The 126,064-nt window shown below is 42.7% G+C and overlaps 1 protein-coding gene across 1 annotated transcript; it reads left to right on the plus strand.

Annotated features, from left to right (window-relative positions):
* Positions 1-13,489: 13,489 nt before the first annotated feature.
* On the plus strand, positions 13,490-115,632 carry Kif5c (kinesin family member 5C; the record flags this gene model as incomplete). The annotated part of the gene is given in 26 exon segments (XM_048811957.1): positions 13,490-13,589; positions 21,026-21,099; positions 28,288-28,392; positions 32,915-32,963; positions 33,237-33,292; positions 34,620-34,707; positions 38,792-38,916; positions 41,427-41,531; positions 41,886-42,034; positions 53,474-53,622; positions 63,209-63,384; positions 69,557-69,625; positions 71,297-71,503; positions 73,636-73,782; positions 79,933-80,121; positions 83,561-83,678; positions 86,026-86,102; positions 87,429-87,538; positions 89,558-89,659; positions 89,881-89,941; positions 95,593-95,668; positions 97,499-97,553; positions 97,555-97,602; positions 99,363-99,586; positions 100,763-100,874; positions 111,893-115,632. Coding segments are annotated over 25 exon segments (2,766 nt in total), but the record flags the coding sequence as incomplete, so codon positions are not given.
* Between the last annotated feature and the right edge of the window lie 10,432 nt (positions 115,633-126,064).

Raw genomic sequence — 126,064 nt, forward strand, 5'->3', positions numbered from 1 at the left:
CTGTATTGTTTAGGGAATACAAGGAAAAAGTATGCATGTTCAATATAGAGGAAATTTTTTTTTTCAAATATTTTTTGATCTGTGGTTGGTTGACTCTGTGGATACGGAACCTGCAGAAATGGAGGGAAGGATATATTGTTTAGGGCAGGTGGGGACTCTTAGCTGGCTGTTTTCTTCAGACAGTTAGTAATGTGCATTTGGGCCTCAAAGTTGGAGATAGATTTTAGTGAATCTTCTGCACACGGCTTATGGCTGAATATACGGGAGCATCAGAGCTCTAACGTGGGAAAGAATACAGAAGAGGGGTGCACAGAAGCGGGGGGGGGGGGGGTAGAGCTCACTAGTGACGTTCTGACATTTGGAATTGGCAGGAAGAAAACTAGTGGCAGAGGGAGAAGTCAAACAAGAAAGAAGCCGGGCCAGTGCGTGTAGCATCAGGTGGCTCAGGGTTTTAGCAAGGCCAGGCTGGGGCGCAGTCTGTAAATTTTGAGGGTGTAGCAGGTTTTCAAAGGGTCTCAGAATCAAAGACTAGGAGGCCATGCAGTGCTTTAAGAAAACAGCTGAATGAAGGCAAAAATTAGACATGATGTGGAGGAGTAAGGAAGTGGAGGTGGAAGTCCAGTTTTCCAGTAGTTAGATAGAGAAAGAGGGTGGAGATGAGGAAGGACTAATAAAAAAATTGATAGATGAGGAAAACATTAAGCATGGTTTATATCAGAAGGAAGGTGTTAGTGAAGAGATTGGGAGGGAACAGGTAAACACTGCTCCAGGCCCTTCTCCTGGGGAGGGGGCCAACCAGCAGACCTTCAGCACCTGCGTCTCAGTGTGTATTAAGCAATGATGACCTAGAGGGTTGAGTAAAAGCCACGTGGGATACTAGGCTTATGCAGTGATCTGGGGGTCATCCCAGGCTGGCAGTAAAGGAGGTGGCATTGGTATATTCTATCTCATCACACTGATCCCTGCTTAGCTTGGGGAATCTCCCTCTTCTCGAAGCTCAGAAATGAGCAACTGGGCTGGGTGTGGTACCACAAGCCTATAATCCCAGCAGCTTGGGAGGCTAAGGCAGGAGGATTGTAAATTCAAGGCCAGCCTCAGAACTTAGCAACTTAATGAGACCCCCTATCTCAAAATTAAAAAATAAATAAATAAATAAATAAAATTAAAAAGGCTGGGGATATGTCTCAGTGGTTAAGCACTTTTGGGTTCAATTCTTAGTACCAAAAGAAAAAAAGAACAATTGCTTTATCTCAATTCTATTAACTGATGAATTTGACAGGGTAATTGTTGCTCCTGGCAGAGGACTGGAGGACTGGAGAGCTTTCTTGGTAACAGCTAGTCCTCTAGAACCGAAGGCTTTTGTTATCTAACCCATTGGTGGTTAAAATGATGGAACTTCAAGTTAGGAAGGAGGCAGGGGCAGGGGCAGCAGAGAAAGTGCTGGAAGCTTCTCCTCTTCAAATTCCATGTGAGTGTGTGGCTACCCAGCACTGAAAAAGAAGGTGTCCCAATTACTAAGATGAGTTAAAAATCTTTAAAAGTATAAAAAACTGAGGTGTCAGCTAAACTTACAACCTCTTCTTTTAAGATTTTCTGAGTAGAAACTTGTGATTGAATTCAGCAACAACCAAACTTTATAAAGCTTTTTGTTTTCTTTGCCTTCATCTGCCAATTGGGCATTCCACCTCTGCCTGCATGGGCCAAAGATCCCGTCTTTGCAGTGTCTCACTGCACTGAGGTGCATGAGCTTTGTGTGGCCCAAGTTCCAGCTCATCCATCCTAGACTCAGTTGGCTAGTTAGAAGACCTAGTTAGAATTTGTATACAGTAGCTTTCTCTTTATAGTGCACATGCACCATAACTGAGTGGGAGTGACTCCTTAGATACCAATAGGGACATAGCAATCCTGAACTTAATGACTACTGCTGGTTTTGTTTAATGTAATCGTTCCCTTTTGTGAGACTTCTTATTCCTGTAATCTTCTGTAATTGGTAGAACAAAACTATTACACTCTGAGTTATACTGTATTATGTCCCAAACATGACAAGTTTTATTATTATAGTATGTTAGAGCCAGAGAGATTCCATCTTTTTTTTCCCCAGAGAGGAAGAGGCTCAGAAAATATTTGTGACCAGTTGTTTAAGGTCACAAATTTGACAAAAATTTGCAGAATTCTTAGAAAATCTGTAGTTGAGGAATAAATATGTTCTTGGAGGAACAGTTGCAAGATATGATATAGTGTTATGGGTAGAGGCTTGACTTGGAACCAGAAATTCTGGATCTCGTCTGAGCTCCAGTTATTGCCCTCCACATAGCCATGGGATGGGATTCTCCAATCCCAGAAGGGAAGCCAATATTCTGATATAGGACGGATGAGGCTGGACACCCGAGGAATTGGTAGGAAGCAGGTTTATTGGCTACAGTGGTCCAGAGTGAGGCTCACACCTAAAATTTTTTTCTCTGGACCATGAGTCTGGAAATTCTTGGAACTTTATACACAGTGTGTGTGGGGGTGTGCGGGGGGGTGGGGTGAGGGAGGTTTGGAGGTTTACATTTTTCAGGAGTCTACATAGAGGTAATTTGTTTTTAAGTTCATAGAAAGTACTTATCGTCCCATTTTTTGGATTAGTCAGAGGTTTTACAACAAAAGCTGAAGTGACATCGTTAAGTCTGCAGCCAAACTCAGCTTTTGCAAGACAGAGCAACAGGAAATAGGAAATCCTAACCACAATGAGTTCTTCTGCAGAAATTTTTGCTGATATTCTGGTAATAGGAGCAATTATGGTGAGGGTCTATGGAGAAGTGTAATTAAGATTCTTTGGTGGAGGAGGGGACGCCACTATGATTCCTTCCCCACCCTTAAATCTTGAGGATGGAACGGAGATGAGGACCTGAATGTACTATGAAAATGTAGTGTGTACCAGTCACAAGACAATTATAATATGTAAGCTGTTTCCCAGAGAGTGAAGAAAAATTAATAGAATATTAATTCTATAGAATATCAATTCTGCTTGCGGTAGTAATTTGCATTATATGTTTACCAGCAGCCTCTGTGTTCAGCGTAGTTAGCCAAGCAAAGGTCTGAAAGCTCTTATATTTTGGTTGTAGTCAAAAGACTAGAGAGAAGAGAACTTTACATGTGTCCCCAGTGGCTCCCATGTTTCTGCAAGCCTCAGTCTAACTGGGAGAGGTTTGTCGAATGGCAGTTTGACTGGATTACATAGTGCTGTGCCAGGAAGCTGCCCCCAGGGCATTGTGTCCCAGAAAGATAATGCCCGGCATCATCCTTGCTCTCGTTTATTTACTTGACAAAATGAATCCTCCACCCTACTTTTAGTGAAATGGCATTTTTGCCTCTTTCCGGTGAAGAAGCTTTGATTTCTTTTTTTTTTTTTTTTTCAGACTTGACTTGGCACCGAATCTGTTGAAATAATCAGTAGCAATTTTTCTTCCTTTCTCTGAGTCTGTAGGACATGGAGTTCTCTACAGTTTTAAGTTGACCTCTTGGGCTGTGTGTGCCCAAGGCAGAAGCCACTCTGATGCAAAAGTCACAGAACTCCGATGCTGCTCATTATTGGTATAGAATGTTAGAACCAGAGAGATCACATCTTTATTGAAAATACAGGTAAGCCGTTTAAAGTCACAAAGTACATGAGGGCAAGATCCTGGACAAGACCCAGTTGTCCTGACCTCTACTGTCTTGTGTGAGGCATTTTAGGGTACAGAACAGCTAAAAGGAGAAGAACTTGGGGACGTGAGAGAAGGGAGTTCATTTCAATTTGATCTGAAGTAAAAGTCACATACAAATAAGAGCTTATTTTGAAATGCAGGTAAAATTATTCTCTTTTACGGAGGTACTGCTTCTGTCTTCATTTTGCCTGTTCACCAGGCAAGAATTCTGAACTCATTCATTATCACTCTGGGCAGTTTGCCTTCCCACAATGGCTTTCATAGCTGTCTGCGATCTTGACAGTGCCTGTGTGTCCACACACTGGGAATTTTGGCAGAAAGGGAGAGAATTGTAGCCTGTTTCCTGCAGGAAGGAGGCTTACAAGATGCCTTCGTGTGTGTCGCCTTTGTGCCTTCTCTGTCTGTGGAGCGGATGGCATTGCCTTGGCAACTCCATCAGGAGCGGTTGTGGCTTGCACACGTCTGTTTCACTGCAGACTCTCCTGGGAGCAGCATGGCTCTGGCCGGAACTGGCACCAGCCATCTTCCTTGGGGCATAAAGCCAGAATGGGGAGGGGCAGGGCAATGTCTGGGCTGCTCTGGCTGGCATTTACATTCCCAGTCACAGCACCATCCCAGTGCGGGTGGGGATGGGAAGTGGAGAGGAGACCGCAATGTGGAGTTGGAGTGGAGAAGTCAGTTTGGCCTCAAGGTCCCTGTCTGTGGCTGCACTTGAGATTGGTGGGCCTGGGAGAGGGTTGAACAGTGATGGGAAGAGCTGGTGGTTACTGCCAGGCGGGGGATGTTTTGCCTAGGATTTTGCAGGCCAGATCTAGACAAAAGAGAGGTAGGTGGTGGTGGTGGGGGGGGGGACAAATAGGGGTCAAGGGATGCAGGAACGCAGCGCAACTCCATTGGAGCATGGTCAGCACCAAGTGAAGTTTCCGCCCCATGGGAGGGAGACAGGGTGAAACACCTGCACCCTCACACCATCTGATGGTGTCCTGGGACCCCGCCTCTAGCCTCCCTGGTGCCCATTCTGCAAGTTTCAGTTGTCATCGCCAGCCAGCATATGCTGAGCACCTGCCCTGGACCATCATGTACAAAGCATTCTGCTAGGGCAGGGCCTTCAGAAGGTGGTGTTAACTTTGCATACGTTAGAAACTGGTAATAAATGCTCTGTGGGCCCACAGTTTGGTGATTCACTGGCACCCTTTTATGTAGGAAAAGGCACTCCCTTTTTTAGGGAAGCGCCCCAGGACTACAGCTTGTTGAATTTTTTTTCTTTTCTATATGAGACAGAGTCTTGTAATGTGGCTCAGGCTGGTCACAAACTCCTGGGCTCAAGTGAGTTTCCTGCTTCAGCCTCCCGAATAGCTGGGACTACAGATGCACACTATTGTACCTGGCTTAGCTTGTTGAATTTTAACAAGAATATCAATCTCTACTCCCCCTGTTAGTTGGGTATCTCCTAAAGCAATGGCCCCATGTTTGATAGTGATTCCATGAGTCCAGATTCTCTAAGCCCATTGAATGGAAGACCCCTTAGGACACAAAAATGTCTGGGAGCATAATGTCTGCGGTCAGCCAGGGCCTTCAGAGATGGTTGAGCTCCTTTGTGTAAATTTGAAATGGGTCATCCTTGGGGTAGATGTGGCTCTGTGGGCCCTTCCAAGAGCATGTACAAGACAAAGATTGGAGTGCAAGTTGTTTCAGGAGGTGATCTTAGGAAATACTGGTGAAGAGAGAAGTGAGGCAGGGAAGTGAAGGAATCCAGGAGTGTCATCTTGGCAGTCACCACCTTGGGCTGTGGGAGCTTCATTGCACTGGGGGGTCCTGGGGGTCCGTCTGGAATACATGCTTCAGAGTCACTCCTTTCCACTCACACCCCCAGGTGAGTGACTCCATTTCCTGTCAGCCAGTGGCTTAGAATCCTGGAATTGTGGCCTGGAAGGTCCCCCTGGCCTTCTGCAGGTGACAGGAAGGGCTCCAGCAACCAGCATACCCTCAGGCAAAGAGAGGCAGGAACTGCCTGTGGGAGAGAGGGCTAGCTTTTGAGAATTGAGAGGACGTGGCCAGGCCCCTGACAGCGTCTGATTGAGTTTTGCAGTGGGTACTTTCACTCAGGTTTCCAGAAGGCTCCAAAGTGGTAGTAGCAAAGCTGGTGAGTCTGTACGTGCTTGCTCCCGTCTCAGCTCCTCACCTCCTGAATGGGCTTCCTGTGGAACATGGAATTTCTAATTATTTTGGAAGAGTGCAGAGGATGGTCCTGAAACAGTGAATTTTTCTGAGACCCTTGGAAATGATATGGCCCCACATTCTGTGGAGCTGAACTTGGGAGTTGCAGACTTGGGGACCTGGAGGAGTCTGGGAAGTGATTCAACCCTTAGGTTTTATAAGGACAACAGAATGCCAAGTTCTGAGTGTAAACTGTGAGTGATTCACTTTTCCATGTCCCTTTCTTTAAGTAAATCAGTGCTCAGGAAGTTTGGTGTAATATGAGGGCCAGGTATGAGTCATTGTATTGGTCACCAAACTCTGTATTATAGAATGACACGGACTCCACCTCGAGCATCTTCTAGAACACAGGCACTGCAATAGCTCCTTTATCTGCATGATTACAACAGATCCTCACTGGAAGCCTGAATTGTAGGTATTATTGACTCCATTTAACAGATAAGGAAACTAGGCTCAGAGAGATGGACTCTACAGCTTCCACATGATGCTTCTATCACTATCAAAATAGTAATGTTACAAGGCCTGGAATATCTGTATATACATAATGTATGCTAAAATGAGTTTTAGGACATATTGTCAATTTATAAAACTTCTGATATACCACTGGGCATAGTGGTACACACCTGTTATCCCAGAAGCTTGGGAGGCTGAGACAGGAGGATTGTGAGTTCAAAGCTAGCCTCAGCAACTTAGTGAGGCCCTAAGCACCTTAGTAACACCCTGTCTCAAAATAAAAAAGAGGATGTGACTCAGTGGTTAAGCCCCTCTGGATTCAATAACTGGTGCCCAAAAATAAACAAAACAAACAAATAAGAACTTCTGATATGCTACTTCATAGTCAAGAACAAGTGTTGACAAGGATGTGTAAAACTTGGAACCCATTCTGGTGGGTATGTAGAATAGTGTAGCCTCTCTGAAAACCATCTGGCAGTTCTTTAGAAAGTTAAACATGAAGTTACTGACCCAGCCATTCCATTGCTAAATACATACCCAGGGAGATTGAAAACACATGTTTACATAAACTCTTGCTTGTACATGAATGTTCAGAGCCACAGTCATAATTGCCCTAAAGTAGAAACAACTGAAATGTCTCCCCATAGTTGATGAGTGAATACATATAATTCAATATATGCATTCAATGGAGTATTATTCAGCCACAAAAATGAAGTACTAATATATGCTACAACATGGGTGAACCTTGCAAACATGAGGCTAAATGTAGGAAAGTTATCACAAAGGCTACACACTGTGTAATTCCATTTATATGAAGGGTCTGGAGCAGGCAGATCTATAAAGACAGAAAGGATATTAGTGGTTGTCCTATAGCAGGAGAGATTGAGGGAACCAGGAGCAACTGCTGATAGATACAGGGTTTCTTTTTGGGGGCATGGAAATGTCTGGCAGCAGACAGTGATGCTGATTACAGAACCTTATAGATATACTGCAAACCACTGAATTGCAATTTTCTTAAAAGAGGAAGAGTTTATGGGATGTGAATTGTATCTCGATAAACAAGAACCAAAACTTAGTGTTGATAAAAAGTAAGCACCAATACTTTTGAGCTAACATTTTGGAAACATTCTTTCAGGTTGTTATCAAAGTCTTTCCTAGTGTATGGGTTTATCTTATTTAATTTCTTCTTGTGCCGACGAATATGATTCCTTGCTGGTGTCCTGACCTTGGCATCTTTGGAGCCCTTCACGTCAAAACAAATCTGTACAACTTTTAGGAAGCAAATACATCTGTGTTTTTCCATTTCAGATAAGGAGAAAGAAACTGAAACAAAGTCATGGTGCCAACCTGTGCCCCGCCTTGTTGGTCTTGTCCTGGAGGACAGCGTCAGGCCTTCCGCTTCAGGGAGGCAGGCTTAAATCAACTTAAGGGCTTGGCTTTCTCACAGTCACCGCTAGTCCACTTGTGAGTGGGTCCCTGATTCCCTCTCAGGGCTCACAGGGGTGGACGGTGAGCAAGGTCCAGTGGCTGATGATGTTCATGTCGACTCTAAGAGGCTGGGTTCTAATTCTCTCGCTCTTCTACCTCAGCTCTCATAACAACTACTCTTAGTTCATTGGAACTAATTAGTTTGTATTTGGAAATCATTTAGAATAGATTGGGAAGTAAAGGGGGCAGGGCTCAGGGGCGGTGGAGAGCCAGAGGCTCATGCTTGTTCCCTTGATGTTTGGAGAGAGCAAGTGATCTTAAAGCAGAACTTGCAGTGCATTAGATAGGAACCTGAACGTCTGGATTCCAGGGGCCCGTCCACTGTTTACCTAGCCGGCCACAAGTCACCTACCCTCTCCCATTCTTTGTAAAACAGATGTTGGGTTGGATTGACCTTAAAGGAGCTTTGGGTCTGAAAAATTCTAGGATTTTCCTAATAACATCAGCAAATCTAATATTGATCTATCTTTTCCTAGCCTCGATCAGCCTTTGCTTACTATCCATTCCTTCAGTGGAAAGAATGCTTACCATGTGAATGAACACCACTTTTCTCACCAGTTCTTCCCTTTCCCCCAGTCTTAATGGCTTCTTATCAGTCTCACATTCATGGCTAACTGCTCTAGGCAGCAGTAGGGGATTACTGTCTTTTGTTACCCATTAGCCACTTTGCTTCAGTCTTTAGTCTTCCTATATGCTATTTTGTGTGTGTTCTGCTTTTCAAAAAAAAATTTATTTTGAGTTTCCTAGAAAGATACCACTGTACAAAGAAAGAACACTTTTAAGTCAGAGCCTTAAAGTTATTGCCCCAGAGTCATAGAGCTGATATCATGGCTTGTCCTCAGTTTTCTAGTTTGTGAAATGGGGATGGTAATATCTACCTCATAGTTACTGAGAGAATTCAGGGAGTGAAAATAAAAAGGGTTTGGACCAGAGGATTGGATGGTGTTGGTGGACAGTGGTGAGAAAATGGTCAGTTTGTACTGAAGGAACTCACAGCCTCCTGCACTTCCCCAAAAGAAGTCACCTAAACATCTGGATCAGAGAGTTAGTGAATGTCTCAGTCATCAGTTCCTCTGCTGAATACTCCTCAGAGTCTGGAGATAATTCCATAGAGTGAGTTTAATCTCTCTGTGTACATTTTAGTCTTTTTCCTGTTTCTTGATAAAGATAGACAAACATCATTCAAATCTTAGGCAACCTTTGGTCACAACTCTTGGTCGTTCTTGAGGATTGTTATTGGATTACTTCTCCATGAGCTCTTCTTAATAATTAATTTAACTTTTCTTAACATCCCTCCTGGTGATCATCTTCTAAACATCCACATGAGTCTGCTTTTCTGTCTCCCACGGTAGTGTTCCTTCCAGGCTGGGGAGCAGTTGCTGGGTAACAGGTCAAGTATATTAATAGGCAGGCCATATGGTTCACAGACATTTTGCTCTCAACAACTTGATAAAATTTCTGGTGGTATGATTTTTGTTTTTAATTTTAACTATGAAAGTGTAAGAACCATCTGCTGTTATTCTTTGTATGTGATCCTGGTAGGTTATTAATTTTAGTTACACTGCTCGTATGCAATTAGCACTGGTCTATGTGGACACTTCATAGCAATGCTGGCATACTTTATTTTCATTAGTAGAGGATGCTGGGTATGGGTGTCTCATCCAGAGTCCCTTTATAAGGTCTTGGGAGTTATATGGCTTCTCTTTTAGCTGGTTAAATGCTTTAATTGTAGTGGTCCATTTGGTTGGCTGAGAATATATAACATATAATTGTTACAGAGCAAATCAAATAGTCATGTAATAGTGATGCCAGGGTGGGGGTGGGTCTTCTTTAGTTAAGATCATGGAAACCCTTGAAGGAGGAGAAATTTGAGATCTGAAGGATGGTATGGAGATAAGCCAAATGAAGAGCTGTGGTGAGCCAAATGGAGATGAGAAGTCATAGAATCCCAAAAGGAAGGAAGGGTTAAGAGCAAAGGTCCTGAGCAGGAAACAAACATGGTATGGGAGGAAGTCTAGTGTGCCACACTGTCTTGAGAGGAGGTGAATGCAGAGAGCTAAGGGCAAAGAGTGTCCAGACTAAGTATAATAGGAGCCATTGGAGGGTTTTAGGTGAGGAAATGATATCATCTGATTAATTGTTTTAGAATGCTCACTCTGGCTGCTAAGTGAAATGGATTGAATGGTGGCAGGGAGACATGTTGGGAGGCTCTTGCTATTGTACAGAATAGATTGATGGAGAAATGCTGACTGAAGTTGTGTGATATAGCTAGCAAGAAGGGATAGGTATTGGGATACCTTGTGAATATGGAATCTATGGTGCATACTGAGTGATTCCTTTTGTGTGTATGTGTATATGGGGGGGGGATACTGGGGTTGAACTCAGGAATGCTCTACCATGGAGCTACATCCCTAGTCCTTTTTTCAAATTTTCATATAGAGTCTTACTAAGTTGCCCAGGCTGGCCTAGAATCTATGATAGTCCTGCTTCTGCCTCCCAAATAGCTGGGATACAGGTAGGCACCATCAATCTGATTGTGCTGCATGATGCTGAGTATCTAGGTGATTGGTGTTACAGTTCTCATTCAGATGTGGAGGGCTTGATGGTTCTCTTTGGGGATGGCTAATGAATATCCAAGTGGAAATATCTAGTAGGCATATTAACCTAAATGTTAGATGAGAGCTGAAGGCTGACTATCTTTTATTTTTGGTTCCCTATACTGGAGTTTGAACCCAGGGGTGTTTTATCACTGAGGTACATCCCCAGACCTTTTTTTAAATGTTTGAATTTTGCGATAAAGTCTAATAATGTTGCCCAGGCTGGCCTTCAACTTATAATCCTCCTGCCTTGGCCTCCCCAGTTGCTGAGTTTACAGGTATGTGTCAATGTCCTGGTTGAAATATTTGCTTCAGTTACATGAAGGTCAAGGGTGTCAGCAGAGACAAGGCTTGGGACTGAATATATCATCATTTAGAAACCTGAAAGATACCAGCAAAGAACCCTGATGAAGGTAGCCAGAGAGGTTGGAGAGGACCATGTGCTGAGCAGACACCTGAAAAGGAAGATGTCTCCTGAGCATGGCAAATGGTAGCCTCATCATCCATTGCTGCTCTCCAGTTCCTATACAGCAGTGTAATTTGAAAAGTTTCTTGTGTAGCTGTGAATTCACGAGGACAAGGGCAAGCTGGGTCCAGTGTCTCCCTACAGAATGTTCAGCTACTCTGGTACTAGAAATGGAGACTCTTGTCTCCTTGGGGAAACAAAGAGGAACTAGTATGTGTGTGGCTTTTTATTTTTTTTAAATGGCAATTGTATATACAGCTGGTACAAGTTAGTTCTCTGAAAATATTCAGTAACTAAATTCTAATCAATCTCTTCTAAGACTTGCAGTGCATGAAAAGACACATAAAAATGTTTACATTGTCCCTACTTGTGATGTTAATCCTGACAAGAGAGGTCTCATAACAAATCATTTTCTAAATCTTATCTTTTCTTAGCATCAATTCAGTCATCATGACTTGAAGTCAGTCTCTGTTGAGAGTTAACTTTAGGTCATGGAAAAGCATTGTATTATCTGTTGGTCACTTGATAAATGATATTGCTTAAAGGAGAAACAACAAATTCTGTTCTGTCTTTGTTAAAGTCAAAGTATAATGTATTCCAATAAGCACCTTAAGTTAAAGGGCAAAATTGGGGTCCTTTTTGTACCATATATGTTTTAATAGGTAATTTTTCCTGCTGTATTAAGTACATTTTTTCCCTAAAACTCCAAGTAGGATTGTGCTGTAAACAAGATGGTTTATTTTGATGATTCTCATTAAGTTCAGAGAAATAGTGGATTGGTTTAAAATTAAGCAAAGCTACCTTTTTCCTCCCAGAAGATTCAATGATTGACGAATACTTAGGCAAACTGTAATTTTTTATTCTTACCCTTTGCCCTACTGACATTTAGTTGAATTTTACAAATATAAAACTAGTAAGGATGTAGCGGACTGAGAGTTAGCAATAGATTGTGGTGAGGAATATTTTTGGGTTATTCAATCAAAACTTGGTTCAGTGACCAGAGGGAACAGAGCTGGGAATAAAACATCAGAAAATGATCCCTTTCCATAATTTTAGCAGAAAGACTCTGGTTCTGCCACTGAGCATGAAAACAAAATTTTACGGTACTGGAAGATTCTGCATTTTCCTAAGACCAAATAAAAGAAGCTTGTTTCCTGGGTTGGCTCAGTCCTGTTTTCCAAGACTAGAGCTGAAGCACAGGGATTTTGCCTGCAGTCAGCTCTTCCCATAGTGATAAGTGAGGAAACCCGTAAGATAGTCTGACAGCTCTGTCCTTTGTGAGAAGGTTATGGGATGTAACAAGCCTTGCACTTGGATCCCTCGAGAGCAGTTATCTTCTCAGGAGTCAGACTGTCCTTGGGTGGTTCTCAGTGTCCGGGGCACTCGTAGTAGGTATTGCTGGGAATGAAGGAGGCTCTTGGTTTCCCTGTCTTCTATCTCCCCAATGTTACTGTTTGTGGTGAAAGGTGAAGGCCCTCCTGGGTGAATTGGGCTTGGGGAAGGGCAGGGAAGGGTTACCGCTTGCCTGGGCAGTATTGGTGGAAAAGAGGTGCTGTTTGGACCTGTCTCACCTGGCACCTTTCCCTAGTGCCTTTTCCCAGTACTTAGCACTGTGCCTGGCACAGAAGTGCTCAATGACTCCTTATTGAACCTTGAGTTACTGGGCGCCAGTGCTTGTGTAGTGCTATGCTATGGCTTCTTTCTTTCCCCTCTCCTGGTTATCTCCTTGAGTTGCACATGGTGCAGTATCAAACCAGATGTCAAACCCCATATGGGGGAAATCTCTTGTTTTACTGGAGAGAAGGGCTGGGCCCCATTTGTCTGAGAAGCCTCAACCTGGCAAAGGCATCACTTTTGCATATAAAACACTTGTATTCTTTGGGATAAAAAAACTACTGAGAGCAACTCTGAAATCTGATCATGTTGTCTTCCCATTAAAAAAAACCCCCAAGCATATGACCTTGGCTTGCAGTACCCTGAGTGAACTGGTGGCTCCTGATTTCCTTGCCAACCTCCTCTGTACCATACCTCAGTTTCTTGGACTCACCAATCCTTTTGCTGTCTACTAGGTTCTTCCACAGATCTTCCCAAGTATCTTTGTGATCCTTTCAAGATCCCCTTAACTGAGACCACCTCAGCAAGGCCTTCCTTGACACGCCCTCATCTGGCTCCATCATTTTGTACCTAGGCATTTATGTTCTCCTGTTTGCCTTCTCGCTTATTAGTTATCTGCCATACTTAGCTAAACAATTCACAAGGGCAAGACTGTTTCCTAGTTGTTCAGTATTTAGTTCAGTGTAAGCTCTTGATAAATCTATATTCAAATAAGTGTCAGCCTACCTTTCATCAAAAAAATGTTTCACTTTTAAGAACGTATTCTTTTATGCTCAGATTTGCAACAGACAATAGACATACACACAATGTATTTATGCTGTAAACACTTCCCAGCAAGGTATGCAACTGTTTTTTAAAAATAAGGTTGGTTGATTTGGCGCCCAAGGTCTAACTACTAATATTAGTGCTTTTCATTCCTAAACTACTAATGCGTTTTCCCTGCCCTTTTTCTTTCTTTTGTCTGTCTTTTTCAGCAAGGGAAGCCATATGTCTTTGACAGAGTATTGCCGCCCAACACAACCCAAGAGCAGGTTTACAATGCGTGCGCGAAGCAAATTGTCAAAGGTAAGTGCTATTTCTTTATTTCCTCCTGGGCCTTTCAGAGTAATGGAAAACATTAAGTGATATTTGCAGCCTAGGAATCAATGTTCCTTGACTGTCAGCAGAGGCCTGCTAATTAGAAACACTGAATGACAGCCTTGGCTTGGCCCCGATTTGCTGTGATGTCAGGCGAGTTATTCAATCTCTCTATACCTCCTTTCTTTATTTCTTTTGTCACCGTTTTGTAGAGCTATTCTGATTACCTAAAAGCTTAAAAGCCAGGTAGGCTATAGTGATACTTTTTCCATAATGGTTTTTAACTACTGCAAATGTAGAAGAACATCTTTATTCCTTTGCAGGAGAAAATACGTATTCCAAACACTCCCAGTTGTATATCTTCATCTGATTTATTTTGTGCATCTGTCTCCTTTATACTAATATCTCTCTGGAAGAAGTCTTAAAAGTGGAAAGTTCTTGCCATCATAGAATTTTTTCCTGTGTCATAAAATCATATTATACTTCTGCTTATCGAGCTGTTCCTGCTCCTCAGCGTTCTTTAATTATAATTTCATCTAACCCACTTTCAGCCATCCTACCCAGATCCTGACATTTGTTCCTCCAAACAGGTAGCCTCAAGCCTACACTTATGTCTCAGGGATCAGTCCTTTTCTGTGGGGCTGGCCTTGGCTCTGGAGGATTCATGTCAAAATAACAGCAGGGAGATGAAGCAATTTACACATTGCTCTACCTTGCCCTTTCAAATCAGGGGCAGGTTGGAGCTTGCCTAGGAGGAGCGGGCCATCTGGACAAAGCTGGGGGACATCTTCTGCTACTTTGTTTTTCATCTTTGAATCCATGCCTTCAAATTTGAATGCAATGGCAATGGCATTTCCAAATGTCTTGATGCTGCCACCTCTACGGGTAGCTTTGGATTTAAAAAGCAAAAGGTAGAAGCAAAACTTAAAAAAAAAAAAAATACCGTGCCGTTTTAGATCTGCTTGTTTTTAGAAGCTGTGCTGACTAACTGAACTATTTGAAATTCATGAAAATCAGCCCTGGGTACATCTGTTAGATTAATTTTGACCCTGGACACCTGCGTGGGAGACTCACGTCAGTATGTAATGTTCCTTGCTGAGATGTATGGTTATTCACATTCTTGTTGCAGACATCAATTAATTTTGAAGGTCTCCTCAGTGAGATTATGATAGAAAAGGGAAGAGAAAAAAAAAACGTCTGTATTTGAGCACTTTTGGAATTAATAGTTTGGGCTTGTATCTGGTGGTAATTTTTGCTTCTCTCTTCTTTACTCTCCTGCTTCTGTCTTTATTGTAATTATTAGTGAATAGTAATTGTATAAAGCAATAGGTTTCATCATGACAGCTTCACACTTGCATATAACATACTCTGATATTGCCTTCTCTTGACCCCTTTATCCCCACCTCTCCTCCTATCTAACCTGTTTTCGCAGCATATCTTTCTTGGTTTGCTTCTATTCAGCCCTGTTTTCCATTTATTATCAAGCTTATACCTATTTTAAAAAATATTTTTTAGTTCTAGTTGGATACAATACCTTTATTTTATTTATGTATTTTTTTGTGGTGCTGAGGATTGAACCCAGGGCCTCACACATGCTAGGCGAGCACTCTACTGCTGAGCCACAACCCCAGCCCAAGCTTATACCTATTTTTATTAAAGTAAGATTAATCACATATATGGCAGAATTTCCTTTTTTTCCCCCTCTCCCATTTCATTACCAGAAGCAAATAGCATTTGCTACACGCTGTGCTAAGCATGAAGGCCATTTAAATACATCCCACCCCCTCTAAGCCAATGTAATTAGAAATGGATGGATTCCATTTTTAAAAATGCCTATGATTCACAAACAATAGTAATAATTTTTGAGTCTTTATTCACTAGATGTTTGGGCCTCTTTCAATGTTTGGATTTTTCTATAGTTTGAAGTGTCAGAAATAGGCAGTTTTCCATTAACATGTACAATTTCTACATTTTTATATATCAGTTAAAAATAAATTAAGAAGAAGAAAAGAAATAGGCAGTCCCTGGGAAGGTCTTGTGAAGATACAATCAAACTGTGGATAACTTGAGGCCCTGTATAAATGGTGAGCCACAAAGAAAACCATTTAGAATAAAATCAGGCTCTCACATGATATTATAAAAAGACATTTCTAAGGCAACATAAACATGATATGAGCATGCTCATTTGGTATTAACTACGAACACCTTATTGCCCTTTCAAAAGAGATTGTAAGGGAGGAGGTAATGAAGCCAGATTGAACTTTTAAAAATATTCACTGAGACGAGTATGAAGGGAAGGAAGTCGCTGTGTATTTCTGCATTGCCAAGGTAAAAACAAGGTATGTAAGCAAGGGTCACTTGGAATACAGTGTAGCTAAGGTATCACTTGCCATAAAGAGCCCTACTTAAGTCAAGTTTGGGAGATGGTGTTTTTTCTAGAGTTCAGGACTTGAATTGAGTGATTTGGAAGGTTCCCTGACTCATGATAATGAGGTGGACTGGTGAGCTTTGCTTCCGGGGCTATCTAAACCCATGATGATTTTGAGGTGCTGGAAGACTCCATTTAACTGGATGACTTTATTCTTTCTGAGTTTTTAAATTCCTTACAACTTTGCTGGGTTTTAAAATATTTCTGATTGTAGAGTTCTGACATCTCCCATGCTCCCATCTTTGTTTGATGCTTTTCAAACTGTTGTCTGGAAACATATGTAGAATGCTTCTTTGAGAAGAGGTTGTAGGGTTTGTGATGATTGGGATAGCTATAGGAAAGGTGCCTGTGGGTGCCTAGGAATTAAATACCATGGTTACTAGATACTTTGTTGAAGTCCTGGTAACAATGTCCCGGCCTACAAAAACCACCTGGGCATTTGTTTTCCAAATTAGCTCGATGTGGAATATCCAGATGCTAGAGAAGGTGGTTTCTTGTTTTTCAGTTCTGATTTCTTTTAAGTTTCATTGTGTCATTCATTTACTTATGCAAATAGTATTAGCCACTTATTACCATGTTAGTGTAAGTCCTGCAGGGGATAGAGTCACCAAGATCCATAATACTGTCTGCAAGTATAAGGCAAGAGGCAGACATGTAGGCATTATGTGCTTTAAGATGGGTGTGTGCAAAATGCTAGGGGAGCACAGAAGAAGGCCACTTTGTATTGATTTTTATGGATGGGACAAGGGAATGGAGAATTAAGGAAGACTTTGTGGAAAGACTGAGTCTTGAGGATGGTAGAATGTATAAGCAGAGGGAGTTGCAAAAACATAAAGACAAATTATGTGGCATCTTGGACAGCTTGGAGTGACACAGGGTACAGAGGGGATGACAAGAAACGAGGCTGAAAAAGTTAGATAGGATCCAAGTTTGGTGGAAATTCAGATGAATGGACTTTATCCTGGAGGCAGTATGGAGCCATAAGTTGTAAGTTTAGGATGATATACTCAGACCTATTTTACTATTATATTTTATATGGTTCTTAAGAATAAATATATTTATTTATCTGTCATTTATCATGTACCCCTATGCACTTAACATGTTATTGTGTCTTAAATCTTAACTTAATGTGGTGTGAACATTATTAATTCTTTAACACCAAAGAGAAATTTGAGGCTCAGAGAGGTAACGTAACTTGGCCAAGTCAGTTAGGAAGGCATGGGGCTGGAACTTGAGCCTGTTTTGTTCGACTGACTTATATTCTTTTGAATTACCTTGCCCTTACTTTTCTGGTGGGTGCACAATGAGCACTTAAAAACAATCATAAAATAATTATTTTATGAGTTCCTTTTCTCTCAGGCCATATGGACTATTAACTAAGCATTGCAAAAAGACAGGGATAGGAGTGGATATGGGAGGAGAGTAAAGGAAATAGAATAGCAATTGTGGTTCCTGAGCCTTGGGATGGCCCTGGCAGTCTGCCAATTGTGAGGTATATTTTCATTCTGAAACCCAGCATGCCATTACTTGGGCACAGTGACTGTCCTTCAGGCTGGCTGGGCATTCTCCTTGGCCACTGGTGTTCGGCCAGATAGCCTCTACAATCTATACTCATGGGTTATTTGAACAGTTTGACTAGCTGGTGGAAGATTAGGATTGTAAGCTGAGGATGACCTGTCAGCCACTATCCCTGACAGGTCTCCATTTCACCTGAAGAAGTGGTAGGAAGCCACAATAGCCTCCTTGGGAACCCTGATGTGTAGGTCTGATTAGGTCCCCAAATTCTTACCTAACAATGGAACTCATTCTGTCCAAGCAAAGCCTAGCTCAGAACTGAGTAAAATGAAGTATGCACATCTGGGCTTCTGAAGTCTGCAAAAGGAGACTCTTTTCCCTCTTCTCTGGGGATACGAGAAGGTGCTTGGCACCTGCAGTAGAAGCTCTCTGGGGTTTGCCTGGTTGCTGGAAGGATGTATGCTGGGCTTGAGGGGTGCAACAGGCTGTGTGGTGTGAGCTTAGATCATATCACACCAGAGCCCATCACAAAGAAAGGTTCTGTCCAGCAGAGCATGGCTGTTGTGTAGAAATAGTCACTCTGTTTTGGCAGAGGCTAAAACAAACGCATTCCTCAGGCCCAGGAATTGTCTGCCATTCAGTGTGATGAAAGTGTCTTTTTGTGGGCTGTTTCTGTGGAGCGGAGCGGTGTGTGTTCTGTGCAGTGCTGAGCATAGGCCTTCTCTCACTGTCTTCCCGAGTGGATCCTGTGCTCCCTCCTCTTCCTGTTGTCTCAGTGGTCCAGCCCCTCCACACACTGTTTGTCCTTGACCTCCTCCTGCCTTTCTTCTCCACTAAAAATAAAACAGACTGAATAAACAGGCCCCCCAAACCTGGAGTTTAGAAGAAAATAGAGAACACTAGATTCAAAGACCTTTGTCTTTTCTTTTCAGAATTGAGAGCAACGTCAACTCTGATCAACCTTGAACGCTGGGGAGCTTCTCCAACAATGTATTAATTGTAACATGATTGTAAATACTTTAAAGGCCAATCAGAGTTTAAGTTTTCTTTCTTTCTTTTCTTTTTTTTTTTTTTTTTACTTTTTTCCTTAAAAAAAGAAAGAAAGAAAGAAAGAAAGAAAGAAAGAAAGAAAGAAAGAAAGAAAGAAAGAAAGAAATTGTGCTCATTGTTGAAATACTAGAGAGAAAGGGATTCTTCCAGTACAGTCTCATGTGCTTGGTCCAAAACAATTGATATACCATCAGTGAGCTTTCCTTTTCATAGATGTAATCCAGGAGCTTTGGGGTAGCAGCTGCTAGCTACCAGTTAGCAGGATTGTGCCCTGTGCTTGGCTAGAGTGGCCTCAGGGGTGAATGCAGAGGAGGAACCTTGGACTGGACTCTCTTAGTGTGGGCAGGGCCAGGGCTCTGAACTGTTTCCTTCAAGGTGTGGCAGGTTTCTCAGAGTCATTCCCTGGGGCCCCCTGTGTGCCTGAACACTTGTAGGGTGCCAGTGGAGGCTGCCACCCTGTGGAGAAGGAGAGGGAGCATAACTTCTGTTTGGTCTCTTCAGTACGGTGCTAATACCTCAGCTCAGGGCTAATGATTGGGAAGCCCTTTTCAGTCTGGGGAGAAATGCTTAATTTCTAATAAACAGAAGGTTTAGTATTGTAATTGTGGCCAGGGTTCCAATTGTCTAGAGTTGTTTGTGTTATGAATGTAGGATTTTGAAAGCATACCTGAAGGGTGAGGACTCTTTCCTTTGGGTCCCTTATAGCACATCATATTCATGATATTCTGCTCTGGCCACCATCTTCAGGGCTGAGGAATCTTTGTTGGGTGGTACTGTGGATTGAACCTAGTGGTGCTCTACCACTGAGCTACATCTCCAACCCTTTTTATTTTATTTTAAGACAGAGTCTTGCTAAGTTGCTCCGGCCAGCCTTGCACTTGGGATCCTCCTGCCTCAGTCACCGAGTAGCTGGGATTACAAACATGCACCACTATGCCCAGCCTGAGAACTCTTTTCTCTGAGCAAGTTGGCATTTTCATGAAAACTGAAACTTGAACCTTTAACCCTAACACTGACTTTTTCAAATTTTTGCTTTCTGCTGTTACCAAGGAAACCATTTCCAGCAGTCTGATAAGTGTGAACATTTCCTCTCTTCTTTCTTTCTCTCTCTCTCTCTCTCTCTCTCTCTCTCTCTCTCTCTTTCTCTGTCTTTCTCAGTACAGCTTGACACAAACTCTTCAGGGCTGCTAGGATTAAAAATAAAAAAAAAAAAATTATTACCGCTTAATTTTTCTCTATTTTTTAGCTTCCTAAAGGAAAATCCTCTTTCTTTTCTGATCTCAGTTCACACTCCAACAACCTCAGATCAGTCTATATTAAAAGAAATTCAGAAAATCTGGCAAAGCAAAATAAAAGCAAATCAGCCTCATAAAATTCAGAGAGCACTCTCTTCTCTCTCATTCTGAAGTGGATGGATGGAGCGGATCGCCTGATTTGCTTTTCTCACGTGGCCCTGAAGAAGACACCTCTGTATGGGTCTCCTCTCCCTGCCCTCACCGACTGCATGCATGAAGAATTCCTCCCCTTGTGCAGAATGGCGGGCCAGGGATATTAATTATGCATTGTTTCCATTTCGGTGATGTTTGTGTGGATGAAGGGGGGAAGCAGGAGGGAATATATTTTAATCACTTCTGCTGCTTTGAAAGAATTCCCACAGATAATCTTCAGCTCTGCAGCAGAAAGCAGCTCCGTTCAGCACGCCTCCCCTCCTCCCTGCGTGAAATGGAAGTGGCCTGCCCTGTGTGTGGGCTTGCATAGTGTGCTGGTTGTGTAATTAAAAGAAATTCCTGATGCTGATGGGCCTGGGCCTCCTTGCTAGCCCCGACACTGAAAAAACAGAGGCATTAAATTTAAGTCAGGGCCTGCTGGTTTCTAGGCGGACTGGATGTCAATTTATAGCGTGAGGCCTCCTCCCTCCCCCAGCTGGTCTGTTGTGACAGAGCTCTGGTGGGGCGGACATGAGAAACCTCCCTGAGGAGCTGGCCTGGGCCAGGGTTTAGTCTGACCCAAATCAAAATCTTTAGGCAAGTCCTTTGAGTCTAACCTCACTCCAGAGACTTACAGCACAGATAACATTTCCCTCAACTATTCTGAAGAGATCAATGGAAGGAAAACTCAAGTCTATTAAAAAAATAGTTTTCTGCTTGGCATCTGTGTCTTAAGTTTGATGTTACTGGGAGAAAGGGTGTCTGCCTCCTCTTCATTAATGAGCTCTGTATAAATGTGAGCCCATTTCTTTCTGTTTGTGGAGCAGTGGAGGCCCTCATTTCTGTTCTGATCTCACATTTTTCCTTAAAATGCACATGGAATTGACACATCTGGGTGAAAAAACGAGATGGGCCAATGGGAAACTGCAGTTTTAAAATATGCATCAATACCAGCATAGGACCAAAGTAATGAGTTAATTTTAATTTGTTTTCCTTGCTCACAGATGTCCTTGAAGGTTACAACGGGACCATTTTTGCATATGGACAGACTTCATCAGGGAAAACCCACACCATGGAGGTAAGGTTGCAGCGAGCTGTGCTGCCCGTCTCTGCAGTGACCGAGTAGAACTGATGCTGCAGCAAAACTTGAGGGATATGTGGCTTTCTTTACTGCACAATGGAGACAGTTATGTTTGGCCAATTAATTTTGTCTTTGAGAAGTTTTGAAATAGCAGTAATAAAAACAATTCTTTGTTGATAGCTCTGTCGAACTGTAGAAATAAATCATGTTAAAACATAATCATCAGGGCTGGGAAGTACTTGGTGATACAGTATATGCCTGGCATGTGGGAGGCCCTGGGTTCGATCACTAGCACTGCAATAATCTGCAACCCACAAATCAATAAAGTGACGTGAGTATCCTTATGAACTGGGGCCCAGCCTAACCCATAGAGCCTGTTGTGACAATCATTTGCATGGGAGAGAGCTTTACTTATTCTTTAGAGTAAGTACAGACTATAGGTCAGGGAGGTGAAGAAGTTATCCTGTAGACCACAAGCAGCCCACAAACATACTATTTTGTTTGGCTTGTGTGGTGGTTTAAAAGAAAATTGTAGACAGTGTTTAAAATGGGATGACTTCACACAGTTCTGATTTTTCTACCATAGGTTGAACATTCTGAAGATCTCACCACAATGGGTGAATTTCCCCACAAATGAAAAGCAGACTTCCCTAGATCAGGGACCTTTACTGTCTCATTGGCTTTTCCATTAACATTTCTTGTGCATGGAACAACAGATGTTATGGAGAAAAGGTTCCATAAAACATTTATTAAAATAGTACCCACACTGTAGTCCTGGTCACCCCCTGTTCATAGGGCTGGGTTCTCCAGCAGACCCTACCATACTTCACATACACTGAAGGTGACATGAATTTATGCTGACCATACTTCCTTGCTAACTTACATATATGGCCCCTGTAGACACCCAAGGGAGTGACCCCAGGTCACATTGCTTGCTGTAGAGCTCTGTGACTTCTAAGTTGTCTTCCAAAGAAGGCACATTTTGGACCAAACTGGCCCCTTGCACCGCCCTCTTCCTCCTTTTTACCAGGACTCCTGTATGGCCTTCAGGGCTGGATAATTCTCCTGAAGGCTAGGCCCAACTGACAGGTGAGGAGAGGAGGAGAGAGTGGTTATTATAAGAAACTGCACAGAGCAGGTTTGGGGAATTAAGCTTACAAGCAGCAGGGAAAGCTGAATCCTTAATCCTTCAAGCTAAGGTGTTTTCATTTACCTACCCTCCTGGGAACAGCATGGAGACGGCTGCTGCAGAACAGGGTTAGCTTATGAATCATTCCTATTGAAGAGGAGATTTCAAAGGCACAGGGCTAAAATCCTCAGGGCTCTGATGTTCTGCATGCACTGATTTCAGGTGTTGGATAGGATGCGAGTGAGGGTGGGAGATCTCGTTGCTGTGGTGTTGACTCTCTTTCACCGATTTTGCTAGAGACCAAGTAGTTCAGAGACTGTGCAGATTAAAGAAATAGGAGGTTTTTTGCCACCTTTTCTTGAGCAGGACTGTCTCTTGACACACAAGCTGTATCTGCCCAGGGGACAAGTCTCCACCTCTCACACCCTACAGTAGTGACCCTGGGTAACACCAGCCTTCCTGTCTCCATGCTCTGCCTCAGCCCTCACCCTCTCTCTCTTTCTGGGCCCCAAACCCTTCACCTTTTAGGTTCCAAAAAAAGCTGCAGTTTTACATTTCCTGAGGCCCACTCACTGCAGTGGGAAGAATATGCTTCATAGGTCTCAGGGCACACGAGAGGGAGACAGAGCCTCTTGTGAGGCAATCTATTAGTTTTTTTGAAAATTACCAAACTGTACAATACAAAAAACAAATTCTCAATATTTATTTATTTATTTAATTTTTTTTGTAGTTGTAGATGGACAGAATGCTTTTATTTTATTTGTTTATTTTATACGGTGCCAAGGATCAAACCCAGTTCCTCATCTGTGCTAATCAAGCTCTCTGCCACTGAGCTATGGCCCCAGCCTTCGATATTTAAAATCCCCCAACTCATAGGGAATGCTTACAAGAATCACTTTTAAGCTTTGTGATTCATTAATCTTTGGGAAATACAGAGTATTTACTAAATGTCAGAAGTTTATAAGACAGTAAGAGAGAGACTGCTCCCCAGGGTAACATCTTACTGGAGGCGGGGGGAGTAGATGAGTGTGGGTGATGGGGAAGAGCTGTACCAGCCCTTTCATAACAGTATGGGAGGCATTTTGCTAAATCAGAGGCTCTCGAGTCCTCGGTGCTTCTGTCTCCCCATGTCAACTCTGCTCTCCTGCCCAGAGAGCACTCATTGCCAACTGAAGGAAACTAGATTCTCTATAGATTTCACCTCCAGTTGCCTAAATTCTTTTGCCCCTGAATCATTGGTTTCAAAAAGATGATGGCAACGAGTTGCTTTTCTTTATTGTGACTTCTGAAGATCACACACTAATGCCTGCAGTTGAAAGGAGTTGGTGTGGATGAGTCCTTTTCCTCTGCCACCCAGCCCCCCTTGCTGAATCCTCTTCTTTTGTAGGGGAATTATAGGTTGGAGAAAGGTAGGGGATATTTCAAGAGGAAAGCAGAGGAAAGGAGGAGTCCCAAGTTGGAGTTACAGAGCCTATAAGAGATGAAGAAATCCAGGACCCTGGAATGCAATTAAGTCAAAAAAGCTCTGCAGGTTCTGCATCCTCTAAAAGGAAGATTTTATGTATTCAGAATTATTATTTGCGTTATGATCTTTCAGAGGCATTCAAAAGGGGGATGCTAACTTCCTGAGTGAACAGAGATGTCACATTTTAAAGCTGTTTTTCATTTTAATCCCTCCAATTTTGGGTCTGATATCCAGTGGTGATTCCATTATCTTCTGTTGAGGGGAACAAACACAAACCTGCATAAAATCGGAAATATTAGCTTCTCATGATGGAAAATCTAAGGGGAGGGGTTCAGTAAGAATATGAATCACTGGACAGTGTTGCTGCTTAGCTTGGGAGGTGCCATCGTGTGAGGGCTATGGACTTGTCAGCAGGGTACCCAGGATGCTAGGGGTGCTGGCTGCAGCCAGGGCCTCTTCTTTGTTCCATGTGTGATGCGGAAGGGAGTCTCGGCTCTGTGTCTCCCTTGTGGTCCTCTGAAGCACACTGATAGAGATTGTTGGAGACACCTTGTGTTTTTCCTCCTGCTCAGAGGGAGCCTAAAGGTCATCCAAATGGTATAGCCTTCACTGCTGTGGAGCTGGGCTGTTGGAGTGATGTAGAACAAAACCACGCAGAGTGCCTAATGCTCGCATACTGCTGGCTGCCTGCTTTCCCATCCTAAGTGATTCAGGAAACTCTGTCGTGCTTGGGAGGTCGAGGGGGCCTCTGGCACTGGAACAAAGAGAGTCTTGTTCAGTTGCCAACGGCCTAGGTCTTGTTTCTTCTTTCATACCAGCTCCTAGAAGGTCACATTTAGTGGGGGAAATTTTTGAATGGAATTGTACAGGATGCAGTTATAAAAATGTTTCTCCTCTTTGCTATCTGGCAGGAACAAGAGGATGAAGCAGTTCATTTCTTTGCTCCTCGAGGTCATGCCTAATCCTCCAGCTAGGCTGTTCTATAGATGGGCACCATTCTTCCTCGGTTCCCATGCTTCATTATACCTGGTCTTACCTCTGCCTGCATTATTTCTGCCCGTCCTTAATCTGACCCATCCCTCAAGATTTGGTGCCAGAGAAGCCTACTTTTATCACCCCAGCTGGAAAGGCTTTTCTGTTTCCCGAATTTCTGTAGCTTTCTGCTTTTTCGCCACTGTTTATGGCCTGAGGTGATTGTGCACTGTGTGTGTGTGTGTGTGTGTGTGCATGTGTGTGTATTTCATCTGCAAGGCAGCACAGGATTAGTGAAGATCTCTGTCTCTCATACACACCCAGACACATATGCACACTCCACATACATTACACACACACACACACCACAAATCCCATATACATCATACACAGAGACATATGTCACACAGAGATACCCCCGGCATACACTTAGATTACGCACAAATACATGTGCATGCCTCATGTATATTATACTCACACACATTTGACACACACTACACAGAGACACTCCATATAACTCACATATATATATACACCATACACACCCATCATGTACATTACACACATCACCACCAGACACTCCCTGGCATACATATAATATTACATGCATACAGTTGTATGTACTCAACATACATCACATTCACACACAAAGAAACACACATACAGACACATAACACACATACATATAGCACGCAAGCCTCATGTAATACCACACACCAACACACAAGCGTCTCTCTCTCACACACACACACTGCTTTGGCAGGCTCAGTTTAAGCCAGGAATCAATTAGAAGATAAATCTGATGAAAGAGAAAATATCCCAAGGAACAAATTTTAGTCAGGTAGAAAAATTTTAGATTACTACTCATTCTTTGGTCACGGACCATGGGAAAAGCTCAAAGACTGTCTTGAATTATCAGAGAGCTCTGGATGTTTGTGGAGAGAGGTCTTTTGATTGGCTGTATGGAGTCCTGACATGTGACCAGAAAGAAGTCTGTTTTCACCATAGGTACTGTTTCTGCCAAGTCTCCACAGTCCACAGCGTGTGGGCCGTGATGAGTTGCATGTTTATGATGGCCTCTGCAATTTTAAAGTCCCTAACTCTCAGTGTCCATATGTTGTGTTTTCCTAAGATATTGTGTTAGCTTTTGGTTGCCATGACCAAAATACCTGACAAGAACAACTTAGAGGAGGGAAAATTTATTTGGAACTCGTGGTTTTGGAGGTCGCAGTCCACAGACTCCTGAGTTCATTGCTCTGGGCCCAGGTGAGGCAGCACATCACAGCTGAAGGGCCCAGTAGAGGAAAGCAGCTCAACTCATGATGGGATCAGGAAGCAGAGAGAAGCGGAAGGGAGTCACAGGGAAGAGGAACCCTTCTAGGGCATGCCCCCACCTCTTCCAGCTACAACCCACCTGCCTATAGTTACCACTCAGTCCATTCTAATTAGAACAGACTGATTAAGTTACAGCTCTCACAATCTGATCATTTCACCTCTGAATATTCCTGCATTCATACAGGAGCTTTTGGGGAGCACCTCACATCCAAACCATAACGGATACATAGTAATTACATAGTAACAGTCTGGGAAGGAGTGTGCTTCAGACTCTTCAGTTTGATTGAGTTCCAACCACTGCTCACTGAGAACCTACTGTGAACTGAATGTTACAATGCTAACATTTATTGAGCCCTTCCTGTGTCACTAAGCACTTTATATATCCTATTTAACTTAAACTCTGCACTAATTCTATGCAATAAGTACTGTACTAAGTCCCCTGAGTGGTAGGTGGAATTATTAATGTCTTGGCCATCCCCATCTTCAGGAAGAATATAGCCAAATTAAAAAGCAATATAAATCCATAAAATGACTTATTATTTATAATAGCTGAGGGCATTCCAGAGGAGTACTCATTTTCCCAGGTAAGAGTATTGCCAAAGGCCAAACAAATCTGCATTCAACTTTTCTGTTGCTTTTAATAAAAGGGAGTGTCAGAATCAGGTGTGCAAAGGAGGACCCACAATGTCAGGTGCTTCCTTGCTACCTTCAAAGTTCTTGCTTTTGGTAACACAAATGTTGACTTGCAAGTCATTTTCAGAGAGATATTTTGTGGTGAAAACCTGCAGAGAAAAAAGGATTAAATGAGGAAAACAGAGCTGATCTTCCAGGTACTGGGCCTATTTGGAACAAGGAGATGGGTCAAAATTGTAAAGGTTGTTGGGCATCCCTGAAAGACTGCATGGAAAACTGAGTTTTGTGCTTTGCTTTCATTTCCATTTATTCCTAGGGGTTATAACTTCCTAAAGGTCTAGAAAATTCTCCGGGTTTTCATTTTCCATGATCATTGTGACCTGTAGACTGTGTGTTTGTGCACTAATGGGTAGTTTATCACCTATGACTGTAGCCTGAGAAGGCTCACTGGAGGCTGCATACCTAGAGCCACACTAACCTGTTGCTTTCAATGCTTCTGGAACCCTTCTTTAGGAGTTGCTGTCAGATCCTATGGCCTCCTGCCCCACACCCCACTCCTCCAGTCCTTGGGTGGAACCCAGGGCCTTGTGCATGCTTGGGGCACTCACTCTACCACTGAGCTGCATCTCCAGCCCCCATGCCATCTCCTGAACATTTTCAGAGGTGCAAAGTTCTGGGTCTCAAAATTGGATTTAGGGCCAAGGTGTGGTGGTACACACCTGAAATTTCAGCCACTTGGGAGGTAAGGCAGGAGGATTCAAGGCCAACCAAGATAGCTAATTAGAACTTGTCTCAAAATCAAAAAGGTTGAGATGTAGCTCAGTAGTAGAATTCTTGTCTAGCACATACAAGGCCCTGTACTTGTCTAGATGTAGCTCAGTAGTAGAATTCTTGTCTAGCACATACAAGGCCCTGTATTTCCAGTACTAGGCAGAAAAATAGGATTTAGTAATAGTTCAAATAGCAGAAGATTTCATCGATTCCTTACCTCCCTAGGTATGATGAATAAAAGTGGAAAAAAGAATATGATAATATTCCTAATTAATGTGAATTAAGTATTAGAAACAACCAAAAATATCTGGAATAATTCAGGCTGGGAATTACAAAGTTGAAAATTGATGAAGTGGATTTTCTTGATTGGTCTGTAAAATGACACTGAAGATATTTTGAGAATAAGGTTATTAGAAATTATTGAGCAAGGATGACTTTAATGAAATGAGGTCTTTTAGTTCTTAAGGAGATTTTATTCCAGGAGGTTAACTTACTTGAACTTGTAGGTTCTGGTCAATTTGTAAATATTCACAAATAAAACCCATATCCTCTCATTGCTTGTTCTGCTCCCCCCGCCCCACCTGCAACTACCCACATGCACACATTTGCTGTCCTGAGTTCCAGCAAGAGGGAATATTGTGGGGCCTCACGACTTGAGAGGACAACCCTTTCCTGGATAAAAAACTAAACATATTGAATTATTTTGCCAGCTTTTGGTGTGTTGGCATTTCAGGTAGATTCCAAAGGGTTCCGACAGCCTAGATGTGGGTACTCCCTTCTCCATGGAGTTCTGTTGAAGAAACTCAGGATTAACCCTTCTTTCTTGCACATATTTCCCAGCACTCTTTAACTGCCCGTGTTTGTATATTCCACCCACCAGGGGAAGCTGCATGACCCTCAACTCATGGGGATCATCCCGAGGATTGCACATGATATCTTTGACCATATTTATTCCATGGATGAGAACCTGGAGTTTCACATCAAGGTAAGTGCTACAGATGTAGTATCCAAAGAAGAAACTGGGCCCAAAATCGTGTTTCTCAGTCTCCCTATTATTTAGATGTAAAAGATGAATTTATCTATTTCAAATGACAATCTGGTGGAAAGCACAGCCCTATTTATTATTTAAAGACATAGGCCTGTACTTAGCCATCTGGATGGTTTGCTTGAAATATCGAGGTAATGAAAGTAAAAGTTCTCTTTGGGATAGAATCATCTTGATGGTTGTCTGAATTCTGCCCTTTACCTGAGGATTCCTGGGGATAGAACTGAAATATGTCTGTTTGGTATTGAAGAGCATTCCCCACAGTGTGTTCCTTGGAATATAACCACTTGTTTATTAATACCACAGTAAAGGGTTATATGGCAACATAAGCTGGAAAAATGATTTGTTGAATATTGTCAAATTTATCATGAGTTTAAATGTGCTGTTGGGAAATGCCTCTCTGCAAAGGAGAAATGTGCTATGCTACATATTCCTGTGGACACATTTACCCCCTTAGAGTGTGACAGGCTAGTGTTTTAGGAGCATACTCTGGGATATATTGGGGAAAGGGATTCTCCTCCTCCTTTTTCTCTTCCTCTTTATTTTTGTTTTAAGCTAGAACCTCTGCTTGGCTTAACTTTGATTTCAAAGAGAGATTTGTATTCTCTTATTACAGGTGTTAATACATGAAATTTGGTATTGGGGTATTAGACCTGTTTTGTTTGCAGATTACTAAAGGCTACTTATTTAAGCAAATTGAGAAAATCATTACAAGATTAAGGATCTGATGGCAGGCATGGAGTAGGGGCTGTGGAGGGCAGAAAAATCCAAGTTCTGCTTTTCTTTCTTTCTTTTTTTTTCACTTTAAAAAATTGAGATATAATTCATATATGTGTGTGTGTGTGTGTGTGTGTGTGTGTGTATATATATATATATATATATATATATATATATATATATATATATATTTCATCCTTTCAAAATGCACAATCTAAAATTGTACAGTCATGATCCTTATCTAGTTCCAGAACATTTCATCACTCTCAGAAGTGACTTCATAACCTATGACAGTCCCTGATATTTTTCTTTCTGTTATTCCCAGACTGTCTTTCTGTCTTTGTTGGGGAGAGAGTTGGGCAATGTGGTAGCTCCTTTTCTGCATGCTCTTATTACAGTTCCACATTCCACTGGGAAGGGGCTCATTGGCCAAGGCTAGAGTAGGTGGTCTCTTGCTATGATTAACTGTGTCCAGGATGCACATGGTATCTGGGTTTCCATCCCTATTACTAGAGACCGGGTTAAGAGGAAGGGGAGGAGAAGGAGCAGCATTTTTAAATTTGGTATCAGAGGATTGAACCCAGAGACGCTTAACCACTGAGCTACATCCTTTATTTTATACATCTCTTTATTTTATTTTTTATTTTGGGACATGGTCTCTCTAAGTTGCTTAGAGCCTTAAAATTGCTAAGGTTAGCTTTGAACTTGTGATCCTCCTACCTCAACCTCGTGAGCCACTAGGATTACAGGTATGCACCACCGTGCCCAACAAGAAGAAGCAGTTTTAAGAAGCCATTGAGCCCATCAGGTCAGCTGAAAGATTTTCCTGAAGGCTGGGACTTAGTGTACTGGACCTAAGAGCTTATTAGAGATAAGGAAACTTAAGCTCAAATATGCAAAAGTTAGATGGTCCAAGGCAAGAATAACCCTAGAATGGACCAACTCCGCCTGCAGTGCCTTATCTGTTATATTAAACTTGGTCCCTTACGTCTGCTCTATACTTTTCCAAAATTACATGAAAATAAGGCAACAACTGTTTGCCCAATTATAAATGACATCCAACAAATCACTTTTCCTTATAGTTCCATTTGTTGACTAAAGCCTGCTTCTCCTTCTTGCCCAAGCTTTGGTATATCTAAGGATACAGAAACTTGTTGCTTTGATGGGATCAAGATTTAGAAGCTTAGTGCTTTTCTAAGACTGTTTGCATTTAAATACCTTAAACTACTGCAGGGTTCTTATGTGATAATCCTGGAATAAGATGTTAAACCAATTACTACCCTGGAAATAGTGCCTTGTGTTAGAATCTTATTAAGATAAAAACAGCCCTGGCATGAAGGAGTGGGTAGGGGGAGAGGAACAACACTAAGTCTCTATAGCTGAATTTTATAGTTCAGGTTCCTTTTTTTGCATTAACAGTTATGTTTCTTATTTCATAAATAATAATTATTAGTAGATAAGTTAGCAGCTGACTGCTCTGTATTTTGAACTTAGTATTGACAGACACTAAATCCAAAGAAAGAAGGCTGATCAGATCAAGGCAAAATTGAAAATCTATTCCTTGAAATGAATCCCACAGATGTTTTAAACATGATTTCTGAACATGTTCTTGCTCAATGCCAAACAATGCCTATTTTCCTGCTGCCTGGTCTCACAAAATTTTAGAAATGACAAGATAACAACATTAGACCCCCCACCCCACCTAAAGCAGAAATTAATAAACCAGAATTCTGCTTCTTCTTTCATTAAATGTAAGTAGGATTCTAATTGTCAGATTTGACAATATCTAATTTGTGACTGCTTTTTAGATGTAATTAATATTCTCTATAATCTATGGATATGATGCCGCATGTTTAAGATCTCAGAGGTAACAGAAAATCTTAATGGAAATCGAACAATTCTGAAATAAGTAGCATGGGTTGGCACCAGCATGGAGCTGGCCGCCAGAAGGGTCCGGATTAGAGACATTTTAGCATCGGAGGCCAAACAGGCCTAAGAATTAGGGCTGCAGGAGTGTATCAGGAGTGAGGGGCAGGGGTGGAGGTCAGTGGTACAGGCCCTGGATTCAGTCCCCAGTACTGCCAAAAAGTAAGCAAAACCATTTATGTGTCCATGACAGATGGAGTGACAGGGTGGGGGTGGGGGGTTGCAAAGATGTTCAGGTAGTTGGATATTGTTAGGGGTACAGACAACCAGGAGAGCAGGCCCAGCTACAAGTTTCAAGGTTAAAAGCCAGGACCCCAAGTCTCCCAGTCACTGGGAAGTTAGATGGTTTCAGACTGAGGCACATGAAAGATGATAAGCTAGGGCTGAGTTGGAGTAGGGACTTGGACCAGGTAGGGAGTCTTCATGTTCCCTGAGGTAGAGGCAGGACTGGTCCCGAGCTGGGACATGGGGGTGAAGGCTCACCTGCTCATCATAGCCTCGCTTTACAACTCTATAGCTATAGTCATGAAAGCTTAATGGCAGAATATATTTTGAGAGATGCATCGTTAGGCAATGTTGTTATTCCGTGAGCATTATAGAGTAAATTTACACAAACTCAGGAAGCTACCATGTCAGGAGGTAATATAATCTGATGGGACCACTGTTGTAAACACAGTTCATTCTAGGGTGTATGACTGTATTTTCTTTTTGGTTATTTCCCTGTTTAGATTTCAAAAACACTTATGAACATGGAGGAGAAAAAATTCATCTGAGAGGCAAAAGTCAGATGTAAACAGAGTATAGACTCCTAGGGGGAATTTTTGATATCATAAGGTCTAATGGCTTTGTGACAGATGGGAAAAGGAAGGCCTAGGGTCTTGGCTGCCTGTGAATTAAATGCCCAAGACCACATATTTCGTTTATAGAGTTCTTAAACATCAGCTAGCAAAGTATCTCCTGGGGAATTTAGAAGCTGACTCCTAGGCCCTTGTGTAGTCTCTGTGAGATTCTAATTCAGTAGGACTTCAGGGCTCTGCAATTTAAACAAATTCTGTAAGTGATGCTGATGTAAGTGGCTCTTGGGCTGAGATTTGAGATTGATTATCTGGAAGGATTCCCTCTCTTCCTTTCACTTGTGTGTGTGTCTGTGTGTGTGTGTGTGTGTGTATTTTGCTGGAGATTAAACTCAGGGCCTTACACTTTTTTTATTTTGAAATAGGGCCTTGCTAAATTACCCAGGCTGGTTTTGAACTTGTGATCCTCCTGCCTTAGTCCTCTGAGTAGCTGAGATTACAGGCATGTGCTACCACGCCCAGCTTCTAATCATCTTTTATTCAACCACATTTGTCCAAATCTTTCCTAGACTGGCCATCACTAGCTCTCTCCCAGTTACCCTTTGAACTCTTGTATTTCCAAGTTCCTTGCCCATGTCCTTCCCAGTGCTCTCACAGAGTCTGCTGAGGTTGTCAGTATCATGCAATAAGCTGAGGACTACTAATTTTTAAAAATCACTTGCAGAGAATGTTTTCCATCCTGGCTGTTGTTATACATAAAAGTTTGCTTGGTGCTCATCTAAGGTACAGCCTGGAGTTCTCTCGTAAGTGGCCTCTGGCACATTGGTTTGACCGACACCAGAGGAGACCAAGGGAATCTGCCTTGTGTGGGGAGGGAGACCATCTACACTTAGCAGAGATGCCTTTGGCATCTCCTGTTACTCTTCTTAGCCATGCACAACAGAAGCTTTTATGACTTCTAAATAATGATGTTTTTGAAATATAGTGTGGCATTTCTATTCCAAATTCAATTTATTTTTAACCAGGTTTCCTATTTCGAGATCTACTTGGACAAGATAAGGGACTTACTTGATGGTGAGTAACTGAATGCTTGTCTTTATTTGCTGTTTAACTTAAGTCCAGGAGGTTGAAACGATTTACAGCACTTCCGCTTGAGGAACTGATGAAAATTTATAGAGATCTTGTCTTGCCTTTAGGCTATATGCTTTTTCATAGATACAGCTTCAACTTGCAAATTGCAAAAAGATTAGATTTACGTATCTTCTGCATCAATTTCTATTTTTTTTCCAATAGGGGGTCTTTAACTTTTATTTTCTTCTTTGCATGTCATCATTATCATCTCTATAGTGTCCAAGACCAACTTGGCTGTTCATGAAGATAAAAACAGAGTTCCGTATGTAAAGGTATGAGGAAGACTTGATGGGTGGTGTGATTGATTTCTGTCCAGGCACTGTTGAAATAATTATTACACAAGATGCCCAGAATATTATCTATAAAAGCTATATAGTTATTTAATCACATTTCTTTATATTCTTTGGTTTTGAAGAAATCAGTATTTGATTTTTTTAATTGTATCTTTCGTTTATATAAATCATTATCGTCTTCTTTTGTTCTGGGAATCAAACTCAAGACCTCACATGACTATTCTAAGCATACATGCTTTACTACTGAGCTACACCCCAGCTCTTTTTATGTAAATTAGTATTATTTAGAAATTATTTAATTTTGTTCACATTAAAAAATATCTATTTATTTATATGTGTATTTATTTTGTGGTCCTGAAGATTGAACCAAAAGTGCTCTACCACTGAGCTGCATCCCCAGCATTTTTAATTTTTTATTCTGTGACAGGGTCCTAGTTTCTGAGGGTGGTTTTGAACTTGCAATCCTCCTGCCTCAGCTTCCTGATCTCTGGGTTTATAGGCATGCAGTACTGCACCCAGCATCGTTTTCATTTGAAGAGGTTGAGGGAGGAGGATCACAAGTTCAAAACCAGCCTGGGTAATTTAGCAAGGCCCTATTTCAAATGACAATCTGGTGGAAAGCACAGCCCTATTTATTATTTAAAGACATAGGCCTGTACTTAGCCATCTGGATGGTTTGCTTGAAATATCGAGGTAATGAAAGTAAAAGTTCTCTTTGGGATAGAATCATCTTGATNAAAAAAAAAAAAAAAAAAAATTAGAGAAAAAGAAAAAAAAAAAAAGGATCTGGGGATATAGCTCAGTAGAAGAGCGCCCCTGGGTTCCATCCCTAGTACTGCAGGAGGAAAAAAAAGGTTTCAGCTTTGAGCACAGTAGTTGATACTTGGTAGTCAGAAATCCATCATAGCATTATATGTATAACTTCAAAGTGTCTCTTGATGGCTAAAATGGTAAATAAATAAAGATGGAAGGCAACACTGTACTTCATGCATTTCTTCTCATCGATTTTTTTCTTTTGTTTTGTCTCCTGAAAATACTGCTATTGAATATGAGTATGTACTCAAAAACCTGGGAGAATCCATCATTTCTTTTATGGTTTCTCCTAGGTTTCCCAGGGTTTGCTCACACTTCTCTTTAATGTAGAATTCAAGCCCTAGGCAAGGGGAAGTTGTTGGATCAACATTGCAGCTTTTCTATTTATCTGTACCTCTAAAAAGAAATGGGAAAGTGTGTTTAGCTGCTTCAAAATATTGTTGCTTTTCAACTCTTCCAATGACCAACCGACTTGCTTCCGACTCCCTTGCAGGGGTGCACTGAGCGGTTTGTGTCGAGCCCTGAGGAGGTTATGGATGTGATAGACGAAGGCAAAGCCAACCGGCATGTGGCAGTGACAAGTAAGCACCACGTGGTTTCCTTCCTGTGATGAGGGACATGGTGGGTGGTGATGAGGTGTAGATGCAGGAAAGCAGGGTAAGGCCACAGGAGAGCAGTGGCCCCAGATGCCAGACCACATGCAGCATGAGCCTGCCCAGGCCTGTCAGGAGAAATGTCCTCACTGTACTCGAAACTCTGAGGTGTTTAGAACTCTGGGTGAGACTTATGGACCCTGATAACAGGCTCAGCCTGAATGTTGGAGGAAAACAGAGAAGTCAGCTTCTAAGTTATTCATTTTAACCATAGTATTTATTGCTCAGTTAAAAAAAAAATCAACAGCAGATGATCAGCTCACTTGCCTGGCTGTCCTGCCTCGGCATGTATGTCATGTCTCAGGGAAGCCATGTGGGTTGCTAGAGCATCAGAGGTTCCATGAGTTATCTGTGGGACAAATGAGGGAGATTTCACATGAAGCTGAAGGAATGAAAGATCTCTAACTTATAGGAGAAAAAACATCTAGAGAGGAATTGTGGGCATTGCAGAGTATCCTAACATGATCAAGGTGCTGACATTGACAGAGAGGGTCAGCTTGCTATTTCTGATCTCAATCTCAGCATGTGTACCACCTGGATGACTGAGGCTCTGGGAGGCAGGATTTAACCTACCACAGGAGAACACTCTAAGCCTGCTACTTGGTGAGGTTTGCTACCTGGAAAGGTAGTGAGGTCACAGTCATGTTGTAGAAGAGATTCACACATAGGTTGGTTGACTGGTTTAGGCTCTGGAAGTCTCTTATACCCAAGTTTCTTTGATTGTGTGATCCAGAACTGTAATTCTCACCTTTTCTCTGTACCAACACGGTATCAGATGATATTTGAATAGGTGGCAAATTTAATAGGTGAGCCTGGACTTGTAAACAGTGTAGGTCAAACTCCACTTCCTGCTTCAAACATACATGTACCTGAAAGAAGTTATTCCCTATTTCATAAGCTGTTCATGGCATACCTGACAACACATTTTGGTCCCTGGTTCAGAACTGCTGGTTCAGAACATCACTTTTATCATTCTGCCAAGTTTTTTTTTTTTTTTAATCATTTTAAGTGTACAATTCTGTGATATTAAGGGCATTCAGGTTGTGTCCATCATCCATCTCCAGAAGTCTTTCATCTGTATCCATTAAATACTATCTTCCGTTCCCCTTTTCCCCAGCCACTGTTCTACTTTGTCTCATGACAAAATATTTCATATAAGGTATCTCATGCAAGCATATTCCTGCAGTATTTCACTTTTGTGACTGGCTGATTTCACTTAGCATAATGTCTGCAAGGGCTCTCCATACTATAGCATGGGTCCCTTTTAAGAGTGACTAATCTCCCATTGCACGCCACATTTTATTTGTTCATTTATTCATCAATGAACTCTAGGTTGCTTCCACCTTTTGGCTGCCGTGAATAATGCTACAATAAACATGGATATACAAATACTTGTCAGACTTCCTGATTTCCTTTGGCTGTTTACCCAGAAGTGGAATTAATTGCTGGATCCTCTGGCAATTCTACTTGTTGTTCTTCAGTCACCACAGTACGGTTTTTCCCTAGCAGGGGCACCTTTTACAGTCTCACCAGCAGTGCACAAGGGTTTCAGTTTCTGCACATCCTCATCAACACTGGTTATTTTCTCTCTCTGGGGGTATTAGCTATGCAGATGGGTGTCAGCTGGTATCCTTTGTGGTTTTGATTTGCATATCCCTAATGATTTGTGATGTTGAGCACCATTTCATATGCTTATTGTCTAGTTTGTGTATCTTCTTTGAGAAATGCTTATTCAAGTTCTTTACCATTAAAAAATTATATTGTTGTTGTTATTGACTTTTTGGAGTTCTCTGTATGTTCTGGATATCCAGCTCTTGTCAGATACATGATTTGCAAATATTCTCTCAAATTTTATGGATTACCTTTCACTCTGTTGATAGTGTCCCTTGATGTGCAAAGCATTTTAATTTGGAGAAGTGAAATGAATGTACTTTTCCTTTCATTGCTTGTGATTTTGGTGTCAGAGCTAAGAAATCATTTTCAAGTCCGATGCTATGAAGCTTTTCACTTTTGTTTTCTTTTAAGAGTTTCTTAGTTTTAACTTTTACATTTAGATCTTTGGTCCTTTTTGTGTTAATTTTTATATAAAATCAAGGGTGTGATTTTTTTTTTTTTTTGGTGTGTATATCCAGTTTTTCCAACCTCATTTGTTGAAAAGATTGTCCTTCCGCCATTGAATGGTCTTGACATCTTGTCAAAAATTATTTTGATTATATCAACAAGGATATCTCCCTGAGCTCTCCATTCTCTTTCATTGGTCTATGTGTCTGTTTTTATGCTAGCACCTCATTGTTGTTTTCTTTTTCTTAGGCACCAAGGGGTGCCTAACCACTGAGCAACATCCCAAGCCCTTTTTTGTACTTTTTTAAATTTAGAGACAGGGACTCACTGAGTTGCTTAGGGCCTTGCTAAATTGCTGAGGCTGGCATTGAATTCAGAATCCTCCTGCCTCAGCCTCCTGAGCTGCTGGGATTACAGGCATGTACCACTGTGCCGGCTGTTGTTGTTTTCTTTTTTTTGTGGGAATGTCTCACTGTATTTCTGGGGCTGTCCTCCTGCCTCAGCCTCCTGAATGTTAGGGATGCCAGGCCTGTGCCACCACACCAGGCCTTACATTATTTTAGTTATTATAGCTTTGTAATGACTTTTGAAAATCAGTAAGTGTGAAACTTCCAACTTTGTTCTTAGTTTTCAAAATTATTTTGGTATTTTAGGATCTCTTGAGATTCCATATGAATTTGAGGGCACATTTTTCTATTTCTATAAAAATAATAATTATTGAGTTGGGTGTGGCAGTACACACCTGTGGTCAGGAGGCTGAGGCAGGAAGATTACAAGTTCAAAGCCAGCCTCAGCAAAAGTGAGGAACTAAGCAACTCAGTGAGATCCTGTCTCTAAATAATATACAAAATAGAACTGGAGATGTGGCTTAGTGGTCGAGGCCCCCCTGAGTTCAAACTCCAGTACCTTCCCACCCCCATATATATATATATAAATTTGTATTGAATCTGTAGATTGCTTTGGGAGGTATGACATCTTAAAAATATTAAATCTTTTAACAATGAATATGGGATGTGTTTTCATTTATTTGTGTCTTTAATATCGTTTTAGCAATAGTTTTTAGTTTGCAGGTTAAATCTTTTATTTTCTTGGTTAAGTTTGTTCTTAAGCACTTTACCCGTTTTTTTTTTTTTTAATTTTGTCTATTTTTTTCTTAATTTCCTTTGTGATTTTTCGCTTTTAAGTATATGGAAATACACCTGGTTTTTGCTTGTTGATTTTGTTTCATGCAATGTTGCTGAATTTATTATTTATGGCATTTTTGAAAATGGGATATTCAGGGTTTTTCCACATATAATCTGGTTAGATGCTTTTGAGAAATGATTGCTGGTGAGGTTTGAATGAATCAGCTGCTGGGGTCTCTGTGATGCTTGATGGACAAAGACCAGGGGCGGAACAGCTTTTTATTTCCAGTACCCCATCCTAATGAGGCATATATAATCTTGGAGACCTTCTGTGCACTTAGCATGGGTTATAGAAGTGTGTGTCTTAATCCTTCCTTAAGAAAGTCCTAATCCCTCCTTAAGACAGCTTATGATATTCCCGATAAGACCAGGCTTACACATATGACCAAGGCAGAATACATCAGGTACTAAGTCTGAGGGATTTCAAGTGAGCTGGGGAGGAGGTTGTGAGCTTCTTGGAGAGTCAGGTGAGGAGGATGTTGGAGGACAGGGGCTTCCAGCAGAGCTGGAAGATCTGTTCTCTCAAACTGCTGACCCAAATTTTTAGATTAATTTCTTTGCTAGTTGAAGACATTTTAAAATCTTCCATTTCTAAAATGAGCCTTGTTTGTAGGAGAAACTGTGGTCTGACATGATTTTTAAAATTGTCTGGACTCACTTCAAAGACGTGGAGTGGGTTAGGCATGATTTGCTGTGCTTTTAAGAGCAGGGTTTGCTACCTATGTTCATGAGTTCTTTGGAGAGCAGTAAACTATTTTCCTTTTCAGACATGAATGAACACAGCTCTAGAAGTCACAGTATCTTCCTGATTAATATTAAACAAGAGAATGTAGAGACTGAAAAAAAACTCAGTGGGAAGCTTTATTTGGTTGATTTGGCTGGGAGCGAAAAGGTAATTGCTTCTTTATTTGTATTATCTGTAATTCTCCGTCATTTGCTTTAGTGTGCAATGGTATAATTTCTGTGCCTCTGTATCCCCTGGTTTTAAAGAGCTTTTAAAGTTTCCAGTGTTGCGCCAAGGTGTTATTAAATTCAACCTTTGTTTTCCTGCTCTTTCCTTTCCGTTCCTGAAGTCTCCTGTTTGTATCACAGACAGGTACATCGAATGCTCTCTGATTTGTGCCTGTTAGGCCCTGATGACGACACTGGCAAGTGTTGGTCTGAACCTAGCCTGGCAAAAAGGTGGCTGCACAGATGTGGGAGGGACTGGAATGCCTGAGGACAGGAAAGATCCCCAGGAGGAGCCAGACTCAAACAGGCCGGGAAAGGGCTTTGCGGTCCGAGGGTGGAGCCCTGCCTCTGCATGTTTCCTTTGCTGATAGGAGATCTAGACCCTAGACCTGTCCCTGTGTCCCCTGGTTCTCCTGGCAGTGGTCTGGACTGAGTACTGACATGGGTGGCTTTGGCTCCTTCAGGTTATGAGGCTGTTGTCAGTCTTAGCCACGAGCTCTGACTATACTCTGCTTTTGTACGGATCCTGTCTTGCCCTCTGTTCCCTGATCTTAAGCCTCCCGAGGCTACTCTCCAGCTTCTGAAACCTGAATCTAGCCAGAATCTCTAGCCTGTGAGCTTCCCAGACCCCCGTGGGCAGCGTCACAGAGCCAGTCCAAGTGCACAATGCCTTTCCCCCATCATCAGTGACATCAGCTGGTGGTCCACATCAGGACAAGTCTGGAGGCGTGGTCACTCTCCCTAATTGGACAGTTGACCCCCACTTGCTGCATACACCACAGAGTTCCTGTATTCTCAGTAATGGTAACTAACAGCCATGCAAGTCATGGGTGCTTCGGTTACCCTTTCATTTGCATTTATAAAACAGTGTGCATAAAACCATCTAGAAGTTCCTGGTTGGAATCTGAAAATTTACTGGTGTGGGCTGGTAATTTGGTCACCATGGAGTAATGGTGCAGTTCTAGACTGACCATGACATTACTGCCATGCCAACTATGAGTCCAGACAAAGAGCTGAGTGGTCCCTTCACTCTCACTGAGTGCAAAGATGAGTGTTTAGGGTCTAAATAAGCCTGAAAACTGCCTACTAGTAGCTGGCAGATCTGAGTGGAGGCCGGTCTCTGCACAGTGTTGGTGCTTATTGCTAATGATATTCATGAGATGTTTTAAAGTGTCCTTCGTATATTTTCTTTTGTTCACATCCATTTCCCTTTGCCCTAAATGTGTCCACATGACTGGTGGTGTGAACTTGTAGAACAGAACTCTGCATTTTAGCTCTCATCTCCTCTAAATGGCTTTCTTCCTGAGGCTGGCAGTTCAGCATCTCTGGAGCTCAGTTTCCTTGTCTGTAAAGGAAAGTGATAAATAGTACCTGTTTTGTGTATTTCATGGAGTTAAGATACTCAAATACAAAAGCACCTTAAAATCCATAATGTGAGTAGGCTGTTATCATTTGTGACCCATCAGGTACACAGTTGATCTGTCTGTAAGCAGAGGTGTCCATACCCACAATTCCAAGACAGATGAGAATCTCTCCTATTTGAATGAATATGCATTCACCTGTATCTTAGGGGCTTCTCCTTTATTGTAATTGACATCCATCTTTGTGCAGTTTAAAATTATTTCTCTTCTTTCCTTTAGAGAGCAGCTGCTCACCCTGCACCGTTTGTGCAGGCAACAGAGACATGAATCATGTCGAGTCCTCTTTTTTTGCAGCCTCTATAAACGGCTCTCTACCCAGAGCAAATGCTGTAAATATGAAATTACCAGCAATAACACAGCAGAGGAGGCACTGTGCATGGGGCTTCTGGCTGCAGAGGGGGAAAAAAAAAAGACAAATTTACAATGTAATGCACCCCTTCTTGACTTTTTATGCCTCTCTGATGGGCATTGCTCTTTGAATATTGTTTATTTTCCTTTCCTTCTTCTTTTTCTTTGCTATGGAAGTAATCTGGGAAGGAACAGAGTTGGGACAACCTTCTCCACTACCTGTTGGTCCTTTACCTGAATTGATGGCTTATAATTTACATTTCCCCCACTGTCCCTTTTGCTGTGGCTTTAGATGGCATTTTCTCTCAGTGCTTCCCTATGGACATCCTCTGGTATGGAGGCTATGGCTTGGTCTCCCAGGGCCTGAGCTTACCCTGGTGACAACACTTCTGGAGCCTGATTTCCCTGGATGGATATACCCGGGGGAAGCATCTGCAGCTCTCCCACTTGAGGCATTTCAGCCATTCCACTAAAACCTAATCGAGAGGAAAATGACAGCAGGAGAGACCAAATCCCCAGCCTCATGCCTCAGGGATGGTTTTATCAATGTGGTTCTTACTTACTTCTGTTTTTCCTTTCTTTCCAGGAGGGCCTTCCCCTTTGCCCTTGTGTGTGGATTTAAGATCTCCACTTTGTGTTTTGGCGTCCTGTGCAGCTCACTGCTTTTCCTTCTCTCTGGTAGGTCAGCAAAACTGGTGCAGAGGGAGCTGTACTCGACGAAGCTAAAAACATCAATAAGTCTTTGTCCGCCCTTGGAAATGTGATCTCTGCCTTGGCAGAAGGGACAGTAAGTGATCCTGCTCCATCTATTAAATACTATTACCAGAAGTCGCCTTTGGGTTTCCTTGTTCTCTTTGCCACACACCCCAGAGAGTCATTTGTTTTCCTGTTTGGAAAAGAGAGAGGGAATCCTGGCTGTGGACGCCTGTGGCTGGGAGATCCAGTCCATTAAAAAGTGTGAATGGTGATGCTGATTTCCTATGGGCATTCTAAACTTTTGCAAGATCCAGGGACCTGGCCACAAATTCTTAGAAACACATGTTTCTAAGTTCAGCGTCTACATACCCAGCTTGCTTGCTTGCTTCTGTGTTTTTTCCTTTCAAAGAGCTGTCAAAACCAATACTAATTATTTCCCAAACAGAAAACACACGTGCCATACCGGGACAGCAAGATGACTCGGATCCTCCAGGACTCTCTGGGTGGGAACTGTAGAACTACCATCGTCATTTGCTGTTCTCCCTCTGTCTTCAATGAGGCTGAGACCAAGTCCACGCTGATGTTTGGACAGAGGTGCGTGTGGTCTCTGGGGACCCGTGCTCTGAGCTGGCTCTGAAGTCTTAGCCTTGAGTGGTGCGGGACTCACGTTGGAGAGTAACAACGTGAGGGCAAGGGGTTACTGAACTGCATCTAGCAGGTGATCTGTAAACTTGAGACACAATTTATTGAGGCCAAAGGGATGATTATGTTTTTAAGGAATGGGTAGAAATATACCAGTCAGAAGTATGATGTCTAAAAAAATAAAACACCCAAATTAATTGTAGATGCAAATTGGTAATAGAGCCAAGTATCATTTTTGTTCTTGGTGGAATTGAAGTCTAACTGAGGTTCATATGATTTCAAGTGTATAAACCTCAGGATTGATAACCTCTTTAACTCTCATATTTAGGCTCCATTGCAAAGGTCCTAATAACAATAAATCAATCAGAAACATAAATGAATATAGAGCGGTGGCATAAATAGACAAGGGAAGGAAAGGAATCCACACTTACCTGACAGTAGGTGGGACAGAGTTTATGCTAAGGAAGAGGCTAGCAGCAACCATCTTCTCACCTTCAAAATGTCCTCAGTCTCTGCAGAGTGTTGGTGAGTCTAGCATTCACTTTCATGTGTGTGGCTGGATTCTTTTCTTCCTATCCTTACTAGCCATTTTCTTTTCCCCCACCTCCTCCTCTGGACCAAGGCTGACCTCCTTCAGTCCTGTTTCCCCAGTTTTGGTGTCCAGCCCTCATCCTCTCAGTTGGGTTCCTTGGGATTAGCCCCCTGAGTGCTAGGGGCGCTGCTGATTTGGATGATCTGAGCATCTTTCGTGCCCAGTGGGCTGAGCCTGAGGGTGGAAGGTGTGGATTCTATTATCCTGTGATCTTTAGACAACTTAATGTTTCTCTGTGGGACTTGGCTGCCTCCTTCATAAACGGTTGTCCCTGGTGCCCCTGCCTTCCTGCTGGGGGAATGTGTTATGTGGTTACGCCTGAGACATGGTTTCGGATGCTAGAAAAAAGACGGAGGGGGTGGGCATTCTGTAGGGGAGATTGTTATGACTGTTTAAACTGCATTAAGCCCCAGTCATTTCCTGAGCCCTCAACAGAACATAGAATTACACAGTTGTGGCACCTGTGGGATGTCTAAATAAATAATAATTAATGTTGAAATGTTGTAGAACTAATATATCTTTTAAACTGGATTTGGGTTCTTTACTTCCTCCCAAAGGACTTCCTTGATTAGACAAATGCTCAGGTCAGTGGGATTGTGGTAGGATAACACCTACTTTGCTAAAAGGTCTCTGGATACCTATAAATCAGCTTCTGCTTATGAGAAGCACAGAGTGCATCCTGCTCCTACCCCCCCCCCTTTCCCACCCAGTGTCTTGGACTTGAGTTTAACAGTTTCCTCTAAAGATATGTTTGAGCAAACCAGCTCCAAATGCATTTATGAAGGGATTATTTCTTTTAAAAATGTTTCACATGTAAAGCAAAACTATTCTGGATCTTTGTAAGCCAGGTCCCCCTGGGGTCTTGGGCTCTGTAACTGAAAGCTGTTGCTGTTAGTGGGTATTTGCTTCTGTATATAGGAAGCATATTAAGTATCATTTCAAGTGATTATTGTCTTTCTTCTGATATTAGGCTATCAGTAGTATCATAATATTAACACATTTTTTTTAGTGCCAATATATATGTTAGACATGTCAAAATCCTACTAGCACTTCTTGCAGGTAGATATTATCTCACCTTTGTACAGAGGATGAAATTGAGGCTTTCAAAGCCATTAGCTACCTTACCTGAGACCACCCACTCAGTAAATGACTAAACATGTAGCATGTCCTAGGATGCAGACTACAGTATTTGATCCACAGCTTCTCACATGTGGGTGGCTTGATCAGGAAACTTTGTATGAGTAAATTTTCCATTGTTTATAACAAATTATTTGAGGCTGGGTACTTTATAAAGAAAAGAAGTTTATTTAAGCTACTAGTTTTAGAGGTTCAAGGACCTGGTGCTGACATCAGCTTGACTCTTGTGAGGCTGTCATGACTGATGGCACTACACTGGCAATAGTCTGTGTGATAAGACAGAGAGCCAGAGAGGCTGGAGAGGGGTCAGGCTTGCTTTTTAATAATGACCCTCTCATGAGAACTAACAAGGGTTTCATGGGAACTACCTCATTTCCTTTTGAGGGTAGCAATGCCAATAACCCATGACCTTGTACCAGGTTTCATTTCTTAAGGGTTTCACCATCTCTCATCCTGCTCTGAGAACCAAACTTCAACACATGAATCCTTAGGGGGCATGCTGAAACCATATCTGCACCATGGCATCCTGGATGAGCACACCATAGTGGCTGAGCACAGCCCTCTGGTTTAGTGAACCCAGTTTTGAAGCTAAGTGCTGTCCTTGACCGTTCTCTCATTTCCTTCTCTCTGAGCCTCAGGTCTTCTCACCTGTAGAAGGGGGTATAATAATGCCTCCTTCAGAGCATGTTTGAGAGGATCATATGAGTTTCTCCAATTTCCACCCTGCTCAGTACTGGCAAGTTGTAAGCAGTTTGACATTATTGAGGCTTGGGAAGGTCATGGCAATGGGTGAGACTAGTGTAAGGGACAGCATGGTGATAGAAGAGACAGGAGAACTAAAATTACATTTCTGGAATAAATGAGGAAAAATAAAAATTGTCGTTATAATTTAGCATTCCAGGAAATAAAAAGTCATGCCAGCTATTTTGCAGATGAAATAGGCTGGTCTAATTCTTTATCAATCCTCTAGTTTCTGAGCTGTGTGGCAGGCAGCAGGAATGACTTTGTCAGTGGCATCCATTTTCCAAACACCTTTAACATGACAAGAGGATGTCCTGTAAATAATGCTCATCAAATGAACGAACAGCGGAACCCAAAGCGTATCACAGTGCCCTGTACCCAGGAGTTGGGTTGGTTTGGATCTGGTTTACCTTCCATTCTTTAATTAGGAACGTTGGAGATGTTTTTTTTTTCCCTTCCCTCTATTCCCAAGTTAGTTAATTGATTCTTTAAGGACACTGAACTCCTCCATGGGCCTATATCTGCTTTATGGTTAAAGACACTCATTGAACCCAATTATACAGCAGACAGGAGTCTGAACATCGGATTAGACATGGTATCTGATAGCTAATGAGATTAAGCACTTTGAACTCAGAAAGGCTGCCAGGCACATCCCAAATTCAGTGTAACAAGGGTTCATTATTTCTGTGGCAAGAGTGGCCAAACCTTAGGACAGTGTAAGTTTCTTCAGTTATTCCTAGGTGGTTCTTTCAAGGATGTGAGGAAAATGTGCTCCCCCACCCCCATTCCCCGCAAAGCTGTACTAGTTGATGCTCTGAATAAAACCATAGTGTGTGCTTTGAAGCAGTAAAACGAGTTGGAGCTGCAGGGCACCCTATCCTACCCTGCTAGCCTATCCTTGGGAAGTCCTCTAGATTAGGTGCTGGGACTTAAAGGGAAAGATTCACCATCTCTGTGTGTGGTGTCACTGATGACTTCTGGCTCTTATGTTTGGCCCTTTGGTCCCCCTGAGTGCCCAGCACTGTGCTGGTGAAGAGGCAGAAGCTGCCTTCTGTAGCTCAGAGAACTTTAAGCCAGTTGAGGAGGCAGCAATTTTAATTCCCAGGCAGCTGAGAGTCAAAAAGACAAGCTCAAATTAGAGCAATTTCATTGATTTTTCTTTTCTATCTGGCCCCCAGCCTTTTATTCTTCAGTCTTTAATTACGCTTCTAAAGGAATTTTACAGCACTATTTGAAAAAGATATTTATAAGTTTTTGAAATGGGAACTCAAATCACCCAATTCTCTGGGAAGGCTATTTAATGTTCCCTGGTTTGGGGTGGTGTTGAAGGGAGGGGAGCCCTGAGGGGCAGGCCAAGAAAGGTCTGAGTCAGCAGGTCTTGGACACTTAGAGTTCGGATTGATCCAGAATGAATAATTCAAAGGCTTTATTTGTATGTTGATTGTGGAAGAATCGATAACTTAGAAAAATTAATAGTCTTCTTTTCCTATTGTGCACAGTTTAAAAAAATATCATGCCATTATTTTAATTGTGCCACCTGCCATTTCAGTGGCAGCTGGATTAGGCAGAGCTTGAATAGAGTGCGTGCAGAATTCATGTTGTAAGAGCATGGGAACAAGTTACCTGCAGAGGTGGAGTGAGCACTTTGGCCAAGGCACACACTTGGCTACACTTTCGACATAAAACTAAAAAAGGCTTAAATCCTCCCTGCTGGAGGATCTGCTGCTGACATGCCAACAGGGTTAATTTTTGCTCTGGGGCATGGGGTGTGGGGCATGGATGTGGGGCATGGGGTGGGGGGAGCCGGGGTGGGGAACTGGATGCCAATGAGATGCAATTCCTCATCCATGTCATTGAAATTTTCATTTCTCCTTCCTGACCCTCTTCCCTCACAAGCAGGGAAATGGCTCCCCATGATCTGGGAAGGTGCTTTGGAGCAGTGGTTTTCCTGAAGGTTTAGGGTTTTCATCGGGGAATGGGACTCAGCATAGATTAGAAGTTTTGATGTTATTTTTATGTGACAGCTTGGCTAAGCTATATAGTGCCCAGTTTAATCAAACAATAGTCTGGCTGTTGCTGCAAAAGCTATTTTGTATTTGGTGGTTAATGTGTAAAATTAGTGAATGTCTACAATGCGTAAAGTACATTGCCCTGGATAATGAGGGTGGCCCTCATCCAATCAGTTGAAGACCTTAAAAGCAAGAATCCAGGTTTCCCCGAGAAGATATTCTTCCTCAGGTCTGTAACACAACTCCTGTCTGGGTGTCCAGCTTGCTGGCTGCCTGATGGCTTTCAGACTTGCTGTACTCTACAATCATGTAGACCAAATAATTGGGTGATTTGCGTTCCCAGTTTTTCTTTGCCTTGTCTTGTTCATTTTTTCCTCCCTTCCTCCCTCCCTCCCTCCCTCCCTTCNTACATATATATATATATATATATATATATATATATTAGAATATATAATCTTTCTCTCTCTCTCTGTCCCTCCTGTTGGCTCTGTTTCTCAGGAGAACCCTGACTGATAGACAAGGATGCTGGAGGCCCCCTCCTACCTCACAGAGGTCTCTCTGAGTCTCCGTCTCACACACAGCATTCATGGGGCATAATCACACATTATCGATTATTCCCTGTGTCGAAGGTGTGAGGTTGTCTAGAGTACAAATGCTCGTACTCTCTTGGACACCCGGAGAGCAAGGGAAAATGCTGAAACAGGAAGTATGAAGGTATCAAGAACAAATATCTCCCTGGTTCTTCCAAGGAGGCCAAAGTAACTAGAATAAACTCCAGCAACAGACAGTGCACACAGCTTTTAGAACTGACAGTGACCAGGAAATACACCTAGAGGAAGACATTGGGGAAATAGGTGTGGATGGCACATACAGCATTCTGAGCTATTGGTTGTAGGTCTTCTCTATTCGATGAAAACTCTGTTTAAGTGCCAAATTATGAGGATGCCTTCAGCGTATCAGGTCTGGGTCCTTAGCTTGGGATGGTAAGGAAAGTGAAATTAATTATCCCCTATAAGGGATCATCAAGAAGCAATCCAAGAACAATCTCTAAGACCAATCAAGAATTATGACCAAATAACATAGACATTATCAAACCTCTTAGAAGCCTGAACACATGCTTCTGGATGTGTGAACCGACATGGAATGGTTGAGGGATTCAATGTTGCTTGGAAGAAAAGTGGGAGGCAGCTGTCCTCTTTGCATTCACAGTGAAATATGTCCAAGAGAATCTTTTCTGCATCCTGCACTGAGGTGGAAGGGGTACTGTGGCCTCTATTCTTTTTCCACTGTGGTTGGTCTGCCTTCTCCAAGGGGGGTTAACATTCATTAGCTTTGAGGTCTTTTATAAACTTGGCCTTTGTTACCTCCTGAGGGGAGAAGGATTTTATATCTGGGCCATTCCAGATCATAAATTACTGAAGTGTTGTGTGAATCTAAAGTCAGCCAAAACACAGAGAAGCTGCAAAACAGGTGCCTTGATAATAGCACCCTCACAGTTAGGCTTATTCCGCTAAGTGGATTGTACTGCTAGGATAAACTCCAGATTGAATTAAGGCTCTTCCCCAGGTAGCCTTTTTTAGGACTTTAATCAGGGTCTGCTATGGGTCAAACCTATGGAGTAGCATTTATCTCTATATGTGCATTGGGAGCTTCTGTAAAAACCCTGAGAGGTTTTGGAAATGAAGACCAAGGCATTTTTTATGCTTTTGGTGAATGATTAGGTCACTTTGGGTTAATCAGATGGTATCATAGTTTGAGCCTTAAAGATGGTAAATGAGTAGGAAGTGGTTTGAATAAGGCTCCAACAGATCATTGCCTTGTTTTCCTATATCAAATAGGTAAGGTCTCAGTACTACATGACTGGATGGCATCTCTATTGCTTTACAGTCTGCAGAAGGGTATTTTGGACAACAGTGGACCCTAGCTAAGTATCACAATGGTCCCATGAGGTTATGTCAGCACCCCATAGCCATCTTAGTTTAGGTAAACACACTCTAATATTCTTACCATGATGAAATTGCCTACTGAGGTGTTTCTCTGATTGCGTCTTGGAATTAAGCAATGCATGACTGTGTATCTTCAGCTACACAAAATTATAAAACCTGCCTTAAGAGCATTTCTACTTTCTGCTGTCCTGTTGGTTTTATGTTACCTTGTATACTACCTGAAATTCTTTGAGAAGCAGACTGAGCAGTAGAGGCACAGGCACACATGTGAGCCTGAGCATAAGCCCTGCATATGTCCACATGTGCTCTTTTGCCCAGGATCCCTGTCCACTCACCGTGTTTGAGAGTCTCGATACAGTACTATTCACTGTGATTACAGCCTTACAGCCAACAAACACGTGGAAAACACCAAGATAAGACAGCCAGGAAATGAAAGCCTTTAAAAAAGAAGAAAAAAAAATTTTTGTAGTTGTAGATGGACAGTATACCTTTACTTTATTTATTTACTTTTATATGGTGCTATGGATCAAACCCAGTACCTTACACCTGCTAGGCAAGTGTTCTGCCACTGAGCACAGCTCCAGCCCATGAAAGCTTTTGACATGCTCTAAAGTGTACAAAAAAAGAAACCAAGTAGCAGATCACCGTGTAACTACATGGATGACAGCTAGCTAAATATTCAGGAAGCAGGGAAGCACATTTTCAGTGGCAAAATTAGGTAGGAGCTAATGATCCGTAGAGGCCTTTATTCTCTAAATTTGCTAAAGTTCATGGTAAAAAGAAAAAACGACGGTAGATGTTCTTCATCCTTTTGCTCCAGGTCTTCTTAGAAAGGAGGGAATGAGACCCTCTTTATTCCTCTTTGCAAGATTGTTTTCAACATCCTAGACAGGAGGATGTTTGTTCTATTAAGAAAACCCCTCTGGGCACAGAAATTCAATCTCTTTCTTAGTAACTAGTTTATTGGACAATCTGGAAATTCTTCTATCTGATATGATTCCTTTCTATAGCAGTTTAGTTTTCTTAACTCATTTTTATTGACTATAATATACATATAATAAAAGCATCAACATAAGTGTACAATTTACAAATTTTTATAAATGTACATAACTGCTGTCCAGTATCTCAGAAGTCTCCTTTTTGCCCCTTATTAGTCTATGCCCAACTCTCAAGAGTAGCTGTTGTCTTGACTCGGATCAACACGGATTGGTGTTGTCTCTGACCTTTATATAAATGAGATCACATGGTACTGTTTATATTTGGCTTCTTTCATTGTTATCTGTGAAATTCATCAAAATTGTTAGGAGTAGTTATTTTTTAAATTTATTTTAATTTGTTATATATGACAGCAGAATGCATTACAATTCGTATTACACATATAGAGCACAATTTTTCGTATCTCTGGTTGTACACAAAGTAGAGTCACACCATACATGCACTTAGGGTACCAATGTCCATAGGAGTAGTTATTTTTTACAGTTCTATAGCATGTATGTATTTGTTCTGTTGGTGAAAATTTGGATGTTTTTATTTGGGGGCTGCTGTAAATCAACTATGATTCTGGTTCTCGTGCCTTTAGGTGAACACACATCCTCATTTCTGTTGGGTAAGAACAGGATTCCTGTATGAGGTGTTCGGATTTTGTGGATACTACCAAGTACTTTTCCAAAATGATAGCAATAATCCACACTGACTTTAGTAGTAATTCAAAGTTATAGTTACTGCCCTTCTTTCCCAATAGCTGACATTTAAAAATCTTTTGACCATTCTAGTAGGTGTGTAAAGGTATCTGTAGTTTTACTTGCCTTTTTTGCTGTTTGTTTTGTACTTCTTTCTTATGAAATGCCTATTTCAGTGTTTGCCTAGATTTTTCTTATTGATTTATAGGAGTTGTTCTGGGAAAGTCTTTTGTCAGGTATATGTATTTCATCTATCTTTTCCCACTTTACGACTTGCATTTTAACTCTCTTAATGGTGACTTTTTATGAAGAGAGGTTTTTAATTTTAATGAAGTCAAATTTATTTTTGTTTTATGTGCTCCTTAAGAAGTCTTTGCCTACCCCAAGGTCTTAAAGACATTCTCTTCTAGAAGCTTTATTGTTTTACCCTAGAGTCCATCTGGAGTAGAATTTTTTTATATGGTACTGGAGCCCTAGTGCCATATATTGAGAGGACTGTCCTTTCCCCCATCCCGTATGGTGCCTTCATCATAAATCAGATGACTGGGTATTTGTCTGTTTCTAGACCATCTATTCTATCTCTACTTCAAAGTTTCTATGTAATCAGTTTTAATTACTGTGACTTTTTATGTATTGATATTTAGTCCTTTGATCTTCAAAATTATTCTTGCTATTCTTGGCTTTTTTCATTTCTACTATAAATTTTAGAACCAAATTGCCAATTTTCTATACACCTACCCACCCACACACGCCCTTCCAGGATTTGGGGGTATATTGTTTTAAATCTGCAGAGCAATTTTTGGAGCATTGGCTTCTTTCCCTGTCAGCCTGAGCTGATTTCTTTCTTTTTTTTTTTTAATATTTATTTTTCAGTTTTCGGTGGTCACAGCATCTTTTTATTTTATGTGGTGCTGAGGATCAAACCCAGCGTCCTGCACATGCCAGGCGAGGGCATCCCCAGCCCCAGCCTGAGCTGATGTCTTCATATTCGGCCTTTGGAGAATAGCGAGGCCCGCTGCCCTGCTCCACTGGGGCTTTGCGTTCCAGGTGGGAGTCGGGATGCATTCCTACTCCTCTGAATCTCCTCTTTACCGTCTCTGCATTGTGCTGTGCTTTGGGAAGGTGGCTGGTTTGGATCACTGCAAATGGGCTCCTTTACCTTTGGCTTCTAGTCAGGTTCAGTCACTGGGAAGGCACCTGGACAGGTCATCAAAAGAAGAGTGTGAGGTCAGGGGCTTCACTTCTGTGCCCTCCACCAAGCAACCTTGCTCTTCTGACTCCTCCTTCTGGCCCCTTCAGTCTAGGGTGATAATGGCTTCTCCCACATTATCACATTATTTCCCAGCACCTTTTAATCACTTTGTTAAACTCTCTCCAAATAATGCAGTTTGAGCAGGTCATCTGTTTCCTGCCAGGACCCTGATTACTACAGAAGTGGAAGATAAAGAATGTGCTGAGTAGATTTTAAAAAGAGCTCAGAGAATGAAGACCAGTTGCACCAGTGATGCCCTTGCGGGGGTCTGCTGGCAACACGCACCTCTGGCTGAGACTGCCTAGGCATAGTGTAGAAGCTCGGCCTTGCTCTTTCTGATATCATTTGGAATCACCAAGTGATACTTTATGATTTAAAAAGTAAGATTAGTAGTCTCATAGTGCACCCGTAAATGACAACAGTGTTTTAGCATGAGTTATTTTTTCACTTTCTGACTAAGTTGCTAATGGATGCTGCCGTTTTTGTACTCCAGTCTGAGAAACATCCACAGTACCGCCTGAGGATGTTCGAAGACAAGGTGAGAGTGTCAAGCTGAAACAGTCTTTAAAGTAGTAATAGAATTGCTCCTATTTGAAAAATTAGAATTGAACCATTTCTGGGGACAGCAGCCTCAAGCTACTGTGAATGAGAGAGAATTATACTAATTCTTTAGTGAGTCTTATATTGAAGTCCTTTAACTCTTCTTTTGACAGTTGGGTTATTTAGTTGTCTGCTTTAGGAATTAATTTTTGGAATGACATCTGTAGTGCTGGTAATGAGTACTGTCAGCCTGAAATAGAAATCATGTCCAGAATGTCATTTGATGACAGTAGTAATTAACCTGGATCACACATCAGATCGTACAGGCAAATATGATGGTATAAGGACGGTTTGGTGTTTAAAATGAAAATGCCAATAGCAAGTAAAACAGGTTGTCAAATAGTTTTAAATGAAGTTTTACCTTCTTTAAAAGGTAAGTAATAAGTAGAATTCTGCCATGATCAGCTTACATTTTAGTGGACAGGGCTGCTTATGTGTTCTGGTCTGTGTGTGCCTAGGTAAATTGTGATTTTGGGTTTCATGATCACTAGTGTAGCTCTCCGCCAGCTGCTCCCTTAAGTTACTGTCCAGCTACCATTCATGGGGCATCCCAACCCTGCAGGTCATATACCCTAGGAGATCACAGAGCCCCTTATACTAGAAGGAGCAAAATGGTGGCCATCAAACATGTTTGTCCTCGTGTTATTTATTTTTAAAAATTATCTTAAACTGGAAAATACAAATAAAAATATCTCAATTTATGACTTTTTTTTTTAATGGATGACCTGAGAACAGTGGGTCCTTTATTCTAGTATGGTGACAAATGACTGTGATGGGGGCATGTGCTTAGTTGGGAGCCATGATTGTCATCTGGCCAGCTTCGCTGGGTTCTGTGACTCAACCAACCTATGAGGCATGTGTTGGTATGTGTTCAACACATCAGGGATACTTCTAGGTGCCAAATGGGAATAAGAGAAATAACTGATGTTTCATTGTTTATCATTGATATCAGTAGCCCTAAGCTCCAAGAGGCCAGAGAACTTGTCTATTTGTCTCGGTGTATACCCAGTATTTCATGTTTGTTGAATTGAGAGGAAACTCTACCTAGGAAGATGAAACTGGTGACGTGCAGGACACTTAAGGGGAAGGCTGAATGCTGGAGAAAGACATAACCTTAGATAGGGCTGAGGGTACAGGGTGAGGTGCTGGATCAGAGAATGCAGTAAGGGGCAACCTTGAGTGACAATTCAAATAAAAATCTGTTGGGTTAAGAGACTGGTGGGATGTAGAAGAGAGAAGGAAAGGATGAGTCTAAACTGAAAGAGCCGCAGTGCCATTAATCTCCAGCCAAGAGGGTGATAGGTGAAAATGACAGGATCCCTCCCGTTCTCCCAGTCCAGACTGTTGGACCTGAAAGGAGCCCAAGATTTAGTTGTATTGATTCAGTGAATGCTAGTAACCATACTCAGGATTTTCCCCATGTTTTTAATCCTAGAGCTAAGACCATAAAGAACACAGTCTCTGTGAACCTGGAGTTGACAGCAGAGGAATGGAAGAAGAAATATGAAAAAGAGAAAGAGAAAAACAAGACTTTGAAGAATGTCATTCAGCATCTGGAGATGGAGCTGAACAGGTGGAGGAATGGTAAGGAGGAGTGGAGAGGAAGGAGGGGGCCCAGTGTGTGCTTTCTCTTTCCCCGACTGCTGGCCTCCTGGGAGGCACTTGGGAAAGGGCATGATGGCGGAGCTTGGTCCAGTGGGAACAGCCTCTGTGAGCAAGCAGCTATTTTCTGATTTCCTAGCCCAGATCCACACCTGCATCCTGTCAGTTGGCTGGCACACACAGTGAGTGTGGCTAGGTGGCCATTGGCAAGTTTGGCCTGATCTGTTTCCAATGAGACACCCTGACTGTTGCTGTCCTCCATTCTGGTAGCCATTTCTGAGGCGGGTCGTGCCTGAGACTTTGTGGCTCAGATTGCTTTGGACTAAATAAAAAATCTCCTCTCTGATGAATTATATCATTTCTTTTGGGTTAAAAGCCACCATTGGCAAACATTGGTCTTTTTTTTGCTTAACTCACCATCATGCTCTTCTTTATCAAAGGCAAAAGCAGAGACCCCTAAAGAAGCCAGCCTGTGCTAAGATGGATTCCTGTTTCGTGACCAGTTTTCCTTTTCCCCCCAAAACATTCTCTGTGGTTTGTTCTACTGGGAGAAAATATCTCAGAGAGCTGACGTGCATTGGGTGGGTGGGTTGTGGGTGAGGTGTTAAGAGGGGTTTCCAGATCCAAGTGCAGACAGGTTATTTTAGTGATTTTTAACACTGTGATGGAGGTTAGAAAGTAGAAGAGTTTCTTTTTTTTTTTTTTCTTTCTTTTTTTTTTTTTTTAACTGAAATGAGGCAGGTTGGTGTGTGTGCATGCAGGGAGATGGCAGATGGTTGGAAGTTTTTCCTCAGACCCTCTGCTGCCGTCACCAGCATTTATTTCGGGCACTACAACAGACCTGAGCTCTGGGTGTGTTGGAGCTTGGGGGCTGTCATGCCCGATCAGGAGGTACTGCACCTGTTTGTAACTGCCGAGCGAGCAAGCAGCAGATCATCTCATGCTTGTATGTTTGCTTCTGCTTTTTGCTAGTAAGGGTGGGGTGTCAGTGAGCTGCTGTTTAATCCAAAACAATTATGTGGCAAACGAGGATTCAACAAAGGATCAAAAAGTGACCTAGTAGCCTAAATAATGGGTTGCTTCTCTTTTCAGGAGAGTTTCTAGCTGTGCATGTGTTTTGAAAGCTGCTAGAATAATTGAATAATTCAGCACCTGGTGGATGATTCCTTACAGTTTGGCAGAAGTAGGAGAGTGGGGAGGGGTGGAAGGGAAAATGGGGAGTGGCCCTATGAAGCGTTGTTTTATTTCTGGAACCCTCTTGGGTCAGTTCTCTGTTGGATGACTGGGACATTCAGTAAAGCCTTTTGGTAAAGTGTTGGGGGACAGGGCTTGGAAACATTGTCACCTGGGCAGTTAACCTGGTTTTTGTTCACCCGGTTTTTGTTCACCCTTTCTCGTGCTGCCTTAGGATCCGCCTCAGCCTCATGTGCCTGGCTCCCCAGTGCCAGCATCTTTTTGCATGCTCTATCCTGCTCTTGGCCTCTCCACTTAGCATCATTCTATCTGGTACCCCAATTCATCCACACTGCATATCTACTCAGAAATTACCATTTTTGGTGCCTTTTGTCAAGACCCTACATAAGCCTTTAAGTTACATAGTTTCAGAAAAGGAAGACATGATTTCTGGCACATAATAGATCTGCAATAAAGGCCTGTTAAGTAAACGTGTATTAATGAGGGTGCTGGAGATTAAAGGAGGGTGGGCCATTGGGCCCAATCTCTCTTCTGCCTGGAGATCGCCATCAATAAACATGTGGTGATGGTCTGTGGTGCATTTCAAGAAGGGAAACTGCATTTAGCCAGGAGTTGTTACCATTGGGGCCTGATGGAGGCTGAGAAGCCCATGTGGGCTTCCAGGAATAAGCAGTACAGAGAATAGATCTGAGAGAAACGGCAGTTAGGTGGCTGAAACAGAAGGTGTTAGGTGGGGGTGGGGCGTGGGTAGAGGGAACCAAATTTATAAGGGTCTTGAGAGGAAGGGCCAGTGGGGAGGTAAGGGATGCACTGGTCTGAGGTGAGCTTGGAAGGGTAGGTGGTGCTGTTCCCAGAAAAGAGTTGTCCTGGATCTTGGAAGCAGTGAGAAGCCATTCAGGGTATTAAGCTGTAGTGTATATAATAAGATCTGGGTTTTTGAAGCTCCATTGGTCGTGTAGGGGAATGGGCTGGAATGGGTAGAGAAGGAGCTACCCATAGGATGAGATGATGGCAAATGAATTGGGAGGTATGGCAGGGGAAGGGAGAGGAATGCATGGACCCATTGCACGCTCTATCCTGCTCTTGGCCTCTCCAAGGTGGAAAGTTAGCAGGGATTGGTGGGAATTGGCTGTGGGCCTACTATGAGTGCACAGCTATCTCAAGCACTCACAGCACATCACGCGATGTGCCAGTGGACTTCACATACACAAACCAAGCCAGGCTTTCATTATGTCTCTGGGGCTGGGTGTTGAATTCCCAAGCCCAGTAGCCCTTAAGGTCCTGACAGGTTAGACAGCTCCCTCCAAGGGGACTCAGTCTCTGGTAGACCAGGATCTAAACTGGAGGAGCTGGTCTGGTTCATGTTATTTCTATTGTTGGTGCTGCCTACACGTGGAGCTAGCTAGTGATTTGTGCCCAGGCCAGTGAGATGAGTGTGAAAAGTACCACCCCAAAGAAAGAAGGGCCTGGAAGCCCTTTGGTGTCCTATGTATCAGTCCTAATTCCTCCTAGCTAAAGTCGTGAAGGTGTGGCTGGTGTGCATAAATTAGAAAGCTGGGATAGGGAGTACAGGAGATGCAGTACCCTCCACTCAAGCCAGAGAGGCAGGATATTGCCAACTTTCTTTTGAAATTTGACACACACATTGGTTTTAAACCCGTAGGAAGTAGCCACTAATTTCCCTTAATGTTTCCCAGGTATTGGGGTCTGAACAAGTAATGGGCACCTTGTCCATTGTGTGTCCTCTCCCTGGGAAAGAGCCATCTTTCCTTGCATGGTGCATTCATTATTTAAAAGCTTCCCTGTACACTCTATCTGTGAGAGCCAGGAAGGACTGCAGTTGAGTGTGTGCATATGTGTGTGTGTGCACCTTTTCCTACTTGCTATCACAGATCATGAAGTAGCAATACAGGGAGAAGGGAATCAGTTGCAGGAATCAGTTGCAGAGAATGTAAATAAAGAAGGGAGACTTGTCTGATCCAATGGACAGTGATAGGACTGTGCCAGGGGAGGGGCAGGCACTGCCCATGTGAAATATTACTGTTACATGCCTAGAGACTGGTCTCAGCTTTTCTCCCCACCGCCACCTCTACCAGTACCAATTTTGTACCCTGGTAGCTTGATGGGTATGATAGATTGTATCCTCCAAAAATTCATATGTTTATATCCTAACCTCCAAGGTATTAATATTGGGGAAAGAGGCCTTTGAGACGTGACTATTTCCTAAGATTTAGGGCCCTTATAAGAGTCCTGAGAGACCGTGCTTCTCTGTTTTCTGCTATGTGACAGTTCAATGAGAAGATGCCTTCTGCAAGTCTGAAAGAGGGTCCTCACTAGAACCTGACCATGCTGGAACTCTGTTCTTAGACCTCCAGCTCTTGAATTGTGAGAAATCATTTCTGGTGTTTAGAAGCCCCAAGTGCATCTGCATCCTACTTTGTCACAGCAGCTCTGACTGGGCTACTCAGAATGCAGGCAGGGCAGTTTCTTCCTCAGGGCACAGCTGAGCCTTGATTCTCAGACCAGGACTTGTGACTCATAGGCTATATTCTGCACAAGCCTGAATTCATTTATGACATTGTCTCTTAAGGCAGGATAGCTCTGGGCATGTGCATGGAGGCTTAAGGAGAGGCCACACTCTGTTTTTGTAAAGGCAGGCTTTTTACACCACTGGCCTGGTTTAATTCTGCAGCGTGCCAGTTAAGGTCCTTAGATTGCAAGCCATAGGAATTGACCCTATCCCAGCTTAAGCAAAAAGAGACTGCATTAGAAGAATAGGAGGGAGTCACAAAATCCAAAGGTCAGCTGAGGAACCAGGTTCCACAGGCAGAAGCTGGGCTTGGTACACACAGCAGATCTCATAGGGGCCAGGCTGCACCTGGAATGAATCCTCTCCAGCTGTTTTTTTTCCCGTGCTTGTAGTATAATGTTGGAAGAACAGAGACCCTGGATAGAAGAGGAATTCTGCGCTTGGTGGTGGCTTGGCTGGGGAAGGATAGGGTACTTTGATAAATTGTCTGATAGAGACTACATGCAATCCAGGGAGTAATTCCTCAGAAAGAGGTTGAGGTGCTGCTATGAGAATGGATGTCAAATGATTGAAAAGCAGCACATGGTCACTGTAATTTGCTAGTGACATCTTGTGGGCCAGTCTTTCATCAGACCTAGAGGCTCTGTTGGCACTTGACCCTCAACGAAATATGCTTGCCTACTTTCTTAAGGAACAGATGGATGGGGCGAGACAGTTGCCAAAAAATGGACTTCTCCTTTTAAAGCTTTGTTGATCATATGTGTGGGAAGGACTTGAACAATCCTGTATATGGGGATAGATGTAGATAGGTGGATTCAGAGTGAATTATGGCTTCCTGGTCACCCCTATCTCCCCTTCATCCATCAAGAAAACTCTTGACAGGAGTATGGGGAGGAAGGGCTGAAGAGTAAGGACATGATGTTCAGAAGTGGTTGGGTCCATCATTCCCTTGGCCGCCAGATCAGACTTTATCATGCTCACCTCTGATACTCTGAATTTTGCATTTAAAAAAGAAAGAAAAGGAAGAGGAACTTCTTAGTAGGAGCTGAAGTCAGGAAAAGAAGGACCTGAAAATCTAGGTGTCAAAAGAGAGCAGGGAAATGACCTGACAATCTGGTGCATCTGCCGAGTCTCTTCTCTTGAATAATTAATATAAGATTAAATAATAGAGTGGAGGTAGCTTTACCCCCATCTGCAGAAATCATGCAAATAAATTATTTCCTCCCAGGCTGAGAAGGTGTGGAAGAACCGGTCATCTCTAAAGTAGATTTGTTCTCTAGGTTTAAAACCTGCCATACCAACAGGCATGGTTCAATAACTAGATAAATCTGTAACTTCTAGTCCAATTTGGGGCTTTATGGAGCTTTGGGACCAGAGTTGTTGGCATGCTATTTGCTCTCTCAGCATTAAATCTGTAGAAGATGCTGGCCGCCTTCTCAGATTCATGATTATAGTGGATCCATAGAAATCAGCATTGTGTTTGAGATATCTAATTTGCCAGGCCCTCTTTTCTCTTTTTGAGAGCGTAACCAAATTGTAATAAAAATACTGACCGCTTGGAGAACCTTGTGGCCTGTTCAAGAGGCCCTGAATGTAAAGAGGGTGGGAGTCCCAGGTGATCAGTTTATTAGAAAATTACTTTGGAAGGGATTAGAGAATGTCTTAAGCTACTTACAGTATTTTTAGGAACTAAGGTGAGGGATGCTATTTGTATGCAAAATAATCTCTTAAAGGAGTGCTTTTTTTTTTTTTTAAACCTCACGTTTATATAATGACATCTTTTAGCCAGCTGCTCTTACCCATCTGGCAACTTAAAGGTTTCCTTTTAGTTTCTTTGATATAGAAATTACTTACTGTTAGGGTTGCTACTGGGCCTGTTTAATTGGTATTAAAACGAAACACCTCGTTTGCCAGATCTGCAGTGGTTTCTGGCGGAAGCTGTGAGTGACCAGCAAATCTCTGCCCTGGAGTTGTTGAGAGAATGCAATTACCTCTCTATGTTCTCCGAGGTTTTAGGGACTCAGCTTATGAAAAGGATAACTAGCTTGTTGCTATTTCATGTGTGAAATTTTAATGAATTCCTGGCAGTCTAATGATTTTCTTTTTTGGAAAGAAAATAGAAAACAACCAAAAAAACCTATTTTAGAATTTTTAACTAATAGACCTAATGAGAATTTTTGATTAGTCTATCATTCTCGTCTATTGCAATTGATGGATTTCTATTTTTTGTAGAAACATTATTTATGCTCTCTGGGGGTTTTCATTTTATAATTAGAATGCTCTGGAAGCCTTATAGGTATGCTCCAAATGAGTGCTCCTGTGTAAACACAAATCTTTTTAGTCCTTAAAGGTAATTACATCTGACAGTAGTAAATGCCAGAATGCTTATTTGAAGAAGGGTAAGGTTTCTGGTGGTGGGGGGAAGCCTTTCAGTGTAGAAAATCAGATGCTTTCCAGTAGTATAAGCTCTTTCCTTACAGATAGCAGGCATGCGCCTGAGGGTCTAGGCTAAGAGATATCAACCTTTAATGCAGAGGGAGAATAAAAAAAAGTGCTAATTTTTATTTGGTGGTCCTTCTCCCACTAGCAGATTTCAGGGCATTATTCCTCCAGGGTTTGTTTGCAGCTGTCTTCCTCATTACAATCAGTTATTTCGTAATCACCTAGCGGGGGCTTCTCCGGAGACTCAGTCCACTGCAGTGCAGGGAATATTCTTGATTAACATGGTGAGATTGCCATGGAGACAGATTGCCTGGTGTCAGGTCTTGCACGGTGTTGGGAATTTACAGTCCCCGACGTCTTTGTGAGCTGGACAGTGCAGTTATCAGGGGTGCTTCTGGAAGTCATTTTCTCGGTCCTTTGAAGGGCAGTGGTATTTGGGAAACCAGCTCTTGGTTCCTCTTTGGGCAGGAGCTGTGCTGCTTTTGTTTGTGCGTGTTGCTGCTTTGTTCTTCGAAGTCTGAAAGGCTGCTGCAAAAAAATAATCCTGACTGCCTGACCTTTAGAATACAGACTGGCAAGAGCTTGCTGTTTAGATGTAGCTTTGTGGGAGACATGTTGGTGCTTTGATTCAGAGAACTGTTCAAGAGAAACCAGAAAGTCTGCTGTGGACTTCAAATATTGTTTTAATAACAATAAAAATAAACCAGAAAGAGACTTGCATAACTATATATATTGTGTGTGTGTGTGTGTGTGTGTGTGTTTTCCCTTTTTGGAACTGAGGTCCAACCACAAAGGTATTGTGAAAACACTAGAAACACTAATCTCAGAATAAGTAAAAATAATAATTTATCTGCCAAGCCTAAAATTTTGCACATTTGTCAGGAAGAAGCGGAGGTCTGAGATGGACTTTAAACAATAACACCTTTTCTGCTTTTTATATATACTGTCTTCATCTATCTTTAGAACAACTATGATGAAGGCATTATTATTACCTCCCCTATGCAAGAAGCAATCAAGAGGTTAAGCAGAAGTTTGGCTTGTGAGTCATTAGACCTGTAGCTTTAGCAGCTGCCAAAGAACTGGAGGTATTTATGAGTGTTCATTGATCACTTCCAGGGTCTTGTAGCTGCGTTGACTAGCTTGTTGGACCTCAGTAATCTAATTCCTCAATGGAAGAAGAGTGCAGTTTTAGGGAGAGTTAGACCTATGACTTTTGGCCAGAATAGGTTACATGCTGCTAAGATCACAGAGTTCATCCCTGACCCCTGTCTGCCCAGAGGAGTCAAAAAACACACTGGCAGCTCCTTAGTTCACCCCAGCCTCATGATATCAAAGCATCTTCAGCCATTTGGAACCAAAGAACACAGAGAATATGGGAATATGTCTTTTCCAGATGCTTTTGTTATCTCTTTCGTGGGGTGACTTGGCCCCTGGATAATATGTTTATGGTCTGGCTGGTTTCTGGTCCAGTACAGTTAAGATTTTTCACTTTCATCATGCTTACGTGGGAAGATCAAATTCATAGTGCAGTGGATTTCCCTGTCCCCAAATTTAGCAGCTCTACCTGAAAAGATAGAGGTTCAGTCAGGAACTAAGTAGAGGAAGAACATTTGCCAAGTGTTAGTGGGAGAAGGATCCAAGTTAGAATGGAGGGGAAAGGGGACTTTAAAGTTTTAATGTATGTTCTGTGTTACTTGAGTTGTTTATGTTGAGAATGTGTCCTGAATTATTTGTGTGGCTAAAAAATGTCCTTTAATCCGTCCATCCATCCATCTATCCATCCATCCACCTTACTGCTTTTTATGGCCCATGGATTTAGCCGACTGAGGAGAATATAGATGTTTAATTGGATGAAATCCAGTCTGCACACTAAGGTTGTTGATGGATGTTTTAAGTCAGGAATTGGAACTGAATGAAATATTGATTTGGTTCAGGTTCAGTTCAAAGGCTACTCTTATATTCTGGTTTTGTTTCAGGTCAGTAATTTTAGAAAAACTCTCAGGTATGGTGCAGTCTAGTTCAAAAGGGAAAAAAGAGTTGACTCAGGTTTGTATTCAGCAAAGCAATAGTTTTTCCTTCAAATTGCTGCTTCAGATGGATCTGTGATACAAAAGTGAAACCATGGGGTTAATTTTACCAGACATTGGGACCTATGTACATACCATTTTGTCATTATCTAGTGAAGTAATGGAATGGAAAGCAGCAAAACTAAGCCATCACACAGTGTTTTGTTTATGTTGAAGTAAAGTGTAAAGTGGGTTCCTTGAGGCATGAGACATAGCATTACTGAAGGCACAGATTAGGATCTGTTCTACTTTTTTGTTTTTAATTCTCTCTGGTTCTGGGGAGTTTGCCTGGGGAACTTTCACAAGATGGATTTTATGGGCTGAGAACCTGAGTGAGGCATGGAACATCACAGACACTCACTGGCTGTAGTGAAATGAGTGTGAAGTTGGTGGTAAACATTGTGATGGAGAAGTGTTTGCTTTGGGTTTGCTTTCCAAGTAGATACTTGAGAGACACAGTTGAGCTCTGTGGTTTTCATTGAATCTGTCTCCATGCACTCTGTCTTTGCAAGGTGATTTTCTTGTTGGTAATAGCCATTGACCAGCTTAAGAATTGTACCTATTCCTCAATTTGCATTGTCAAATTTGGCAGTGCTTCCTCTGAAGGCCCTAATAAACACTCCTGAGCAGACTGCGAAGTGGTGGGAAGGTTCTTTGTACCATATTCTGGATTGGCTGTTGTTTTCTTTTCCTGGACTACCTGACATCACAGGAAACTATTCTGCTTGAACTCTCTAGCAGAGCCAATTAATTCTGACTTCCTAGGGGAGAGTGGAGCGGTGGAAAGTGTGTTCCCACAGTGCTAGTCGAAGCCCCCCACTTCTTCTGGTAGGCTCAGAGATTCTCAGATTGGGAGGATTTAGGGCCTACAGTGTTCTGTTTAAACAATGGTGTTGTGCTCCTTGATTTGGCTGTTTCTACTAATGGAACAGTAACATAATTAATTGGTAATTAGCATGCCTCAGAGGTCTGTTTCCCTTTGAATCTGTCACTAGAGAGAATGTGATTCTAAGTAAAGCCTCAGCATATTTCTCAACAAAAGCAAAGTATGTGCAAAAAATTTGAGGCATTGCTGAAAATTGGATTAGTTAAGAGCTTGTGTGGTCTGTGGAACCAGTAGGCAATGCATCAAGGGGGAGGGGTAGTCTTCTTCCTCAGACTAATTTTGGTCAATTAACTCTGACCTTTATTATCAAAGAAAGAGCACAGAATAACTTTATACTAGAGCTCTTCCTCTCTGTATTTTTCACCAGGAATGACTATTTTTAGAACTCTTCCTGGAGAGTTGAAGGCTCAGTTTCTTTTACGTCCAACGCCCCTTGGCTGTGTTTTGCAGGAGAAGCTGTGCCTGAGGATGAGCAGATCAGTGCCAAGGACCAGAAGAACTTGGAGCCCTGTGATAACACGCCCATCATAGACAACATCGCTCCTGTTGTTGCTGGCATCTCTACAGAGGAGAAGGAGAAGTATGAAGAGGAGATCTCCAGTCTCTACAGACAACTGGATGATAAGGTCTGTAGCCAGAGGTTTACAGTGCACGGGTGTGGAGAGTAAAGATCCCAGACAGCGTCAAATCTGTGGAAATATGTAGGGTTACAGAACAATCTTGATGTTTATCTTCCTAATACTTCCTAGTTCTGGATCCCACAGGCTCAGGGAGCTTGGTTCTTGTGAAATGGGAGTTTAATTGAAAGAGCAGGATGTTGGCTTAGACACAGGCAGGTCCTATTTAGTCTTCGCCTCCAGAGATTGGACTTGGCTGACCACTGTGTGGAAGAAGGGGTAGGTGAGTGTGTGTGGCCTTTGCTTGTGTGTATCTTTCTTTCCTCCCTTGGCCCATCCCTCAACAGTTGCCCCCCAACTAGGATCAAGGATGGCGGCTCAACAGTGAATTTAATCATACCTCTAAGGCCCTGGGATGGGAAGCTAAGTGCCGACTGATGGTTTACTTCATTTGTGAAGCTGTTTTCAGAGGCAGTTTATTGAAGTAGTTTGTACATGCTCATTGGGGATGTTTAATTTTATGACAAACTTTTGGGACTCAAATAGTCATGTAAATGCATAAGTTGGAATAGAGGAAAAGACACCTTGAAGAACATGTATCATTCATTCCCAATAAAGGTCGAGTTAGAAATCCCAGAGGCATAGGAAATGAAATTGGCATTTCATGTGATCTTGGCTTATTGCCCTTGGAATATTCTAAATCCTTTCAGTTCTTTTCATCAAGGTTGCTGATATTTTTAGTCTGATTTAATCTTTTCTGCTGTGGTTCAGCTCAGAGTGCTTGGGGACACCTCTGGCTTGGATGAAACAGCTTTGTTATGTTAAAGTCACCATTAATCTTGCAGGTCTCTCTCTTTGGGGTAAAGCTCAGAGCCTGCCATCACCTTTACAAGCTGAATGTGACTGGTTGCCCGAAGGAAGCTAGTTCTGCTTGTTTGTGATTCTGGGAGTTTGCATTATAACCACAGCATTAAACTAGGGTCACCCCTTCCCTGTTGAATGGCCACTGCAGGTTTGGCTAGAAGTCCAATGTGCTATATCCATTGCACCATAGTCCTTCCCCTTCCCCTTCCCAGAACAGTCTTAATAAAATCTTCACTCCCTTGAGCGCGGGGTCACTCGCCCTTCACAGTTTGGAATACAGTCATCTTCCTTTTCTACCCAGTTTAAGTAAAACCTGAAAGATAAAATGGAGATAACTAGTAAGTTAAAAGTTTATGCAATTTCTTGATTTCTCCTAAGAATTTCTGCTGTTTAAATAGTCAAGACAGTTAGACTATGTGCATAGTTTTTCCTGTTTTATGATCAATGGGCTCAAGGAATAGTTTTAGGAAACCACAGAGCATCTTAGATGAGATGAGGACCTGACTCCACGTTCCAGGCTTCTGAGAATAGATGCCAGCCACGACTGGAATTGGCATAGTGCGCCTTGGTGGCTGTAGAGCTTTCATTGATTAGCATATCTGTCTTGTAGCCATGGGAACTGAGCCCAGAGATGAGAAAATGCTGTCTGAGACAGTCACTTAGTGACCAAAGAACTGGCTCGAGGATCTCTCTCTCCTTATGGCTGGCCTAGGGCATTTTCATTTTTCCTTTTTACATTTTTGTTGGTGCATAATATTTATATATATTAGTGAGATTCACTGTGACATATTAAATCTTGCTTATGGCATAATTTAGTCAGTGTCATTGCTGGCTATCCGCCTTTTCCCTTCCCTCCTCTCCACTGGTCTTTACCTCTGACTGTCCTACTGGTTTCCCTTCTAGTTTTATGAGATTCCCTTTTATGCCCTCCAGCTTCCACATTTGAGAGAAAGCATACAACCCTTGACTTTCTGAGGATTTCTCCCATTTTATAGACTCTCTCTCATGCTTTTAATTGTTTCCTTTGTAGTGCAGAAGCTTTATAATTTGATGCCTTTCTGTTTACTAATACGTGGTGTTGTTTTCTGAGCTTTAGGAGTCTTTTTGAGAAAGTTGTTGGTGCCAACATGTTGGAACATTACCTGTGTTTTATTCTAATTTTGCTTAACATGTTGTTCTGTGGTTTCATTTATTTTTCTGAAAATTACAATTTTTTTTTTTAATGGCTGAAAAAACTCCATTGTGTATATGCCACATTTCCTTTTATCCGTTCATCTGCTTACGGACACCTAGGCTGCTTTTATAACTTGGCTATTATGAATGGGTATGCATGTATTGCTATAATATGCTGACTTTAATTCTTTTGGATAAATACTAAGGGGCAGTAGAGCTGGGACATACATAAGGTGGTTTCATTTCCAGTCTTTTGAGGAACCTCCATACTGATTTCCATAGTGGTTGTATTAATTTACAATTCCAACAACAGTGTAAGGGTCCCTTTTCCCCCATGTGTTTGCCAGCACTTATTATTATTTATATTCTTGATGATTTCCATTCAACTGGAGTGAGATGAAATCCCAGTGTAGTTTTGATATGCATTTCCCTGACGGCTAAAGATGTTGAACATGGGTTTTCATATATTTGTTGGTCATTTGTATTTTCTTGAGTAATGTCTGTTTAGTTCACTTGCCCATTTATAGATTGGGTCATTTGTATTTTTGATGTTAAGTTTTTTGAGTCTTTGTATTTTGGATATTAATCCTCCAGTGGATTTCTCCCATTTTGTAGACTCTCTCTCATGCTTTTAATTGTTTCCTTTGTAGTGCAGAAGCTTTATAATTTGATGCCTTTCTGTTTACTAATACGTGGTGTTGTTTTCTGAGCTTTAGGAGTCTTATTGAGAAAGTTGTTAATGCCAACATGTTGGAACATTGACCTGTGTTTTATTCTAACATTTGCAAAATTTGTTTTAATTCCTGGATCTTTAATTTATTTTTGAGTTAACTTTTGTCTAAGGTGAGTGGTGGGGATCTAGTTTCATTCTTCTACATATGGATATTCGGTTTTCATAGGGCATTTTCTAATATGTCATTTGCCTACAGCACATGCCTTGATAGCCTGGCAAAGCACACAATGTGAGGATAGCATCTGTGGTCCACTGTAGGATGGTACTGATAGATGTGGGAGCGAACCAAGCCCCAAAGCCTCAGCCTTAGAGGGACCAAGGCTAGTGGTCTGCCCCTAGTAATTCTGGGCCAGGACTGCCTGATCATGGCTTATCAACTGCTGTTCTTACGTGACCTCTCAAAGGTTCTAGAAGATATTTCTAAGCTTCCGATGATGAAAGTGGTTAAATACCTTAAGAATACATGAGTTGGGGCATGGCATCTTTATGAACATTAAATAGTAGAACTCAAACTTTCTGGGTCTAGGTGAGACATTAACCCAGGGTAGTTATATGATTTATCCAAGTTCACATCACCTACAGGTGGTGGAGCTGGAACAAGGTTATGCATCTTCTGATTCCTAATCCAGTGCTCATCTCGTTTTGGCCTGAGCCCTTTAAATGAGAAACTGGTCAACCCCGGTGAATCTATCTAGGCTACATTGGGAGGAAGACTACCTAGTTTCCTCTTTGCTGCCCTATGTCCCCCTGTGCTGTGCCTCTAGGGACCTAAAGACAGGTATCCCCAATGTAGTGCTGGGTGGTAGAAAAGCACACACTGTGGCATCTGGCCTGCGACCCATCAGGCCTAGGACAAAGCCCTCCTAAGGGTGCTTTTCTCATCTGTAACACAGGGTCCCTAGCTCTTGCTTCCAAAGCTAGCAGTGGGGATTTCAAGTCTCTGGCACGCAGCAGGCGCTGGGTAAATATTAGCTCCTTCTATTTTGGTCTTCTGGATTTTGTTTGCTTGAGGGAGAAGCCACATCATCTGTGGTATTGAAGCGGTGGTGATGCCTAGGGGTATCGAGAGCAGTTACAACGGAACAAATTGGAGTTGGCATCCTCCTTGTTCCTAGTCACCTCTCCAATCCTACTGTGCTGAGGTGAAATAAGTGTGAGCAGAAGTGTAATTTGATTACTTATTACACTAATTACCATTGCAGGGAAAATATCTTTATAATTAAGGTGACCAGTGACCTTTTAATAACCATGATCGACCTTTTAATAACCAGTTCCCTATTTGTGGAGCTCTAAGTGTCATTTCATATATAAGAAAATTGAATATCTGAAAAGTGCTTTGAAATCTGCTTTCTGTGGACTAGATCTGAGTGAGCTTACTGTCCTGAGAGATATGCTTAACCGTAGAGCAAATGCACAGCAAACCTTATTCTGAAAGTTTTGAGTCATTTTAAAAATAATCACAATTGACTACACCAATTTCTTAGAAAATTGCCTTAGTAAAGTGTAAATGTAGTTTAGGAAATGTCTCTAGTGCAAATGATGCATGTCCTTTATAATAATCCTTGCTCTTCAGCCTTCCAGGTAGGGCCTAGAGGCCTAGGTTTTTCTTTGTACCTTAAAAGTCTGAGTGTCCCAGCTTGTCACCTGTGAGGAAGGAAGTTTGCATCTGAGACAAGCACGTCTCATCTTTGAGATGAGCACAGTCTAAGAACAAAGCGTCCACTCCCTGCTTTGCTTCTTTTGTTGTTCCTATCACTTGGAGTGTTGTTTATTTGTCCTGGGGGAGAGATGGCGGCACCCTGATGTTAAACTCCTGGGGTCTTTTATGTTAAGTTGTTTAATATTTATGTGCGGAGGAGCACAGATACAACTGCTCCTGGTAACTGACAAGCTAAGTTTATAAGGTAGAACAGAAAATATGTCCTACAAAATAGTCTGCTAATTGGAGAAGTACCATTTTGAGGCCATTTCACCCTGGTATAATTTCTCTAATTCTCCTGCCAATGATCTAGTTTGGGGAGAAAGGTCATCAGGATTTTGCAGAACCAAATTATGAAACATGGATGTAGAAAGCTTGGTGGAAAAGGGTCTTTTTGAGTAGTGGAGGAAAACCAAAAGATGAAAACCTAAGAAAAAGGAGATGCAGAGTCTATGCTGTTGATTTTAAAATGTTCTTGGTCTTTGTTTGTGACAATGAGTTCACCTGATTTACACAGATGCATTGACCCCACCAAACAGGCTGGGAATTTCCATGGAAAACTGAGGTTCAAGGACCCAGGCACTCCAGTTCACCCCTCTTTGCCTTACCTCTGAAAAAAACACTCTGAAAAGGCAGAAAGCATAGTACAGGGTGTTTTTAAAATCTTGTTTTGTTTTTTAATGGGCTTTTGGTGAAAGCACATAGGGGTGGGACCTGGTACCAAGAGAAATCTAATAATACTGAACTGGATTTGACTCTGGGGATAGACCAAAGAAGTGTTATCAAATAGGATTTTTCTCCTATTCCTAAGAGAGAGGCAAATATGGAGCCAGGTTGTCATTTTTCACAGGCTGTGCTTAAAATTTCCTTTGAAATCATGAAAATAGCCCGAGAAGACAGTTTCTTTTGCAGTCAGGCGTCATCGCTGGCTGCTTCGCCTGCACTGGGGGTGGACCGCGTCTAGGGACAGCAGAGGTGTTTGTGCAGCATTGAGGGGTGGCAGTGGGTGGCCTTGCCTTTGTGGCAGCAACACCTAGTGGCAGGAAATGCAAGTGAGAAGAGCCAGATGCCTTTCTCACCAGTGACAGCCTGGGAAAGCAAGCATCAATGCCGTTGGATCCCCAGCTGCCTTCAGGGTTTTTTTAAAACTGATAAGAAAAACAAGTTCCAATCAAGGGGGGAGGTCTGCTAGTGCCCAAGGTGAACTTGCTAGTAAATATTTTTAAAGTCTTAAGTAAAAGCCTCCATGTGAAAAGATGTGAAAATGCTGGTCTTTCCTCCCTGTCGCATGGCGGCTTTCCTGGTCACTGATGTGTTTGACCAGATTTGGGACATTGATACATTATGGTACCGATGGTTGGAGATTCACTCCCTTATTGTTTGAATTAGGAATTCACTGTCAATATCTTTGTGCCAGGAAGGATTTCTCCAAAGTTCCTTTTAGTTCCCAAGCCCTAGTTTCTCTGACTTCTGGGAGAGCAGGGATTGGGTTGAATGCATAGGATCTCGTACTTCTCAGACTATTCAGATATTTCACCTGGCTGGGAAAGGTGGGAGAAGTATTCTAATTCCCAAAGGTCCCAGCACCATTTTCCGCATCTTATTAGCAAGCCCCTGGTTGGCATCCAGGTGTCCGACTGTCATCGGGAAACCAGGATATAAAAAAATGGCATAACTAACCAAAAAAAATTCACCATAATGTTTTGTTTCAGGATGATGAAATTAACCAGCAGAGCCAGCTGGCTGAAAAGCTAAAGCAACAGATGTTGGATCAGGATGAGGTAAAGACTACAATAAATTCTTTTATATAGAGTTCTTTTATTATTCTTTGTTGTTGATGTTTGTTCCAGAAATTTAATTTGTAAAGAATTTTTATTTTTAAATCACTGAATCATGTGGAAATTTCTTGGTAGATTTCCTTTCAATGCCTGTTAAAAGCTGATTGGGGCTAAATTTAGAAAATAAATGTCTGACTTTGTAGAGCTCTGGGGTTTTGAGAATAAGTAACTGCTTGTTACCATCGGTCCTGGAAAAGCAGAGATCTCTCTCTTGGTAGTTAGGCAAGGGTGGTTCTATTTTGCTTGGACCCAGCACTCAGGGGTCCTGCTATTTTAGGCTATTTTGAATCTGCATATCAGCTGGCTTGAGTCTTAGGTGTAGACCCTGTTTTCCTGCTGTCCTGTAGGGAATCAAAAGCAAAAACAAAATGAAAAGTAGAAGGTAGAGGAAGGGAAAGTAAAGAGAAAAGGAGCCCCAGTGCTGTGTTAGCATATATTTCATACACATAAAAAGGAGGCAAATTGTTTTCAGTCTCTTCCTGATAGCATTCAATTCTGTAGTAAATGCCTTTTTGCACTGTGTTTGCCAGTATTTTACAAACAGGAACCTAAGCAAAGGACAGCCAGCCATTCTATCAGACACAGACCATTAGTAATTCCCTTGCTGAGGATTGCCTGAGTACTTTTTGTCTTTGGTGCCTTAAGGTGCTTTCTGCTTCATTGATAGAAGGCTGCAGCTGGGACCCACGGTGCAGTGACAGCAGGTGGCAGGGGTTGACGTCCCAGGTCCCAGCCCTCCACAGACATCATCATCTCTGTAACCATTTCCTTCCTCTTCCTCTTTGTTTCTTTTCATCTCTCCAGTGCAATGATTTATGCCTTCTGCCCAAACATTTCCCTCAGGGAGACAGTCTATGCCTTTGTAATCAAATGAACCGCAGGTAATTGATTTCTATCTTTCTAGCTGAGGTCTTTCACTGGCCCAGTGTTTCCTGTGTTCTACCTCCTAGGCTATTCCTTGTCATTCCCAACATTGGGACAGCTGCCTGGGATAAATTTCCTTTTTTGCTACAGTTCAGTCTCTAACATTTTTATTTTTCTATACTATCAAGACATTATCTATTCATTATAGGAAAATCAGAAAATAACAACAGGAGCAAAGATGCTGACAAACCCAGACATTCTCTTTTAATCAGTGTGAATGTTCAGGGTACATCCTTCTGTGCATTCTTGATGCACATTAAGAAAAACTTACTGACTGCCTCTTTAATACAGTTTTGGTCAACTTTGAAATCCACCTGTTTACCATAAAAAATATGATGATGTTGTAAAAGCTATATACGTATTATTATAATCCTTAGAAATGATTCCCCCATTTTTGGTTTAATGTGGAATATCTGGACAACTACAATGTGCAGTGATTTTTGATGTGTCATTCATTCTTTGATTTAAGTATACACAGCTTTAAATGAACAAAGAAAAAGGGAACAGATTTTCAAAATAACATTTAGAAAATATTTAGCATCTGCAACATATAGTAGAGTTTCCTGTCATCCTAGCTTTTCCAACGTGTTCTCTTGTATTTTGCTTTAATATTACTTTATTTTGGATAAAACAAAGATCAGAACTATTTGAGTAGTAACTTCACAATTTCCATGCGGTCTCATTTCCCAGCTTTTAGCTTCCACGAGAAGAGACTATGAGAAGATACAGGAGGAGCTGACCCGACTCCAGATCGAGAACGAGGCAGCCAAAGATGAGGTGAAAGAGGTTCTCCAGGCTCTGGAGGAGCTGGCTGTCAATTATGACCAGAAGTCGCAGGAAGTGGAGGACAAGACCAGGGCCAATGAGCAGCTGACAGATGAACTGGCCCAGAAAACGGTTGGAGCATTTCTACCTAGGGGGTGGGACTTCCTCAGCTGCCATTCTTGTACTTACATTGACATTTGTTGACAGTGCCGAGGAAGGCAGTTGGCCAAATGCTTATTCAGTGTTAGATGCATTCTCTGAGGTCCCTCCAATCATTGATATACTTTATGGAAGTGACTTGTCGACTCATCCTGGAACTGCTTTTCCCAACTAATTTATATCCCAGAAATTTGTAGCATTAGCAAGTACACCTTGTGAAAATAGTCAAGAGAGTATAGACTTAGGAGCCAGACAAGTCCTGGTTAAATTTGACTTCATAACTCATAGACCTTGGTGAAGGCATTTAAGCTTCTTGAGTATTCATTCCTTTATCTACAAAAATGGCAACAGCATGCTCTTTGTATGTTGTGGGCATTAGTGAGTTTATGTAAAGCACTTTTCAGAGATCTGTGCATATCCTACAAGATCAATAAGTAAACCTCACAGCATTGTTATTAACAGGCAAGAATTGGGGGACCTGCAATGCATTCTTCCTGTTTATACCTTCCTGAATGAAATCCCTTCTTTCCCCTCAGCTATTTCTCTCAGCTGTTACCTTCAGAAGCCTGGAACTAAGCTGTCTCTGTTTGTTTGCTGTCCAATTTTAGCCAATGTTTCAGTCGGCATGTTTCCTTATTCTCAGATTCTCCCAGTGAAAAGATGCTGTGGGTTTTGCATGAGCTACGTGCAGGCAAACAGGGCCAGTAAACAGCTGATGAAGTGGCTGGTGGTGGGCTGTGTCCTTTTCTACTGAGAAAATGGGTGGTGAAGCTGAGTGGCTATCACCTGCTGCTGCCCTTGGCACCTCTACTAATGACCTGGTATCATGCGATTGTGGTCAGCCTGCTTTGTGGAAAACATCCAGTCCTTCTGGGCCAGGAGGAGCAGCAGATGGCACAGGAAAGTGCTGATCCTAGGACTGCAAAGCTGACAGGAAATGCTGCTCGTCCCATACATTCAGCTGCACAGAGACACCAATCTAGTGGCTTCCCAACGTGGGGACCCTGCTTTTGTGGATCTTAAAAACAAGATGAAATAAATAGTTGGCAGCAATGCCAAACCAAACTAAGCAAACCCATCCAGAAGTCACTTAGGAACTGAGACTTTAGGTTTTCTCTGCCTAGTGTTTTCTCCAGGATTCTTTTAACTAGTCATTGGCATTATTTCCTTCTCAAAACAATGAAACAGTTTCCATAATAAAATTCTAACTTTCTGTCAAACCAAGGTACTATTAGACTGGATTAGAACACTATTTTTAGTCAGATCATTAAAAAAGTCAGATCATTAAAAAATTCTCTGGTGAAATAGCTGCCTGTGGGAGAATTGCATAAATGTCTTTGAATTAGCCTCCACAGCTTTAGGGGTAGGGGAATTATTTCTCTGTAGGCTGAGTTAATACCAAGAGACCAAAATATGGCTATTCAATTGATGTTGGCAGTTAGTTAAGGATATGTACATGAAGGATGGGAAAGAGAAGAGTTTGTTAAAGTTTGGAAAGAAAATAGAACATTTGTTATTTATTAAGAATCTATCTCTTGTTGAACTTAACTAATTTTGAAAAAATAAGTAAATAGTGTTTAATTCAGCTTCACTGTGAAGATTAGGAGATTTTTCTAAGTTGTTTTCTAAACTCGTTAGTGTTCCTCTGGGCCATCTCATCCAGACCTATCTATTATTATAAAGTAGGTGGGAATGTGGAAGTGGTCCAAGGAGAAGGTTTTTTTTTAGGGAGTGGAGGTGGGGACACTTGTAGGTTGTTTGGACCCTGAAAAAAAACATCTGGTGGTAGGAAGAAGTGATTCAATGTTATAAACCCAAGGGTTCCAGTTTTAGCTTTATTTATTTTTCAATAACTGATTTCACTGACCTGGGAATTGTTGTCTGATATATAGACATATGATCAGGCCACGTGATATTGATATAAAATTCTTTTTATCAAAGAATACAGTGTTGTGTTACAGTTTGCCTCAAAAAGACTCTATGTTGAAATCACAGGAAACGATAAAAGAGCTCCATCTTACATGAAGCTGTTATTATTTACAAGGTTGCGTGCATGATATTGATGGGCAACTCTTTTAACTTGTGGTCGGATTTTGTTTTTTCAGACTACATTGACAACCACGCAGAGAGAGCTGAGCCAGCTACAAGAGCTTAGCAACCACCAGAAAAAGAGGGCTACTGAGATCCTGAATCTGCTGCTGAAGGATCTGGGGGAGATAGGTGGAATTATTGGCACCAATGACGTGAAGACTGTAAGTCAGCCCTCTTTTTATTCTCTACCCCTTTTTCATAGTGTGGTTGTGAGTTAGCAGCCTTTGCATATAATTCTTTTAAGCATCCAATGCTTAGCATCCACAAGGTGCTGGGAAATATTTGAATGAGTGAGTGTTGCCATGAGGAGGATAAAAATAACTTCTCAAATCTAGGGAAGGTCTTCAAATGATAGTTGGCCTTATACAAATTGGTTTATTCCTTAGACTTATTTGCTAATATCACAGAAGTTTGGAATCAAATGGCTTAAGCCACAGTTTTACTCTCAGAATAGTATTTCTCCTTTTCCATAAGAACCCACTGCAGTGAAAATTCTCCATCCAATCAGTATGAATTAGGAAATGTTTCAGGGAAAGTAATAGGATTCTAACCATGGTTTAAGAAATAAAACTGCATTTATTTATCCACACTATGAGAAGTCAGGAATCTTATTATTCAGTGTGATCTGGCCCCATTTCAGAACTACAGAATCAAAATTTAATGAGATTCTTTTGCTGATTAAGATTTGAGAAGCATATTTTGGTTCAGTGAAGTGGCTTGATAATGTCAAGAACTCAGTCTTTCTATTTCCTTTCTGCTTTCAGCCTGTTTGTTCCCTTTTCATACCCTTAGGATTTTGCATCATAGTGGCAAGATAGCTGCTATGGCACCCTCCAATGCGTCCTCACTCAACCACATCCCAAACAGGGTGGGCTGAAAAGCCTGACTACTTTCACCCAGGAGGGAAATAATCCCAGAAGTCCCCAGCACACTTTCCCTTATACTTCATTGGTCAGAATTGAATCACGTGACTACCCCAAATCACAAGGCCAAGGGAAGCTGGGAGATCAAGGAGAATGGGATTATACAATTGGTCTAAACCAAGCATCGCCCATCCCTTGGGGTTGGGTACATTGGTGTTCCTGATGTCAATGGAGTAAAAGAGAGAGCCCATTATGATCATTAACTGGAAAAAACAGGATAGAGACACTTAAAAAATCAGCTTTACTGAGGTATAAATTACATAAAGTAAGCTTCACATATTTAAAGTGTACAGTTTGAGAAGTTTTGACGGGTACAGACTTGAAGCCATCACCAATCTTTAAGGGAATGAACGTATCTACTGGTCCCCAAAGCATGTGAGGCTAATGGTGGTCTGTTCTGTTTCGTTGATCTGATCTTTATGCCAATACCACAACATGTTGATAATCATAGATTTAAAATAATACAGCACCTATGCAGAGTGCTCATTGATAAATATGTGTTGGTTTTATTGAGCTGGGGAATGATGTTATACCCCTGAGATTCCTCCTCACAAATCAGTAAAATGGAATTTTTTGAGTTTAGCCATTTTATCTTTAAAAGGCTGAATTTCATGTCAAAATGCCTAGTGGGAACACTCTGGCTGTGAGACGGGATTGTTAAATACTAGAAAAGGCTCCCAAGATTAGTTTTCCATCTATAGACTATTTTGGGAAACAGAAAGTTACCCTTGGATGGTGGAACAGGTCTAGGCTTAGGGTATACAACCTCTGGTCAACGTCATTGTTTCGTAAACCTCTGTTGTAACTGACTGTTTCATGGATCCTTGTGAATGAACCTAATTTTAGCACAGAATTTCCAGGTACTATAGGGTTAATCCTATTAAGTTCCAGTTTGGTGGTTTTATATTTGAGGATTTAATTTTTAGAACCATATGTTGGTGTTGAGCAATAAAATTCTGACACTGGGTTGATTAAATGGCCCTCACAATATGAAGGCATAGTTGATTTATGAGAAGTTGGCGCCTGCTGCTGATAACGATAAAGGAAGGTATTTTTATGCTAAGTTCTAAAATAGAGCTGATGAAAATGCTAATGAAATCAAAGAGTGTCTGGGTGCTTTGGCATTAAAAAGAAAGTCCTTACCTTTGGGAATCTGAAGTATGATTGAGATTATTTTTAAATACTCACTTGGATGCTTTGGAGATTATTTTTGGATTCCAGACATTGGATGCCCCAGTTAATTTCATTGATAACTCTTGCTTACAGATCATTATGTTCTTAGTCCTCCTGGTTTTGGTTTTTCCTTATAATTATAATTTAATCATTGGGGCAATGAGAGCTGTCAGAGGCTGCATGACTTTGGCTTTGGGCAGGTTGCTGTGCTTCTCTGGCCTTTTTTTTTTCCTAATTTGTAAAATGGTCAGATGAGCCTCATAGATTGTGAGCTCAGACGTTACATGACTTCTGCACATACTGGTTAGGTTTATCATTATAGGTACAGGTATTTTTCTTATTGGTTATGACTTTCAACTGATATGGTAGTTATTTTGACATAGGAAAATAGGCTGATCAAGAATGTCTGTGTCAGTGATCTTTTATTTTCTTTCTAAGACCCTTCTCAGTTCTCACAATTCATTGCATCATGGTAGCAAGATAGCTGCTGTGGCACCCATCATAGACTCAAAAGACTCAGGAGGTCTTTCCTGGTAGGGCTGTATGGTAGGAGAACAGATGGCTGTGCGAATCTCCCTCGGCCCTCATGGCAGAATACGACAGACCGGAACATCCAGGGAACCCAAAACAAAACAAAACAAACAAAAATAAAAACACTACCATATTTCCTTACGTCAGTGGTGTCTTGAAACATTTCCAGAGTCCAGGCAATATTATTTTGTCAGTGTAACAAGATGAGCCTAGTAAATGAAAAGATGAGCCAGTGTTAATCGTCCAGGTGTGTTAGCACTCACTATGTTGCTGGGCATTTTTTTTTTTTTTTTAAAACCAAAGATGTCTAGGAGTCTAGACAGAAACTGAATAGAAAGATAAAATGATATGTACAATTATTATGTTTCAATTAAAAAATTTAAAAGGAAGTGTTATACAAAAACACTGTTTTTCAAAAAGCCCTGTTAATGTAGGAACTTTCAGAGTTTGTACAATGATTGGATGATGAGAACTGTAACCTAATCAGTCCATCCTAGTTTGAATGGACTAATTGGGTGGAACTGTAGGCAGGTGGGGTATGGCTAGAGGTGGGTTACTAGGGTTGTACCCTGGAAGCCTCTTCCCCACTTTCTTTCTGCTTCCTGACCCTTTTACGAACTAAGCAGCTTTCCTCTGCTGAGTCCTTTTGCCATGACCTGCTGCCTCACCTTGGGCCCAGAGCAATGGACTGAGATCTCTGAAATAAACTTTTCTTCCTCTAAGTTTTTCTTGTTGTGTATTTTGGTCACAGTGATACAAAAGCTGACTAAAACAGGAAGACAGTGGAGGTACAGCAAATGAACTGTATTGGGTTGACCGCCTAATTTCTTTTTCCCACATTGATTTCTTTTAGTCTGGTTCTGGGAATATGAATAATCACTTCACTTCACTTTCACTTGGTCTAGAAATGACAATACTTTCTCCCCTTCCATGGTCATTCCATGCTTGAGAGACTTAGGGTGGTTGTGGGGTTGACTCATTTCTAGGCAGGTAGAAGGGGCAGGTTCTACTTCCCATTTAACTTCACTATGGTGCAGTCTTTCTAGCTGGATTGGTCACTAGTACAAGACCATATGGTCTGGTGTATACTGCTGGGGGCATTGTCAGTCCTTGAGAGAGTTAAAAATAAATAATATTTTAGCAGCAAGCCCTGGTTTACTCTTTTTGAAATAACAGTGTGTTGGAATTACTGCAAACTCTTAAACACAAACTACTAAATATATGCCCTCTGTAGTGGTAAGAAGCCTCATAGTTAAAAACCATTTGTTTGGGGTGTTCTTTTGTCATCAAGCATGGACTCAAAATCTCCTTTTAGATCTCCTCGGACAAGAGTAATCTTCAAAGTCTTGTTTGGGAAAAGAAATGCTCAGCTGTCAGTTGGCAGCAAGCCTATCATGTGTATATATTTACTCTTCCCCAGCTTACCTGGTATGTTAGTTAACTTTTTCTCTCTGTAACCAAAAGACTGGACAACAACAACTTATACAAGGAAAAGTTTACTTTGGGCTTTATTTCGGTTTCCTAGGTTCATGGCAGAAGTTGCAGTGGAGGAAAGAGGCTGAGCTCATGGCTGCCAGGAAACAGAGAGATTGAGGTGCCAAGAACAAAATATAAACCCCAAAGGCATGTCCCCAGGAACCTACTTCTTCCAGTGCACTAGTCCTTTCAAATGATTAATCCACCAAGTGGACTATTCACAGCTATCATCATCTAATAAAATGTCATTTCCGATTGTTCCTGCCTTATCTCACACATGAGCTTTAAGGGGGCACCTCATGCTACACCGTAACATCTGGGCACAGAAGACCAAGAGTCCTATTTTGACAGACCCAGGGGATAAGAGGGGTATGTTCTCTTCCCAGGATGCCCAGGCTGCTGACTCAGCAGCATCTCCTATCAGAAGCTAGTATAGGCTCTGAGTCCCACCTGGAAGACATGATGTTCTGTGTCCGTCTACAGAGCCGGGCGATGCATAGGTACACCTGGCTGGGCTTTGGAAGATGTTCTGCATTCTTGTTCCATGCTGGGACATAGGCAGAAAAATAAAATTGAACTTAAATATTGTAGGCTTTTCTCACCTAACATCTCCAGGCTCTTGGATTATAAAGGGATGTAATGAGGGGTGGTGTTGGTATGCAAATCTTTGGCAGTTAGAAATCCAACTAGCTGAGCAAGAACTTCCATGAAGATAGAGTTACAACTGGTACTTGTAGATTTTAATCCTGTTAACGTAGATTCTGCCTTGTGTTGATTGATGTTGGTGGTGTCATTATTAAGTACTGTATTGTTATTGATTTTTTTTTTTTTTTGGTACTGGGGATTGAATCCAGAGGCACTTTACCACCGAGCTATGTCCCCAGTCTTTTCTGAGACAGGGTCTTTCTGATTTGCCCAGGTTGGCCTCAAACTTGCAATCCTCCCTCCTTAGCCTCTTGAGTAGCTGGGATTAGTGGCTTTTGCCAGTGCATCTGGTCTGTTGTTGAATTCTTATGGGAAGGCTGACACCAAGGTACAGGCACTCAGAACTGATTATTAGTTACTAATTTTCATATTAGCTACTAATTTTCAGAGCTGATAGCCAATTTCATTTTCCCATCTCTCAAACGTTTACTTAAAAAGTAGATATGTACTGAATTAATGACAAGTGGGTGGTGAGAGTATGCTGTGGAATATAAAAAAAAAGCAAGCAAACAAACAACAACAACAACAACAAACAAAAAACAAACAACAACAAAAAAACATACCTGAGTCAGTCCTGCTGGATTCTGTATGGCACTTTTCCTGAGGTGCGAGGCTGCCCTCTGGTGGTTAAACAAAGTACAAACAGTTCTTGTTCATTTGGCCAATTGCCCTTCCAGACCTGATTGCATCTTAGCAGATGCAAATATCTTGCATGTCTATCTCAAATATCTTGCTACAACTTTTGTTTCCAATAGAAATTTGAAACTTAGAAAATATACAGAAAATATACATCACAGGGGAATGCTGACTGTCAGAATCTTCTGTTCTAATGGTAAATTTCAACTGTTGTTCTCAGATTACTGTCTGCTTGGCATGAAAAGGCAAAGAAAAGTTGATTGGTAGCCATGAAAAGTCATGCACGAAAACTTCAAGAGGAGACTTTAAAATGAATTCACATTGTCAAGGACTTTATAGGAAGTCCTTTTCTGTCGTTGCTTATAGAAACATTGAAGGCATTAGACTACTTCTCTAACTGAATAGGCAAACTATGGAGAACATGATCAAAATTTTGATTTGTGTTTTTATAGACATTAAAGGTCATCTGTAGGAACATTGGGCCCCACTGTTATTATAGAGAGACAAGGTGTAGGGCATTAAACAGAACACAGCACAGTTCTGAAGTTATCTCCTTTCTGAAACCTTCAGTGCCTTTTCTCCTGATGTCATCTCTTTTATCTTAAAGATCAATCCTAATGAAAAACCTGGTTAATTGAGGATTATATTTAGCAGAGGTTTTCAATTGGATGTTTCACCTGAGGTCTCAAGAGAACTTGGGGTTGAACGCGTAGTACTTTCCCGAGAACATTTTCAGCTTGCTCCATGATTAAAGATGCTTAGCCAGACATCTATGGACATCTTGAGCATCCATGGTCAGGATTCAGGGGATTCTGTGAGCCTCTGGAAACGGCAGTGATATTTGAGTGTGTTCCCTGCTGTGCTCAGCTGGCAGATGTGAATGGAGTCATTGAAGAGGAGTTCACCATGGCCCGCCTATATATCAGCAAGATGAAGTCAGAGGTCAAGTCCCTGGTGAACCGCAGCAAACAGCTTGAGAGTGCCCAGATGGATTCCAATAGGAAGATGAGCGCCAGTGAGCGGGAGCTGGCAGCCTGCCAGCTGCTTATCTCCCAGGTAGGCCACCCTTTCCTCTCATGTCACACCTGGTCCTCTTGAGATCTGCTCCCCTCCGTGCCCTTACTGGTGCTGATGGGACATAATGGTGACTGTTGATGCACTTTGCTTTACATAACCATGACCTCCCCAGGCAATGACAGCCCAGGAGCCCAGTCCCTCCTCACCCCTCCCCACCTCCCCTGCCCCTTCCCCTACTCCTTCTCCTTGCCAGAAATGATGAGCAAACTTTGTTTTTTTAAAAAATTGCAGAATAATACTAGCAGCTTACAGTTAGTTAAGAGATTCAGTGACCCTTGACATATATTTTTACTTACAAAACGGTGACATGGCCACCATACCAGTTGTTCGGGGTTTAGGAACAAGACGTTGCAACATCTGGAAAGAAGAGAAGAACAACAAATTGCAGTAGCAGGGACTATAGGAGCTGGCCCTGAAAGCAGCTTGGGTTTCTTAAAACTAGATTTCTTTGTGTGAATCACATGAATCCCCTTGAGACTGTTCTCTTTTTAAAGGATGTATGTCTATATCTCCATCTATCTATAGATGGCTAGATAAGTAGGCATATATAATGTTTGGATAAGATTGGGTGGAATCTCTAAAACTCTTATCAATACAAAATTTCTGAATCCTTTAATTTCTATAAATATATGATTTAAGATGGGAAAGCAGAAACTATTGCTGCTGCTATTATTAATATTAATATAGTATCATGTAGCTCTTCATCGAGTGTTTACTGTGTGCTGTACACTGTGCTAAGCACTTCACATGATCTTCCTCACTTGATCTTCAAAAATTCCCTGGTAGGCAGGATTTATTATTGTTTCTCTTTTTCAGGTAAGAAAACTGAGATTGAGATTAAATGTATTTTCAAACAGCCAGTAAATGGTGGTGGAGCTGGGGACTCTAACCAAAGTGTTTTTGAACCCAAAGCCCACGTCTCAGGATTTTTAATTTGCTCAATGAGCAAGGCTACTTTTTGTCTTATTGGAAAGGCATTTTTGTTCTAGTAAGGTAGTTTTAGAAAACAGTAACCTAGTTTCTTGGGCTGCCACTGATATCTGGGCTTGCCATTGGGGGTTGAGGTTTCTCTGAGTGGTCCAGTTGTGTGTGGCTCATGGCCTTATGCTAGGCACAAAAATGGCTGGTCATACCAACAAAGATTGGTGCCTCCAATAGTACTGAGAGACAGACAGAAGCATGCTTCATTCTGGTGTGCTTTTAAGCATAATAATATGTAATCATGGAAACATCTCCAACTCCTTGTCTGAATGGCTCCACCAGGTTCCATTTTATAACTAACATAATAGACAAAACTGTATTAGAAAAGATTTATCACTGCTAGTAGATGACATTGAGGTTGATATGCTCATACATTGTTCATAAAAGTATAATTTGGTTAGTGCATTTGGAAAGTGCTCAGGAAATACAAAAACCATAAATATGTAAGAATATTTTGGTCCAATAATTTTACTTCTACTAATTTTCATTGATAATGAAAATGAAGATTTTTCATTTCATATGATATTAGCACTTCCTGATTAAAAATATTAAAAGCTATGCACAAGCTGTTTAATATAGCATTATTTTACATTAGAATCAAATAAATTACCCAACTATAACAAAGTTACATGGAAGAATATTATGCAGCTCCTATTACGAAAATCCATAAAACCTAGCCATTTGGAAAGTATAATTATATAAAGTTAAGTGAAAATGAAAATGCTGAGTTATAGATCTTTGTTATGCTTTGCAACTTTGTAAAGTATATATGCCCCTACAGCTAACACTAGGACTATGAAAGGGAAATAGTTGATAAATTAGAGTGGTTTCTGAGCAAAATTTATGCCACCTTTTCTGGATGCTATATATTTTTCTAATTTATAATTTTTATAATTATTTATCATCTCGTCTAAAAAGATATTTTTCATAATTTGTAAAAATGGAGAAGAAAAAATGGTAAACATTTGAGAATGGTGGCCCTCAAATTCGGTTTCTGTATCACTTCTGATAGCGACAGCATGTGCTTCAAGGCGTCCTGCCCCTAACAGACGGGGCCAAGGCAAGGCCACAAGCAGAGGCCCCATGGCCTGCAGCCCAGCATTTTTTCTTTCCAGCTGGATGTACCAGCTCCACACCCAAGTCCCTTCTGTGCCCTCTGTGAACTGATCTAACCATTGGAACTGTGTCAGCTGTACTCTGTGTAAATGGATGAGGACAAGTGTCCAGATCTCAGACTGACACTGACTTTAGTATAAGAGATCCGAGGCAAGAAGATTAGGATGTTTTGGGGTTAAGTTCAGAAAGTTCTTTCTATTAGCAAAATGCACAGTTTTCTATTAGATGAAATGGTTGTACTCTGCTACCATTTACACAACCCTGAAGGTTCACTCATTATTCGGTTCAAAAGGAAATGAAACTTGACACTTTTCGGATGCGCTCTAAAGACTCTGACAGAGTACTGGCAACTGAAAATGCTACCATTCTTGTTTACATGCATCTTCTTCATCAAAATCTCTCCTTTAAAAATAACTGCTCCAGCTGAGGTGTGTTCTGGAGAAGTTACATCATAGAGCTTGACCTGCAGGGTCCTCCTGCCTAAAGGTGAGCTCCTCAGATCTAGGTGCCTAGAAGTTACTATCCCTATTCAGTCAGTGAGCTCCCATTAACTCATTCATTTTCTCCCCTTATTTATTTCCCTGATTTATTAAGCATATACTTTGTGCTTTCATGAAGCTAGCAAGTTAAAAAAATAGATAAGATAAATCATATAGCAGTAAGTCCTGGAAGAAGATGCTGGGGTCTAAGTAGTAAGGGAGTGAGCCAGGACAGTTTGTGCTGGGTGGGGGTTAGGGGTGGTATTGGGGAGAGAGAAGCTTCATAGAGAAACCATAAAATGCAAAATCCCTGGCACAGGAGTCAGTGTGTTTGAAGGATTTAAAAGATCTAATATTTGAAGATGGAATCCAGAGGGCATGTTCAAAGAATAAGGCTTTCAGAGCTGTGCCCCTTTCCTAATTCCTTCCTCCCCAGCACACTTTTGTTTTGTTGTGGTGCTGGGGATTAAACTCAGGGCCTGGTGTGTGACAGGCGAGTGCTCTGCCATTGAGCTCACCCCCAGCCCTCCTACCCTCTTTTCCTTGGGGAGGAACACCAGGGTGGACTTTGGCCTCAATGTTAGGTGGATGAAGAGGAAGGAGAGGGCCATGAGTAGCATCTGTGGGGCATGAAGCAGAGAAGCACCTGGAAGAAATGGTACTGCCCTGATCCTCGATTCCAAATCCCGGCAATGGGCAGAACATGTGTCATTTGGTGTTGGAACTCAGAAAAGGGACACCAGAAACTCCTTTGTAGCTTCTCATCAGATAGTCCCAGGCAAGCCCGGAGCAGCGCTTGCTAGGCGTTCACTCTTCCTTTTGATCTATTTTCTTGTTTAAAGCACGAAGCCAAGATCAAATCTCTGACAGACTACATGCAGAACATGGAACAGAAGAGGAGGCAGCTGGAGGAGTCCCAGGACTCGCTCAGCGAAGAGCTGGCCAAGCTCCGAGCCCAAGGTAAATATTTGACGACTTTGCAGGTGTCAAATGCTTGGCTTCAATCAGACAGTCTCTAGTTGGCTGGAGTCATGATGTTTAGTTTTGCTCAATTAAAGTGTTTCTAGTTCTACTGAAAACAATAGCATCACAAAAGAAAAAGAAAAAATGGGGAAACCTGTGGAAGTGTACCCCCACTCCAAATCTGCCTGTCTTCTATTCTTCCTCGTTCTGCCCGGTCACCCAAGCCAGAATATTCTCTGCCTCTGCTGCTCTCAGCCCCCGACAGTCACCAAGGCCTGTCCCTTCAACTTGCCAGGTGTCCCTCTGGCTCTGCTGATTTCTGTCTTCACTGCCACTGTCCAGGATAACTAAGGATTGTGGCTACCTCTGTCTACTAAGGGGCCCTATTCATCAGTCTGAGGTAGCCACTGTGTTGCATTCCCAGGGATGAATTAAAAGAAAATTTTGTCTTGTGCCTGAATCCATGCATCTCACCCTTCCACAGTATTTGTTGCTCTTAATGTAAAACAAGAACTTGCACCATGGCTAACCTGGTGCTCTCTTGCCCTTGAATGAGCTCTTCCCTTGGACAGGCGTAGGAAGCACTTTGTAAACATGAATACATAGGAGAAATTCAAGGGTGGCTGCCTGAATGTATGCATTGTACGATGTGAGACCAAACCCACATATTGCAGGTTGCAATGAAAATTATTAGTCTTTTCAGAAAGTGATTTGGATAATCTTAAATTTTTTATTAGTACATTATAATTACACATACTAGTGGAATTCACAGTTGTAACATTTCTTCATACCTTTTGATCCTCAAACCTCAAATATTCATTGCAGACTTTTAGATCAGAAAAGAAAGAAAGAAAAGGAAAGGAAAAAAAAAAAGAAAAAGAAGCCACCTAAATGTTTAACAGTTAAATAAACTCTAATAGGACATTGTTTCCACACTGGAGATGAACTCCATGAGATGTGCCAGTGTTGATGATGCAATGGTAAGGTTACTTGCACTGGGCACTGTGGTGCACACCTGTAATCTCAGCGGCTGGGGGCGGGAGAGACAGGAGGATCGTGAGTTCAAAGCCAGCGTCAGCAATTTAGTGAGGCCCTAAGCAACTCAGTGAGACCCTGTCTCTAAATAAGATACAAAATAGGACTGGAGGGATGTGGCTCAGTGGTTGAGGACTCCAAGTTCAATCCCCGGTCCCCCTCCACCAAAAAAAAAAAAAATCATTTGCAAAATATTATCTGTGTTGTGATTATAACTGTTTAAAACAAATGGATGCATGTATTTCTAATAATATTTAACAAAAATGGTTTTGTCAGGGTAGTAGAATTGGGGATGATTTTATCCCTTTTTATTTAAGTTGTGGTTGGGCAGTTATGTGCTCAGTAAATGTATTTTGTCTCAAATGCAAAGGCAAACTCATAAAAGAAAGAGGGCATCCCCACTCTGCTGTAACCTGGTAACATTTTCTTTATGTGGTAGTAAATGTGGTAGGAAGTAGAGTTGGCCACCAAACACTGGACATGGAAAACACTTGTCCCCTTTATTCATGGTTTCTGCAGTGATGCCATTGAATAGAAATAAAACAGAAATGAGACCTGAACTAAAGTGGAAAAAACTAGAGAGAAATCATGCACTAGATGTCAGTGTCTTAAATAATTTTGCCTTGGGCCCCCCAGCACCCTTCCCTCCCCCACTCCCCATTGCACCATGCCCTCAGGGCCCCATTGACCAGGAATACTGAGACTGGAGGGCCACACGACAGCCCTGCCCCCAGTGGGCCTCCTGATTAATCTTGGAATTGCTATGTCATATTCCCACTTCCCTTATTCTCACCCTTCGATTGTTTTTCTGCTCCAGATTCATAGAAAATAAACAGTTTACCCAGGGGAGGTAAATGAGCTCTTTCTGGAATTCTACCAGTGGCATGAATCCAAATGCCACCTAACACTCACAGGGTGCTTTATAATCTGTAGAAAGCGTTTATGTACATGACCTCAGGGGCTGTGTGCAGAGCCCAGGTGGGAACAAGCCTTCCAAGGCGTGAGGTGATTAGAGGCAGCTGCAATGGGGGCGTCCTGCTTCTAGTTAGCACCCCCACCCCCACCCCATTGATGGCTGCTTTCTTCAGGGCTCTGATCCAGACACCCTGTGGGAGGGGGTCAGCCTTGGCTCCAGCCAGGACTCCCTTATGGAGAGGTTATTTTCTTTTTGCCATGGTTGTAATTAGTGATATAATCTGATATTTTACTCTGTTGCCATTTTTTCGTGCGTGTGTGTGTCTTAATTTTTTTCTTTTTGGTGTGAGACCTACTTGTTAAATCTTAAATCATCATTTAAAATTCAAAACAGAAAAAATGCACGAAGTCAGTTTCCAGGATAAGGAAAAGGAACACCTGACGCGGCTGCAGGACGCTGAGGAGATGAAGGTGTGTATAGCTGTCCCTCCCACCAAGCCTGACGAGCATTGGGTGCATTTGGACTGTGTTTTTTTGTTCTAGAAAAGTCTGTCCCCTTCAGACCTGTGCATAGCAATTGTGTGTGTGTGTGTGGGGGGGGGCGGCACTGCTGGACATTCCGAGACATTCTCAGTGTGGGCTGGTGCAGGTACAAGATGACCCTGGGACTGCCCAGGACCTCAGGTCTGTAGAGGATGGTTATGTTGCAGTCCTGCCTTGGTCTCCCCCATTCCTGATGGAGAGAAGTCACTGCATGGGCACATTATTGTTGGGGTTCACTTCTGAAGAAGGGTTCACCTTTCCTTTAAGTGATAGAAAACCTCTCCCCTTAATCTTTGTAAAGAAACACTCCAAATTTGAATTTCCATCTTAAACATGCAGATCTTTATTGGTCATATTTGAATCAGAAAAGGAAAACGTAAGAAAAATGACTAGGAAATAAGACTTTTGAGTAAATAAAATGAAATGTGAGAAGAAATAGAATGTAGGTTCATTTTAGGCAAACTCTGAGCCTCATCGAGCAAAAGCCCACACACAATTGAAGCAATGCCCAGGACGTGGCCCTGCTCCAGCCAACAGAATAAAATTATGCCTGATCTTCCTGAGTCCCTCTCCTGTTTTCAGAGGCTTTGGTGGAAAAGTGTCCCCCAAACATCACCATAAATCTGCAGTGGACAGTGTGTGTGTGTGTCGGGGGGAGGGGGCGGTGTCATTTTGATTTGACTGGTGAGGAAGTACAGCCCACACAGATTACCTAGCTTGTCTGAGGCCACTCAGGTAATAAGAAGTCAAGGCCTTCTGACTGACCTGGCTAGAGAAGCCATGTAACCCAGGTGAGCAGTAGAAGATCAAGGGAGAACTTTTTATTTATTTAATACTGGGGAGGAACCCAGGGGCACTTTATCACTGAGCTATCTCCCTGGCCTCCCCCTACTCCCCTTTTTTTTATTTTGAGACAGATTCTCCCTAAGTTGTTGAGGCTGACCTTGGACTTGCATCCCTCCTGCCTCAGCCTCCCCAGTCTTTGGGATTACAGGTGTGCTTCACTGTGCCCAGCTGAGAATTTTCTCTTTAACCAGTGGATTGATTTGTTCCCAGGATCCACTTGGTTTGATTATAGATCCCTGGGCTTTGTTGTCCCAATATAGCAAGGTCAGGTCCTGGAGGCACAAGAGCCAGAAACACCCTTACTTTGAGGATCTAAGATTCGAGGGAGGTAGAGTGGTTCCAGGGCTTGTCACAGAGTGGGCTGAGTGCCAACAAGTGAATGACATATTTCTCCTGGCCTGGCTGCAGAAGGCGCTGGAGCAGCAGATGGAGAGCCACCGGGAAGCTCACCAGAAGCAGCTGTCCAGACTTCGAGATGAAATTGAGGAGAAGCAGAAGATCATTGACGAGATTCGGGAGTGAGTTAGGGCTTGTGGGCTGTGGGGGAGGGAGGGTGCCTTGCTCTGTCCTCTTGGGCCAATTGGAAGGACATGGCTTTTAGCCAGGGGCTGATCTCTTCACGCCCGTGGGCTCTGTGCTCTGCCCTTGACACAGTAGCCTGGGCGTGCTGCTTTGAGGTCTGTTCTCCCATCTGGAGCCGAGCTTCCTAGGACTCTGGTGGGGCAGATGGTGGGCAGGCCAGTCTGCCCCTCCTATCACCACACCCCCAGGGATAGGACCACATTGTTGGCAACTCAGCTGGGCAGATGCATGCCCCAGGAAATGGGAAGACTCTCTGTATGGAAGTACCAGAACAACCCCCAACAAAAAACTCCAATAAAACTCAATAAAACAACCCCAATAAAAACTCATCCTGACCTAGGGGTTCCCATAGGGTTAATAAGTTCTCCAAGAAGACAGCACATGCTGCCTCCTCTGCTCAGCACATACCTGCTCTCTGTGCAGCTGCAGCTTCCTGGACCTACGCTGTCACGTGTCTGCTTGGCCAAGGTGCCCGTGAGTTGTGGCACCACCACCAGGATGGCTTCATTGCTGTTTCACAGGGGACACCACCCCATGGCCAGCTGCACTCCTGCCTTGTCAGAGCCAATGGGGAGCCCCCTGCTCCATATGCCTTTCCATCTTCCTCCCTTACCTTCCCCCTCATCCGCAACACAGAAGTCACCCAGCCAGAAGGTGCCTTTGGGGTCCTGTCCTGAGGGCTCTTATTTGCAGAGTGGATCCTCTCCACAGTCTTTGAACAAACCCCTTTGCAGAAAAATGTTTTTGAATGCTCCAAATAAAAGCCATAGGGTTACAAAGAAAACAACTATATTATGTACAGTTCTATCCACTGCCCCACAACCCTCCCCCTTAAAGTTTCCCTCCCCATCCACTTTCTGTAGATAAAGAAAGGAGTTCTATATGGGAAGCAAGGTTAAATTATTTACTTAAGGTCACATTGCTAAATAGGAGTCAGACTGAAGTTAAGAGTTTAATTCTCCAGACTACTGATCCAAATCTCTTTTCAGCATCTGCGAGCTGCTTGTGCGGAGCATTTGCATGTTAGGAGAGGAGAATGGTAACTGACACAGTCTAAATGACGCCAGCGCTCTGCACATGGGCCACCTAAGGGAAGCGCTCAGCAACCTCTCTCCCCTTCTCCTCTGGGCCACCCCCATGCTGTCACTCACGTTGTGCTTGTCTCATGTTCATTATTCTGATTAATCACCCTCAAAATGATCAGCTGGAAGAGGGGGCTCCAGAGAGGGAAGGAAGGCGAGAAGGAAGGAGGGAGGGTGGGTGAGTGAGTAGGTGGGGGCTTCCTGGGTTTTGCCTTGCAAATAGCCTCTGGGCTTTCCTTTATGTGGTGTCTAATCTGTTCCTGTAGTCGCCTGGGTCTGCCCATACAAAAGGCTTTATAAGCACTGGGCTGATGTAAAAGCTGACCCAATGCCCCCAACCAGATGGCAGATTTCCATCTGCTGCAAAGCCCTGAGTCTCTACTCTTCATAATTCCTCTCTCTGAACCTCCCTCAAGGATGCCACAGACTCAGCCAGGCATTTGGACCTGGGCGATGTCTTCAGAGCGCTCGCTGGAGAGGAGGAAGGTTGAAATGTCCACCCGAGGCTGTCCATGTGTGCCTGTCCTCTGCAGTCGACCAAGCCACATTCGTCTAAGGGGGCTTTCTTTCTGTTTTAAAATATCAGCCATCTTCCAATGTCATTATTTTTTTCCCTGCAGCTCCTGCACACAAGCAACTTATAAATACATCCTCAAAGCCCTTGTCTCATGCTTTCTAGATGCTTCCCAGAAATTAGTTTTCACTTGGGTAGGGAGGAAGCTGCGAGGCAGTTCTCTGATCCCTCAAAATCCTCCTGAACCGCTGCCTCTGTGGCACAGAGCTAATGGGGTTGGAACAGAACCACAGTTTAGCCAGATGACTCAGAATTTCAGACTGACTTGTAATATATTGCTTTTTTCCTCTCAATTTCAGTTTGAATCAGAAACTGCAGCTGGAACAGGAGAAGCTCAGTTCTGATTATAACAAGCTGAAAATAGAGGACCAGGAGAGAGAAATGAAACTGGAAAAGCTCCTGTGAGTACCTTTCAAATACTTCCTGTTTGTCCTCATGCCTGGGAGGTCTTAACAACCCTGCCTCTGAGATTCAGATACCCAGATACTCAGGTTAATTTAGAAACAGACTGGCTATTTGTGTGCTCCTTGGTTTGTTTTCCTGATTTATCTGTAGATGCAAATAGCATCTGCCTAATTTCAATTCCCCTTTGGTGGTTTATGATGCCTTTTTTGTTGTTCAGGTTGCTCAATGATAAACGGGAACAAGCCAGAGAGGACCTCAAGGGCCTGGAGGAGACTGTGGTGAGTCAAGACCCTTCCAAACTCATTTCTGTCTCAAAGACCAGGCTCATTTGTGACATGTTGAATTGTTTATTCTAAAATTTTATCTTACGTGACTTTCTTGTATATCATTTTAGACTAAAGCATTCTGTGGTGAAGTAGTATTTATACAATTTATCCCCTAGCTCTACAGAGAATCAATCAATCAATCAATCAATCATCAATCATCAATCAGTAAATCCTTAGAGCTATAACCCTGAAGCCCCTGAATGAGAATTAAACTGAATTGCAAATCAATACCTGCAAGTTAATAGCCTCTACACTTTGTGATTTACTTCTCTTCAACTCACAACAGATGTTTATTGAGCTCCTACTAAGTGCTGGCATTCTTATAGGTGCTCAGATATACCACATAGCTGTGTGTGGTGGCACATACCTGTAATCTGAGTCTTGGAAGACTGAGGCAGGAGAATTGCAAGTTTGAGGACAGCAAGACCCTCAGCAACTTAGTAATATTCTTTCTCAAAATAAAAATTAAAAAAGACTAGAGATATAACTCAGTGGTAAAGCGCCCAGTAACAAAAAGGAACAAAAAACAATGTAGATAAGATCCCTGCCCTCCGGAAGCTTGCCTTTAGCTGGAAGAGACACAAGAAACAATAAAGAAGCAAATCATATCCAGCACCCCCAGGGGAGGTTTCACTTGACACAATTTACCCTGGTGGACCACAGTCTGAAACACACTGCAGAGCCTGAGGAGTCAAGATATTCACATAGTTCATTACAAGTATTGTTGTAACTGTTCCATTTAGAAAGTGCAGAGGGTGGGGGTTAGAGGAGGCACCCTGAGAAGGGAGCTTATGAGCAGATGAAGAAGTGAGCCATGTGGCCTGTCTGGGGGACAGCCTTCCAGGCAGAGGCAACCGCTGTGCCAAGGCCCGTAGGTGGCCCATGCCAGGCATGTGGTGGACTAGCAGGACCTGGTCATTGTGGCTGAGGCTAAGTGAAGGCAAAGCAACAAGGAAAAGACCAGAGTGGGTGCAGGCCAGAGACCTGTAGGGTTGTGGGTAGAGACAGGAGCGGCAGACCCCACTTCCCTTTAGGGGGTTTATGACTTGAAATCCCCATTGGTTTCCTCTGTCCTGCATCTGGTTTCCTCTGTGGGCTTCCTTTCCTCCGGCCAGCTTTTGCTGCTCTGCAGGCACCTCAGAGTGAGCGCTGGTCTTGCCCCACGGCCTGCATTCCTACATCAGCTCCGTTTGCTGAAACACGCTAGGACTTGCTCAGGGCATAGCAACGGAAGGCTGTCCAGATGTTGTCCATGCTGCTCCCATTGCTGTGCCACAGGACCTGGCTGGGACCAAGCCCGCGCCGCGTCCTGGTGACCTCAAGCTTCGGGCAGACAGTAGCCCATATCTGGCTTTGCTCTGAGTCCTTGGTTGGTATTTGTTGTCCCTCAAAGCCAGGTGGAGGCTTGGGGACGAAGCCATTTGGGAGGGAAGGGGGCTGTGGGCGCTGAAGGAAGCTGCGAAGTCTGCAGGGGGGGCGGCCGCAGGGAGCCTGAAACAGAGCCACCTCTACGTCTGCTTTACCAGAGAAGTGATGCCCGGAATTAAGGATAATTATAGAAATTCAGGAAAATATTGAGCTTTACAATTTTACTATATTCCCACTAGCCAGAGAGGGGGGATGCTTCAGGGTGCCTCTGCCTTTACCCGCACCAGCCCTTGCCCTCGCCCTCACCTTCATGCGGTGTCTCTTACCTCTTCTATCTCCCTCCCACCCACATCTTGCTCACGCACTTGTGTACACACGTCATGACACACTCACCTGTGTTCGGCACACACCATACTCCTGCAGTCACACCACACAAGTACTTCAGGTACTCACACGGCACACACACGTGCATTGGTGTGTAAATGGCTACTCCTGCTCACTCACACGTGCCTTCTCACACTCACCCCAATCACACCAGGCTCATTCACACACCCGCAGTGCCAGCTTCCTCTCCTGCTCCCGTATTCCTGTATTCCTGAGTGTGATGGAGATACTTAGCAAGTTCTCCTGCATTCTTTGATGTTGGGCTGTCTACACTGATGTGTGTCCCTCACTGGTCCCTCATGTCCACTTGGTCCTGTCCCTTCTCCCCACACACCCACACCTCACACTCCTCTGGATGTGCCTGCACACATTCACTCTCACAGGCTGCTCCTGACTTGCACACGTCCAGCCCACCAAGGGCATTTCCTCTGACACAATATGGTGGCTCCTCTTCTCCTTCACTAACCCCCTGCCCAACACACTTAAATTTCAAGGTTGGAATCCTGTGTCCTGTGCTGGCTTAGACCCGTGTTTTCCCTCAGCCATAAGTGTTACTCAGTGCCAGCCCTGCTGTCCTTGGCTACATGTGCCAACTGGCGCAGGCCTGCTCTGTCTCCTTGGGTGTTTGGGAGTAGGCAGGGATGAGCCTCCACCCAGGGGTTGGTATGGAAAGCCCACTGCTGAGCACCACAGTGGCAAAGGCCAGCTGGCCATCAAGGGGTCCCTGGGGTCCAGGCAGCACCTGCCTCAAAAGTAGCCTGGACTTTAGGAATGGACCCTCCCCATCACCACCTGCTACATTGGCTCCTGCTCTAGTCCCTCCCTGCCCTCTCTGACAGGAAGCTGAGCCATGAGCCTTCACATGGAGGGCAGCAGCCTATGATGGGAAGAAATTGGAGGAAGTGAATCTGGAAGTGGAGACATGATAATGAATGTGATGAGGATTCGCTGCAGGAAGCCAAATGATAGTTGCCTAAGCACAGAGTGCGTGAATAGAACTATTTTAAATGTTTTTAAATGCTTCTCCCAAAGTGTTTAATGTTGAGCCCTCGTAAAAACAAGAGAAAGATGCCACACTCAGGATTCTATATTAAAATTTGGTACTTACATATTTTCTCATTTTCCTTTGGTAGGATGGTACTTCTTATGGAAAAATATTAACTGTGATTACATTTCAGTCTAATATAATCACCACTGAAGCAAGGGGATAGCTGGTAGGATGGCTGCAGGCATTGAGGGGTCTTGGGGCTGAGCCCCCTCTGGCAGCGTGTGGGATAGCACATGTGCATGATGGGTAGCACTGTTCTGCACCCCTGCACCTGCATGGATAAGAGGGGTGGCTCAGCCTCGGACAGGTACTGTGGCACATTATTCATAATAACAGATCCATTTGGCTTCCTGCAGAAAGTAATTTACCTCATCTGAGGTTGCAATTGACTTCAGGTGCTTCTTATTTCAACACAGAAGTGGAACTAGGAACTAAGACCTTAAGTTAACAGAAAACCTTTATTCCAAAAAGCTTAGTGTTTCCATAGATTTGTGGCTTGCTTTATTCTTTTCTTTCTTTTTCTTTTTTCTTTTTTTTGTGTGTGTGTTTGTATAAGCTGCATCCATTGACATTCTATGGTAAAGTAGGTCAATTTAGATGAATTGAAATGCTTATATTGAAAAGTTTCTCCCCTCCTTCCCTAAAAGGAAAACATTTTTCAAGGAACTAGCATATCTCTTGTAGTAAATGCATGAGAATTGAACAGAAAGAACTATTTCATCTTCTGATTTTGCTAGCAAAGATCACCAGGCTTGGTTCAGGTCCTCATCTCAGCAATGTTAATTCCCAAGGTTCATTTATAGAAAATAATCCAAAATGAAGGGAAAAAAAATGCCCCCAAGAAGTTTATTGAGGTGTGATTTGAAACAATAGCAAAAGGGAATTATAAAACCTAACGAAGAAGTGGGTCTTATGATATGAAATGACACATCAGTAAATTCAATTTAATATTTATTGAAAGCTTACTATGTGTGAGTAAATATTTTTAAGATTTCTGTAAGAACTGTCTCATTTAGTCTGGACACCAGTGTAATAAGGCAATCACTGTTCTTTCCCCATATTTTTTATCGGAGCATTATAGTTGTATATAACAGTGGGATTTGTTGTTACATATTTGTTCATGCTCACAATATCAAAATACAATTTGTTCAATATCATTTCCCAGTATTTCCCTTTCCCCTCTCCTTCCCCTATCCCCTGGTCCTTCTCTGCTGATCTTCCTTTGATTTTCATGAGGTCCCAAATCCCATCAGCTTTCTTTCCCTTTTTTCTCTCTAGCTTCTACATCTGAAAGAAAACATTTGACCCTTAACCTTCTTAGTTTGACTTTTTTTTTTTTTTGCTTAACATTGTAGTCTCAACTGCTATCCATTTTTCTGCAAATGACAAAATTTTATTTTTCTTTATGGTTGAATAGAACTCTGTTGTGTAAATATACCAGATTTTCTTTATCCATTCATCCATAGCTGAGTAGTTTGGCTATTGTGAATTGTGCTCCTATAAACATGGGTATGCATGGATCACTATAGTTTGATGACTTTAATTCTTTAGATAAATACTGAGGAGTGGTATAGTTGGCTCATGTGGTGGTTCCATGACTAGTCTTTTGAGGAATCTCTATACAGTTTTCCATAGTGGTTGTACTAATTTACCATCCCACCAACAGTGTAAAAATGTTTCTTTTTCTCCACATCCTCTCCAGAATTTATTATTGGTATTCTTGATGATTGCCATTCTGATTGGAGTGAGATGAAATCTCAGTATAGTTTTGCTTTGCATTTCCCTAATTGCTAATGATGAACATTTTGTTAGCCATTTGTATTTCTACTTTTGAGAAGTATCTGTTTAGGTCATTTGCCTATTTTTTAATTGGGTTATTTGGTCTTTTAGTGTTGTATTTTTTTGAGCTCCTTATGTATTCTGGATATTAATCCTCTGCCAGAGAGTAGCTATCAAAGATTTTCTCATATTCTGTAGGCTCTCTATGTCTTCTTTCCTTTGCTGTGCAGAAGCTTTTTAATTTGAGACCATCCTTTTTATTGACTCTTGGCATTATTTCCTGAGTTGTAGGGTCCTACTGAGAAGCTGTTGCTTGTGCCTGTATGTTGGAATGGGAAACATCATGTTATAAATAAGAAAACCGAGGTAGAGAGAGTCTAGGTAACTTGCCTAAGGTCACACAGGTGGAAAGTCCAAGAACTGCCTCACTCATGAGCTCATTAATATAAACCAAACACACACGTGAACTTGGGCCAGAGAGGATGCAGAGACATGGAAAATACCAGTCAGTTGGGGTGAGGGAAATTGGGACTGACTTTTAATTTAAACTTGTTGGTATTATATATAATGTTTACATGATAAATAAAAAGAAAACAAAAGGAAAACGGAATCCATTTTGATGCAACGCAGCCAACTAGGAATTTTTGTGAGCAAACTTTAACTTTTTGTGGTTGAGAAACAAATGGTTCCACCGAGAAGGGAGCAAAGGAGCAGGTTTATATTCTAGTGTATGGTTTGTCGTCTGGACTCCCAGCTTCTGCACCATCAGGGGTTCCTGATGCCAACCTGGGTCAAGGATACAGTGTGGTGTGGTATGGTGGACAGGTCCTCAGAGGTACAGTAGCATGGATGGGCTCAAAAGACAGGTTGGAGACAGGTGGGGGTGTAGCGCAAGGGTGTGGGTGAATTACTACAAAGAAAAAAACATGTTGGCAATGTCTGTGTTTATTGACCTGGTGCAAATGTGTCATAAATTGAATGTGTCCCTTCACTGAAGTGGCATTTTAAAATTTTTCTCTTCTAGTCTAGAGAACTGCAGACTCTTCATAACCTCCGTAAGCTCTTCGTCCAGGATCTGACCACCCGAGTGAAAAAAGTGAGTTCTATTTTTTTCCTGAATGGTTCTGAGAAGAAAATAAAAGATGGCCAGGAAGAATCATTTTCAGTTGAAATATCACTTGCTTAAATTGGGGCTGGTTGTGCTTAAAAATTAATTACTTCATGCCAGAGAATGTTATTAAAAGAATGCGCTAGAGGCAAAAATTACTTGGGAACATTTTCCCATCTGATTTTTCCTTCTTACTAAAAGGAAATCATCATGCTTTCCCTGGCCTTCATTTCAAATGAACATATATTTATTTGGCTCCTGCTGCATGAAGGCCACTGTGCTTGGTGCAGGAAAATCCAGAGTGGGCTTGGCGTCCAACAGCATTGCCCTGCAACCCGGAGATGGCGAGAGCCTCCTGCTTGGATGTCAGGAGGCCTTTGGGGACTAGGTCAAAGTTTGCGACTATCTTATTTACATTCCCCAGCAATCATAAAATTGGTGCTTAGTACTCCTGTTTTTGCAGATGTGGAAATAGGCTCAGATGTTAAATAACTTGCCCAAGATTGTACCCTTGGGAAAAGCAGCATTAGGTTAGGATCCAGATCTTCGGGCTCTCTGCACCTGAGTTTCTTTGATCTCATGCTGCAAACTGATCTTGGGGAAATTCCATATTGATGACTCCCCAGGGCAGCTTGCAGAAGTTTAATGAGGAATATGAGGTGAAGACAGCCAGGGGTCACTTTCAAAATATTTAGAAGGAGGCAATGGGGAGTATTGGACCATAGCAGAAGTATGGCAGGATTGAAAGACAGTATTAAGGAGTGTGTGTGTATGTGTTTGCATAAATATGTATGCATGTTTGTGCATACATATTTGTCTATATGAAGGATCAAAGGGAAAGAGGTCCAATATAGTAAAAAGAGGAGGCAGGTAATGGAACCAGGTCTGAGAGGGACAGAATTAACAACATGGATGCATATGCTAGGCCTGGTAAGGAAAAGGGACTCATCTTCCTAGAGGCAGGTGTGGAGAATCAGGCTAGAAGCATTTGCAGAGAACGCTGTGACACAGTGGAAAGAACTGGAACCCCATGATTTGGATCCTCAGTTAATGTGGGAGCTCGGTTCTTGGTGCAGAAGCAGGAAAGAGAATGGGGAGTTCAAGAAGATTAGAAGGGTCAGGCAGCGGTAGAGGGCATTTGCTAGGGATAGATAAACAGGTTGCTGAGCAGTGGTGTGAGTGTCCAGCTGAGGGGCACAGCATGGGTGGCATACTGCCTGATAGCATAGTTGAAGTGAGTTTAGAATCTTGGAAATGCAAATACAGACAGAAGGAGAGAATGATGGGAGCTTTCAAGGCTTGATTGGTAGTGGTCAAGTAGGTAGGGGGGTGCACCATGATTATCATCAGCAAAATATGTATGCCCATGGAACCTGGGCCAGGTAGGAGAGTGAGGCCAGTGCAGAGGTGATAGACTAGAGATGGGGCAGGCACCCGGCCAGAGCTGAGGACATTCCTAGAAGTCTGTTGCAAGCTCTGACTATAGGAGGCTCTGGCCAGAGGAAGGGTTAAGAGCTTGAGATCCGACTTCGCTGACTTCATGATGAAACTCTCTAGGAATAGCCTATGGTCAAGCCTCAAGTTTTCAATGTGTGATCCTCTGGCCAGTAGTGTCAGCAGCACCTGGGAACTTGTTTAACTACACAAATTCTCAGACCCCATCCCAGATCCACAGAATCAGACTGGAGGCAGGGCCCAGCAGTCTGTTTTAACAAAGCCTCTTCCTGGGATTCTGATGCAGGCTCAAATTTGAGAACCCCTGTGNTGGAAGGGTGGGTGGTGTGACAGACCACCTCGCTGACTGCTCGGTGTTGACACAGAGGTGTAGAGCTGGACAGTGACGATGGAGGGGGCAGTGCTGCTCAGAACAGAAAATTTCTTCTTGGAGAATAACCTGGAGCAGCTCACCAAAGGTGCACAATGCAGGTAGGAGAGTTCCGCCAGCTCCCTCTGCTTTCCTCGCTTTTTTGGAAAGCAGCCTCACCAGGCTGGCCACCGCATCATCAGAGAGGCTCTGATGTTGAAGATAAAAGGAGAACGAGCCCACTGGAAGGTCCTTAAGAATCCTTTAGTCTTTGATGGGTTTGGTGGCCTGGGGAGGCCAGAGGATCACTTGAGCCCAGGAAGTTCCAGATGAGCTGGGTACCATCAGGAGCCTCTGTCTTAAAAAAAAAAAAGTAGTAGTATAAAAAATCCAAAATCCTTCAGTCCTCAGTGACTTTCTTTATATATGAAAGACTTAATTTGATTGAGACCAGAATAGAGAATTGAAGGGGAGTGCCCTAGAGTTTGAGAAGTTGGGTGTTCAGAGTCCTCTTTCTTCATCCCCCATCCACTACAACCTTGGATGCCACCTGACCTTGGAGTCTCTCATAATGCCTCTGAGGCACCTCTGTGGCCCTGAAGGCCCCAAGGAATGTCAAGTGGACCCGCTGAGCTGGTTCAGGGCTCTTATTTTTACGGCTCTGTTTCCCTGTTCCTGGTGATCTTGGGTGCCTTCTCAGATCCTTGCTGTGGCCTGGAATTTGTCCTAAGTGACAGTGATAACCAAATCCAGACACTAATAATTTAGGCAGGTCATTTGTCTCTGATCCTTTGTTTCTAAAAGCTGGCATGTCCACGACTGTTTTCCCTCCTTAGGATTTGGGATGTGATGGAAATTGTCCCACTGTTTGGGGCACATGGCTGAGCAATGTCATTTCTGACTTGTTGGGTCTTTTTCAACAAAACCTGGTGATGACAGATCAATGTGGTGAAAGTCATTCGAGCAAATTGCTGATGAGAAATATAGAAGCAGAAACCACCAGGCAACTTGAAATAGGATTCTCTGCGACTCATTATTTTATTCATGAATTCAATGAATATTGATTAAAAACCCACTCTGCCAGGCAGTGGAGCTGGTGCTGGGATAAACAAAGTTGGTCAGACCCAGCTGTAGCTCCCTTTGATTAAGCACTTTCTGACTTCTAAAACCTTTCTCCATTCACCTGGATTCCAGTGATGGCCATATTGAGTAGTTTCCTTGTTAAACCTGGTGGTCAAAGGACTTAACCAAGCAAGATGGCTGCAAATAATAGGGTTGTTACCCCCACTCTTCACCCGGTCTAGCCTGTTGCTTCTTAATTGTGGGTCTTAGGTAAGAAGAAAAGAGCAAAACCCTCCTGATTCCTGTTATTCTCTGGATCTAATGAAAAGATGGGTCCAAACCGGGTGCCGGTGGATCCTGTTGTGAAGGAGGTCCTTAGAGCGCTCTAGAACATGCATGTGTTTTGCTAAGTGCTTTTGAATGGACTAAATTTCTCAGCTCTTTCCTGCTAATATACTAGTAGTAAAATTTTTCATACTATTTCCTATCCTCGCAAACATACACTCAAGTAAAAGAGGAAGTAAATCTTGCCTAATATTTAGAGTTCTTATGGCTGGAAATGGCTTTTAATTTCCCAACCCCCACCACCGCGCCCAAATTCCTTGCAGCCCATGAATCGTATTTAACAAACTAGAATCCCAGGGCATGAGATTTTTCTTTTCCTTTGCTGCTGGCTAAGTTTATGGTCATTTGGACTATTAAAGCCTACCTAGCAGGGTGGTGGTTTCAGCCGCCAGGGCTTTTCTACCTTCTAATCTTTTTGATTGTCCTGCCAGAGAGCAACAAAATCCTCCTAGTAACTTGTCCCCTCTCCTCCTTCCTTGCAGCTGGTCCGGGACAACGCGGACCTGCGCTGTGAGCTGCCCAAGCTGGAGAAGCGGCTGCGCGCCACCGCGGAGCGTGTCAAGGCCCTGGAGAGCGCGCTGAAAGAGGCCAAGGAGAACGCCATGCGGGACCGCAAGCGCTACCAGCAGGAGGTGGATCGCATCAAGGAGGCAGTGAGAGCCAAGAACATGGCCAGGAGAGCGCACTCGGCTCAGATTGGTGAGTGCGCGCCGAAAAGTACCCGGTGATTGGGAGCAACCGAGAACACTCATCCAGGACCCTGCTCATCTGAAAGGCTGTGATGGAGCTTGCAGGACTTGGCCCTCACAGCACCCCCAAGTGGGAATGTCGGAGCCGATCCCCAAGTCTGAGCTATTCCCGCACTTGCTGTGGTATTCAGAACTTCCCAGCTGGATCAGAAGCCAGTCTGCGCTATAGGCAAAGGTCTTTGTTTTTAAACAGAGGAATGCTCTTAGGAATTTTGGAATATATGAATATTTCTCAGAAAGGCCTGAAGGCCCCTTGTGTTCTACAGGCAGAACCAGGAAGGATCCTGTATGTGGCAGGAAGCCTTAGGGAATGCTGCCTACTTGCAAGCACAGGTTTGGAAATAACCCGGAAAGAGCCAGATTGGCATCAGTGAGCAGGGTGTGTTTAGGATCCTGCAGGGGGCCCTTTAAGACCTATATGGATTTGGGCACGTTGCCCCCGCAGGAAACGAGGGTGTAGTCTCTGAGTCATAATTGCCAGGTTAAAGCCATAGGAATAAAAGGGATTTAGGGATATTCTCTAAAGAAGGGATTTTTCTTTTTTAAAAAATTGGAACAGTTCTCCTACCGTGTAAGGTGATTTCCCATTAGATATTGCTGTGCAGATACATGTGAACGAGCAACTTCTTGTTTCTAGTTTTAAAATACCTTTGATTGGTGATTTGTTGCATTTGTTGGATTTCATATCCTTTGATAATCTACTGAAAACTATGACTCCTTTCCCCAGATAACACATCACAGATGGAATTCTGCTTCCAGTTTCAGGGCTGTGCATATCCCTATGAAATCCCTGGGGGAACCTATGGCTCTAACTTGATAAAAGTGAAAGTCCTTTGTTTCTAATTTTTGTCTTAATTTATTCAATTTTTTTTTAATTTAAAAATAAGCTAATTGATGTGTAAATTCTCTGTCTCCTGAATGATTGTCCTGGATTGGTTAACTATACTGCTGGGGGAGCCAATTTCCCCTTTTCAGAAAGATGGTGGATGAGCATTGTAATGCTGATGAGCATTTTGACTTTTGTCCCCTGTGACCCTAGGTATCTGGGTCACAGATACACAGAAAGAACTGAGTGTCTGTTCTCTCTCTCTCTTTTTTTTTTTTTTTTCCTGTTCTTTGGATATAGCTAAGCCCATCCGCCCTGGACACTACCCAGCATCATCTCCAACAGCTGTCCATGCTATCCGAGGGGGAGGAGGCAGCTCTTCAAACTCCACTCACTACCAGAAATAAATAAAGTGAGTCCTGCTATCTGGGGTGGTTTCTCTTTAGAGCAACCCTGGGGCATACTTGAAAGCACATGCATCTTGCTTTCCCAGAGCCCCAGGCCTACCATCTCAGCCACATGCAAATGGACATTTAATAGGAAAGAGTTCCACTCTGCTGCAGGATAGGCCCTGGGGTTCCAGGTGAGCAAAGGCCTGGGCCTAACCTCTCATCAATTTAGAGCCCTGGGGTCTTCTAGTGAGCCAGCTGGGGCAGGTGACTCTGAGCCAGGCCTGGCTTAATCACTTCCATGGACAGGTGAGGTGTGGTAAGACTCACCTGAGCTGCCTTTTATCCCTGGGACTCCCCTCTGCAGATGAACATCCACAAGGACCTTACCTGTTTGTCAACTGCATTTACCCAGAGCAGACTGAAGTGGGAGGTGACTTTGAGTCTCAGGCATTGAATATGAAGGAAGAGCCACATAATATTCATCCTTCAAACCTGTCTGACCTCAAGCAGGGTTTTTTAAGAATTGTACTAATTCAATAAGTTATTTGTTGAGTGAATAAACTGGTAAATTTAACTCTACAAAATGTTTAATAATAGGCACATCAAAGTTATTTATATACAAATGACTAACTGAGGAAAACATAAATAATACATATCACAAGGAGAAAAAGGGAGGAAAGGCTACAAACTGATAATAAAAATCTGTTTTCATCAAAAGTCAATATTTCCATAATAAAAATCAATAACCCCTTAGGAAAACAGACAAAGGACATAAGAATAAAGGGAACAGAACTAGAAGTACAAGTGGCTTTTAAACTTATGAAAAGATGCTCAAAGTCTATCAAAATAAGAAAAATGGAAATCAGAGCTACACTAAACTAAGAGAAGAGAGAGGTGGCTTTAAGTCTCAGGAACTGAATTGAAAGAGCCAGATGATATTCATTCTTTTATAATTACTATCTGAGCTCACGTGAGGTTTTTAAGAATTGTGCACACTTAATCTATGTCCAGCTCTTGTAGCCAGATGCTTTCTCTCAATGTCACAGAGCAAACGTGCTGGGGAGGGCAGCGTGGTTGAGGGGGCTGGAGTTGGACAGCGGGCCCTGACTTCTCTAGTGGCACATCTTCAACTTCCTTTAAGTAACTTAACCTGAGTCTGTTTTCTCACCTGGAATGGGGAGAATCTTTTACCTGGGTGGTTGGCAGTAATAAGAGGCTTAAATGAGGTCCTGCTTGGAAGCTATATGGCACATAAAAGTGCTCAATAAAAATGTCTGTTGCTAGTGTAGATGAGCAGTGCAGAACTTGGTGCACAATAATTGGTTGATAAATGTTGGTTTATATTCTCCTTTATTAGAAATAAGAAAATCCAAAGTGTTTTTCCTGTTCTCACAACCACTCCACACTGTTGCTACCAGGCTCTCCAACATATACCAACTGGGCATCCTTTAATTCAATACAGTTCTGGCACCAACTACCTGGACATAGCATGGAACCCCATAGGTTAAAGGCTCAGTTCCACAAGACTGCCCCCCCCCACACACACACAATTGCCAATGGCAAGCTCTAGGTTGTGACCTATACTTTTGGTCAACTGGCTATAAATTGGGGTTCCCTCCCCTTCTCAGGTTTAGTTAATATGCTAGAGTAGCTCACAGAACTCACAGAAACATTTTACTTACATCTGCCCATTTGTTTTAAACGGTATTAGAAAAGTTACAGATAGTTGAAATGCACTGGGCAAGGCTGGGGTGTGTGTGGAACACTCATGCCTTCAACAAGTGCACCACCCCCGGGTGCCCTGTGTAGTCAGCAATCCAGAAGAGCCCCAAACCCTTTGGGTTCTTATGGAGGCTTCATGACATGGGCATGATTGATGAAATCATTGGCCACTGGTGGACAACTCCATCTGCAGTCCTTCCTCCCTGAGGACTGTCAGTTCCATCCTGCTTGATTCATGGGTGGTTTCTCTGGCAGCCAGTCCCCATTCTGAGATTAACGAGGAGCAGCCCCCACCTAGCCATCAGTTATGGGATTAGCATACAAATTTCACTGATTGATTAAGCCATTCCAAGGGTGTTAGGAGTTTAAGAACCAGGGACCTACAGGAAATATTTCTTATTAGTTTCATAGTCTTCAATTTATCTAATTGTTACAAAATAGATTTTGTATCTCTCTAGTAATATATTATAACTATTGAGTAGGGAAGGCCCATGTCTAACTGAGCATCTATTTGGTGCTATGAGCAGATATGAAGATCTATAAAAGTAATATTTATCTAAAAGCTATGAGGAACAGCATCCATTTTTAAAGAAATAACTGGGAATTTGTCAGTAGAGGTTAAAAAAGTTCTTAACCAATGGAATGGGGAATTGTAACTAGAAGTGAAGAAATGCTAAATCATTTACAAAATAATTAGAAATATGGAATTCTGTGCCTAGATGAGATCAAAACCTTTATGAGATTGTCTTTCCTGATCTTTGGGATATCTCATTCCAAAGCCTCTGCCCTGGCAGAAAGTGACCTTGACTGCTGGCTCTTCTAGTCCTGCTGGAGCCAGAGTGTTATATTCTTACTTGGGTGGCATCTGGAGATCTTTGGGATTCCCTTCTGCTTCATCTCAGGGTTTAAGGGACATAGTCAGAACAAGGTTTCAGAGCCACTGGAGATGCCAACGTGCAAAAAGTCAAAGAATCCATGGTCATGCTGGCATTAGTCTCATCTGGTTTCAATCCGGGGGAGCTGTCCCATTGGGACGGTTATTTTCCAAGCTTCAGATCTGGACTTAGGACAGTATAGTGCAGCAAGCTAAGTCCATGGGATTTATAACTGGCTGGACCTAGATTCCAGTCCTGCCCTTGGTATGTAACTCCTGTGTGTCAATTAGGCAAGTTGCTTGGCTTCTTTCAGCCTCAGTTTCCTTGTCTGGAATCAGGCATCTAGAACATTTTCTGTGTTTGGTTTAACAGTAGAGGAGATGTAGAAGACTTTGTCCTTATTAAATCGTATACTTGCTTGGGGGACAGAAAAGAAACCAGGTAATTCAAATGGTTGTAAGTGCTCTGAAGATAATAAGAACAGATTAATGGAATAGAGTTGGGGGATACTATTTTAGAAGAAGAGGTTGAGAATTGAATGGGGAAAAATGGCAGCTAATGCAATAACCTAGGGGAAAGTAGCATGGATGGTTGGAACCATCCAGGTGAGAATCAATGAACTGTGTTTTGGAGTGATAGGGAGGGAGGTTGGTAGGACTGGAGCCAGTGATCCTGGGAGACTATCCTAATTAGAGCTGTTGGGAAGGGATTGGGTCCCAATGAATGAGGCCTTTGAAACCAAGGTGAGCAGTTTAGAATACAATCTAATTTTGCTGGGAAAATGGGGGGCTTTGGGTATAAGAGGAGTGGGAATTGGTTCATGATTGGGGGAGGCCACTCTGGGCTGGATTCTGGAGAAAGGGTGTGGGTTGAGAGTAAGAATAGGGGCTCACCGAGGAGGCTTCTGTAGGTGTCCACTTTGGAGGACACCTGTGGCACTGATTGAGGTAGTGGCAGCCAGGGTGAGAAGTGGTCAGAGTTGGTGCAGGTGTTAGAGCTAGATTCACTGTTAGGGCTGATTAAGGAGGTAGAGAAGAGGAAAAGGAAGAGAGGAGGAGGGAGGGAGGGAATTCATGCCCCTAGGCTTGGGCCCCAACAAGTAGGTGAATATGGTACCTTTTTAACCATGATAGGGAAATTGGGCAATGAATAGATTTTGTGGGGAAAGCTTGGTTTCCTCTGCCTCTTTGATGTCCAGCTGAGCTTCCCATCCAAGTGAGTGTGTTGATAGGCAGTTGGACCCAGGAGAGAGGCTAGGACTAAGAGTTGCTAAGACCTTGGGTCTGGAGAAGGTAACCCAGAGGAAGCAGGAAGGAGCAGAGAGGAGTGCAGGGAGGGGAGAGTTAGACCATCCAGGGGACTGGAAAGTGGGAGAGTTAGAGAAGGAAGTGGTATCAATAAAGGAGTCTGAGGAGAATATGAGGAGGCAGGCCCTGGGTCCTAAAAGGAAAGTGGTCGGTCAGCTCTGAGTTTGAGTCAGATGATAACAGGAACTGGGTGGCAAAGCCAGATGGTAGTGACCTTGGTGGTTTCAGGGAGGAGACCTCAGGCCCAGTTAACATGGCCCAGAGAGTGGGGTGAGGAAGTAGCGTCTGTGACTGTGTGCAAACACACTCCTGGAGTTTTGTTGGGAGAGCAGAGAGTTGGAGATGAGAGGTTGAGATGGGTGCCTTTTGTAAGTTGGGAGATATTATTACAGCTTATCTGTAGGTTGATGATAATGATCCAGCAGAGAGGGAAGAGTAGAAAGTGCAGGTGCAGGGAGGCGGTAGATGGGTGTGTGGAGAGGTCTGAACATTCACTGCTTATTTTCTGGTGCAAGTAAGAAGCCAGGTTATCAGCTGGGAGGGGAGGCAGGTCTGCAGGCTTGAGAAAAGGAAGGTGTGAAATGGGCCTTTCAGGTAGGGCTGAGTGCTTGTTCAAGGTCCCACACTTGATGTAGACACCCAATTAAATATTTGTCCAGCTCCCTGGTTCTGAGAGCCCTGGAGACTGGCTCCCTTTCCTGGCAAGCTTTGACAAGTCAGTGGGGACAAGTTCAAACATGTCCACCAGATGGCGCCAGGGGGGCATGCTGAAACCTTGACTGTTAGACTTTGAAGGCTGAAGAGATTCTTACTCTCTATTTTCTTTGGTTTTTCTATATCTAGACTATTATGTCTCAAACTTGAGTAGTTAAAAGAGTAATTTGAAGAAATAAATTCTCATCTGGGAGTGACAATGCACACCTGTAATCCCAGTGACTCGGGAAGCTGAGGCAAGAGAACAAGTTCAAAGCCACCCTCAGCAACGTAACAAGGCCCTATCTCAAAATAAAAAATTAAAAGGGCTGGAGATGTAACTCAGTAGCCAGTGCCCTTGGGTTCAGTCTTCACTACCAAAACAAATAAATACACAGTTTCCCAGAGTTTATTTAAATTATTTTATTATAACATTTAAATATTTGCAATTTTTAAATAGTCTACATTTCCTTCTTACATATCTCATACAACTATAAAGTCAAAACAGATTTAGAAATTAGATTAAAATAAGATCAAAAATTCAAACTGTCCACCTTAACATAACCTAACGAAAGTTGATCTTTTGCTGAAATTTAAGAGGTAAGTGCAATGTGACCCTGGGCTGTGTTGCTTCTTGTAGAGTTTGGTGTGCCCTTACTTCTGTGGATCATCATACCATTTTTTTTTCCACACCCTTTTCCTGTTAAAACCACTGCACAATCACAGCATGACCTTGTGTCATGTTTTCATGTGGCTGGGACACATCATTTTCCTACCAAGTGCAGCTCTTTCCTCTTTTGCTTGAAGGTGATTCAAGTCATGGAAAGTTGTGCCAACTCAGTTACAGCAAAAGCAAATGGTGCTATAGGTGCCTGGGAATGAACGCCTGGCTATAATAAAGGGGTCAACTAGATAACTCAGGTATTCATTCCCTGGACCAATGACTGTCACTGAAGGATGACTCTCCTTTCAGGACCTACTTCTTCAGGATCTTTATTGTGAACATGTTTGTCAGTGGTTAATACGAATAGCATCTTTAACTTCTTCAATGGTGGGATAAAACAGACACGTCATGGAGATCCATGGGTGTTCACCACTGTTCCCTTTTGCTGCCACAACGGCCAGCTGTGACTGACCACTGTGTTTCCTGAGTGCCTGCTACACTCAGAATCTTCAGTCCACCCTGAAAGGAAAGTGAGAAAGCAAGAGACGGGCAAGCAAGGAATGAAGGATAGAGACCAGGCAGAGATCCACACAAAGGCTTATTTGTCAAAGCTGACAACTAAATGCACATTTCTCCATAGATGCAGAGAGGCCCCGAGATGTTCGGGTGTTGAGCTTTTGTGGGGTGGGAGTTTGGAGCTGTGGCTGTGGTGCTATGGGAGAGGCTGGGGGTGCTTGCTTCAGAGCTAGGCGGGTGGGAGTAGCCTGGGATTGGTTTAGGTTGATGGCACCATGGGGTTTTCCAGAGTCAAGGAGTCATGCCCTTCTGGGATTGGCCCAGGGTTATGGTACATGGGGGAGGTCACTAACGGGCATGCGGGGAGTTCAGGTAAAAGTTCAGGTAAAAGGAAATTGAAACTTATATGAAGGTGGTTAACATATAAGATGGCTGCTCAGATGTTAAATCAAGACCCTATACACCCCACTACGGCCAGGAGCTGGGAATGCAGAGATTACTTTCTAATCCTAGAAGTCTTGTCACAGCAAGTACCACGCTGTCAGGGAGATTCTAGATGTATAGCAGAGATAGGAAATTCAGTGTTCAGTAACCTAACCTTTAAACCTCAGGTGTCCTTGACTTGGGTGCACCTGGCCATTCCTGCGTACCCACTAACCTCAGCTGAAGCCCTGAATTTTGGTCCACTTCACCTGCTGTGTGAACTGAGAAAATCCCACCCTTCTCTGAACCCCGCACTGTCCCTCCCCCTCTCCTGCTTTCCTCTTTCCACCCCAGGCAGAATGCAATTTCCTCTGGAGTCAGTTGGCTACTGCAATATCATCAAGGTCCTTCCCATTTGGGACCTTGGTGTGTCCTTGGGTTCAGGCCCAGCTTCCTAGCCTGGCACTTGCTCATTTGTACCCTGGTCTGTTTCCCTCTCTGACTCACTCTTAGTCTTTCTGTTTTGTAACTTAATACCTGAATTCCTCTTCTCTCGCACCAATGTCCTCCTTGACCCTTTTGGTTTTGACATCCCAATCACAAGTAAATACCATATATGACTAAGAGGAACACACTGACATAGGTCCACACCTGGAGGGTGGATGAGGAGTTGTTTTCGGGTTTAGCCCTCAGAAATAGTGAAGCCAAGAAGTCTCATTGACAAGAACCCCAGTGGTACAAAGGGTTCCTTCAGCCACACATTCGCACATCTAAACATCGGGCCATTCGTCTTGCTGTTGCTGTTTGAAAATCCTAGCATTTAGTGATTGAAGTACAAGAATTTGCACATAGGGAAGGCTTTGTTACAGGCAGGGGAGCTGGCTGACCGTGGGCTTGGGTTGTGCAGTGGGACTGTGCTTGGGTTTGAATCCTGATTCTCACATACTAGGTGATTTATTTTGTCTCCCTATACCTCAGTGTCCTCCTTTGTAAAGTGTGCCCAGTACCTACTTACAGGGTGTCTGTGAGGACTGAACATATTAAGGAACACACCGGCTTAGACTAGGTCCAGCACAGGATGGGCAGGCAGTGCTGGCCCGGGTTGTCTGCAATATCTAATCTACTCTCTGAATTCTCCAAAGAGGAGGGTGAGCCATCGGGATCCTACAGCAGAAGGCTGAGGCTCCTGAACCAAGAACTCTGGTCATGTAGCAGTTTTCAAAGTTCTTGGCCTTAGGACTCTTTGTACTCTTAAAAAAAGACCAATGGCATCAAAAGGCTTTAATATTTGTGAGTTTTACGTATCCATAGATACCATAAAATTAAATGTTAAAATACTGCAAGATTCATCTAAAAGTGATAGTAAGCCCATACATGCTATTTTAATCAAAAGTAACTATTAAAAAAAATCCTCAAAACCTTGGCTAAATGGCATTGCTTTACATTTTTGCAAATGTCTTCTGTGTCTGGCTTAATAGACAACAGCTGGGTTTTCTTAGCTGCTTCTGCATTCTGTCTGTGGCTGTGTGCTATTTTGGTGGAAGTGCATGAACAGAAGTCTTGTCGCTCCAGACAACATTCTTGGCTACCGAACAGCTAAGAAGACTGTATCCTGGAGAAGATGGGGTCATAGCACTGACATCACAGACTTGCCTGGAAATTGAATTGGATACTATATATGTGTGAGAGAAAAAATTTCCTAGAGAAATACCTGGCAAAAAGTAGGCCCTCACAAATGCTAAGGTGTTAACTAATGTTGCAGTGATCAAATGGGACAGGCCTACAATTAGACGAAGCCGGGGCTCGGGACATAGCTCAGTGGTAAATACTTGCCTAGCATCTGTGAGGTCCTGAGTTCCATCCCCACTACCACTGGGCAATGGTGGGGTGGAGAGAGATAAAACCAAACCAAATAAAAAATAAATAAAACCTATGTGCTCCAGGGAAAGAGGTCAGGCAGGCAGCATTGAAATGTGTCCTAAATTCAAAGAGCCACTTGCACAACACCTGGAAGAAAGAGTCCCCCACTTGGTCTACAGTGCACTGGACTGCCGGACTTTAATACTTCTTCATGTCCTGTTTCTCAAGAGTCATAAATTCTGAACACCTCTAACAGTTCCTCCACTGCAGAGTGTACCAAAGCTGGAGTGAGATGAATACCCCCCCTGTTTGGCAGACACGAGAAAAGTATAACTGGTGATTCTTATAATATGGGGATTGAATTATAGAAAGACAAAAGAAAAGATAAAACTATGTACTGTTTGGATTAAGCTTAAATCCACTGTAAGCAATTGCAAAAGCTAAAGTCAGGGGGTTGGAATCTCTAAATACTTTTTGTAAAATTCTTACATATGATTAGCTTCTTTCTTCAGCCTTCCCCACCCCTTCTAAAGAAAGGATTTTTATTTCCTTCTAACTCTGCTCACACATTGCCACTCTGAATTGCCTCAGGGCCAGTCCACTAGTGTGTCATTTGGTCCAGTCCTCTGTCACTGGGTGAGTGAGTTCTCTGAGCATCTAAGCGAGGGTCAACAGGAATGTATTTTAAATCTCAAGATTCCCCCAGCCTCTCTCTTGGATGGGAGAGGCTCTCTGACTAGAAATGGTCTCTCTTGGGAATAAACAATTAACTTTCAAAATAGCTCCACTTCCTTCCCTGAATTTATCAGAGGAGATGGACATCCAGAAAGTGGGGAGGCTGGGTGGGAGTTTCCTGGTTGAATTCATTTTGGGAAGGGGATTTGCTAGAAAGACTTAAGATGGGCCCATAAAGATCCTCAAATGGGGATGAAGAGAGAGGAACAGCCTCTTCATGAAAGAGATGGGACCCTGTTTAGGTGGGTTCCCTGTTTTTCCCTTCAGTGGTGTCACAGTCTTAGGTCTCTCTCACTTTCCTTGAGGTGACCAAACTAAGCAGGTTGGGCCTCCTTTGTGGCCCCCTGTTTCCTTCAGACTATTAGCCCAAACACGTTGGATCTTGCACAATGGGAGAGTGGGGGACCCAGATGAAAGGCCTCTGGTAGCAATCATGTCACTTCATGGTCTGCTGGAGTTATTGAGGCCGTGCTGTGGAGTTTGTGTGTCTAATGCTTGCTGTGTCAACATGGGTTGGCTGCAATCTTTGCATCAAGCCATAATCCAACAATGTAAGGTATGTGCCCAGCACCTCCCCGCCTCCAGGCACACAGGAGACCATCCCCTCACCCGGGGAGAGTGTGCTCAGAAGAATGAACCTGAAAGAAGTGAACAGGGGATTTCAGTGGTGGTATTGAAAAAGCATTCCCACTGGTTTTCAGCTCAAGATGGATTTTAAATGACAACTATGACCGTGCTTTTAGGTTTTTCATTTCCGGACCTAACAAGAAGCATGGAATTGCACCAGAAAGGCTAAATGTTAAATATACTCTTTCTAGGGACTAAATATTTCTCTCTCTGACTTTTAAAAATGACATAATATCACCATGTAAATTTGCTCAAACCTTCTTAATTGGCCCTTTGGAATTGTGGAGATGATACTGTTAGAGTGAGAAGTGGTGGTTACCAAATGGGTTCCCAAATATTTATTTTTTTGTGTTGGGGAGGAATTGGTATTCTTGAAAATAATGTGCAGTTCTCTTTTTTTCCTGCTCTGTTTCTGTTGTATATTTCTTTTCTCTCTCTCTCTCTCTCTCTCTTTGTTTTTTGCCCACCGCTTTGCTCCTGACTACTTTTACAATCCCTTTCCATACCCTGAAATTATCTATTTAAATATAATTTACATCCTGCTTATTTATACAGAATATGTGAGTTTGCCTCTGATAGTATCATATATAAATGAGTGAAGCTTTGTAGAGGCAAACTGGAAGAGCAGTGTGTCAGGTTGTGGGGCTCTTTTTAAATCGGAGGAGGAGCTGAGCTCAGTGTCTGGCATCTCCTGTACCAGGCAATTCTGTTAATTTGTCAAGGAAGAGGCTCTATCCACCCATCCTCTCCTCTTTGTCCCCCCAGAACACTGAGCTCTGCTGCAAATGCACAGGTCATATCACAGATTCAGGTCTTAGCTGCTGGAGGAAGCTGAGCCTTCCAGCATCTCCAGCTTACTGGAGGAAGTCCAAAGGCTGAGAAAGGCTGCTTGGGGCTATCCTCCAGGGCAGGACTGGTCCAGGCTCTCAGGAGACCTGGTCTGACCAGATGGACCTCTGATGGAAAGGGGAATGAAATCAAAGGGGCTGGTCTTTGGTGGAACTTTATTACTCCACTTTCCTCAGAACTGGGAACCTATTTCTAGAGCCAGCTGGAGTGGGAGGTGGGAGGGGGCCAGCCTGACCTGAATGGCAATGCCAAATGCTGGCAAATGAGCAGTATCGTTGATCTCCCCTTCGGCAGGGCTCTGTGTTACTACCATGGACATTGGCTCAGCAGATCCTGACTTGGAAGAGAATGTTGAGACTGTCAGAACAAAATACCTCAACCAGGACATAGGAGGCAGTATTGTCAATCAGTTAGCCGTTAGCCACATGTGTCTACGAGCACTGGAATCATTCATAAGCCCTGAGATGTGCTGGAAGTGAAAAATAGTATCAATGTCCCAAGAGTAATCTGTTCATGTCAAATATCTCCAGATATTAATTTCATGTTGAAATTTGAATCTATTGCATTATATAAAACACATTACTAAAAATAATTCACCTGTTTCTTTCCATTTTAAAATTTTAATCAAAATTAAACATGTGATCCCACTATATTTTTAGTGGACAGCTCTGATCTAAAACTCTAGAATTAAAAATAATTTCTGAGGAGTGACTTTCGACGTTATGTTCTCTAACTCCTATGTTCTCTCTTTGGTTCTCTCTCAACAGATATGATTCCACGTAGCATGTCAAGGACTACTACTACACCAACTCCTTTATTTTTTCCCCTTCCTACACAATTTCCATTTTCTTTTACACATGCTTACCCCAGCCATCTGCAGTATGCCAGTTTCAGGTATTTTGAGCTGTGTAGAATTTCTGTGTGTACAGACGTGTGCTTGGATTTTTCTCTTTGTGAGAAATCGGAAGCTGATTTCAGAAGATCCACTTACTACTCAAAACTACTTCCACTGCCTGAGCCTCTGGGGCGTTGGGTGGTCTCTGGGCATCCTGGAGCCGCCTCTGGCAGTACACTGTCCCCCCGGAACACCCTGATGTGCCATTCCCTGGAGGGGAACAACCAAGTGCCGCGGAGGCAGGCGATCACACTCTGCCTCAACTGTCTGGTTTCCTGTAAAATAAACACATGACTTTATATTTTTAGGGAACAAAAAAAAATGCTGCTATAGGGTTCAAAATTTTCATTCAGAACACTTTTCCAAAAACAAATTACCCCTAAGGAGCATTTTGAATATCCTGGTCACATCTCTGGATCTGTAAAATACACCTTTTAGTATGGCACCTGTTAAAATGCAAAGCATATTTCTTCAAGGCAGAAAAACAATCTGACAATAGCAATGTAGAATTTGTTCATTCAAACCCATCTATGTAAATGCAAGAAGTCATAAATTCACCTCCGAGCTGCTTGCTATTGAACCTGCAGTGACTAGTCTCTGCTGGCCCAGTTGGTTTGAACTTCATTCCTTCACAAGTGTTGAAAATGCTGCAAAGTTGGATGAGTGGAGATGGGGCCCCCCCCCCCCCCCTCTTGCTTCCTCCCTGATCCTTCTGGGGAGCTTGCATCTGGGATGGCCTGTTTCCCTAGGGAGCCATCTTAAGCTTGAGGAGGCCTTGCAAAGAAATCCAGCGTCATTCCAGCAGCTGAAAAAGAAAGCCCTGGGGACGAGGGGAGAGTAAATGACAAAATTTGTGCCTGTCTATGAACAAGTTGCCATGAAAAAGTTGTTATTTTAACCCATGATTGCAGACTCTTTATTTCAATTCTCTCTTAAAGATAAGCTTTATCTTCCTTTAGGCACAATTAGAAGAAATAAGTATAAATGGATTTTTTTTACATTTAGCTTTTAGTTTATTCAAATACACGAATCTAGAACTGACTTCCTTACTTCCAGTTGGGCATATTAAAAGGATGCATTTCCAAGTAGTCAAATTTTCAGGGGAACTGATAAGGATTCAAGTATGTTGATCTTGTGTGCTGCTGCTTGTTACGACAAATTTAGGGGAGAGCTGGTGACGACCCAACCAATCTCTGAAAGCATCCTACCATATACATGCCCAAGATGTGTGGGCTGGCACTGTCCCCTGCAGCTGTCACCATTGGAATGAAGTATATGCCAGGGGAAACTTTGGGCTTTCTCATGGTCTTGTGGGTTAAAGATTGAGTGTGTGTGTGTGTGTGTGTTGGGGGGGTGCTAAGGACCATGTGTTGACTTCCAACTCATCATGTATAAAATTTCCCTAGCAAAGCAATGCTGCTTAAGTTATTTGTTAAATGTTGTGTTTGTCTTTGTGTGTTTTGTTTTGTGTTTGAAGGGAGTGAGGAAGATGAATTCTACTGAAGTATTTGTTTCATAAAGATGACAATTTTGCATTTGTTCATTTATTTGTTTGGTTTCATTGTCAATGTCTTCCCAGCTAATGCTTGATCAATTTTCTCTGTCTGATAGGAGGGTCCTTTTAGGGCAAGTTTTACACACATTGTCAGGTAATAACATATGGCACAGATTATAACCTTGCTGTTGATATGTTTGCCTCTGACTCTGGAAGCTAAAACATTGGTCTTTCAGAGGATTGCCAATTAAACAATTGTCGTACATGTTACTTAACATTGTCATTAAGCAACTATACTTCTTTGTGTTTGGAAATTGAGCAAGGGTCAGAAGCGTTCTCTCTCTCTCTCTCTCTCTCTGCCTTTGTTAATATCTGTCATAAAATGCATTATTTTAGATTCTTTCCAAAGTAATTTTTACCAGGGTGCCCCTTTTGTACTTCTGAAGAATTGCTTGGCCCTTTCATGTTTCAAAAAGAAACATTTGCTTGTACTTCCACCTTACTTGATCTCTATGAGGGTCTTGCAAAATTTGCTTTACTTTTATTCACAGGGGAAGTTGGCTTTCATGTCTTTTAAAGATTATTCTGCTAGTTGCTGATCAGCCAGTCAGTTCATCTAGCTCCAATCTTTACAGGACTACTAAGCCAGCTTTCCTCCACAGTCCCAAAAGGCGGGCAGATCATTGGAAAGGATTACAGAGTTTATTTAAATGGACCCTAGATATTACTTTGTGTAATATTCCAGTTATTATATCAAGACCATATACTCTTAGGCCACTTCTTTAAAAAATGCCACATTTATGCAATTTTCTTACTTTTAGACTTTTGCTCCTTATACTCCAAATGTCTGAACAGCCAAGTTTAGGATTGTGTTTTGGTTATATGTGCTTTTTGCTTGTGTGTGTGTGTGTGTGTGTATGTGTGTGTTTCTCTGTTGAATAATTTTATGTTTCATGCTACTTCTTGAAAGTTTGCTCTTTCATGCTATAAGAGAATAGCCAGATAGTTTCTACCTGCAGGATGGTGGATTGCTAAATTAGAGGAATGGTGTTTGAGATAGCAAGATGAATGGTTGGGAACCAAAATATATTAATGCCAAATGTGCTTTGGTTAATTACTAGAGAATTCTATATACATGTATCATATCTTCAAATTCTATTTAGTTTGCTTTGGTTGAATGGCAGGTAGTAGGCAGGACAATAAGAGTTTTAAGACTCTTAAAGGAAATAGAATCATGTGGTTAAGAAAATCAGAATTTAGAGAAGTATTGGGATAAATGAAGAAACGTTTTTCTGGAATGTAGCATCTAGTGACTTGCTGAAACCCTCAAGTGCATATAAGGGAGTGATGTTCATGTTGAAACAAAACCAAGACATCACTGGGACTCGGGGAACTTTTCAGCTCCACTTTCCTGTAGGAATAACTAAAAGCTAATAAAAGCTCCTAACAATCCCCTCTTTTGTGTATATGTTGTAGCAGGGCAGGAGCCATTTGGACTCTAGATACAAGACTCACTGGGGAAGTTTTTAATTGGTAGAGGTCAGGGGACGATTTCACTTCATTGTCCCACTCTTGAGTTTCTTAAGCAAGTGAAAGAAACCATCATAGTCCAAAATTGCTTCATTTAACACTTAACAATTTAGACTTTTTTAAAAAAGTATTGAACGAGGGCCAAGTAACTGCTGAAGGAGGCAACAGTCCATGAAATGTGCTTACTTAAAAATTGTGTATCAATTTTAAATACTTTTCATTGTGTGCAAACACAAGGGGAATAGGGCATTCTGTAGAATTACATATGTCTAGTTTGTAAAGTGTGTCACGTGTACTGCAGATGTGTGTTTTTTGGACTTTATGTATCTGTACAGTAGTTTTCATTAAAAAAAAAGCTGTGGACAAACTTGTTTTGGTGGTTTGAGGGGGAGATGGCAGTTTGTATCAATGAGTGACACCATACAACATATGTCACAAAAGATTCAGAAGTATCCCTCCCCTGGCCTGTGGAAAATTTTGGTTATCTCCTAGGTTCTAAAATGAAGATGTATGGATATTCTGGCAGACTGCATGTTGTATAATTTGAAAAATACTAAAAGTGGACAATAAAACTGAATTAAACTTTGGCTGGTCTGTTTTTCCTTATCTGGGTCACCCTAAAGGCCTCTCATGGAAGGTACCAGGATTCCTGTTAGGATGAATCATTTTCTGGCCTCAGAGAAAATCATTGCAAGAGAGTAGCCGTCCAATGAGCAGCATGAGGGAAGTCAATCTTGTTTGAATATTTGCTTTAAATTTTTTCTTTCATTGAGGTCCTAAGAATTTTTGACATTTGTTCCTTCAATTCTGAACAGATAGCTATGCATTTTTTAAAAGTCTCATACTAGCTTTTTGTAAGTAGGATTGAGTCAAAGCTCAGTAGACCAATATATTGGCTGAATTTCTTTCTGCCTGAGAAATGCACTTATTCTAATGGTAGATCCTAGAGGGCTGGCATCCTTCATCTAATGAGTTGGAGCTCTGTATATGTTGAGAGATTACTGGCAACTTTTGAGAATGATTGGGGCATGTGTGTTCCTGTTTAGCCTACTGATTCTTAGTATTAAGGTACGAACCTGAGCTTATGAGAAGACATCCAAGTTGAGAATAACAAATGGCAGGACACAGGATTATATTTTTATCTGATTTCTTAACCAGAAGACTTCCCTGCCTCAGGTCACTGGAATCATGTGACCACGCGTGGCATCCTGTGTGTAAAGGATTCTTGTTCTCGATTTCTTTTTTTTTTTGGTTTGGTTAATGGTGCATAAGAGGCAGACAAAAAACCTCTCTGCCTTAATTCAAAATAGAAAGGATGGATGCCAAATGAATGGTTAATAAGTGTTATTCAGGGCACTGCAAAGGGTATGCTCTCGTGATGTTTTACCCATCTTTCTTAAAATTATTCTCCAAAGAACAGAGGCAGTTTCCAGATTGAAGATTGTTAGAGGTGACTAACATAGTAAATTCCAAGTGTGGTGGATGAGTATTCAGGCTGAAGCCTGTTTGTCTGAGATGAGAAAGCAGGCCTCTGAAAGAACCCAATTATAAAGATGATTTCTATATCAATGAGAACGACCCCCATAGATCTCTGCAATGCAGAAGGGCCCCCTTGACAGCTCCTGCAAGCCTTCCTGAGGTTTCCTGGTCCCTCAAACTCTGAACCATGCTCCGGCTTTGACTTGGAAGCATAGAGTTGGAGCATCTATGGGACAAAGGGCAGCTGAAGCAATAATCTGCAAAGGCAATTACTGGTGACGTGTGTATGGCAGATTTAATTCTAGCACTTGTGACAGGCTACGTCTTGTAATTTGTCTTATGTGCATAATCCATTGACGTTAGGAGACATCTCCTGTGACACATGAGATGAGAATGTGGGTTTACTTGACAAAAGGCATCCTGAGCCATGGGATTTTTAACTTTCCCTTTGGCATTGGTAGTTTTTTCATCCAATCTGCAACAAAACCATCAATTTCTGTGCTTAGTTGGACTCAAAATTAATTTTTAGAACTCACAGGTTACTCCTTGAGGTCTTTCTACTTGGAGCAGCCTCCACATGGCAAACCCTGGAATTTCCATTTGCTCTGCTTTCTTATGCAAAATGAGTTTCTGTTTGGGAGTCCCAGGTGATGCCCTCTTCCTTCTAGACTTTCCAAACCCTCACCATTCCCCATGACCAGACTGCAAATGATTCTCACGGAGCAGCTTCTCAAAGAGATTTGCCTACAACAAAATATTATTCCTTCAGAATGTGTAAATGAAATTAGAGAAATTGACAGACTTGTTCCTGATGACATGTAACAGCATTGGAACCTTGAAATATTCAAAAAGTGGCAGTAAGCAGTCAATTAATTCAAGAGATTATTCTGGCGGTGTGCCAGACACTGTTTTAAGTGCCTTACATGTTTTAATCCATCTAATCCTTCTAATAACCCATGAGGTATGCACCATTATCTCCCTTCTGCAGATGAGGAAAGGGGACAGAGTGGTTAAGCAGCTTGCCCAAGGTCTCACAGCTAGTAAGAGTAGGAGCCAGGATTTAATCTACACAATCCAGATCTAAGGTTGTGTTCTCAACAGCTAAAATATTGCCTCTTAGAACAGTTTGTGAGTATGTGTGTGTGTGTGTGTGTGTGTGTGTAGTGATAATCAGCAAACAGCCTCAAAAACACTTACACCCTTTTGTAAAGAATTTATACTAAAGCCAGGTGTGGTGATTCACACTGTAATCCCAGCTACTGGGGAGGCTAAGACAGGAGGATCACAGGTTCTAGGCCAGCCTTGGCAATTTAGGGAGGCCCTATCTTGAAATACACTAAAAAGGACTGGGGATGTAGTTAAGTCATAGAGTGCCCCTGGTTCCACCCTAATATGAATAAATAAATAAATAGATAGATAAATAATGTGAAACTTTATATCTTTGCAACTTTTCATGGGAATCAAAGACATTTACATTTGAATTACTTTAAGCAATCAAATTATCTAGGAAAGAAAAATAAAGGCAGATGCCTCCCAACAGGTTCCTGATAATGCCCACCTGCAGGGCTTCTGAAGGGGCCTCCCTGCATTTCAGTAGTGCCCTACCTAATACACTTTGAAAAGGACCAGCAGTTGCTTCTGTCACAGCATGCCGATGGTGCGTTGGACAAATTCAACATATTGTCCATGAGACTTTTTGTGTCTTCAGAATATTAATCATATGTTTGCATTTTAAACTATATCACCCCTGCTCCTTAAGTGAGATGCTATCAGCGCTTTCTTGTGCCATCTCAACAGGCTCTCGGGGAAGGTCTGAATGGCATCAGATGGGTGTCGCCTCATCCCCAGGGATGTGGGAGTCATTGTGGAGGCTGCTCAGGGGTCCCTGTTGGTAAGGGCTGCCCTCTACTCTTTCCTTGCCCTGTCATAATGATTAATCAGATCTCAATTTAGAGCTTTGGATTTTAGAAAAAGTAAACATGCCAGTCATACCACACATGCATATGCAAGTCCAACTACAGAAGGGGGTGGAAATGGAAGTGGGGTTCCCTTACAGCTCTCTGCTGAACTGCAGGCTCCCTTCCCCTGTGCCTTTCCTGTTGGATGTTTCTACCAGGCTAGGCAGGGTTGGCAGGACAAGGCTGGTGGCGGATGTTGTGTGGGTAACAGGAAGTTAAGTCCTTCAGCCAGTGCCATGGTGGCATAGGCAGGACCAGCATCTTTGCTGCCCTGTGACACCCTCTTCTGGGATGTTACACCACAATGTACCCCTAGAGTATGGCTGTCTGGCAGGGATACCATGAAGGAACTCTGCAACAGGAAGAACTATGGACTTAGGACCTGGACCTGACCCTAAGCTTCCCATCCACCAGCCAAGGGACCTCAGACAGGTTGCCCAACCGCAGGGACTCAACAACCTCATCTTCACACCTGAAATTAAGGAGATTTGGCCCACTGCCTTCTATTCTTCATAGTATCTTATGGACATTAAGTGAAAAATAGAAGGAAAGCATTTTATAATAGTGCTACTCAAATAAAAGAGATTATTATTATCAAAAAACTTCCTAAGAAAAGGTATTTTTATCTCAGACCCCATCTGTTGCCTTATACCTCTCCCTACCCATACTTAGTGCCGAAGGGAAGAGGACACTCTGACAATCATCTGATTCTACCCAGTGAAATCAGATCTCCTGGTGGCCCTCTGTTGAGGGTTCTTCCTTTTCCCACTGTCTCAGTCAGCCGGGGCTGCTGTAACAAAGCCCCATGGGCTGGGGGGATTTGGAAATGGCACACTGTTTCTCACGGTTCTGGAGGAGGCTGAAAGTTCCACACCAGTGTGGTTGGGTTCTGGTGAGGACCTGCTTCAAGGATGAAGAACCCTGACTTCTCACTGTGTCCTCACACAGTGGAAGGGAGGGCAAGGCTCTCTGGGGTCCCATTTATAGGGACTTTAATCCTATTCAAGAGGATGTACCCTCATGACCTAACCACCTTCCCACTCCTTATACTGCCATGTGGACATTAGGGTTTCAGCACTGGATTTGAGGGTGGAGACACATAAATCCACTGCATGTATTCCTTCACCCTCTTTTCTCTTGTGAAAACGCTGCTCTTGGGCTCTTTCCAGGTAGAGGGTGTGCCATACCTTGTGAATAACTGCAGCGCGTAGTTTCCACACTGCCTTGTGGCTTTTCATACCAGACGGCTCATCAGAACTGGAGGCCCTGACACTGGATCATGAACCAAGTCCGTGCAGTTTCCCACGCGAGGAAGCGGAAGCCCAGTAATCACAGTTAGAGATGAAATCCCAGCAGGATCTTTGTAGGAGCTTAGCAAATTCCCCAAAGGGAGATTAGAGATGCTCAGGAGCCATTTAGCCAAGCCCTACACAAAAGCACAGCAACTTCTGTAGCAAGCCCGGGTGACTGAACACTCACCCCCTAAGGTCACAGACCAGAGGCAGGTGCTTACTGCATGGTGCCAGCCACCTTTGGCCTCCGCCCATGGGCCTGTCACTCAGAAATATGGGATGACTATGTTCATGGCCTCTGCTTTTAATGCATTATCTCACTTCAGACCACAAACCCATGAGAAACCCCAAATCCAAAGAGGTAAAGTGACTTGTCCGAGGTTGCAGTTTTAGTTTTGACCCTAGAGCTTAGGTTCCTTCTCATATAGCCCTCTGCTTGTCCATCTCAAAGGTCTGGGTTGGAAGCTACTGTCAAGTGCTATTTAAAATTTTCCTATGAGTTGTTGGAAGTAAATAGTGTCTTTCAAAGTATTTTCTCTTAACCATATTGAACATATATATTAGGGAGCTCTTAAAGAAACAGTACATCACAAGATTTTAGAGTGGACAAAAAAGAGAAATCATCTGGTAGTTAACAAAAGGGAATAGAAGAGACATTGGTTCTACCTGGTGAGGTCAAATGGCTCCCCTCACATCATGCATGCTGTCAGAAGAGCCCACTCCCAGAAGACCCTGCTCAACTCAGGGATCATTCTGCTACGCCAACCCTTGGCATGCAAATATCAAAACTGCAATGACAATGCAGAAGATCAAGGACATTGGAAGCCTTTCTGGCACAATAAGATCAAGAATTGAAGTTAGTTGTGTCGAAATGTTTTGCCACAGTCACTTACTGAGTGTATGCTATGTGCCAGGAACCCTGTGATCAAGAGTGGACCTCGGCAGTTTAAGGATGGGTTCCAGAGCTCCACTCTTCCCTTATGGACCAAATACCTCAAGCAAGTCACCTCACCCCATGACATAAAGTAACCAATATTTTGACAGCTCACAATAATAGTGCTTCATGTGCATTCTGGAATCTTTTAAAAGGAATAGATAAGAGGTACTGCTATTCTCCCTTTACATAGATGAAGAAACTGAGGCACAGAGAGGTTAAGGGAGCTGCCCAACATCACAGCTAGTGGGTGGTGGAGCTGGCTTCAGGATCCTTTTTCCTAACCATGGGGCTAAAGATTCCCAGGATTGCATAGGTGCCAGGGAGCATAGAGGACGGAGCTCAAATCCTGCTTTGCTCCCAGATCAGAGCTTATTCCAGATCTAAGCTGCCTCTTAAAAGAGCTGCTGAAATCTGCCTTGTGCAAAAATGTTAATGCCCATTCATTCTTTCAACAAATATTCGAGCACCTCTCTGTTACTCAGCACAGCTGGGGAAAGGTAGGAAATAAAACAGAGCATTCATTTCCTTAGAGGCAAATTATAAACAAGTCAAGAGCACTTTCTAAGATGATTTAGTATATTCAAGTGCTGTGAAGAAAATAATCAGGGTGTGTGGTGCTTTTGAGTAGAAGATCAGGAGAATGAATGAAGGCACACCATGCCAAGATCTGGAGACTGTCACAAACAGAGGGGGACCGCAGGTGCAGAGGTCTAGAGCAAGGCTTCTGCCTGGTGTGCCAGAGGTAATTGACAGAACTCTGATTTTACCTAAAAAATTTTCTCCACATTGGTATGGAAAAACCATCCTTCATTTGCTTACCAAATTAGAAGAATGATGAGTATATTGGTGTTGCCTTTGAAAGTAAGAAGTTAGAAAAAAGAAAAAAGAAAGAAAGTAAGAAGTAAATTGGAATAATCAAAAACTTCTTACTAGATTTAGAAATACAGGACCAGAGGCTGGGGGTGTAGCTCAGACATAGGGTGCTTGCCTATCACGTGCAAAGCCCTGGGTTTGATTTCTGTACCACGAAATAAACATTAAAAAAAAAACATCACCGAAAGGCATTTGGGCTTTTTTGTAACCTGTAATTTTGTGAGCACACCATAAATTGGTAGCCCATGTTTCAGTACTTGCTCTATAAAGCCAAGTCAAAGAGGCAAGTACATCCCTAGCTGATGTGTTTTGAACAGCCAAGCGGATTCACGCTGGTTCACAGATTTTGCATGTGTAAAGAATAATACTAAGGGATAAATATGGAAGAGCTGATCAGCTGCTCAGCCTCAGGGTCAAGCACAGACCCAAGGGGTCTGCCTGCATCTTTTTATCGTCTTCTTCTCAGAAAAATGGAACCACTGTAGTACGTCACCTTGGAAATTCTGCTTGCTGGACTAGTACGTGAGATGTATGTCCAAAACACTTTGGGAAGGTTATTACAACTTTTTGCTACATCAGGACTCTGTGATTGGTGAACATCAAAACTCCAAAGAAACACACACATCCTTGCTTGCCCTTGGTAAGCATCCAGAGAGTTTCACCAGCCAGCAAGAGGCGATTCTGGGCTTCTGTCTGATCGACCCTCAGGTGATGTTTCTGGGTGTCCCCAAAACTCACTTTGACAAGTACCCTTACCACAGCAGTGGCCTGTCCTGAGTCAGATTCAGCTCTTGCCTGGAAGGAAGTGATTTTCATGGTGGGGCCTGCAGGACTAGATGACCTCCTGGGAAGTCCCCTTCAGTGTCTCATCAGCCTGAGGGTTTAGGAAGTGGGACACAACATCTACATTTTTGTAGGATGTCACTTGAATGTGTTAGCGGAATAGCTTCAACTGTTCAAATAGTGACGGTGGATGCAATGCTCTGTGTGTGTGTATGTGTGTGTGTGTGTGTGTGTGTCAGAGAGAGAGAGAGAGAGCGAGAGAGAGAGAGAGAGAGAGAGAATGCTCCCTGTTGAAGTACAAGTAATTCTTTTAAGAAAGTTCTAGTCTTCTTTGAGCTATAAAGGGCTAACAGATATGGCTGCAATTCTTATTTTACTTTTTGGAGAAGTATGATTTTAAGAGTGCCCCTGTGTAGAGCACAGTTGTGAGATTGAGTACCATTTTTCTTCCTCTGTTCCAGTGGGTGAAGGCTGGATTTAGAGAGAAGGAGGGTCCTTGGCCTATGAGTTTCAGGTTGTCCGGATCCCTGGGCCTGTGTCTTCACCTGTGAAATGAGGAGGGGGATGGGCTGGGTTTCCCAAGCTTGCCTGTAGGTGGGAAACCCTGGAGTTGCCCATTCAGAAGCCATTCTGCTTTCCTGAATCAGAATTTCCAGGTGGGATCTGTGTCCTTGGCAGTGCCATGGGTGATCCTGTCCTCAAGGTTGAGAACCAGGCCTGCATAGTCTCAAAAACAAATCTTTCTGCTTCAAAACCCCTGGCTAATCTGGAAGGCAGTGAGTCTTATTTTTCAGATCCAGACATCTTTGCAAACCAAGGAGGACAACTGTGGGTGCTCCTTTTAGGAAAAACAAATGTAGATACGAAATAATAAATCTTGTTGCAGGGTGTGGGGTCCTTGATTGAGAATTCCTACTCTAAGGTCAAGGCTCAAAAGAGAATCTAAGGGGCTGAGGATGTAGCTGAGTTGTAGAATGCTTGTCCAACACAAGCAAACCCCTGGGTGCAAGCCCCAGCACTGCAAGGAATGAAATAAATAAAAATCTTTTTTGGGCTGGGATATAACTCAGTGGTAGAGTGCTTATCTAGCAATCATGAGGCCATGAGTTCAATCCCCAACACCTAAAAATAAAATTAAGAGGGGCGGGGGGAGAATATGAATATAAGCATTTAGAACCATGCCTAGCACAAAGTAGCTGTTCACTAAATGCTATATATTACATTCTCTTTGGAAAATTTCTTTGTCAGATACCCTCACAGAACTAGAACCAGAAAAGAAACTGAAGATTTCCAAGTTCAAATGTCATTTTCTTAGGCACCTGCAGCGAATAATAACAAACACAGTCATTTGCAAGAATTCATTAATTCATCCTAAAGTCTTAAGAAGTCCACCAGTGTTTGGTTCCTGTTTTTGGCACTTTAATCTCTGTAGGCATACACTGGCCCTCTCTGCCCTGTCAGTCTGGGACACATTAATGATAGAGGGAGCACAGTTTATTGAGCATTTTATGCTCATAGTTGGCTTGAGCACTTCTGCATTATTCTACTTAAACTTACAACAGTATCAGATTTTCATAGTTCACTTTCAAGCAAAGAACTTCAAGCAGAGACCTTGTCTGACTTCGTGGCTGAATGTTTTTCAAGCGGGAACATTGGGGAACAATTGAGGAACATGCCCAAAGTGACTCGGCAAGTCCAGAACAGACACACAGACAGACACACACAGCGAAAGAGAGAAAGCGTGAGAGAGCTTTAGTGCATGTGCAAGGAGCACCAGGGCAGATCCTGTGTCTTACTAATGATTCTTAGGCCTTTCTGGGTGGCATCACTTACCAGAGGTTGGCCCAGCCAAGATCACACACACAGCAGGAGGATCCCAAATCACAGGGGATCACACTCTCTATTGAGGGAAACCAGAACATAAAAAGGGCTGGGCCCATTTGGCATGGGTAAGACTGAGCGGCTCCCTTGTTCAGCCCCACCTGCTGGTGCAAGTGGCAAAGGGTAGGCTCTACCACAGCCCCACCCTGGGACACCAGCCTCTCTACTCATAATGCAGGGAGTGGCAGCTGTGGTAGGGCACACCTAGGTGGGGCATCCAGGTTGGCCTTGCTTAGTGTGCCCTGGCCAGCCAGGCAACACCAGATCTTAAACACATCGATGTGGAATCCACTGATGACAGAAGGGGCCAGGTCTTAAAAGTGCTGGACCTATGAGAGGGAGGGTAGAGCTTGGCCCTGACATCACCTTAGGAGAGAACCTCCAATTTTGGCCTTGGAGGTTTAATATCTAGATCTAGAAGTGTCCTGAAACAGTTATATAAAGAAATGTTCTCCATGCAACTTAAAAGTTGTACAGTGTTTCCTGCAGTACACTTGGGTTGGATTTCCCTAAGGAGTCCATAATTGAAATCAATATATGAGTGAGAGCATCACACATCACTGTGTGTGTTGTGTGTGTGTGTGTGTGTGTGTGTGTGTGTTAAGGCCATTTCCTTGTTAAGTGGAACACTTAAAAAATCCCACTGTTTTTGAACCTGTCAGGGATCTCAGTAAATGCTAATGGCTTAGATCACACTTGACCTAGGATGCCTGGAAAGATTAGGACAGAGGTCTCAGCAGAGGACCAAACCCATACCTTGATTTTGCAAAAGTTCTGCTTCCAGCCAAGTTGTCCTGGCTGAGGGCCCCACCAGCTCCTCAGGACTCTAGGCCACTCTTGTTCTTTTTAGAGATGCCAATTTGAGACCCAGGCTCAGCTCTGATATCAGCCGTGGGATCCTGGATCATTTGTCCAAACTCAGGCTTACATTCCCACCAGTGCAAAGCTGGCAAGACAGAGTTCCCCTGACTGTGACATCTATCTAAAGATTTGCTGGACCACTTATGAAGGTACGCTGGGAGTGTAGCCCGTCCATAAGCCAAGTGCCTGACTGGTAGTGTGTGGGAGGAAGCAATATGGAGAGGGCTGGTGTTCTGGGTTCTCAAATGACACCAAACGAATGATGTGGAAGCAAACTTGGGCTGGGGGGCCAGCTTGAGTCTGGGCTCTAAAGACTGGGCCACACCTTGCTGTTCTTCAGGTATTAACTGAGCACTTGCTCTGTCCTGGGTTGTTCAAGGTTCTGGAGATTGAACACTGGACAGGCAAGGTTCCTGCCACTCCTAGAGCTTACAGTCCAGGAGTGGGAAGGACATCACTATCTGAATTATCTTACTTATGGCTTCATGTCATTATTTTGGAAAGGGGAGAAGTTATTTGAAGAGTGAGTGAGGTATAGATGGGGTAGGATGCAATGGTCCAGAAAGGCCTGAAGTCTTTGGGTTCTGAACTAACTCTCCTGTGCCCTTGGCCCATCATTTTCACCTCTGAGGGTCTTTGCTCTCCACTTCTACATCCCACGAAGCAAGGTGTTGGACTCATTCTCTTCGTGCTTGGTTGGGTCCAACTCACGTCTCCGTGTTCATTTTCTGAGCGGGCCAGACTGGGAGGGAACAGGCTTCTCGCTGACTCCTAAGCAGGAACCGTCCCAGGTGTCACCTAACGCGCGGCTGCCTGAGTCTCCCTGTGACCCCACGTAGGATCCTTGAGGTTTCCCGGCGGAGCTGGACCTGGGGCTGTTCCCTTGCGGGCGGGGCACACCTGTCCCGGCCCGGCCCCCTACCGGGCGCCCCAGGTGGCTTGGGGCGGGGAGGAG

Source organism: Marmota marmota, unplaced genomic scaffold, assembly GCF_001458135.2.
Source record: "Marmota marmota marmota unplaced genomic scaffold, marMar, whole genome shotgun sequence".
Lineage (NCBI taxonomy): Eukaryota > Metazoa > Chordata > Mammalia > Rodentia > Sciuridae > Marmota > Marmota marmota.